This window comes from Arachis hypogaea, chromosome 7 (assembly GCF_003086295.3).
Source record: "Arachis hypogaea cultivar Tifrunner chromosome 7, arahy.Tifrunner.gnm2.J5K5, whole genome shotgun sequence".
Lineage (NCBI taxonomy): Eukaryota > Viridiplantae > Streptophyta > Magnoliopsida > Fabales > Fabaceae > Arachis > Arachis hypogaea.
In genome coordinates, this window is record NC_092042.1 from 16,627,985 (window position 1) to 16,772,163 (window position 144,179).

Here is a 144,179-nt window from a genome sequence, read left to right on the forward strand (position 1 = left end):
CAACAAGGACATAGGGAAGGATACAGAGGCTGATGGCTGTGATGCTGCCAGTGTGGCGGGTTCTGAATCCTCGGAAAGTAAATGGGCGAATAAAATGCAAGAAAATAAGGAAGCTTGGGAGCTTGCCGTGGAGTCTGGGGCAGTGCAGTATAATGAGGAGGATGACAACATGGCAATCCTTCAAGTGCAGAATGAGGCGATAACTCAGAAGAAAAAATTGGCTAAACAGAAGGAGAAGGCAAGAAGGAGTCGTCCGAAAAACCGGAAAAAGGTGTGTATTAATGCGTTAAAATGATTTTTAGCTCTTGGAATGTTAGGGGGTTGGCAGGAGTTGGTAAGGTGAGTATGGTGAAGAACTTTAGGAGAAAATTTAATCTGAATATGCTAGGCTTTATAGAGACTAAGAAAACAGCTCTGACTAAATTTGATGTAGTACAACTATGGGGACATGATGCAGTTAAATGGGAGGTTGTTGGTGCAGTAGGTGTGTCAGGAGGTCTACTATTGATGTGGGATGATTTGGTGTTTATGATGAACAACTGTTATAAAGGAGATATGTGCCTGTGTGTGGAGGGTGTACTGGTGAAAAATGGTTTTTGTTGTGCTTTATGTTTAGTGTATGGTGCACACACAAGGGAAGACAAGCTTGCTATGTGGGAAGAGTTAAGATTCTTATCTGGGTTATACCAAGTACCTTTTTGTTATATGGGGGACTTCAACGAGATAACTCAAGTGGAAGAACGAAGAGGAGCTTCTACCTTACCAATGTCTGCAGTAGAATTTAAAACATGGATGTAGGAGATGGAGCTAGTAGACCTTGCACTATCTGATCGTATGTTCACATGGTTCAGAGGTCAGTCGTGCAGTTGCATTGACAGGGTGCTGGTTAACCTGGAGTGGATAGAAGAGTTTCCTGATATAAGGCTTAAAGGAGGACCTAGAGGTTTGTCAGACCACTGCCCACTGATTGTGGATGTCACGTGGGTGAGGGTGGGACCGAAACCTTTTCGGAGCCTGGACTCCTGGTTTACTCATGAGGGGTTCCTACGGACGGTCAGGGAGGGATGGAGGGGAATCGGTGATGTACAGTTCATAGACAAGCTGAAGGCATTAACGGTTCCGCTTGGCAGATGGCATAGAGATAATTTTGGAAACATGGAAGGAAGGATTACACGGTTTGAGGAGGAGATTAAGAAGGTGGACGACTTGGTGAGCAATGGAGTGTATGACGGGACCATGGAAGCAAGGAGGAAGGCGCTTGTAAGCTCTTGTAAAATATGGTATATGCAGAAGGAATTACATTGGAAGCAGTTGTCACGGTCCAGGCATGCAAAGGAGATGGACAGGAACACTAGGTACTTCCACAATCTAGCTTCAGCACGGAGGTGGAACAATTCGATTGATGCCTTAATGATTAATGGAAGGTTAGTAAGGAATCAAGCCAGGATCAAAGTTGCTATTCATGGTTTCTACAAGAGCTTGTACCATCAGGAGACATCGCCTATTATAGGATTTCGTGATGGGCTGGTAAAACAGTTAAGTGACGCAGAGGCAACAGAGCTAGAGTCGTTGCCCTCGGTTGAAGAAATAAAGGATGCAGTCTGGGATTGTGGGTCAACAAAGGCACCGGGCAGTGATGGGTACAATATGAATTTCATCAAGAAGTGTTGGGGAGAAGTAAGAAGGGAGTTCACTGAAGCTGTGATGGGATTTTTTCAGTCAGCTACTCTACCTAGGGATTCAAATGTTACCTGGGTTGCGTTGGTGCCGAAGTTTGTTGGCGCGATGGTCGGTTGTGTGTACAAGATCATCTCTAAGGTGCAGGTTCGAAGGATGCGGAAGGTGATTGACGAACGGATTTTTGACGGTTTAGAATTTCTCAAATAAAATCTCGTCGAAGTATAGTTTCTAAACCAAGCAATAATCCTTTCATACAAAAAGTTGTTTGTCACTAGTACAAACCCCTAAAATTTATAAACCGAAGTATTCAAACCTCGGGTCGTTCTCCCTAGGAATTACAATAAAGTGTCTTGTTATTGGTTATGAGTTATTTTGGGGTTTTGATAAGAGGCATGAAAGATAAATGGCAAGAAAGTAACCTAACAACTATAAAAGGCTCTTGGCAAGGTATGAAAATTAGAAGTTCTATCCTAGTTATCCTTCTCAATTGTGATGAGAATTGTTCATTGCTACCACTTAGTTAACCTCTAACCATGGAGGAAAGTCAAGTGGATGAATCAATTTGATTCCTCAAGTCCTAATCAACTCCTAAAGGAAAGACTAGCTTTAGGGGTATTCAAATCAATTAGCAACTTCTAATTATCAATCAACAAAAGGATTAGATAACTCAAGAGTCACTAATTACTCAACCAAAGCCAAGAGGAACAAAAGATACACTAAAACCCAACCAAGCATTTCATCAAACACTTGGAAGGCATAAAAGAAAAGCATAGTAGATTGATAACAAGAAGAGAATCTAACAACAATTATTGCAAAGAATTAACAACAACAATCAAGGAAATCACAATTATCATGAATTACCTCAAATTGCATTATTGAAATGAAACTAAAGAACAACAATCTATCCAAAACAAAATGAAGAATTACAATTATAAAAGCACATAACTAGAAAGAGAGAGATGAGAAGATTGAGAATTGATAAAGGTAGATTGAATCAAAGTATGAATTAACCCTAGATCTAAAAAGAGAGGTTAACCTAAACCTAATCCTAATTCTAATTCTAATTCTAGAGAGAAGTGATAATTTCTCTCTCTAAAAACTAAAACTAAAAACTAAAACTAGTGAGTGTGTGTCAATGTGTGAATGAATGTCCATCCCCCTTCAATCCTTGACTCTTATATGCATTTTGGCGCCAAAGTTGGTTGCTGAAACCTTCCAAAATCGCCAGGCACGTGTTGCTTTAGTGAGGTCATGTGCCATCATCGACGCGTGCGCGCATGGTACGCGTGCGCGTCCTTGGCCTGTTCCGCAATGTGCGCGCGAGCGCCTTGTGCGCGTGCGCGTGCTTGGCCGAGATCAACTCTTTGGCTTTTTGTGCTTCTCTCCACTTGCATGCTTCCTTCCTTGCTTCCTTTGATCCATGCCTAGCCTATTTCAATCCTGTAATTACTAGCAAACACATCAAGGCATCTTATGGAATCAAAGAGAAATCAAAATAAGGATTGAAAAGCATGTTTTTACACTTAAGCACAAATATGGGAGAGATACAAAACCATGCTAATTCATAGGCTAAATGTGACAAAAGGTTATCAAAAATACTCTAAATTCAATACAAAACAAACCGTCAAATTGGGGTTTGTCAACCTCCCCACACTTAAACCTTAGCATGTCCTCATGCTAAATTAAGAAGGAACTAAGGGTTATGACATTTATTAAATGCAACTAAACTATATGAGTCCTATCTAAATGCAACTACCTAAAGTAAATGCAAATGCTTAATTCAAACATATCAAATTGCCAAGAGAGCATGTGTAAGCACAAGGGCTAGGTAATAGGAATTAATTCCAAACCACAATTGTATTGAATTATCAAAAAGAGTTTAAACTTGCAAGAATATAGATAATATGGGTGAACACATGTAGTTGAACTTTTGAACCCTCACCGGATATGTGTATCCGCTCTATTCACTCAGGGGTTTAAGGGTCAATTCACTCAATTCTCTTCTAATCAAGCTTTCCAAAATTTGATTTTCTTCTAACAATCAACATTTATTCAATGCATGCATACATTCATCATGAGGTCTTTCATTTAGGTTGTAATGGGGTTAGGGTCAAGGTAGGATCATTTATGGTTAAGTGGACTAGGATTTGAATCTTTGATTAGCATAGACTTCCCCACCTAACTATATAATGACCTATACAAGTTCAAACTACTCTAACTACCCATTCTTCACTTTTTCTTACATATTCATGCATCCTTATTTGATTCATAACACTTATGCATTGATTCTCTTTTATTGAACTCACTTTAGGGCATTTTGTCCCCTCTTTATTATTTATTTATTTTTTCTTCTTTTTCCATATACAATTGTTTTCTTTTCTTTTCTTTTCTTTTTCTCATTTTCACTTTTATTTCTCTTTTTTTTTTCTTTTTATTTCTTTTTCTTTTGTCAAACTATATACAAGAACATCAATGCATAAGGTCTATTCATTTAATCAATGTATGAGTATGTACCCAATTCCTAAACATGAAAGTGTACTACCCCTTTTATCCCATCCAATGTTCCCAAGCCTCACCAACTTTGAATGATAAACACTCTCACTAGCCTAGGCTAATCAAAGATCCAAACAAGGACTTTTGTTGGTTTTCCGCCTTGGGCTTGTAATGTGCTAAAATGAGAATAAGTTGGTTAAGCATAGGCTCAAAATTGGCTAACAATGGAGAGTAAAAGGTTGGCTATTTGGGTAAGTGAGTTAATGAAGTAATGGCCTCAATCATACAAATGCATAAATACAAGAAATAAATGGACATATAAAATCAAGCAAATCAAGGATTACAATCATAGAAAGAGAACAATTTCACACAAGAATGGAAAATAAGTGGTTATAAAATGTAACCACATCAATAGGCTCAAGTCTCACAAGCTTGTGTTCTTAATTCAATACATGCTTCACAAAGTATGTAATTCAAGCAAGTTTCACCAACAATTTTCTTTCAATCAATTGGGTCAATGCCCTATATTTAAACTCCTTGGAAAATTTCAATGTTTGACTAAGCATTGTTGTGATTGAAAAATTCAAAAATTTTCTTAGTTCACCCCTTTCTTTTACTTAAAATCAATTTCTTATGCAAAAGAAAAGGGTAACTAAATATTTACAATTCAAGTATGATTTCTAATCACAACCACAACTAAAAGTAAAGATAAGCAAAAATGTATAAAGAAAAATCCAACTAAAAGTAACTAAAAGTACGAAATCTATCATCCAAAACATCTAGAAAATATCCAAGAGCATCAAAATATCTAAAATCCAAAATAAACAATAAAAGTGTCTAAAGCAAACTAGAAATGCATCAAAATATATACAAAAATGTGCAAAATAAGATAACTAGGCCGAAAAGTTCACCGGTTCCCAAATAATGCTACCGGTGCCCTCCCCACACTTAAAACCAAGCATCGTCCTCGATGCTAAACCGGAGGATCAGTGGGAGGTACAACGATAGGCTCTGGCTCGGGCTGTGGGACCGGCTCCTCCTGAGTCTGCAGTGGCTCTGTAATGTCAGGGGCATCCTGCTGAATCGGTACCTCCGCCTCCTTCTCCTGATGATCCTGCTCATCGGACGCTGGAGAATCGGGAAGCGGAGGTAGCTCAAGGCCCTGGGCCACAAACATCTGGTTAATCCGATCCAAACGGCGTCTGACATGGCGTTTCTCACGCTCTAAGAACCGGAAAAGACGCTGGACTAGGAGATAAGTAGGCTCAGGTGCTGCTGGTGGATCAGTGGATGATGAAGGAGCTGCGGCTGTAGAGGATGATGGGGCAGCTGGAGGTGCTGATGGTGAAGGTGTCCCGATGACAGCTCTGGCCCGAGAGCGGCGTCTAGCAGGTGGTCTCTCATGTACCCAACCACCCCAGGGAATAGTAACCTCCCTGTCATCTGCATCAGGGGGTGGTGGTCGCACATCATCATCCAGCCATGGAACCTCAGCTAGGGCCGCCATACTCGTGACCAATGTAGGAAATGGGAGTAGGCCACGAATATGCGCCCGCCACATGCACTGTCTGATAAGCCTAAGGAAGGAGACCTCCTTCCCCTCCATAACACACCCAATAAGTAGAAGCATCTCCATAGGAATCTCAGAGAAGTGGGTGGTGGGAAGGACATAGCAAGCAAATATCATCTGCCAAGTCTTGGCCTCCCTAGTCAGATGAGTAAAGAGCATCCTTTCGGCTTGGTATTGGTCGCATCCATAACCCATGTGGCATCTGGTAACCCAATGACAGTCCTGAGTGCCTCATAATCGAAGGTCATGCTGTGTATGGCTAACTCAGCCTGCTGGTGGGCACACAACTCATCAGGGACATGCCGGCACTGTAGTGCCTCCTCAATCGCAGTCTCAGTGATCATAATCTCCCTACCCCGCACCTGAACCGAATCCAGTGTCGGACGGAAGAAGTTGCAGTAAAATTCCTTCACCCAAGATACATTGATATCCCCCAAATCCCGGTCAACAAAGTGAATACCCAACTCAAGGATCTGACCGGTAATAGACCGTCTCACATCAGTCGGGAGGAGCAACTTTTTCTCAATGTTCAGCTTTGTAGTTCGATATTTAGAAAACCGGAGCTCACAGTAGAGATTAGGGAATTTGTCAGGGTTGGTAGAAGGTAACTGCTGATTTTCCTTGTCCACATCATTCAATGGGTTCTTGGCATAGTTCTTGTAGATGGAAGGAATGGAGGGGGTAGAGTGTTTTCTCTTCTTGGAGGTAGTGGCTATGGCTTTGCCTTTGTCCGACATCCTGAAAAATATGATAGGATATATAAGACATTTAGCATGTAGCAAAGGAGGTATGTTCAGGAAACAATTAACAAAAACAATCATGATGTTGCAAAGAATATGCAAAAGTGAACTAATAAACCAAGAAAGCAAGTTTCGGTAAAATCAACAACTCATATTCAAAATGCTATAATATCATCATATTTTTGAAAGAATTGTTAAGAGGAGTTAAAGGTAAGCGGAAGTTAGATGGTTAAAGAAATTAGTGCGTTAAAAAAATGGATTAGTGACATGATGATATTTATGCGCAATGAAAAGAAAAGTTGTGGCTCATGTTCACAATGATTGTGCAAATCCGGGAAGTCAAAAGGAAAACGGAAAGTTGCCCAAAGTTAAAATGAAGACCAAAAGAAACTAATTTCCTTGAAAATCGGGCAACATTCCGGCTTAAAATTGGACGTTCCCGGATAGCAAATTATCACAATTAGCATAGAAAACAACATCAAGTAAGTACAGCAACAATGGTATAGTATTCAGGCACATGAAATGCACAAAATCATTCCAAAAATCAGCATACAACATCCAACTAACAGACAGCAAATTAAGCACAAACGGAGCACTTATCAGGCCTAGAATCCTCTATCCAGCCCTAGCTACCTAACCGCAAATATCGCTATCTAACCTAGCATACAAAATCTGAATTCAACTAACTAACAAGCAATTACAGTAATTAATCGAAACGAACAGTAAAAAGGAAAAATGGAAAATAACAGAAATGGAACAGGAACCTGGGAGCAGAGAGGAACTAAGAAAGGAAGGGAAACAGGGGGGGTAAGTAGTGCCAGGAACTGCGCCGCCGTGGACGGTGGCGGGGAGTGGCAGAAAAGAGGGGCGGTGGGGGCTGTTGCAGTGGTTGCGCCAGACGGCTGTCAGGGTCGAGAGACAGAGAAAGGGAATGGCTGAAGGAGTAAGAGTGGTGAGTGGGTGGGAGAAGAGAGTCGCCAGTGGTGATGATGGAACGGCGACGGTAATGGCTGTCGGCGGCAGAAGGAAGAGGAGGGGAGTTAGAGGCGGAGTGAGAGAAGGGTGAGAGTGAGCGGTGATGAAAGAGAGAAAGAGAAGAAGAAAGGAGGGTGGCCGGCGGTGGTGGCTGTTGGCGCTGCCGCGGCGGTCACAGGGGTTGAGAGGAGGAAGAAGATGAGGGTTGGGGGTAGTGTGCGCGACTGCGCAGTGTGCGTCGCGCATTAGGGTTATCCCTATTTTTAAATCGACGCGAGCGCGCCACTTGCGCGTTCGCGTCCCTTGATGAAACTTGGGACCTACGCGTGCGCGTACAGTGCGCTTAAGCATGGATGAGCGAAATAGGAGGGGACACGTGCGCGTACAATGCGCGCACGCGTACATGGAGTTGGGCTAGGGGCTTAGAGTTGGCCCAACTCAGGCCTAACTCTCTGGAGAATGGCCTGGAAATCGCGCAATCAGATCAGCGCGCACGCGGCATGCACGCGTCCGCGCGCAGTGAGAAAAATTGGAGGTCCACGCGTGAGCGTGCAGTGCGCTATAGCGTGGATTGGCAGATTAGGCATGGGCGCGTGCGCGTACGGTGCGCGCACGCGTTCATTAAATTGGGCCTGAGGCTTAGAGTGGGCTTGAGGCACGCCTAACTCTCGGGTTAGAGGCCTAGGTTGGTGGCAGCACGTAAGGACGCGCGCGCGGCAAGTGCGCGTCCGCGTACATTGTCAAGTTCTGAAATGGCGCGTTGGCGCAATGCGTGCGCTCGCGCAGATCGAGTTGGGCCTGGGGCCTAAAGCTAGCCTCGAATCGGCTCAACTCTCTGGGGTTTGGCTCAATCAATTGCAGCAGCAATTCGGCGCGGATGCGGCATGTGCGTGTCCGCGTGAATGTCCATGTTCTTAAAAACGGCGCGCACGCACGTTGTGCGCGTCCGCGTGGGTCGTGTTGGGCTCAAGGCATAATGTTTGCCCAGGGGGGCCCAACTCTCGGGAGTGTGGCTCGTGGTGCATCCACACAGGGACGCGTGCGCGTACATGGTGCGCTCGCATCCACCCCCTTCTTTTTTTTTCAGAAAACAAATTGCTGGGTGCTCCCCTTTAGTGTTCACAGCTCTTATTCACTCAACTATCATACAATTCACAAAGATGCAATTTTTTTTTTGATATTATTCATCTACTACTAAATACAACATGCATGTGACTAAGCTAACAATTAAGTTGTACAAACAAATTGTATGAAACATCTACCTACAATGGTAACTCAAATCACTTATTAAGTAAATGTAAAAGATTGGAAAGAGTTTACCATGGTGGGGTGTCTCCCACCTAGCACTTTTAGTTTGAGTCCTTAAGTTGGACATTTTGAGATACTTGTCGTTATGGCGGCTTATGTTTGTATTCATCCTTGAATCTCCAAGGATCCATGCTCCTCAATTGGTTGACAGAATTTCCAACCATTTTTATTAAGCTTGGGCAGAGGTCTCCCCAAAATACGAGTTCCCATAATTGGTCTTCACATAGCGAACCGGGATCCCATATCTTATTTTTGCATCCATCCGTTATTTGAGTTCCATGATTTTGTCGGATGGTTGGTTGACATAAATGTGGTGGACACACAGAATTCTCTTTACTCCACCAATGCTTCCTTCTAGATCCATACAAGGTGATCTTTGTCCCAACATCATCCCTATACCTTGAGGCCTTGACCTCAATGAGCTTAACACCTACTTTCCAACCACTACACAACTCATTCTTACTTTTAATTCCACAAAGAGTTCTAAGTTGACCATCATTTTCAATCAAACCATATTTAAGTGAGAAATTAAAGCTTAGAGATAGAGATTTTACCCACTTAATTGTTGTATTAGATGGTAACTTGGGAAGGGAGGCTTCCCCACACTTAGACAATGCAAGGTCCACTTCCTTGTGCTCTTCGTTGATTGTTTCCACCTCTTCACAAGCTTCTTCAATTTCAACCTTTTCTCTTTTGTTACATGGCTTGGTGTTGACATATTGTGTAATGGGAGGTGATTCAACTTTAGATAGGAATTCATTGATGAATGAATTCATCTCTTGATCAACCTCTTCGTATTCTTCAATCTCAATATACACCGCGCCATTTTCGTTATCCTTGGGAGGTTGTGCATGCTCTTTTATAGTTTCAACTTCGTGTCCAATGGGGGAGGATTCCATTGTAGAGAGGAATTCATCCATGATTAAATCAATTTCTTGATAAGCTTTTTCCAAGTCTTCAACTATGACATGCCTTGGAGGTTGCGCACCCTCCTCAACATCAATATCAAGCTTTTTGGGAAAGTGCTCCATGATGCTACATTCCCATGGACTTTCAACGTCTCCTAAATCTTCAACCACTTCTTCCCGTTCTTCAATGATCATAGGCTCCTCCAATTGTTTCAACACAAAATTCGCCTCCTCCGTTTCTACCGAACTTACCAATTTCTCCTTCATGCTTTGTTCTTCTTTTGACTTTTCACATGGAATCATGGAGGTACCTTGAGTGTTCAAACATCGGTAGGCTAAGGTGGACACTACCTTGGTCAAATTGGTCACAAACTCAAGTGTATCCCGCTTCATGGCTTCTTGTCCTTGAAGTAACAAAGTGAGAGAATCGTCTATTGGGGCTTGTGGTGGGTAGGAAGGTTCATCATTTTGGAGAGAGGGTTTATAATAGGAAGGTGATTCTTCTTGGTAAGGGTATGGAGATGGTGAGTATTGAGGTGGTTCATGGTAGTAATCATGATAGGGTTGTGGTGGTTCTATAGGTTCTTGCTCATAAAGGTCATAAGAATATGGTATGGGTGATTGGTCAAATGATGGATATGGATTATGGGAAGGTGCTTGGTATGGAGGGGCTTGTGAGTATGGTTGAGGTTCATGTTGAGGATAAGATTCATAGGCATATGGTGGTGGTTCTTGAAAGTCACAAGGTGATTCACCATAGCCATTGGGTTGATATGCATTATAGGATGGCTCTTCTTCATAGTGCATTGGTGGGGGTTGTTGCCATGAAGATTGATCATATGCACATGGCTCCTCCCACCTTTGGTTGTTCCATCCTTGATACCCATCCTCATTGAAGCTCTCATTACCTACAACATAATTAGAACCAAACTCATAGCCAAAGCGAGAATTCATGGTGAAAAAAGAAAATAAAATTCTACACTAGCAAATGAAGCAAAAAGCAGGATATTTACACTATTCACATATGTACAACAACCAATAACATAACACTATTGCAACTCCCCGGCAACGGCGCCATTTTGACGAACGGATTTTTGACGGTTTAGAATTTCTCAAATAAAATCTCGTCGAAGTATAGTTTCTAAACCAAGCAATAATCCTTTCATACAAAAAGTTGTTTGTCACTAGTACAAACCCCTAAAATTTATAAACCGAAGTATTCAAACCTCGGGTCGTTCTCCCTAGGAATTACAATAAAGTGTCTTGTTATTGGTTATGAGTTATTTTGGGGTTTTGATAAGAGGCATGAAAGATAAATGGCAAGAAAGTAACCTAACAACTATAAAAGGCTCTTGGCAAGGTATGAAAATTAGAAGTTCTATCCTAGTTATCCTTCTCAATTGTGATGAGAATTGTTCATTGCTACCACTTAGTTAACCTCTAACCATGGAGGAAAGTCAAGTGGATGAATCAATTTGATTCCTCAAGTCCTAATCAACTCCTAAAGGAAAGACTAGCTTTAGGGGTATTCAAATCAATTAGCAACTTCTAATTATCAATCAACAAAAGGATTAGATAACTCAAGAGTCACTAATTACTCAACCAAAGCCAAGAGGAACAAAAGCTACACTAAAACCCAACCAAGCATTTCATCAAACACTTGGAAGGCATAAAAGAAAAGCATAGTAGATTGATAACAAGAAGAGAATCTAACAACAATTATTGCAAAGAATTAACAACAACAATCAAGGAAATCACAATTATCATGAATTACCTCAAATTGCATTATTGAAATGAAACTAAAGAACAACAATCTATCCAAAACAAAATGAAGAATTACAATTATAAAAGCACATAACTAGAAAGAGAGAGATGAGAAGATTGAGAATTGATAAAGGTAGATTGAATCAAAGTATGAATTAACCCTAGATCTAAGAAGAGAGGTTAACCTAAACCTAATCCTAATTCTAATTCTAATTTAGAGAGAAGTGATAATTTCTCTCTCTAAAAACTAAAACTAAAAACTAAAACTAGTGAGTGTGTGTCAATGTGTGAATGAATGTCCATCCCCCTTCAATCCTTGGCTCTTATATGCATTTTGGCGCCAAAGTTGGTTGCTGAAACCTTCCAAAATCGCCAGGCACGTGTTGCTTTAGTGAGGTCATGTGCCATCATCGGCGCGTGCGCGCATGGTACGCGTGCGCGTCCTTGGCCTGTTCCGCAATGTGCGCGCGAGCGCCTTGTGCGCGTGCGCGTGCTTGGTCGAGATCAACTCTTTGGCTTTTTGTGCTTCTCTCCACTTGCATGCTTCCTTCCTTGCTTCCTTTGATCCATGCCTAGCCTATTTCAATCCTGTAATTACTAGCAAACACATCAAGGCATCTTATGGAATCAAAGAGAAATCAAAATAAGGATTGAAAAACATGTTTTTACACTTAAGCACAAATATGGGAGAGATACAAAACCATGCTAATTCATAGGCTAAATGTGACAAAAGGTTATCAAAAATACTCTAAATTCAATACAAAACAAACCGTCAAATTGGGGTTTGTCAGTGATGCCTGGTTTAGTAGGGGAGACTCAAAGTGCCTTTGTGAATGGCAGAAAAATTCATGATGGGGCCCTGATTGCTTGCGAAACTGTACATTAGCTGAAGTCAAGAAAAAAGAGCTCAGCAATTATTAAACTGGATTTTCAGAAGGCTTATGATAGAGTGAAGTGGAGTTTTGTGGATATTGTGTTGCATAAGATGGGGTTTGGACTCAGGTGGAAAGAATGGATTAAGGAATGTGTATGCGCTGCATCAATGTCGGTTCTTATAAACGGGTCCCCCTCTAAACCATTCAAAATGGAAAGGGGTCTTCGACAAGGTGACCCTCTGTCTCCCTTTCTATTTGTACTAGTTGTTGACGTCCTTCATAGAATGATTGGTGAGGCGGTGAGGAATGGCCGTATAGCGCCTCTTTTGGTTGGTCGGGATGACATTGAGCTGTCCCACTTGCAATTTGCGAATGATACTATCCTGTTCTGTCCTCCTGAGGAAGCCACTATCAGAAACTACAAACGGTTATTGCATTGCTTCGAGGTGATGTCTGGGTTGAGTATTAACTTTGAAAAATCGAGCTTTATTCCAGTCAACTGTGAGCAACGATGGACAAGGAAGATGTGTAGTTTGCTGGACTGTAAGGAGGCGTCACTACCAGTCAGGTACCTGGGCATCTCTCTGGGAGCGAACCTGAGGCTTGTGAAGACATGGAAACCAATTATTGATAAGGTGGAAGAAAAGCTGAGTTTGTGGAAAGCAAAGACACTCAATAATGCGATTAAGCTGGTTCTCATTAAGTCTATTCTCAATAGTCTACCTATCTACTATCTCAAGTTATACAAGATGCCTAAGGCAGTGGCGGAGAAGCTGATTTCACTATACAGACAATTCTTGTGGAGTAAAGAGGATGGGAGGCATGGGATGCCGCTCGTGAAATAGGATCTAGTGATGACTCCAAAAAAGGAAGGTGGGCTAGGGGTTGGGAATGTGGTGGCTCGCAATGCAGCTTTCTTGTTCAAGTGGTGGTGGAGATTTTCAAAGGAAGACTATCCCTTATGGAAGAAAGTAGTTTGCTCGTGTAATCACATGAATCTGTCTGAGATGCTTAGTGTCCAGCGTGTGCCTACGAGAGGGGGTCCATGGAAGCAGAAACTCTTCCGGAGGAAATCCAGAGCTATAACTTCACTAGCACTATTTGGAGAGGGTTCGTCCCACCAAGGATTGAGTTTTATGCTTGGTTTGTGTTGGTTGGCAGGGCGACGACTAAGGACCACCTGTGTAGATTAGAGGTCCTTGACAGGAATAATGATATGTGTATTTTATGTTACAAGTCTGTAGAATCTGCATTTCATTTATTTCTTGGTTGTGAGTTCACTTGGCAGGTGTGGTGTGCTTGGCTATTTGCTCTTGGGAGGGTTTGGACTTTGCCAGATTCTCTAAAGCAACACTTTAAAAGCTGACAAACGCCTAAGGGAGAAAGATGGAGCGAAAGCGGTGGTTTATTGGGTTCTTTGCAGTTATTTGGGTAATTTGGCAAGAAAGGAATGCCAGAATCTTCAAAGATCAGGCATCAGATGTGATGGACATTATAAGCAAGTCTTTTAGCTTTTCTGATGAATGGATTGAGTTGCACCTTGTAGTTGTTGATGGCAATGCCGAAGATGACTCGGGGTCACTAGGTTCTTTGAGGTCTTTGAAGTGTTGTGTATCTGGTTTATTTATTTTTCAATGCTCCACCTGGCGGTGTTGAGCTCTATGCACTTCAAAAAAAATTAAAACATATATATATTTTGTAATTTACTTAGAGTGCATCTGAGTCGGGTGAAATCGGGTTCGCCTTGACCTAGATCCAACTCTAAATAATGATCAAATTTATTTTTGAGATTTGTATCCAGTCTTATACCTAATAAAATCATACTAAATTAGTCTCTAAAATATTCTGAGTCCTAACCAAATCTTCAAACCAAACCATATAAACCCATAATGAAAGATACCAATTACAATCTTCTTACCACTATAATAATATTCATCATAATTACCACCAACACCAATATATGAATAAGAAAAAATATAATTAACTACTACAATATAACTTACCTTTTATCTTAAAAAAAGTTAAATAGAATTTACCTATAAAATTAGATATCGTCAGATCTGATCCGGTTATACTCAATTATTTATTGGTTCTATAACAATTTAATCAATTCGGTTAAATTGTAAGGCGTGGTGCAACTCCCTTCAAAGCTCCATGGAATTAAAATATAAAGTAAAATATTAAATTAGTTCTTTACGTTTAAATGTAATTTTATTTTGGTTCTTAAGATTTAAAATATTCTATTTAAATTTAAAAAAAATTATTTAACTTTAATATAGTCTCACCGTAAAGTCAAAATTAAATAATTAACAAAATATAACAGTTGTACAAGAACAAGATCAATAATTTAGAGAACAAATACAAACTCTAAAGGCATAAAATCAACCGTAGATGCATCAATATATTTATTTATTATTTTTATTACAATTTAAATGAAATATTTTTATAAAATTAAAGAAAATGATAAATAAATATATTGATACATTTACTGTTGATTTTGTGTCTTTAGAGATTGTATTTATTCTCCAAATTATTGACTTTGTTCTTATACTGTTGTTATGTAGGACATTCCGTTAATTATTTAACTTTGAGTACGGTGGGATTAAATTGAAGCTAAATAAAATATTTTTAGATTCAAATAAAACACTTTAAATCTTAAAGACCAAGACAGAATTATGTTCAAAATAGAGACCAATTTAATACTTTAACCTAAAATATAATACATTAATCAAACTCAAAAGATAATTTTGTTTTAAAAGAAAAAGTTAATAAATAAACATTGTGGGATGACTATGATAATTGTGACCTGTATATCTTGTGGCTTATTTGCTCCACACAGCCACAAAGACAGAGGCAGAGACAGAAGTCCATGTCCCTGGCCCAACATGCACATTCCCAGTTAATTTATTTTCTTCAATTAAAACACCTCATTGTTCTAGGAATCCTATGCTTCACTTCTAAATTATTACTCCAACTGCGTTCTATAATAATTTGTTGATATTTGGTATAAACATTATCATTACGTTTATATCTTGTACATGCATGCTGCATACATTGTTAAAACTTTGATAATGGCCAATTCAATTAAAATATCATAAAGGAGAAAAGATATTTTTTCTGTCTTCTCTTTGCTGACACGAAATTTTAATATTAATTTATTCATACATATATGACAAGTAGTATATATCGGAATAAAGCCAAAGCAAGGAATCTAAAAGGAGTGTTCATAGTTTCACATAGACAAGTCTTTTATATATACTGATGATATTATCATTGTTAATGCCTTAATGGATATTTGAATTATGCATATTCATATAAGTTTAATTTTCAAGGTTGGGAATCAATGAATCTCCAACTATGCTCTAGTGCCACCACTAGGTGGAGAAGAAAATGTTAAGATCTTAAGGGTTTAAGAAATATATCTACTTTGTAGATGTCAAAATTAAACTAAAAATTAAAAATAAAAACATTTTGATATGCCATGGATTTAAGAAATACATATCTTTGTCATGTTATTATTATATACAAAAAAAAAAGACCATTAAAAATCTCTAGGAAAGAAAAATAAATCTTTGGCTGATTTGCTAAGGTGCCTAAATTTAATATAAAGGAGTGGGTCTCACATCAATATATCTTTTTAACACTAAAAATTGTTTATGTTTCCACAAGTATTTGTAAGGCACCACAGAATTTTCCATTGTTATTAATGTGGTAAGTAATTATCATATATATAAAATTACTTTTTTTCACAAATTTAAATTAATAAAAAAATATATAAATAATTATATCTCTTTAGTGTATTTTTTTATGCAATAAATTTTTTTTAGGTTTGGAACAAATCGATTGAAAAAGAATAATATACCATTCATACGTATAATTTATGTATTTTTCATTTTTTTTTAACAGCAATAAATTCCAACCCTTTTTCTTATGAGATAATTGTTTTAGAATATAAAACACAAACATAAAAGATAAAAATAAAATATAAAAAAATGTATTTATCTTTTTTTGTTATTTATAATTTTTAAGTGAACATAAAATAAAATAAAATTTATTGATAAAAATGTTTTATCTTTTTTATTTTTGTCTTTCTTTTAAACAGGTCTATATTATTACTTTTTTTTTTCATTTGACACATTTAAACAGATCGATAAAACATTAGCATCCCACGATGCAGGAGTTAAACAACAAAGTAAAACTAAAACATTGTTAAGGGAATGAAAGAGCAGTAGGTAGATTTGATTATAAGTATATCATATGGTAATTTCATAGCATGTTACATATGTGATTGTTATATTCAATCAACGAGCTTAATATTAGGATGTACATAGTTCGATTCGATTTCGGTTTGAAATATTTTGAAAGTTAATTCTAATTTAAAGTGGTTTGGAATTGATCCGATAAAAAAGAACAAAGTTTGGGAGAATAACTAAACTAGGACCGGATCATAGTTCGAATTACCTGACTCCAGCTTAACGAGGTTTATATTTCTCCAATTTTTTCCTGTTTTTCAAATTCTAGGACACACATGCATAACGCACAAGACAGTAAAGGTACACAGCCTTCTTCTCTCAGCACGCACTCGACGCAGCCACGCACCCTCAGAACTCAGTCCCTTCATGGCTCACGAACGGCGCCGCTACCCTTTCCCTCGGCCCTCTCTTTATCTCTCACCAACTGTCGTCATTCTTTCTCTTTTAGTCTTCTCTCTATCTCTCAGTCCTCTTTCTGTTTCTCATTAGCCACCGTCATGGCTCCCGTCACGGCGTCACCACTCACCAGCCTCGTAGTCACGATGGTGCTGCACTGCTTCTCTCTCTCGGTCACGACAGTGTTATCCCCGATCGTCCTTTTCTTCTCTGTCGCTGGTCTTTTTCTTCTTCTCTTCTCTGACCTCTACTCAAACTCAAGTAAATAATTAATGTTCTGATTAGGAGTTTTGATTATTGGAACTTCTGAGTAGAAGGTTTTGATTATTGTTCTGATTAGGTGTTTATTGTTCTTCTTGTTTCAGTATTTGATTATTGTTCTGACTCTTGATTATTGAAAATTCTGATTAGGTGTTTATTATTCTTCCTGTTTCAGTATTTGATTATTGTTCTGACTAGGTGTTTATTGTTCTAATTAGAATTTTGATTATTGTTCTCACTCTATTGATTATTGAAAATTCTAATTAGATGTGTATTGTTCTTCCTGTTTCAGTGTTTTGTTATGATTTTGTTTTGATTATTGCTGAATTTTTGATGTGTTGTTGATTATTGTTGAATTTATTTTTGATTTTATTTGTTTAGACAACGAACAATGGAAAGAGGAGATAATTATATTCTTCTACAAATTATTGAGGAGAATAAGACTAAATTTTCACTCGATATAATTATGACATGAGAATATTTAAAATTTATCAAGTTTAGGGTCGAATTAGGATTTAAACAATAGGTTCAGTATATATTTAGAGTCGAATTTAAGTTAGGACAAATCCAATTTTCCCTATTTATATACATTCTTAGAGCTTATAATCAGATGGCAATTCAATAATAATAATAATAATAATAATTTTTTCTCTAACTAATTGGAGCAAATGCATATCCAAACACACGCTATTATTGGAGGGTGCATGATTGATTTAGGTTTAGTATCATAATTACCATGCATGCTTTAGTTGACATGTCTCTAACTACATAAAGGAGGCGAGGCCTTTTTTGCTTCCTTTCTTTCTTGAGTTGAAATGAAAATTTTGAACACCTCTCTCTTTGACTACCATAATATATATGTACACCATCAATTGATGGGGGTTAATTATATTCTGTATGTAATAGTTTGTTGGTTACCATAAATTTTTAAATAAATTTTTAATATATAATAAATTAGTCATTAATTTATTAAATTAAAAAATATCATAAAAAATCATTAAAAAATGTAACTACTTATGTTAAATGCGATTGAAAAGTCACAAAAAAATGCGATTGAAAAGAATTCTAACATAATGAAATTGCGTCTTACTAATATATACGTTTTGGTCCAATAATAAAAGGTTTGATATGACAAAAACTGGATAATTCTTTTTCGAAAAAAAATTTTAAATGGTCTTTGATAATTATTTTAAAAGATAACGAAATTCTTAATAAAAAAAATTCAATTTAATCTCTGAACTTTATTTTTATAGGATTAATTAATTTTTGTATTAAAATAAATTAATATTATTTTTTTTAGCACAAAAACTAATTAATCCCTAAAAAAATTAAGGACCAAATTAGATGTTTTTTTTAATCTTATAATTCTTTCAAGATAATTATTAGAACCGGTGGGATATTCACTTTTTTTTAATTAAATGTGATTCACCAAAATATACATGAATTAATACATAAAGAAGTGTATAATGGTCATAAGAAAAATACGTATAAGTTAATTTAATCTCTTAAAAATTTAATGTTTTAATTAGTCTTTTTAAAAAGAACATGTTGTGTTAATGTGTTATAGATAACGGTTGACATGTGAGACAAAATCTATTACAGGTCCCGTTCTTAACAAAAAATTTTAATAAGACAGTAATATACTAATATTATATGACTAATAAAATTTATTTATTATTTTTAATTAATATTTATTTTATATTTTAAATATTAAATTTTAAATTTAATAGTATAAAAATAAAATATTAAATGGCTAATATCAATAAAAAGTTACCCTTTAATATCTTATTAATAAAAGAGTAAAGTATCGTTTTTGTTATCAACGTTTGGGGTAAGTTCCAAAGTTATCCTTAACGTTTCAATCGTCCTATTTAAGTCCCTAACGTTTTAAAACTGACTCAATGTTGTCCTGCCGTTAGGGATCCGTTAACAGAATTGACGGCGGGACAAAATTGAGACGATTTTGAAACGTTAGAGACTTAAATTAGACGAAAACGTTGGGGACAAAAATGATACATAAAAATAAATTTTAATTTTATCCTTCAATAATATCAATTTTTTACTATACATAGTATTCAATTATTTTTTAATTATATCGAAGTAAATTACACTTAATCATATTACTTTTATTTTAAATAAATTAATTTTTTTTAATTTTACTCTTAAAAATTTTTAGTTATCATAAAATGTTTATATAATGATTAGTATATAAACTTAGCTTGTAGAAAAGAAAAAAATAATATATATACAATAAAATATAAATTATACCTTTTGTCTCTATCTAATGTATCAAAATGTTTTAAAATTATAAAAAAATAAATTTATTTAAAATGAAAGTAATGTGATTAAGTGTAATTTATTTAGATGTAATTAAAAAATAATTGAATAACATGTACAGTAAAAAATTAATATTATTAAAAGATAAAATTAAATTAAAATTTATTTTTATGTATCATTTTTGTCCCTAACGTTTTTGTCCTATTTAAGTGCTTAACGTTTTAAAATCGTCTCAATTTTATCCCGCCGTCATATCTGTTAACGGATCCCTAACGGCAAGACAACATTGAGTCAATTTTGAAATGTTAGGGATTTAAATAGGACGATTGAAACGTTAGGGACAATTTTGGGACTCACCCCAAATGTTAGGGACAAAAATGATACTTTACTCTTAATAAAATGATTAACTTAACTCACATTAGTATATTTTTAAAATTAAATTAAAATATTAAATTTTTTATGAATCAAATTAATGTGAATATATACTTAAATTAATCACTAAAAAATTTAAATTAAATATTTTAGTCACTAATAAATTTTAGTTTTTTAAAAATCCTCAAAATTTATTCTTATTGAATAAATTAATTTTTGCCCCTTTCAATCCAATTTTTATGGTAAAAAAATTAAATTTCTAAAAGATATTACTTTAAAATAAATTAATTTTTTTTAAAACGATAAAAAGACTAATTTACTCAATAGGAATGATTTTTGAAAATTTTTAAAGAATAAAATTTTATTAAAGATCAAAATATTTATTTTTTAAAAACTAATTTAGATATTTATTCATTAATTGATCTATGATCTTTTACTAACTAATTTGAAATTACCCCATAAATATATTGAATATAACAAATTGAAAATTTTTTAAGTGTATTGGTAAAAAAAATATATATAATATATATAATTAAGATCAACTATTAAAATTTACTAAACACCACTGTACGGATATACTTAACAAATTTTCTAACAAATTACAGACAAAAAAAAAGAAGTTAATAAGTATGGAATTGGTGAAGTTATGAGAGAAGGTTAACCGCCTTAGCCAAGATGTATGGATAGGACTTAGGAGTTAGGAGTATTTGATTTGATAACATACACACACAAACAATGATTACAACCTTGCATATGCAAACATAAAGTCAACAAAACAAGAATTAAAAGGCTGAGATTGAGAGAGAGACCCTTTTAAGGCTTTTATATATGCATTTACTACTTAGCTATTTGAAAGGTGGCCCTCCGTTTTATATATATATTTCTAGATTTGTACATTTCCTTCTTCCACTTAATTACCATTATTTATTTATTTCTCTTTTTTCTTTCATTAAATATAAAAATCTGAGGTGATGAATGATTACATGATGATTTTTTAGACCAGACGCATCAGTCTCAAGCACCCCTTTTCTTCTATCTTCTTTCTTCTTTGAATTTTATCAGAAGCAATCATATTAGAACTGATGTCTGGTTTGTATAATAATCAGATTTCATCTCCTTCATCAATAAGAGCCAATTCAAATATAAACATGAGGAACAATTTTGATCTTGATAGCAGGTACTTACATACATCTATGATCATTCTATTCTTCTTCTGATATTTATAATCAAATTAAAGCTTTTATTTATTTATTAATTGTTTGTTATAGTCAATACTTAGCTGAGTTGCTAGCAGAACACCAGAAGCTTGGACCCTTTGTGCAAGTCCTTCCCTTCTGTAGCAGACTCTTAAATCAAGGTCGGTTATTATTATTATTATTATTATTATTATTATTATTATTATTATTATTATTATTATTGTTAAAATTTAATTTTATAATTTTACATATACATCTAATCACAAATATTTCAGTAAAAATAACTATTTTTCAAGTTGACTGCATTCTCTAAAAGAATGAATATAATTGAGTAACTATGTAAAATACTTTACATGATGCACGTATCAAAATTAAACTCTTATTATTACGAAGGTTGTTGATTAATGAGAAAAATTTTATATATTAAAGGTCTCTCTTATTATTGTTCTATGATTCATTTCAACTTATTGTGTGTGCTAATTCGAATATTATGTTATTAATTAGCAGAGATTCTAAGGGTTTCTGGAAAGAATAATGGATTATTGATGCAGAACCAAGGAATTAGTAGTGAATATGAAAACAGAATAATGCAGTTTGGAAGCCACAAACCAACAACTCTTGTGGCTTCTTCAGACATGTCACCAAACTTCACTGGCTGGAACAGCCTGTCACATGAAGTAATAACCACTTTTATTTTTGTTCTATTATTATTATTATTATTCATTGTTGGACCATTCTCTAGAATTTATTTTTCTTTTGAAAATGTTAAATCAGATGTTAGGTGGAGGACAAGGACTAAATAATAATGTTGATTGGCAAACAGCACCACTTGTCTCAAGTCCTCACATTGTGAAGAAGATTTTACGCTTGGATATTCCTAGTGATAGCTATCCAAATGTAAGATTTTTTGTTTATGATTTTACAAAGGAAGGTATAACTTGTTTTGTTGATGTATCATTATCAATGTGTTTCAGTTCAATTTTGTTGGGAGACTGCTTGGTCCTAGGGGCAATTCACTCAAGAGAGTGGAAGCTACCACAGGTTGCCGTGTATATATCAGAGGGAAAGGTTCAATCAAAGATCTAGACAAGGTATTAATCTCGTTATGATGATCTCGTATTCTGTTGATACTGTTAGAGATATAATCAGTTATAAGTTTTTTCTTATTAGTTTAAAATTTTTGGAATAAATGTATCTTGACATAGTACTAGAACTTCTATGATAAAAAAAAATCTAGAATTCGATCATGGTCGCAAATCTGAAAAAGACTCTTAGGGTAGTAACTATTCATGTTAGGAGAAATGATATGTTAAGAGATAAATTTGTTTTTGTTTCTTGAAGAAAATATGTTTTGATATTTATTAGTACTATTTTGTAAGTGTTAATTTGAACTGAATTTGAAGGAAGAGTTGTTAAGGGGTAGGCCAGGGTATGAGCACCTGAATGAACCTCTACACGTTTTGATTGAAGCAGAACTACCTCCCAACATTGTTGATCTAAGGCTCAGGCAAGCACAAGAAATCTTACAAGAGCTACTTAAACCTGTTGTATGTCATCTCTCTCTCTCTCTTTCTTTTTTTTTTTTTTTTTTTTGTTGTTTATTTATTTACCTTCATATATTCTCTACATTTACATGCCCTTTTCTGCTAAGGGTTTTCATTTTTATGTTTTTTCTTTGGGCAGATTGTTCTAACGTTATTACAATTGATTAGCCAAAAAATTAACATTTTAAGAAAATCTAACTGTATAACAAATAAGAGTTTAGGTATTAGCATGCAAATCATATTAGAAAAAAAAATTAAATGTCCGTTATTTTAATATATATTGGTCAATATTTTTAGCCAACAGTCTAATATCTTTAATTTAGTAGTTCAGTATTATACTTTTAGTCAATATTTTTAAATATTTTTGACTAACTACGAGTTAAATCTCAATTTGGTTTCTGAAATTTGGTCCCATACCTATAATGATCCCCATAATTTCATTGGCCCTAATTAGAAGTCTCAAATTTGTAATCGTGGCTCTGGTTTGTCCTTGCGATCGTCTCCGTCATCGGAATGCTGATCTGACACAATTGCATGATTGGTGGACACTACTTAAACGATGACGCATTGGTTTTGCGTCCAAACCCTTTGGAAACCACGTAGTGTAAGAGTTTTCTTGATGTTTTGCAACTTATGATCGTCGTAGTGAAAAGAAAGACGGGCCATTTTTCGAAGGGTTTGGGCGTGCTGTCGTTTAAGTAGTATCGTCCACCGTGTCATGCAATTGCGTCAGATCAGCATTTCGGTGACGGAGAGCCGGAGCCACGATTATAAATTTGGGAGGTTCTAATTGGACCAACGAAATTATGGGAGTCATTCTGAGTATGGAAATAAATTTCAGGGGCCAAATTGAGATTTAACTCGGCTAACTACTGACTAAAAACAATAAATTGTGTTGCCTTTATAGCATTGTTGCATAAAGTCTAAAAGTAAATGAGTATGTGTAAACACATAATAGCATGATAATTTAGATGTTAAATTCTTTAAAAAATTATTAGTTTTGTATTTAATTTATTAAATATGATATTTTGACACTTAAAAATAAGATGTCTATAAATACCAAACTGAATCCAATAGTAAGAAAGTTGGAAAGTTAAAAATCTTTTAACTTTTTTACTTTGCACTCTTCTGTCATGTCTTTATTATTCTTTTCTGCATGTAACTAGAAAGTGAGTTTTGTTTTGAGTAAAATATTCTATGTAGTAGTACTATTGCACATTCAGTTGAGGTGAATTCTTGTGATGTTTGGAATTATTGCTTATTCTCTTTTATTTTCACATGCAGGATGAGTCACAAGACTTGTACAAGAGGCAACAACTAAGAGAACTTGCTATGCTCAATTCCAATTTTAGAGAAGATAGCCCTCAACTGAGTGGTAGTGTTTCTCCATTCACTTCTAATGAAATTAAAAGGGCCAAACTTGACCAATAATGGTTTCTGGTTATATCTAAAAAAAATTATTGCTGCATTTTGAGTAAGAAAAATTGTGTAAAAGGGTATGTAAAATATGTGTAGAAGGCCTTGCTTAAGCCATTTGGTGGATCAAAATTAAAAAGAAAAAAGAAAAAAGAAAAGAAAAAAAGGAAAAAGTCTAGAGATGGAACCAGAAGTTACCCTATGAACGCAATTATATTACCTCATAGTTACTTATATATTAAAAGAAAATGGGTCTCGTCATTTTATGAATCTGCAATTTATATTTTGTGTATGTAGAATATGGGTAATTAAATTGTGTCTATTTATTCATTGTCATAGTTAATTGCATCATTAGCCTTGCAACTCTAGCATAGTTTTTAATTAAGTATATTATCTATTTTGAACAATTCAAATATGTAGTATGTATAATAAATATGAAATTTGGAATCATGTAAAATGTTGTATTGGATGATAGCATGGGAAAGAAGAGGTTCATGTGTACTTTATTGGGCAAAACTTCATTATCATTGCAATATTTTTAGTAGTATATTTTTTTGGTTGCACACAGTATTTTCCAATCGACAGGTTAAGAATTAATTCGTCACGGATTTGAACTCCATTTAAGGGTTTGTCGTCAATCAATAGGTTGTTGTGTCTGCATGCACAATGCGAGATTTAAATATCCAACATTTACTTAAGCGAATGAGTGAGTTGACCACTCGACAATCTTAAATTGATTATGTTTTTAGTAGTATATAACATATTAATATCTAATGGGTAGAGTCATGGAGGTTAATATAGATGTTGAATACTTTGTCCACAACTTTACTTAGCCAAGATAATCATCTTTTGGGGCTTGACTTTTTAATGATTGTGTGTGTAAAGTGTGACTATTCTAGATCCCTTTTGTCCACAATGGGGCCAGTATTGTATGTCACCAATTGCAAACCAAGATCCCTATCCTAATTGCCAAACCCCATTTTCACCATAATCATGATGAGCTTAACATCTGCTTTATAACTAGATTCATTCACAATAATTGAGATGTGCTCATGTTTATATTATATATACTGTTCTTTTAGTTGTTCTTGACAATGACATCATATTACGACATGAAACATATCCAATCGAGAAACATTGTAATTGGCATATGAGTTTTTGTGATTAATGAGTTATCGGGACGCACTCTATTTTTGAAGTGAAATTTTGGCAATTTTCAAGAATTTCAGATGTAATTAGGTTTTATAATTTTTCTTATATATAAATTTTAGGATTTTTATTTAAATAAATTAAATAAATATTTTATTTATTGAAATAAATAATTTTAAAAATTATTATAAAAATATGTAAAATTATTTATCTCGAAATAAGTTTATACGTATCTCGTTTACACTCTAAATGAGATAAGACATTATGCGAGATACGTGTTAAATTATAATGTTTATAGTGTAAAAAAGATGCAGTAAGACATATTTTTTACAGCTATAAAAAAATGTCAATTTTTGGCATTCTCTAAATACATTTCATATCTTCTTCTCCTTCGTTTTTCTTCCAAAAAATATGCAAAAATATCCAGTAGTAAATATGTAGTTGTCTATGTGTATCTCAATTGTCGTATGAAAAACCATGACAATGGGGTGATATTTGAGTGTGAGAATTCATTACTGTTGCGCACTCAACGTGAAAGTTCGTTGTCCGAGTTGAAGAATCTAATATTGAGCAACCTTGGTGGTTTAGGGAGAAAAGAGTTTGGAAGGATGGGGTATAGGTTGCTAGCATCGTTGGGTAACGGAGTGTTTCGATTTCGCCTGTTTCGCCTCCAAGGTGACGAGCATGTTCGACTCATGTTGGACACTCATGGGAGAATCATGGCGGAACAAGTGATAAAGCTTTCCGCCGAGGTTGGTGATGTTGGTGGCGGTGGTTCTGTCCACTCGACATTTATGCAGGATGACCCACTTCTCGCACTACCACCAATTCATGTTGCCAGTCCAATGGGAAACATAGACGTGGGTGATAAAGACTCCGACGAGGAGTACATTGCGGACAGCAATGATAGTGATTCCTCTTATTATGACGATGATGAGGAGTTTGTACCGGAGACGCCGGCCGAGACAACGACGCATTATGTTTTGCCTCCCCCCCCCCACCCGATTACTGCGCTATCAGATGTACTAAGTCACTATCATACATTAGATCTGGACGCCATGTATGAAAAATCTCTGTTTTTTAACACCAGGGAAGAGGATTACAACCTAGACGGTGGGGTGGAGTTTTGGATCGGCCACATATTCAAATGCAGTAATGCACGGTGTGAAGAACTACAGCATTCGCAGAAGTGCTGAGTACCAAATGGTTAGATCAGACCGATTAAAGTACCATGTGCAATGCCGCCAAGCTACAACTGGATGTCCTTGGAGTTTCCGTGTAGTCCTCCAACAAAACCTCGGATACTTGTGAGCTCAAGTTTAATTGTAGACTTTACTCATTTATGATTGCTATATCTAGTGTAGTTTTCAACCATGAATGTTTTATTAATTTCGTTAGGGAGGTCTGGAAGGTTGGTGGAGCGCATATGTGTCTAGCACCCACCATGTCTCAAGACCAATGACAATTGGATAGCAGCCTCATCTGCAAGGTCATCTTGCCGTTGATATAGTCCAACCCATCCATCAGCATCCCTATCATGCAAGGTGCAGTTCGACAAAATTATCCCTTCAAACCTTCCTACAGAGTCCCAAGCAAGCACCGCCAACACCGGAGACAACCCACAACACCTCTCAAAGTCCTAAAGTAGTGGCAGCCACCGGAGATGGACCAGGTTATTCGACTTGTCCGCCATCAAGTACCCTCCCAATCAGTAACAAGATGTAGCATCTCGCATACTGTCGGGATCATCCGTTTGTTGCATATGGCGGACATGGTCCCGCAATCATATAAGTTTCAGCGAGAACAACTCCTTCGTCTGCGCTCCCTGCTGCGCAACCACCAGAGGCCTAGCACCGAGCAGTCGCTCCACCAACTCCCAAGTCTCCGTATCGTACCACCTGTAGAAATAACGGAAGCCCACTGGCTCTTTGTACGCTCGTAACCCATGGTGGTACGCCATATCCTGTAGGGTGATAGTGGCCTCACCCCATGGTAGGTGAAATGTGTGGTCTCCGGACGCCATCGCTCCACAAATGTTGTGATCAGGGAGTTGTCGAAGACGAAGTTCCTGAGAGGCACCGTGTCACCGAACCCAGCCTCTCTTAGATACGGAATGATGGCGTCGGGTGGTGGAAGCGTGTGACTTACTAACCGGGACAGAAGTAAGCGAAACCTTTGACAATTTTTTTTTACAATTATTAAAAATTTGTATAGGTTCATTGACATGTCAAATTGACTTTACTATTGTATATATTTGCTTAACAAAAATTTACACGTATATACTAACTAAATTTATGTCGATACAACTTTTTACGTTAATATGTACTTAATTAATAGACATTTCTCAAATTTATCAAATTTTAACTTAATAAACTAATTATCAAACTCGGATAGTTAATAACTAAATTAATAAATTAAGAAACATGTAACAAAAAAACTAACTTCAACCGATGAAAAACATCTACCCTAGTATTTAATATCTAAATTAATAATTATGTAGTTAACAACTTAATTACAAAAAAATGATAACCATATTTTTAGAATTATACCCTATCTGTTGTTAACGATACAAATTGTATTCTAGTTATTGGCAAGTATCATAACCATGGCTATACATATATATGTGATAGCATAAATGTCAAGATAATAAAACTAACCGCAAAGTCGGCTATCCTAGCATAGTGTCATATCGCGTTCAGTCTATTGGTGTCTGGATCACATGCATCTGCGTGTGCTATCTTCATTTTAATAATATGGTCAGAAAGGAATAGAAAAAAAGGAGAAAGTGGAGAAAAATCTCAAAAGTGGCCCCAGATTAAGACTGTAAATGACATCTATATATAGGCGTAATCAAGTCTTATCTCATTTACAGTGTAAACGAAATATACACGTGTCAAGCGTACTGTCTTATTTCATTTACAGTATAAATGAGATAAGTAATCTTACGTATTTCTGTAATAATTTTTAAAATTATTTATTTCAATAAATAAAATATTTATTTAATTTATTTAAATAAAAATTCATAAATTTTATGTATTGTTCAATTGGAAATAATCTTATTTGAGTGGAGTATGATAATATTTACAACAAAAAATTAAATCAGTAATTATAGAAATTTATTTAGTGCCAACACTATATATACTCATCAAGGTAACTTAAATCCAAAACCTTAAAAACATTAAAAAAATTTAATATTGGTAAACCGTTATTTTACGGTTTATTTTGTATTGAATTGAGCGGATTTTATCAATTATTCTCACACTTATGTATATAATTCGCATGTTTTACGTTTTTCTTTTTAATTTTGTGCTATGATTGAAAACATGTTTCTTTGGCCTTAAATTTATTAATTTTAATTCTCTCTTATTACCGTTCGATACGTGATATGTGTGTTAAGTGATTTCAAATTTTTTAGGGCAGAAATGACTTAGAGGATGGAAAAGAAGTATGCAAAAGTGGAAGGAACACAAGAGAATGTAGATTTGAGAAGCTGATGCCAACGCGCACGCATGGACGACACGTGCGCGTGATCGCGCCATACTTCAAGCGACGCGTACGCGTGACATGACGCGTACGCGTGACAAAGCGTCACGTGCTGCAGATATTAGAATACGCTGGGGTGATTTCTGGGCTGTTTTTGGCCCAGTTTCAAGCCCGAAAATGAAAATTAGAGGCTGCAGAGTGGGAAGAATGAAGAATCAATCATTCACTTCATTACACACATCCTCTAGGTTTTAGGGTTTTTAGTCTTGTTCCTTCTTAATTTCAGAATTCTACCTTGCTTTAATTTAGTTTTCTTCTACTCTTATTTGTTCTAGCACTTTAGTTATCTACTTCTTTCATTGATTCCTTTATTTTGCTAATTTAGTTTATGAATTAATGTGTTACTCTCAATTTTTATTAATGCAGTTTATATTTCATGTCTCTTATTATTCAATTGCTTTGCTATTGTTATTTCTTTGTTTTGGTTAGTTTTAGATTTTGTTATGTCTTGTTAGTTTTCTATGTTTTTATGTTATGCCTTCCAAGTGTTTGATAAAATATTTGGTTGGATTTTAAATTAGATTTTTATATTCTTAACTTGGATTGATCAATTAGAGACTCTTGAATTATCAAAATTCTTTGTTGATTGGTGATTGAAAATTGCTAATTGGCTTAGGTTTCGCTAAATCTAGTCTTTGATTAGGACTTATGAACTTAAGTTGATTTTGCTCACTTGACTTTTCTTTATTGTTAGAGGTTAACTAAGTGAAAGTAAAAGGCAATTACCATCACAAGTGATGATGATAACGAGGATAGGAATTCCAATTCTCAATCCTTGTTAGAACTTTTCTTAGTTGTTATTTTATTTCTTTATTATTTACATTACTTGTCTCTTATCACAAAACCCAAAAATATACTTTATTATAACCAATAATAAACACTTCCATGCAATTCCTTGAGAGACGACCCGATGTTTAATACTTCGGCTAATTTTATTGGGTTTGCTTAAGTGAAAAACAATTTAAATATTGATTGAGGTTTAATTGTCGGTTTAGAACTGTACTTATAACGCATTATTTTTGTGAAAATTTTTACCGACATTTTTTCTCCGTCAAATATCAAACAATAGGTACCTGCAAAATTCTTCCTAACATAGATGTATAATAATTCCTTTTTGATAAATAATTGTATTAATTTCTTTTTCATATTGACTTTCCATTTTATTGCACTGCACCAAAAATATCAAGTGCTTGCAATATGAATTATCTTTTTGCATAATTTATCAAATGGTAAATATCTTTTTCGACTCTTAACTTTTTTTTCCTGAGACATAATGTACTCTAATCATTCTTAAATTTGATCCAGGCCTCCATTCACTAAAAAATAGACAAAACAATCCTTGTAACTAAATGGAAAACGGTTGTTAGTCTCACGTGTCAGATTGAGACTGAAGTGTCAAAATGTCAGTGTTAAGCGTCAGGTTCTTTGGTTGGAGGGACTAAAAACCCCTCTTAAGATTTTTATCTTCATCTTATTCCTCTTCTCCTCCATTTTCTTTCTGTTCTTCAAAGCCATCATCAATGGCTACCCACAAACCAAAAAAGAATTCCCTAAAAACCCACACAAAATTCACACCATTGTTTGGTGTCACTTTTTTTCTAATTGTACCACTCCTCTATAGCGGCCACCACCAGTGTTAAAAGAAGAGTCTGTGATAGAAAAGAAGAAGTAACCAGCAAAAGAAGTATCAGAAAGGGAACAAAAATAATGATAAAGAATTATAAGTAGAATGTGCCCACCCACTTTAAGGCACATCGCGTCTTCAAGGAGTCCGAACAAGAGGCACTATCTCCTCTGCATCAAGCTCGTCTTCTCCTTTCCCTCCTATCTCTGCTCTGCCGCCATCGCCTCCTTCTATCACCCCTTCCTCTCCTTCATCGTCATCTACGCTCTCCTCTTCCTGTTTTCCACTTCCTTTATGTTCTCACCACCCTTGCCACCCCTCCCTTGCCCTAGCGTTCCTTGTTCCGGCCATGGCCTTATTCCTGAAAAATTACCTGATAGCGGTGCTGAGCTTGGGGCTGGTGGTGTCCGTGGCGAAGGAGAGATTTGGATGGGAAACGATTTGGATTGAGTACAGCATCATGGCAGGGAGGAGGGTGTGCACGTAGTTTTCTATCGGGGATGTTCATGGCAGTTTCGGGGCTAATTTGGTGAAATGTGGTTTAGAGTGGTGGTGGTGGTGGTTTAGGGCGAGAAGGAGAAGATGAGGAGGAAGAGGAAACCACGGTGGTAATGGTGAAGGTGAAGCTCGATGATGATGGTGATGGAGATAGAGATGGAGATGCAAAGAAAAAGAAGAAGAAGAGGAAAGAAAATGAAGGAGAAGGGGAGGAGGATGAAGAAGAAGAGAAAGATGTTAGGAGGGGTTTTTAGTCCCTCCAACCAAAGGACCTGATATCTAGCAATGGCAACTGTTTGTCATCCGGTTACATGAGTCGTTTTATCCATTTTTCTTAGTGAATGGGAGTCTGGATGAGATTTAAGGATGATTAGGGTACACTATGTCTTACGAAAAAAAGGTCAAGGGACTAGAAAGGATATTTACCCTTTACCCAACCATGTTCAAAATAGAATGAACACCCATATGAGCCCTTGTCTATATGAAGGATATTATAAAATAATTTTTTGTCATAAAAAATTAAATTGATTTCTATCTTTAAACATTGTGTGATAATAAAGTCTTTTCATCTTATTTTCATTAACCCTAATGCAATCTGTCTACATAAAACGTTAAATTGGTGCACTGACTATTAAGTATCTTTTTGTCATTTCTGAATCAGTTAGGACTAACACAAGGCACTTTTGTTTTGGGTAGAGATCGATTAGTCCTAAACTATAAAAGAAAAAAGGAAAAGAAAAAGATGATGTTGCATTTTTTTATATCTTCTTTTTCTTCTTGGACTATCCTTATTCAAGTGAGAGACCAAACTATAATTTTGAATTAAGGCTTGAATTTTTTTTAATTTTGTTGATTTGTTTTTCATTTTTTTAATTTATTTTAAGCCAAATCTAATAACTCGATCTAATATGAAAATTGTTGGATCACTACAAGAAAAACACCCATTCAGGTACACTTGTAAAGTGTAGTCAAAAGTGAAAAAAATGATGCCTTAGGCTACGGCTACGCTTTTTGGGCTACGGCTAGCTTTTTGTGGTGATTCCTATTCGGCCGTTGCCTATTCTCAAAGGCTACGCTTTTGGCGTTTGGGAATAGGCTACGCTTTTCAAGTGATGCTGTCCAGGACCAAAGGCTACGCTTTTCAGCTTCCATTTTTACCAGAATAGGCTACGCTTTTCAATGTTACTGCATCACTTGTAAAACGTAGCCACATTGTATATTATAGCTACTCTATATATATAAGTGTAGCCCTAGGTCCTTTTTTTAATTTTCTGTATAACCATAGCTACTCTATATAAGTGTAGCCTTAGGTCCTTCATTGTTTTTTTATTTTCTATATGTATATAATATTTTAATAATTTTTTATACAACATAATATTTAATAATATTATTACATATATAATTTTACATTTTTAATTAAATGAGTTAAATATTATAAAATAAAATTAAACACATAATTATACTAAATAATTTTTTTAAATAATAAAAATCATCTTTACACAATTCAAAGACATAATCTTAAGAAGAGATAATTTAAGTCACATGAAACTTGTATCACATATCAATTAAAATGTAAAGTTTGCCCTCTATATCCGAAAAGAACTTAACAAACAAAAAATCATTAATCTTCTAATCTCGACATAATGACTAAAAGATATTCTGAAGCACCTTCAAATTCTTCTCAAACACATCCTTTTCATGCTGATCTTCATCACCATCAAGAAAATTCTTGACCTTAACAATTGTATCAGCGTTCATTCCCTTGTTCATTCCCAGCAAGAACTAATTTCCAAGCAGTTACTGCCCTGCTTACAGCTGTAGATTATCATAATTCAAAAAGAGAACCATGTTAGAATTTTGCATACTGATTCACCACCATACGCAATCAATACAAGATTATGTTGAAGAAAATGACCGGGCTACTTACAAATATTCTTTTTACCATTCTCGCGACACATGAAGAAAACAAAATCATAGAACCGAATGAATTCTGGCAAGAGCAACAAATGAAGCACATGTTCCAATTGCAAGTATCAGATTAAAGATTAAAAATACAAGAAAACAAACTTGTTGCTTTTCTATTATTCTCATTAAAGCTGAATGCTAAATTCACAAAATCATGCCAATCAGCTTAATTTCAAGTGCAAAAGGGAAAAACGGCGTTGTCTCAAAGAGTAAAGTGAGAATCATCAACCTAAATTGTAAAATTAAAAATGAATTGAGATGGATATATCAATTTTGCACCAATATCCCAAATGCAAAAGGAAAAACCATAAAGTAAATAAAACTGTTCTCTTTCCACTGTTATTTAATCATGTCACTCAATCAAACACAACACAACAAAATAAAACAAAAAATTTTTTTGGGGGTACCAATAATGGTAGAAAAAACCATGGAAGCTGGAAAATAACATAACTAAGGGTAAATTAAATAAACAAAGAAAGAAAAGAAAAGAACATTGCTCACAAAAGCTAAACAGAATTGAAGGTGTATTATTGAAAAGATATATGTATAGTTAACTAGTCTAGCCATTTAAAAAATAAATAAAAAAACAATCTTTTTTAAATGAAAGTTAAGAATCCCAATTCTAGAGTCCTAGATTGCATTGAAGCCATGTGAAAAATTGGTCAATTACCTTGATAAAGGACATCATCATCAACATCATCATCTGCTTGAAAAATATCAGTTTTGTACTTGATATTCAACCACTTATTGACCAATGTCTTAGGCCATGAAAGCTTCACTAAATAAAGGAGAGTAAGCAATTTATTAACCAAAGATGGAAGTTTAGAAGAAACAGAATAAAAGGGCTATAAAAAGCTCACCTTATCCAAATTATCAATGTGAACAGAACCAGGAGAACTTATTTGATTACTTACTTTAACTGAGATAAAAGCTGAATCTGAATTATATATCAGCAGAAAAACCACAAGAGAAGGACAGGTCAAAAAAGTCTATACTTGTTAACAAGAATTTAGAAACAAGTTAATCAGATTTATATTTTGTAACTCATAAACATAGATATATCTAACTGATTTGGATATATATATGTGCATTGTGTATTGTGTATTGTGTCTCTGCCAGTGCAAATATTCCCTTTACTTAGTAGCAAAATACTAGTTAGTTTTGAACTGACATACTACAAAAACATCAGCTATTGCATAAACTAGTGCCCCAATGAATGAGGCTGCTACCATGACCTATAGATCACAGGATAAGTTAGTTGCTTTTGATCTCTATTAATCTTACCGAATCCTTGATAATACTGTTTAGAATTTGATGCTTAATCTCTTTCTTTTACAAAAGAAGAACATGCAGAGACATCCTTAGATTTCGGCCCAGCATTCTGAAGTAGTAGGACACAGAGAACCTGAAACAATTCTAAATGTAAACTAATCTGATATATTTAGCAAATCAGTAGTAATACATCTAGATACCTGCACACCCAATGAATACACAAAGCTACCTCCAAAATGGGAGCTGAAGTAGGATACTCGAGCAAATGAAGCAAGATGCAAAATCAAAAAGCAAATTCAAACGAAGCAAGCAACATAAACGCAAAAAATTAACTTTAATTCCTATCATGTACTATTCATACAGTAAAATAAAAATGTTCACTCAAACAGAATTCAGAGTAGATTCATAAGATAATAAGCCTGCTCATTAAATTAAATAAATAAGATACAATACCACAGTATCTATTTGATTGATCACTTACTTTTTCTCTTCTCAACTTGTTGGTTTTTTATTATTCTCATTAAAGTTGAATGTAAAATTCACAAAATCATGCCAATCAGCTTAATTTCAAGTGCAAAAGGGGAAAATGGCATTGCTTCAAACAGAAAAATGAGAATTATCAACCTAAATTGTAAATTAAAAATGAATTGAGACAGATATATCAATTTTGTACCAATATCACCAATGCAATTGATGGACCAAACATGAATCCCCTGGCTTAATCTATTTTTGGCGAATCAGTACCCAAAAAAGAACCTATAACCCTAAAACCCCCAAATTAAATTTCTTTTCAAATAAATTTCTAGTCATTTCTAGAGTTAGCTATTTATGATTTTGGTCTATGTCAAATTTTTCTTATGGATTTTATCTAATTTCCTAAATACAAGTGAAATCAGTCCCTCTCATCATCTTAAATATAAATCAACTTCATACTTATGAGTTATGATTTGAAATATAAGTACTTATCTGTATGTGAAACTATAATAGTGACTAATTTTACTTAATTTTGATAACACTGAACTATCCTCCACACTCATCAAGCTGACCGATATTCTTAAACAAAGTTCAAAATCGAAAGAAATCTTAATTTCACAATCTCAATAATTAGATCAATCATAGCACACAAACTTCAAATCAACTAGCACTAAATTTACCAGCTTCAAACAACTAGATCAACCATAAAATTTTAGCAACAACTCACAGTAAACCCTGGGGTGCAGCACTAACAGAATGAAACCCCCAAATTCACTAGTTCTACTGCACCGCAACATTAGCATGCATGTTCATCAATTCACGAGTTCACAAGATTTTGTACCAAACCCCCAAATTGCAACCCTAAAATCGGAAATGAAGGTGAATACATACCTTCTTGACGATGGTGAGCGACTGATGAGGGGCTTTCAGTTGAGGCAGAGTCTTCCTGATGTGACCGCGCAGCGAAGAGAAGCAACAATGAAGATGAGTGACGGCGTGGTGAGTGATGAGTGATGAAGATGAGTGAGTGGTGGCGATGGTGAGGGTTGTGCGCGACAGGGTTGGCAAAGGTGAGATGCGCAGAGATGACGATGGTGAGGGCGAACAGGAGTACGGGTTTCTTCGCGATGGTGCAGTGAGAGGGTTTCTTCGCGATGGTGCAGTAAGAGGGTTTCTGCGCGATGGTGGGTGGTCAGTGTCGATGGTGAGTGTGGTGAGAGGGTTTCTTCACGGGTCAGTGCAAGGATGAAGGGGCTTTGGAAGGGAGTGATGACCTAGGAGGAGGGAATTGACAAAATTTTCGCTAAGTGTAGGTTTCCTTTCTCGTAAAAGAGGGAAAAAAAGTTACCAAGTGATAAGTATTTTGCTCTGGATACATTAGGCATCACTTTTTAAGTGCACCCAAAACTTAAAAAATAGGCTACCCTTTAAAAGCATCTCCTTTGATACGAAAAGTGAACCTATAGATATCAACCTACGGCTACGCTTTATAAGTGATTTCTATAATACCTAAGGCTACGCTTTTTAAATGATGCAGCATTTGTGTATCCTTTTCTCTTACAAAAAGGCAACATGGAGAAAAGCGTAGCCTATTCTATGAATAAGCTACACTTTTCAAATGTAGCTTAAAAAAAGTATGGCTGAATGGGTATTTTTCTTGTAGTGGATAAGGTTGGATTGGATTCTACAATAAAAATCTCAATATATGATTTAATCGAATTCGCAGATTTATGTGTGGATTGGATAAAAAATTTGTTCTAATCATATTCATTTCGATTTAATCTGTAAATACTCCTATTTTTGTATGTGATAAAACTAACGTAAATTTAACAATTTTTTAAACAAAATCAACATAGATTTAATATTTGAATACTTTTGTCAATCATAATTTATTTTTTTATAAATGTAGAATGATTTCAATTCTTTTGTAGATAAACTTGATAAAAATAGTGACTCAAAAATTTGAATGTGAATTTAAAATTAGTAATCCATCAAAATGGGTCTAAAAAATATATTACACAAATATGGGTTACACCATTTCGTAGGTTGCGAAAATCCTTTGTTGGCACGAGGCATTTTGCCAACCAATTACACATGTTGTGCTTGAGCTTTTCGTATATTGATAAAAATAATCTTTTTTGTTTGGGCTAATTACCCTTTTCGATCCCTGACTTTTTTTTTCCGTGAGATATAGTGCACCTTAATCATCCTTAAATCTCATCCACTAAAAAAATAGATAAAACAACCCCTGCAACCGGATAGCAAACAGTTACTAGTGTCAAGTGTCAATTCCTTTTGTTAGAGAGACTAGAAACCATCTCTTAAGATCTTCCTCTTCTTCTTCATCCTCCTCCTCTTCTCTTCCATTTCCTTCTTCTTCTTCTTCTCCTTTCTCTTCGCATCTCCATCTCCATCACCATCATCATTGAGCTTCACCTTCACCCCTACTACCATGGTTTCCTCTTCCTCCTCCTCTTCTCCTTCTTGCCCTAAACCACCTTCCATTGGATCAGCCCTGAAATTGCCACGACCATACCCGATAGCAACAACGCACACACCCTTGACCATGCCAATCCCTTTTCCCAACCCATCCTTGACCATGCCACCCTCCCCCATTTCACAAAATCCCTTCTTTCACAAGCTCCAAGTCCTCCAAACCAACCTCAGAATCCTTTTGACTGTGAAACCACTCTTCAATCACAAATGCCATTGCTTCACTAATGTGCCTCACTCAGTGGCATGTTTCGGTCCTCTTTCCCATTACTTAGAAAAAGTGAGCCACCGGTTCAGGTACAAGAAACTATCATTACCGCCTGGACAATTAGACATCCAACCCGTAATCGCAACGACCCAATCGCAAGAGTGGAGCTCTACCAACTGAGCTATATCCCCCCGAGCCAAGTGGAGCATGCATGAAGGAGTCAGTCTTCTAGGGTCTTGAAGCATAAGGAGATTTTATCCGTTGGTGTCAATTAGGTGGTCTGTGGACTTTTGTTGCTCTCCACGGCGCTTTCACATTAATAGGTTTCATGTTACGTCAATTTGAACTTGCTCGATCTGTTCAATTGCGGCCTTATAATGCAATCGCATTCTCTGGTCCAATTGCTGTTTTTGTTTCCGTATTCCTGATTTATCAACCGACCCTTAGTACCGAAATGGGTTCTTTACAAGAAAGAATTACTTCTACCAAAGAAGGGTCTATAACTTCTATTCAAGCAGTTTATGTACCCGCAGACGATTTGACCGACCCTGCCCCTGCTACGACATTTGCACATTTGGATGCTACGACCGTACTATCAAGAGGATTGGCTGCCAAAGGTATCTATCCAGTTGTAGATCCTTTAGATTCAACGTCAACTATGCTCCAACCTCGGATTGTTGGTGAAGAACATTATGAAACTGTGCAAAGAGTTAAACAAACTTTGTGCAAATACTCATACACCTTATCTGTATTTCCGTTCTTCACACTCACCTTCAGTAGCACTGTGAGTTGTGGTTCCTCGAGCGTCACACCCGAACCATTCACATGCTCCTCCACTTTACAAGCCTTATCGAGCGTCACACTAGAACCATTCACATGCAGCATGGTGTCTTTGTGCGAGGCATCGTTGACAGAATTAGAACAGAGGTAGAGTAAGGCATTGAAGTGGTCCTTATTGATGCGAGTGTTGGTTAAAATGACATCGTTGTATACAAAGATGACAATGCTTAGGTCTTTGGATTTGGAGCATGAGTTGAGCTCGAATTGGAACTTGGCCTCTAGAGTTTGTGCCTTCTTCTTCTTCTTTTTCTAGTTGTCCATTGATGCAGTTTGGTTGAGAATTTGGTATTTGAATTTTGCACTATTTGAAATCCTATAAACGGTAACTTTTTTCTGTGAATCTATATAGCAGTTACCTATATACTGGTAGAATATGGAGAACTAAAAGAGGATTGTTCAACACACACAAGAATAGAAAGAAAATAGAGGAGAAGAGGAGAAAAGGAAGAAAATGGAAGAGAAGAGGATGAGGATGAAGGAGAAGAGGAAGATGTTAAGAGGGAGTTTTTAGTCCTTCCAACCTAAGGAACTGACACCTAGCACTGGTAACTGTTTGCTATCCGATTACAGGGATCGTTTTGTCTATTTTTTTAGTGGATGGGGCCTGGATGAGGTTTAAGAATGATTAGAGTGTACCATTTTTCACAAAAAATAGTTAGAAGTTGGAAATGATATTTATCCTTTTTGTCCTTTGATGCAATTTGGAAGTTGTGAAAACATACTAATTCATGTCCTTGTAAAACACTTTAGTCACATATTTTAATGACCTTCTTTTTGGTTTACTTACTCTGTTGGTTTTTATAGTTTTACCAAATTTGTAATTATCTTTTTATACTTTTCTTTTTACAATTAGGTCTCTATACTTTTTTTGTCTTTATAATTAATTTATTTTTACTAAAGATAGAGAGACTCGAACCCGCAACTTCTTAGGTGAGTATGGGAAGACTATGCCATTTGAGTTATAACTCATTGGCAGTCAAAGATTTAAGTAAATTCTTAATTGTAAATACTTTTAATTTGGAAAGAAATATTTCACTAAATATAATATTTTTTACATTGATAAAAACATAATTATAAAATTAAAAATAGTGCAAGTATCTAACTATAAAAAATATAAAAATCTAATTACAAATTTTGTAAAATTATGAAGATCAACAAAGTAATTAATTTTTTGTGTGTCTATATTAAAGACATATATGATGGGACTATTACAACTAGTGTGAATACTCAAGGTGGTGTGAAAGAAAAATTTTTTATTGGTATATGATTACACCAGGATCATTCTTAAGTCCTTACATTTTCACATTAGTCTTGGAAGTACTCACAGAGCATATCTAAGAGCCTGTGCCATGGTGCATGTTTTTTGCCGATAATGTCGTCCTTATGGGAGAGTCAAAGAAAGACCTAAATAAGAAGTTGAATTTATGGAGAGAGTCTCTAAAAGTGTATAGTTTGAGCATAAGCCGTAGTAAAATGGAGTATATGAAATGTAAGTTCGGCCACCGAAAGAAAAATTCTAATATAGAGGTGAAGATTGGAGAAAACATCCTACAAAAAGTTAAAAGTTTTAAGTATCTTGAGTGTATCATATAGGATAATGGAGATATTGAACAAAATGTAAATCACAGGATCCAAGTAGGTTGGTCAAAATGGTGGAGTGCGTTTAATTTTATATGTGACAAAAAAGTGTCTTTAAAACTTAAAGGTAAATTCTATTGCACTGCTATCAGATCGGCTCTACTTTATGGTACATAGTGTTAAGCAGCCAAAAGGGAACACAAACATAAATTAAGTGTGATAGAGATGAAGATGTTGAAATGGAATGAATGGTCATACGCAATTGGATAGAATAAAGAACGAATATATGATATATATATATATATATATATATATATATATATATAGAGAGAGAGAGAGAGAGAGAGAGAGAGAGAGAGAGAGAGAGATAGAGAGAGAGAGAGAGAGAGAGAGAGAGAGAGAGAGAGAGAGAGAGAGAGAGAGAGAGTAGTTTGGACATGTGAGAAGAAAAATCAATAGAGCATCCAATCAGGAGGGTGGATGAGATGGAATATGGATAAGGGGTGAAAGGTAGAGAAAGATCTAGAAAGAGACCATCCATGAGGTGGTCAAATGAGATCTACATATATCTCTGTAGATATGATACATGATAGAGTTCAATGGCGTCGTCTAATCCATGTAGCCGATCCCACTTAGTAAGATAAAACTTTGTTGTTGTTGTTGTATATTTTTGTGAATTACATTAACTAAAAAATTATTTAAAAATGGATTTATGAAAACTAGTAATCTATTCACAAAAAAAAGTGGTTGATTTTTTAATTTAAATTAAATAATTATATAATTTACCGATATAAATAAACTGCAGAATAATTATTTAAATAAACAACGTATCACATCTCGGGTATTGTGAGCCCAACATAAATATGGGTGTATCCTGAATACTGAAACTGTAAAATATGATGCGTGGAGAATCTAACATATCCATGGTACATTTGAGATACGTTATAGGCCGAAAAACGAGTACTGAGCACTCGAGATGCATTTAAAAATTTGTTTGGATTACAACACCGTTATAGGCCGAAAAACGGGTACTGAACACTCGAGATGCATTCAAAAATTTATTTGGATCACAACACCCAAAATACGATAAAAAAAAGGAATTAAAGTCATAGCACCCGAAATAAGTGTAGATACAATTTTATTTAAATTTTAAATTAAACTAAATTTAAAAATAATTTTAAATTGACATTTTGAATAAAAATTAATTAAATTAATAAATAAAAATTAAATAAGTACTATTTAAATCGGAATAAATTACACTAATTTAAAAATATTAAAATTAATAGACAATTAAAATTTGAATCGATTTAATATTAATCCAATTCTATTCCAAACATTGACACTTAAAATTAAAGTAAAATTAATAACCACTTTTAATAACCATTTCTCTTTCAAATTTATTCATCAATTTTGGTATACAATTAAAAAAAAATTGTTTATTCATGAATCATATATATACGATGTACTTTGTATAAAAATATCTAAAATTATCTTTGCGTAAAAATAAAAATTCAAATATTGTCAATATCATGTAATCAGTTTGACTTGAATTTTTTTTTTTTGTGCGTGCTTCATTTCACAATAAATAAACGTTACTTAATTATTTTTCTCTTGTTCGTCAACTTTGATTTAATTAATCACATGAGATAATTAAATAATCTAATTAAATAACACAGTAACCAATAATTTTTGTAATTAATATATTTACAAAAAAATAAAATAAAAATTATTGTTTACTAGGAGCGTTTGTGGGATTTTTTATTTTTATAAATTAAATAAATATAATAATATTAAAATAAATAATTTAAAAAATATTTACCAAAATAAATATATTTCTCTTATTTCGTTTATATTGTAAATGAGATAATTTTACATGTATCTCATTTACACTATATATAGTGTAAACGAGATATATGTATTTAAAAAAAATTAAAAATAATAAAAAATATTAATAATACTAATAATCTAAATTTTTAGCATGGAATTAGTACATAAAAATGTTAGTAGAAGAGATTAAAATGAATATATTTGATCAATTTTAGTCTATTTTAAATGATAGAGATTGTTGACACGTCTACTTGAAAACCATTAAACTGCCCACTATTAATATGGTTACCTCTTTTCTAACTACTCACTGTTTAAAAATTTAAAATATAATTTAAATACACATAATTTATTTAATGACCTAATTAATACATGTCACTATTCTATTGGTATATAATATGAAATCTTTTTTATTTAAATTATATTTTAAATTTTGATGTACTCTCATATAACAAATAAAATTTATATGCACTCTCGTATAACAAACGAAAAAAATAGGTGAATATAAAAGAAATAAATATATTAATAATGTATAGTTAAAAATATATTTAGAATTGAATAATGGTGTGCGAATAGCGAGCTAAAGAGTGAGTTAGGTCTACTTTAAATAGGGACTAAGTCTTACCTAAACTCTCCTATTAGTACAACGGCCGCTTTCTCTTGGCTCTTCAATCTAAATCATTAGGGGTCTATAAGATTGATGAAACTCTCTGAAGAGAAAGAATAGGAATGTACTAAATCAACAAACAGGCAGACAAGACTTTAGCGGACGAGCAATCAAATATTCCCACTAATCACTTGTACTCCTCTTAGTCCATGATTCGGTCTGTGATCACAGAGCCTGTACTAAATTATCTGATTTTGAAAATATACTTGTAACTACTCATTATCAATAGTGGACAACACATTTATTTTCTTTTATATTCACTCACTCTTTTTATTTTTTGTATGGGAGTACATATAAATTTTATTTATTATATGAGAGTACATGAAAATTTAATATATAATTTAAGTAAAAAAAATTTTATATTATATACCAATAAAATAGTGACATGCAATAAAGATTTTATATTTATTTAATTTGAAAAAAAAAATTCCGTCATCCAATCTAAAATGGGAATTTTGCATATAATAGGAAATGATAAAATTTTTCAAAAAATAATTCATTCGGTCTCATCTTTTCATCTATCATCAAACAAAATTCATTTTGTTTCCTTTTAAAAAAAAGAAAAAAGAAACACTGGATAGAATCCTCTCCAGTTTTTTTAACAATTGATAGAATCCAGTGTGATCTATCATCTTTGATTTTATGAGTGGGACTAGAAATAAATAAGAGAAAGAGCGCAATGAATGGTTAGATTGAACACTGGATACCATCCAGTTTTTTTGTCACTGGAGAAGATCCACTCCCGATGATTAGATCCATGGCAGAAGCGGCAGAGTTCATTAATGATGAGATACAGACACAAGAATATTGTCGTCTTTCGCATTAGCACCAAAATCATGATCGTTAAGAAATCCCTTTTAACCGGAAGCTGTCAACGTTACCAATGCCACCGACGCAGATCTGAACACCATCACCTTTTCGATTCCCTCTTTTCTCTCTTCATAACTCCAACCGTCCTTCCATCTTTTGTCGTTGTTGTGAGGTAAAAGACACTAGCACAGAGCCATCCTTCCTGATGTTGTTTTAATCCTTGGAGGGCAGTATTGAAATTATAGATTTTGATGAGGACGAAATTGGAATTTCGATGTTGTTTTTTATGTCCGGACATGAACATGCGAAGTTCTAGTCCCTAAAATGGGGTGATTTCTTTGCCTTTATTTCTAAACTTTTGTCCGTTGCTTGCTATTTCCAGGAACATATTTTTAACTAACATAAATGTAAATTAAATTGGTATTAATTTAAAATAGGAATATAATAATAATAAAAAAGTAAATACTAAATTATACTGTATTAATATAGAGGTGCCTTTTTTTTTATTTTGAATCTAAAAAGTTCCCACCTTTCACTGGAGGGTGGCAGAATTGCTTCATTCAGACAGCCCTACACCTTTTCTTGGATTTGAAAAGTCGACGACTCAGACGCAGCTCTTTACTCTTCATTGCAAGCAAAAGCAAACGCCTCTTCCTTCTCCTCCTTGTCACCGGTGAAATTCTTAATTCTTTATTCTTATTTTATTCTCTTTTGTAATTAGTGTTAGAGCCTCCTTTGTTTTGTTCCAACATCATAGTCAGCAATGACCTGTTCATTCAGGGAAAAAAGATTTAAACTTTTTGTGTTTGAGAAATAACTAGTGATTTATATTTTTGTTGAATACATTAGTATCACCAGCAAATGGCAAAGGGTTGCACAAACAACGATTATGAGGAGGCTAGGAAACAAAGGCTAGAAGAAAACAAGAAGCGGTTTGAGGTAATCAGCATCTACTATCACATGGTTTTTAGATTTCTGCATGTTTGGTTTCACTGTTAGGAGAGTTGGTTTCAAAATAAATTTTCCTTTTATCTGAGAGGTAGGTTTCTGTAGTTAGGATTTAGGGTTTAGGGTTTCTGGTTTATTTTTAGATTCTATATGTTTGGTTTCACAGTTAGAAGTGTTGGTTTCGAAAAGAATTTGTTGCTGTATCTGAGAGGTAGGTTTTCAGTATTTAGGGTTTAGGGTTTTGGATTTCTAGTTTGTTTTCAATGTTTCGGTTAGTTTGTCCTCAACCGGTGTTAGTTCAAGCTGGATTTAAAATAAATGGACCTCCATAGGGGTAGATTTTTGAAGGGCAAAGTTGTGAGATTGTGTGAGGATCATGGGGTTGGGGTATGTCTGACGGGGTTGTGAAGTGGTGGTGGATTCCGGGGCTCTGGAGCTCGGATTGGATGCAGGTGCTTGAATCCAATCCAAGTAGGTTGAGGTAAAGAGGTTGAGGTAAATATAAGTTTTCAATTTATTTCTCTAGCCACTCAAAAGTAAATCTAGCTATCAAAACTGCAAACCAAATGGGCTAGATTGTATTTTTTTGTGCAACCGTACTATATGTACATAAAAAATCAGCCACCAATTGAAATACAAAATATATATTACAAATGGGTTAAACTACTAATGTATTTATACACAAATATATAGTGGCTGATTTTTTGAGTGTACATAGCATTTTTGTTTTTCCTATACATGTAGATAAACATGAATCATAACCAAACATAATAATTGCATCATCTAATCCTAGTTGATCCCATTTAGTGGAACAAAACTTGGTTGCTGTTCCTGCATGTCTATCTAGTATGTATTCAAGTATAAAGACTTTGTTGTTCTACGAAATCATTTAGGTTTTTGTCTTATGAAAATGTTGGTTTGTTATGATGTTCTATTTTTGTTTTTTTACTTTTTTTTTTAAATTTTGTTGTTGCTTCAGTTCATGGATTTATGTGATTTATCTTTGTGTTTGCAAGGATTTGGGAATTTCAACAATTTCAAAGAATTTGTCTGAAATTGCGAGTTCTGTTAAGAAGTCTCCGGTATGCTTATATTTTGATGGTTGTTTATGAAAAGGATTAGCAAATTTTTATCCCTCAACCTCTTCCTTGTCCTTTGCAGTATCGTTCTCCTAAACCGAAATCAAAGAGGGATGTTGTAGTGGAACCAAGGCGATCTTCTCGTGTACGGAACCCAGTTCGTACATACCGTGAAGATGTAAGTAATATAATCTTTCAAATTAGCATAATGTGAATGTGATGCAAAAAAAAAGTAGTTATCAACGATTTAGCTAGGGAATGAACTTTTCTTCAACCAACAATCAGCCAAGAAAATATTAGATGAGTGAAGGAAGATTATGCTTCAAACCATCAACGAAAAATACATTATTAATAAACGTAGAAATTTTTTTTTATCAATTTTTCCAATAGCAATGATTTTGCCCTTTTCATCATTGTCGAATGTCACAAATCCTCCATCATACTTGTTGAATTTGATGAAGAAAGTTGATTTTTCGGTCATATGCCTTGAGCATCCACTATCTAAGTACCACATGCCTTTCTTGTTCTTGGATGTAAGGCAAATCTGCACAAAGCTTTAAGTAATCTTAGGTATCAAAGTTAATTTGGATCCTCTGTTAATCCATTTTCGTTGTCCAAGAGTATTGAAATCATTAACAACTTTGTACACTTTGTTACTAATTTTTCTTTCAGCAACAAAATATTGAGGAGAAGTGTTACCATTTCTTTTACAATTTTGGCAATGATTCCCCTTTGTTGATTTTTGAGAGTGATATGAGGCTTGGCGGTTTTTGGTTTTTAAAGTTGAAAATTCGGTTTTAACAAATTGTTTTTCAAAAACAGCTTCACTTTTATCGACATAACCTAAATCAGATTTTTCAAACAAGGATTTTTGACAAGTTAACAATTTGTCTAAGTTGCTAGAATTTTGAGCGAATTCTGCTAAATCTTGATTCAAATCTCTAATCACTTTATACAACCTCTTATTTTCATCAATGAGATCCAATGAGACATTAATCGTGTGCTTTCTTTTAAATTTCTCAATTTCAAATTTTAAAAATTTATTTTCTTCAATTAAATCCACAACACTTTCGGTTTCTATCAATTTTTCTTTGAGAAAAACATTTTCAGTTTACATTTATCATACTTAACGAAGTTTATTAGCATGAGCAGTTAAATCATCTATGATAATATGTAAATTCTTTTTAGATAAGTCAAAGTAATCTACCTCATCTAGTTGGTCATGTACAATCATAAAACACACTTGAGCTTCTTGTTCAGATTCCTCCTCTTCATCGAAATCATTCTCAAGGTCCTCCTATGAGGCCATCAATACTTTCTTCTTTTCCCTCTTTACCTTGTCCTTCTTTTTGAGTTTAGGACAATCATATTTGTAGTGGCTAACTTTCTTGCAATGATGACAAACGACTTTGCTAAGATCCTTCTTGTAGTCTTTCAAGCTTGAACTTCTATTTTTGCCTTTGCTCAATTTCCTAGCAAAAAATACATATTCGTCATCTGCAAAACTGTTATTGGAATCATCTTCCAATGATTCTATTTTTTATTTTAAAGCCACTCCTTTCTTTTTTGAAGCACGAGTGAAGTGTGTGGTTTCATAGGCTAGTAACTTTCCTTTTAACTCATCATATGTCATCTTATCCAAGTTGTTACTTTTGGCTATGATAGTGCTTTTGGTTTTCCACTCTTTTGTTAAACTCCTAAGTATTTTCCTCACAAGAATTGATTTGGTATGAGTGATTCCCATAGCATTCAAGCTGTTGATAATGATTGGGAATCTCTCAAACATTTCATCAATGATTTCTCCTTCCTTCATGGAGAATATTTCATACTCCTTTCGAAACATATCTATCCTTGTCTCTTTCATTTGTTGTGTTCTTTCATGTGTGACTTGGAGTTTATCCCAAATCTCTTTTGTTGTTTTGTATCTTCGCACTTTTCGAAATTCCTCAAAGCTAATGGCACAATATATCATGTTGATAGCCTTGGCATTGAGCTCCACTTTCTTGTCGTCATCATTCCATTCAACTTCTTCTTTTGGAACAACTTCACCTTCAGTATTAGTCTTTGTTGGAACATGCGGTCCATTCATGATTATCTTTCATATGCTGTAGTCCATGGATTGTACAAAGATCCTCATCCTTTTCCTCCATTAGGTGTAGTTTTTGTCATTGAAGAATGATGGTCTGTTATTGGATTGTCCTTTGATAAGAGTGTAACTACCACATTTGCTCCCATGTTGGCCATTTAGATTTTTCCTCCAAGTTATTAGACTAGATGTTTGAGACATTGGCTCTTGATACCAATTATATGTTTTTAATGGTCTAGAGAAGGGTGAGGGTTAAATCTATGATCCATTTTTTTTTTCTTTTGAACTTTAACTCCAAAACAATTTCTGCAACTTTGTTTCTGCTAAATCTGTGATATCGATTATGCAGGAGATAGTTTATTTTTGTCTTATAATGAATAAAATAAAAGCAGAGCAGAGAAGAGAATAGAACATAGACATGTATCCTGGTTCAACCATCTTGTGCAATGTGGCCTACATCAAGTCTCTACTACAATTATGGTAGAATTTTCACTATCTTTATTGAAGATAACAAACACCAATTCCCTAGGATTCTTCCTAATCGTATTTGGGATGACCCAAGCTTCTAACCAAGTTTGTTTTGGCTAGGTTCACTCCTTAGACTCTCAGCACTAAGTGCTCACCCAGCTTAGCAAGAAAAAACTTTTCAGGCTCATGACACAAAACAGAAATACATCAAAAGAGTTTGACATAATAATGGTTTTTCTCTCCAAGTTAACTCTCTTTGTCTTTTCTCTCAAATGAATTTTCATATTTCTCTCAAATTGTCTTTTTGTGATGAGAAATCAAAGAAAGATAAACTGAGAAAGTAAGATATTCAATATAACCTCATGAAGGAGAAGAATATGATAGCTTGAAAGCTATGAAAAAACCAGATTTAAGCCTTTCTCTATTTGTCTTCCATCTTGGTGGAATGCTCCTTTTGGTGTAGTTGTATTGCTTCCAAAACTTCAAGCTTTGAATGAAAGAGATGCTATGAAAACTACTTTGGTTCACTCTCCTTATTTCAATTTCTGGTTAATTACTCCATTTGTATAAGGATAATGCCTCCAAAACTTGAGCTTGTGTAGAGTCAACCTTTGAACATTGGTACAACTGAGCTTTTCTTCTTCTCCTAAGAAATCAGAGCAGAAAATCAGAGTAGAGTATGCGCCGAGGTGCAGAGGAGATGGACAGCAGTAACAGGGTCAATGTCATGATGCTTTCAAAGTGCTTGCAAGATCAACACCCTTAATTTTAAGCTTTGACCTCTAGTTTAATCCTTTACCCTTTATTTTGATCAGAGGAAACTGAACCCTTTCTCTTTCTTCTTTCCCGAATTTGTGCATCATCTTCAAAGTAGCTATTTTGTATGCACAAGAATGGTAACACAACTGCTACACTTTATTTCTGAATAAATTCAGATTTTGATTTAACTTTGCCTTCGTTTTTGACTTTTACCTCCTTTCCTCTTTGATGCTAAATAATAGTGAACCACTTTTTCTTTGATTTTGGTTTTACCTGAATTGATGAAGCTCCAGCTGCAACAGCAAGCTTGTCTCTTCATTAAACCAATGGGCTGGGCTTGGTTGGTGATATATGATGGCATTATTGATCCATATACCCGCCTCATTTGTTCTTGTCTAAGTAACAACAGCATAGGCAAATTATTTTTCTTATTGGGCTGCTCACGCCAACATGGGCCTGCACTATGAACACACGCATCAAGCAATTCTTTTGGACTCTCTCAACCCAGCCACATATATGTTTGTTATTACCAAAATAAAGTTTATTGTTTCCTAAACTCAACAGTATTGAATGGAAATTCTTTCTTGTTTTGCTTGACTTGATATCATAGAATCTTTGCTTCTTGATACCATTCTGTTTTGGTAGGATAGGCCACAATGAATGCTGATATATTCTTCAAATATGTGGTGTGTTTGCTGCTGAATTGTAGGTCTTGTATATGCTTTCCAATTTGGATATCATTATGACCTCCAACACTTAGAATAGAAAGTAAGAGCACAAGCATATTGACTAATTTCATAGGCTCGTCAAATGTTTGTCATCATCAAAGTTAGTTATTCCATGAATTTAACACTTCCAATCTTATTTTTTTAGACCTTATCTTCTAAATGAATTTTGAATCACCACAAAGTTTAATAAAAGTCCTTTATCTTCAATCTTCATGAGATAATTGATCTAAATCTTCCACCATTCAAAATAAATTGAATTACATATGAAATTATCCAAAGTAAATGAGAATAGATATCGATTCAAAATTTAACTTGAAAAAAAAAATATTTTAACTAATTTTTTATGATTTTCCTATACTTTAGACTAAATCATTATATTATTAGGCAACATTATACATTAATTGGGGTATATTTTATGATGAGTAATGCAAGCATCACAAACTACCCAGTTTACATGAGTTAATAAAAAGGAGAGTTGAAATTCTCATTTTAGTTCAATGAGATGTAGAACATCTATATCTTTATGAGTCAAAGAAGGTTGAGTGTTGCTTATCACTTCTTACATAATGAAATTGAATAGAGGTAGAATGAGTCCTCTGTTTCAGTTTCAATCTTATCCCTTTATTGTTTATTTGCACCTTTTTTTTCACATAATTGAATATTGAATTAACACCCTTGTCGCATTAGAAAGATTCGAACATGTGGTGTGGGTAACGTAAGATCCAAACCTAGAAGGATTTAGCATAATAGAAAAAATTGTTAAAATAAGTGTTTATTTTATTTGGTCCATATTGAGGCGCACATTCAAAAATTTAAATATACATTAATAGGTTGCCTGATGTAATTATGTAATATTGATGAAGTCTCACATATAATAAAACATTGTTTGTACACAAAAAGTAACATGAAGCAAACTACTCTAATTTGCTCCTGTTAACGGCTGTAATTAAACTTAAGTTAATGTAACTACTTAACTAATTACTCTGATTAATGTTAAAAAATTTAGTTTTGATGATTTATACTGCAAAGAGAAATTATATCAACATGTAATTATGTATTGTTACATCAATTGAAATGTATAACTAACAAACTTAATAACAAGATATGACAGTGAAGAATTCAAGTTTGGCTCGTTTGATTTATTTCTAGTTAGCATCTTATTACATTCAGATTCAGTATCATTGACTTGATTTCCATTGTTTTAGTCTAGAAGAAATTTGTTGACTACATACGTTTCTTTCACTTGCAGGTTGACATAGAACTTCCAACTTTTCGGAAGAGGTCAAGGTCAAGTTCATCATGGGGAAGGTGGTTAATTTCCTACGTTACAACTTTTCCGTATTACTACCGAAATCTTTATAACAAGGTTATGGTACTCGCAGTTATATTGCAAGGCCACTAGATGAAATCAAGGAAGCTACAGATGAACAAAGAGCTCGAGCTTTGGAGGCTGCGGAGAAACTCCAAAGCAATTTGCAGTCTGAGAATCCATCATTTATTAAGTCGATGGTCCGGTCTCATGTTTATAGCTGCTTTTGGTTGGTAGGTTGCAGTTAAGATGATTTATTTATGGCTTGCACATGCTTAAACTATGCTTGTCATTTGTGATTTGTTCAAGTGGTGTTTTTTCTCTGTTCTATTTTCAGTTTCTATGTTTTCATTATTAAACATTAATTGGGGAACTAGATATACAAATGCTGTTTTTCTTTATATTCACTTTGAACACTCACTTTGATAACGATTTGGATGAGGATCATACACAACAAAGGAGAAGATTCATTTAGTTTAAGGAAATAATAGTCGAAACTATTAAAACATCTTAGTTAATTAATAAACGTAACATCTCTGGCAGGGTCTTCCTTTGAGATTTTGTGCAAAACATCTCCCCAAAACTGTATGTAACATGATTTTAGAGGATGAAACTGGTAAAGAATTTGAGGCTGTTTTCATTGGCAATAGAAGTGGACTTAGTGGTGGCTGGAGAGGATTTGCATTGGAGCATAAGTTGGATGATGGTGATGCACTTGTTTTTGAATTGACTGAAAAAACAAGGTTTAAGGTAATTTGTGTTTACTAATTCTCTTGTAACACTTCATGACTATTATGATTGTTAGATTTTCCCTGTCATCATTGAAGGATAAAAATGATCTGGCAAGTTTACTCAAATATGCTCAATTGTTTTTTATGGATAACTGTGGATTGGTTACGGGGTAAAACTGGGGAATATCTTCCCATGGGTAAAAGATTCTCTAAAGCGAGGAGATCTGTAACGTAATAAAGTAATGAGTTAATCACTATTAAATTTGTAACTTTTGACATGTATGAGCCCCACAACCTTGATTTAAGAGTGATTAGACTTATTTTCTTGTTTAACAACTTTTTCACTTTAGAGGAGTTTGATTCCTTTCCATGTATGGGCTTTATGTGTAGTTCATCCATGGAAAAATTATCCCGATTTTCACTGCAACCAAACATGCCTAGCTTTGTCTTTTGTGCTAGTTTTCAGTCCTTTGTTTATTTTGTAGTTGAAAGGACTAATTAATTTGTTGGCATAAAAAAATATTAATCAAATGAATTTTACTCCAGGATATGATAAGAGCTGATATTTGATTTTTTTTTTTAATAATATACTACCCTAACACAGTGTTGCTGCAGATTTATAGAATTAAAGCATTTCCAGATTCAGCTGAAGAATATGAAAAACAGATTTTGAAGGAAGAAGGAAACAAACGTGCAAAGAAAGCACCGAAAGCTAATAGCAACTCCGAATCAGAATTCAACAAGACAAAAAACCCAAAAAAGGCCATTGCAGATAAAACTAATGAAGTAGAGAGTTCTAAGGATAACCTGCCAGAAAGTAACATTGATACTGAAGTTAAACCACAGGAGGTGAAGCTAAGTTATAGAACTAGGTTTACTCGGAAGAAAGTGCAAGATAAATCTAAAGGGGGAACACAAGTTGAAAATGGAGAATCAAAGGAGGCCATGAAGCCTAAATCTCAAGGAAACAAGACAAAAAAGTCAAAAGAAAGTGTTGATCATAAAATCGATAACTCGGACAATACTCAACAGGTTCTTTCCAAAAATAACCCTGTCGGACCAAAAGGTGCGAGCCTAAGCAATGAAGATGGGATTGTTCAGGATGGTGGACCAGTTGAAGAAAAAAGCAAAAGTGTTTCAAAACCTAGAAAAATGCGAGCTCCAAAGCTTTTCAGAAAGAGAGTATAGTCCTTGAGCCAGTGAGTAGTTAGCTAAATTGTGTTTGTGATGTATTATAATATATTTAAGACATGTTTGAATTAGATTAGGAGTATGGAATTGAACTATATATTATGTTGGCAAGTATCACTTTCATATGTAGTAGTGAATTGGTGGATTTGTCTAATTATGATATATAAATTGTTATATCTAAGCACATCATTTTCCCTTGCATGGTTTTTAGGTTGAGTTTGTTTATATGTACAGAATATTAAAATAGAGACAGAGATAAAAAATCATGTTTGATATAGACACAAACATTGTGTTTTGAGACATTAAATTAGTATAGTGTCTTTTTTGACAGAAATGATATAGACAGTAATACATATAATATTTGTACAAACTACAAAATTGATAGATTAATAGCCACTCCTCTGTTAATTTATCTTACAAAAAAAGAATGAACAAAAACAATGTATTAAAAGTATTATATATGCATGAGTTCAATTTACACGGTAACTTTTTATCTTGGCTTGATGGTTGGAATATCTCCACTAATAAGATCACTGCCAGAAATTTCTACGGATGCAAAAGGGATGGATGATGAAGGTTGTGAACTGAATAATGTTCCTGAATCACTGCTAACATATTCAGCTACTTTGCCATTAGACTCAGGAATCATGGACCAAATGTTTTCAAGCTCTCTAACCACTTCTGCCATCTTAGGCCTATCGTCTGGCACGTCTTCGCAACACTTTAGAGCCAATGTCAAAAATGGTTGCACACATTCTGAAGGACAAGGCCCCAAGCGTTCATCCATAACTGCAACTAGACCGCCGGATTGGTAATCCGAAGTAACCTGAAAATAAATTCAAAAATAAAAAGAAAATCAAATTCCAAAGTGACTGAATAGTATACATTATACAAGTAATAATCAAGCCACATATATATATATATATATATATATATATATATATATATATATATATATATATATATATACCTGTCTTATAATGTTTTTGCCATGGGAGATTGGTGCCCTTCCGGTTGCAATTTCCAGAAACACGACACCAAGACTATAAACATCACTCTTGTCTGTTAACTTGCGAGTTAAGAAATACTCCGGATCAAGGTAACCCTGCATGATTAAACCAGTGAACAAACCAATAGAAAGAAAGATAATAAGTCATTGATATTAAGAACATAGTTTGATTTAAGCACACCTCAAAAGCAAATTTTTTCTAGTTTCCATTGCTTTGATTATTGATCAATAAAAATGTGTGTTACCCCTTTACTCATTAGTCAATTTTCTTGGGGGGGGGGGGGGGGGAGAACCTTAATCAAGTTGCTTTGTCCATTTCATTTCTTAATGCACACAATGTACAAAAGCCTTACCGGGGTCCCTTTTACCACTGTAGATACATGACCAGGCACAACTCCTTCGACATCTGGCACCGGGGCGAGTCGCGAAAGTCCAAAATCAGCAACCTTTGCATTGAACTTAGAGTCCAATAGTATATTACTGGCCTTGACATCTCTGTGGAATATTGGAGGATCAGCTTCTGTGTGTAGATACAAAAGACCTTTAGCTGATCCTAGAGCAATCTTCATTCTCATTGTAAAATTCAGAGGTGTTCTTGAATAAGCTGTCATGAATAATTAATTAGGTGAGGCTACATACAAAGATATCAAAATCACAACACACGAAATTTAGTTGATAAGAGGATTAGGCGTACGCGAGAGGTGATCCCTTAGCGTTCCGTTCGGCATATATTCGTAAACCAGCATCTGCAATAACAAGTCACAAGAACAGAAACTCACTAGGCTGTGTGTTTTTTTTCAACTAAACATGAATCTTTTCTTTCTATATGAAGATATTCATATAAAGATAACTTAAGAAGTTGGTAAAACAGATTATAATGTGTTACCTGTTCACCCTCTTCATCACAATATCCAATTAGAGACACAAGGTTTCGGTGATGCAGGCGCGACAGCAACTGTATTTCTGTAAGAAACTCCCTCTCACCTTGCAGTGATCCTTCCTGTGCACGTTTTATGGCGACAGCAGTGCCGTCAGCAAGAATACCTTTATAAACCTTCCCATACCCGCCGCGTCCAACTTGAGAAGACTCACTGAAATTATTAGTTGCTGCTGCCAACTCTTCAAAAACAAATACCCTCACACCTTCAATTTTTATTGAGATCCTTGTTCCTGTTGTTTAGATACATTTTCATGAATGTGATTAAGTCAATCTAGACTTCTCATTACAGATAAACGAAAGGACTAATAGAGATATTTAATGATTTCTCATCTTATAAAATCCTCACTCTTCTTTGCTTTCTTTAATGTGAAACTAATTTCATACATTACTTCTTACACTTGCAACATTAACAGTACTTACCACCATGTTGCCGTTTGGAAAGTATACGGTAATCTCTCAATCTGATTCTCAATATAAGAAGGGAAACAATTGCAGATAATGTAACTGCTACCGCAATTGAACCTAAGATTATTCCAGCCAGTGCACCTTTGCTTAGCCCTGAACCTGAAGACACCACAATCACTGTGGCAACAAAAACCAGTACCTTAGTATCCATAAGACAATTTTATCATGAGAGTTCTCTAGACACAAATTACAACAAGAAAGTATTATCCCACTAGGCACCATTGAAGTATATAATGTATCATTTATAGAGGAAAACTCTTTACACGTAGATCTTCTTTAACCACCTCATGTATAGTCTTTTTGGATATTCCTCTACCATTCGCCCACTGTCCACTTTTCATCTCATCCACCCTCCTAAACGAATACTCTGCCGATCTTCTTCTCACATGTCCATACCACTGTCATTCTTTCTATAATATGTGCTACTCAAACTTGCTCTCTTATATATTCGTTTCTTATTTTGTCTACACATATATGACCGTCTCATCCATCTCAGCACTTCATTTCTGCTACACTTAACTTATGATCACTCTAAATACAGATTAACTTCTAGAAACATGCAATCTTGTTAAAGTTTTTTTGTTTTGGTCGTGCATGTTAAAGTATTTGATTGACTTTTAAATGAAGGAAAGTAGTATTATTCAAACCACTATTCCATTAGCTTACCCTGACTATAAGCAGGAAGATCCATAAGTTCATAAGGCCCAAACAAGTCACTGTCACTAATATTCCACCCTGTCAACGTGCTTCTAATCCGCGAATACTCGCTATCATTGAACTTCTGATTAGTTGTGGTGTTGTTAACAGTTGCAGGAAAAACCTTCAAGTTCATTCGCAACCGAGGCCCTTCTTCCCATTCATAATCAGTAATGTGCAGCTGATTAGTCTCAACTTTCAATCCATCAGTGAGGTATGTTTGAAAGTTACTCATGAATGCAGGGAAATCTGATCCAAATCCTGGACTTTTCAATCTGTAATCAACATACAATGGAGCTGAACAGACACAGTCCACAGAGTACTCATAAGGAGAGGAGCATGGTTCACCGGGACAGTTAATGCCGGAGCTACCATTCCCCCCGGTTACACCTTGAGATCCACAGAACTTAGCAAAGCTGTTATTTTTGCATAGAGGATTTCCCCCAAGCCTGAAAAGCAGTAATGTGACAAGTAAAAATCACTAATGATGTTTATGCTCCCTCGGATCCAATATAACTGTCAAGTTATAATTATACACAGATATTTTGGATCCGAGGGAGTATTGTTTTTAGGATAAATTACTGTTGTATCTCTAGAAATTTGGTAAAATTCAACCAAAACCTTTAAACATTCATCGACTTCGCCTAAGATTTATTTAAATACTTTCCATTTTTCCTAAAGTATAATACTAAACACATGTAAACATAACATGAACCTCCCTTAAACAAGAATTAGATGAAATCTCAGGGAGTTCAGTATAATTTTCCTTATTTTTACTATGCAATAAGATGAAACACTCTAGTCTTCACTACCCTCATATATATAGTTTAAATTGCAACAGTGAGTTTAGGAACATACTGGAGTGTGACATTTGAAGGAAGAGTAGTACTTCCTGATATGGTGTTGAGCTCATTGTTTTGCAAGTCCCTACAAAGATTTCAAAAACCAAGTAAAAAAATACACCTAAGGTTTGAGCAAAATAAAATAGAGTATGTCACATAAACATACATATATACAATAAGGACTAAATATCAGTTGAGGTCTTACACAATAAGGCTTTCATTTGCACTTGAAGTCTTGTTCTGCCAAATGGAGGAGGGAACGTTGCCACTCAATTTATTGTTTGCAATTGATCTGTCCCATTATTCATAAAACAAAAGAATATTATGGATGTTGCTCTTAAGGTTGATGGAGAAGAAGAAAAGGTTGATACAAAAACATAAGAGTCAACTTACAATTTCTTAAGACGTGGAAGATTTGAAAAATTTAATGGAATAGTTCCACTGAGATTGTTGTTTGATAACACACTGCATAGTGGTCAACAAAATAATTATATCAAATATGTGATACCACCTTCGTTCTCAATATTAGATTTATATATTTCTTGGGCACATCTAATACGTATTCTAAGAACATGTATAACCACTTATTTTCATTTATAAAATTTTAAAATGATGTAAAAAAAAAAAATCAAAATTAGTTCCAATTAAATGTGATCTAACACTATAAAAGTAATTCGTGAAAAAAAAAAATACTATGTGCATACAAAAAATTAGCTACTATATATTTTTCTATAAATACATATGTTGTTTAACTCGTTTTTAATGTGTATATTGTATTTCAACGCATATTTTATACAAATAACCGATTTAGGGACTAAGTTTTTGTGTACATGTAACATGGTTGATCTGAAAATTATCCACATACATAAATCCAAATACTGGAATGCAAATATCCAAAAGAGGAAAAATTATTTGAACAATACAGATTCTTACATGGTTGTGATATTCCCAGAAAGCTGATTTGTAGGAATTGTTTCATTCAGCTGATTGTGACTGAGATCACTGGAATTTACAAAAATAATAGTAACCAGAAAACTGTTAGAAGACATATAATATTATAAATCAATACATAAACTGAAAATGAGATACTTACATATAATAAAGGTTTGGTATCCTACTCAAATCAGGAATTGGTCCTTTCAAGTTGCAGTTCCTAAGGCTCCTGAAAATAATGTGACAAGGACAATGCATCATTTTAAATAATTCTTGTGTATTTAGTGTCATAACATATTAATTGGAAGAAATCAAGATGATAAGAGCATATTATACTTATTGAGTCAAACAATTTTCCTATTTATAATTGTATTTGTTTAGCAACTCAGTTCCATTCCTTTTTTTTTTTTTTTACCAAAGATAGGAGACTCGAACCCGCAACCTCTTAATTGAGTATGGAGAGTATATACCATTTGAGCTATCACTCATTGGCCTCAGTTCCATTCCTTGTATTTGTAACTTGTTTACTATGTATCAGAAATTGCACTTACAGTTTGAACAAACGTGACATATCTCCATAAGACTCGGGAATAGTACTTCCACTAAAGTTATTGTTATCAAGCTGCCTGCAAAAAAACATAAAATAATAAAAAGACAAAATTTTAGTCACATACATGATAAAAGAATATCAAAAAATTAGGGAAAAGAAAGTGAAAAGAAAATCTTACAGAATCTTTAAGCGTGGCATCTTAGAGAGATCAGGGGGAAGTGTTCCTGTTAAGTTGTTTGTGTCAAGAAGCCTGCATGTCCACAAATACACATAAACATCTATTAATTACTATAATAGAATTATTAAATCCAAAAACTTTATACAATGTGATTTTCAATGTGATTTTTTTTTTATTGTGACAGTTATTATTGGACGAAAGGAGTGTGTTACTGATATCGAACAGCCAACTTACAGGTGAAAAAGGTTTGGTAGTTGGGAAAGCTCCGGCGGGATAGGGCCGCTAAGTGAATTATTGTTCATGTGACTGCAAAAGGCAAAGGATTATTTCTTTCATTTTTGAAATGAATCTTGATCATGAAGAAGAATGAATCAATCTTACAAGTGCTTGCAGGCATTGAGGTTTGCAAATGATGAAGGTATAGATCCATTGATATTGTTCTGATCAATTTGCATTCGGATCAAGTTTGGTAAATAGCCAAGCTCTTCTGGCAGTGGACCAATTAATTTATTTCCATTCAGGAGCCTGCAAAAGAATACATATAATTAATGTTTCATAAGGTCATAAGATGTTCAAAAAATAATAATCATGCACCAAATTATTTGTCCATATGATATGTATAAGTAAAAACTAAGGTGCAGTTAACTTCATATAAAATTAATAGCTGATAATAGTTAAATAATTTAATAAATTTGACTAAATTATTCGATTATTAACTTCATATAAATTTAACCGCATATGATTCTATAGTACTTTGCCAAAAAGAATGCCTCAACTTACAAGAGTTTCAGGGTAATGATGTTGCCAATTTCTTTTGGTATGGTCCCACTTATCTTGTTCCACATAAAATCCCTTTCAACAACACAGATAAAACAAAGCATATATCATAATACAAAAAATATTATATCTATACTAAAATTGATTATTAAAATTAATTATTATGTATTTATATTTATATTTATATATAAATATATATTTTATTTAATTTATTTTTATTTTTCAATATATATTTTATATTTTAATAAATATTTTATATTAATGATCGATTTTGATAGATAATTTTAGTATATACTTAACATAGTTAATAATATTTTATTAAAAAAATGTAAACAAGATTATACTCCAAACATTAAAAACAGCTACATTCTTACAATATTTCCAGATAAGTGAAGTTGCCAATCTCCGGTGCCAATTTTCCAGACAAGTTCATTCTCAATAGTTGCCTAAAATTATTAAAAAAAAAAAAACAAACATAAAAGGGTGTTACATATATACATAATATTACATAATACCATGACATAAAATAGTGACAAACTAAGAAAGATATTAAATCTTACAGTTCCCGAACATGAAAATATCCATCGTTAAATCTTCTGTCGTGACACAAAACCCCTGTCCATCTATTAATACACGGATCTCCTTGATTCCAATTACTCAAATTTCTATTGACATCAATCAAATTGTTCTTTATGGCTCTCAACGCCTTAACTGTATCCATAATCAAGTTATCAATAGAACCAATCAACAATATATACAAATGACAGCTCGATGCACAAACATCTCGCGTTAACACAAGTTAAGAAAAAAGAGTCGCATCCAAAAAGTGATTTGGCAATATCTAAATAAACTAAAAATATGATCTTTTAGCATAAATCACTTCTCTTTTCTAACAAACCTTCATTGGGGTGAGTGACTCCATTCTGAGCAGTAGCCAATAGCAAATAGCAGCAAAACCACAAGAACAGAACAACTTCACACTTTGAAAGATTCATCCCAAGTATACACTCTAAAACAAAATCACGACTTAAATATTCTTCCTGATGAACTCAAACCTCCACCCTGCTTGCTTTCCTTGCGCGCGCGCACACATATATAGATCAATACCTGTTTATATTCCCAAATTTTTATGCACTGGTGATTTAAAATAGTTTTACACGAGCAACTGAGCTAAAAGTCAAAGACTATTTCGACGATAAACATCTTTGAAAAACGAAAAATTATTTTTTGGATACAAATTTGATACACATGAAGAAGAAGAAAAAGAAACATACCTATATATGAAAAGATTTGTAATGAAAAGAAGCAACACGGTGGAAGTTGGAAGCAATAAGAAAAATAGAAGGCAATAAGGAGGCAGCAAAAATGAAAAGAAAGTCTAAGTTGCAATAAAACATAATGAGTGAGTGAAAGACACGTGGATAAAAAAATATGAAGAAAGTTGGTATCTCAAAGGTTAAGGCTCTTACCAAGTCTACATAGAAATCAAATTTAATGAAGAGATGAGAATGAGTAATTGGCAGTGTAGCTGATGACGAAAGCCACCGCGCTTTTGCATGCTATATATATTGCTCAATCAATATAACAGTGCAAAATAGATTACAAAATATAAATAAATAATGAGCACCTTTACTTTAATGGGGTTGACTTTTAAATGGAATATCTAGATAGAAGGAATTAGAGATTACTTTTAGTCATTTAAGTTTATGAATTTCACTAAAAACTTATGTGTCAAATATTTTACAAAATAAAAAATTTAATTTAATTTTAATATACTAATAATATAAAATATTTTATACAATTATCTGATCACATTTATTTTTCAGATGATTATTCATATGATTAATATAAAAATTAATTTTTTTATTAATATAATATTATATAATTAAATAAATATATAAAATCCAAATGATCGTATATTAAAATTAAATTATACTCTTAAAAAAATTTATTGGAGAACATTCTGGATTTTACTCAAATATGTTACGTAATAATAATCTTAATATTAGATTTATCAACTATCGCAACATAAAATAATACAATGTTTTTCTTTGACCATTAAATCATATAAAAAAATTCCCCTTTTTTTTTCTGGTTAGTAGAGGACATGTTAAGAATTCAACGATTATATATATTAGACGTCTTAGAATAAAATAAGTTATAGTATTATATCAATATTTAACACAATTTTGTATGGAAGAACCATTAACTAGAAATTGAAAGAAATGTTTAATAGGATATCTGCTACAATAACATCGTAAATATTTTAATTAATCAACGATTAACATCTCCGTAAGTGGAAGGGATGGAAGAACTTTATAATAATTACTATATATATTTGTCATTATCACTAGTTTTCCTAGTAGTTTACTTTAGTTGTTGGTTTAACTTTTCATCTAATCAAATTTAAAGTTAGATGCTACGTCATTAAACGACAACAACAGCACTAACACGTTTCTTTCTGGTGATTATTAGGATTATTACTTTTTGTTATATACTTCTATTTTTTCCACCATATATACAGAAATATTCAAAAGACGGTGATTTCTTATTGGTCATTGTGCGTTTATTGTATTATTAGGACCAGTTCTTGGTAAATTGCTTAATAGTTTGTAAATTGTTTGAAGAACAGGTTTAATTTGATAAACCTAACACCATGAAAATGTATAAGTAGGTCTTCGGAAAATTTTGTAATGAATCTGTAAGTTTTATATATGGAAAAGGATATCAAATAATTATTTAAGAATTTTTGTAATAGAGTTATAGAAATAAAATAACAATATTAAGTCCCTAAATAATTGCAACATTAAATTTGTAAGTTTTTGGCAAAATGGAATGAGAAACTAATATAAGGATAAATTTATGAATAATGTTAGGTAACTAATTTTTTTCAGTTAATACAGTTAATTTCTTTTAATTATTTTGTTTATCTAAAATTTTAGACTCTAAATCATAAACTTTTAACCTTAAATCTTAAATTATGAACTCAAACATTAAAGTTTAAATCTTAAATTATGAACTCAAACATTAAAGTTAGTTAATATTAACTAACTAAAAATTAATTTTTTATATTTTCTCTAAATTTATTATCCATATATAGCATTGTAATTTTTCATAGATTAAAATATATCTTAAAATAACCACTATAAAAAAATTGGATTAAAATGGCATTAATTTTTTGGTGGTTTTACATAATTACCATTATTTTTGATAATTTTTGTAGTTTTAGTATTTGCCACAATGCTAATGATTTTTGTGGTGGTTTTAGTTGATAGTAGCAATTTTGAATCGTTATTATAATTCTTTTTTTTGTCTTTTAAATTGGAGTGTCATCACATATATATGAAAAACTAAGAGTGATTAGTATTGTTATATATGAAAAGGTGTAAATGATGTGAATGATGAACTCTAATCTCTTGTTGTCGTTTATTTCTTGCTGTTGTCATTCATTTTCTCACTGTCATTTATCTCCTTGTTATAGTTCATCTCTTTGTCACTGCAAGGAAATATCATTGTTGTTGTCTTCATCGAGCTTCTACGATCTAGTTTTCGATTTGACTTCGATTTGAAGGTTTGTCGCTGGTACTTATTTCAACGTTATTATTCATCTCCTCGTCGTCTTTCATCCCTTCACAACTGCAAGCAATACCATGTCACTGTCTTTAACAAGCTTATACAATCTGGATCTAGTTTTGATCTGAAAGTTAGTCACGACTGCACCGCTCATCTCCTCTTTTTCTTTGTTTATCACCTCGCTACCGTAAATAATACCGTTATTATTATCATCATCGATTTTTTTTCTTTCGCTTTCTTTGTCACTTCTAATAGATAATGTATTTTATTTTATTCTTTTGATTTTTCTTTTTCGTCATATTTTTAAATCTAGTTCATACTCTAATAGAGAAAAACAGAAAATATTTGTTCTTTTTTCATATTGTATATTTTGACTTCTATTGACTTTTTACATTGTTCTTGTTGTTGCTATAACTGCAATTGTTATTATTTCTTTCCTTTTCTATTTCTAATTATTGATCGACAAATATAATCTCAACAAAGGCCTAGTAATGGTACAGATGAGAGTTGTGAAACTGAAAGTGAATCCAAAATTTTGACAACATCCACTAAAAATTTTATTTCTAGAGAAAATAAGTTGCTGGTTGATATTTATTCCTACAATTTAGTTAATAAAGACTATATTTTAAGACATGCATAATTAAAAAATCACATATAATGTACTACATTATTTTTGGATTATAACTTTTAATTTTCATCAACTATGTATGAATTTAAAATTATGCTATATTTAATGTTTTATTTATGATTTATAATTTTTAGTTATTGAGAAATTAAAAAATGTTGGATTAATGCAATCAAAATGGTACTTTCAATCATCATTATAAATTATCTAAAATAAACATTTTAATTAGATAAAAATATTGGTAGAAAGGTGGTTTTCAATCTTCTTTTTAAATAAAAATATTGTTTTAACCAAATAAAAATGATGATTTTCAACTATCCTTTTAAAAGAAAAAAATGATGTTATAACCCGTTAAAAACAACAGTTTTTAACTACTATTTTAAATTACAAAAAATGTCATTATAACTGGATAAAAATGGTAATTTTTAATTGTTGTTTGGTAAAAATAACAGTTTTTAACTGTCATTTTAAACAACAAAAAACTGTCATTTTATATAGTAATTGTGATGTTTTTAAAAAGAGCCGTAATTTTCATAATGACGTTTAAGATTATGGTATTTTTGAAATCGTCGTTCTTAGTAATAATGACGATTAAAATTACTGTAAATACAAAAATAAAATGTCATAATTACCTTAATTTTTTTAGTGAACTAAGTTGGGTTGGTTTAGTAGTTAGTTCACTAATCTACTTAAATAAGTGTCGAGGTCTTGAATTTCATTTGAGCATACAGTAATGCATTAGTTAACGACAAATTTTAGATGAAAATTTAAATCCACGACGGATTAATCTTTAGACTGTCAAAATAGAGAATACCTGAAAAAACAAAATCTTAAAATTCAATAGGCGCTTATAAATACGTTCTAAGTTTTAACCACATATCACCACCATGTCTCAGACGGTTGGATATCTTTTGCGCATTCCATAATAATCCACAATGTGTATGAATAATTGTAAAGAAATTTCTTACGTAAAAGAGTATACTACGTATATAGTTTAATTTATGTGAAATTTTCTAAAAGTAATAGGCAAGAAATAACTCAAAATAAAATAAAAAGCAAGGGGAAAATTAAACCATCTCCTGTATATACTAAAGACATCAATTTTGTTATGCATGCCTATATTAAAATGAGCCATTAAATTAATTATTAATATAATATATATTAAAATATAAAATATATATTAAAAATAATTAAATAATATATATATTTATTCATATATATAATGATTATTTTGATAAATAATTTTAGTATATAAATAATATTTTTGTAACGATATATAATTTTTAATAGTTTTTTTTCTTCTTATTTTGTTTAGTGTTAATTGGCATTTTGTTAGAATTGTCTATCTTAACAGTGTTTACAAGTATAGATAGCTCGATTACTTAGCTAGCATTTACTTTATTTAACATTTATTAATCGATGTAATAATTAATAAATATTAAATAAAATAAATTTTAACTATTTTTTTATCTTTCTAATATTATTAAATTTGAATATTGGTTCTAATATCATAAAATTCGAACCAATCCAATTACCTGATTAGGTTAATTTAATTTAAAAAGGAAATAAAATATAATATATATTAGAGTATGATAAATTATGATATTTATTTAAATATAAATTTACTGTGTATTGCTCTTTATTTTTTTTACTATTAAATGTTATTTAAAAAAAGAAACCTTTTCTTTACTTTTTAACTTTTTAAATTTTATTTTGAATCAAATACTCGATTATCTAAATCAATCCAAATTAGTTTAATTGGTTCGGACACACTCATAAAAAACTTTAAATTTGAACCAATTAAAATTTCATCAGTTAAGTTCTCTTTTTTTTTATTCAAATTCAATCCAATCTAATCTATAAACATCCTTGTCTATTTGTTATATATATATATATATATATATATATATATATATATATATATATATATATATATATATATATATATTTTGGTACCTATTTATCATTTTCTTATTATATATGTATTACTCTAGAGATTTTGAATATGAGATAATCTATAATATTTTATATATATATATATATATATATATATATATGAACCAGTGAAAATAAATAAATGATATGCGTTTTGTGTTGCAATGTAACAATGGTTACAGTATGAAAATTGCTTTTCACACTTAAATTATTTGAACAAGTACTCATACGTAGCTCACATCGAATATATCTATAAAAAAAAAATACCCTGTCAAACTTTTCAACATTTTAATCATAATTAATTAATGTTTGTGTTTGAACATGACTAATAATTAACCAATAATCTAATAAACTCTGGTCAAACTTGGCTAAATCCTAATAGAACTTGATTTCAATCCTAAGTTTAAAAAGAAATTTGAGAAAAGGAAAACGGTAAAACAGATCATAGATACTGGTTTGGAGATTCCAGATTCCATCATATTCAAAGAATTAGTCAGTTGCCAAATTTGAATAACCGGAATGCATTTATATTGATGACAACATAAATCTTCCTTTAATTTGTGATAGGTGGGTTTAGAGCCTTATTAATAATTAATTTTTATGTTGTACCATACTGTATGTGTACGGAAATTCTTAGTTATCACATCAAGAAACTTTAGGAATAAGGTTGAGCTTTATCTATTATATATTCTACTATTATATATTATTAATTTTATAATTAAAATATATTAAATATTATTTTTTATTATAATTAAAATTAATTTTTTTAAATTAAAAAATTTTCTTTTTTTATTTATTTTATCTTTTTTATATGTTATTTTAATCACTAATTATAAATTTGACAATTAAAATATATAACATATATGACCTTTTTTAGTTATAATTATAATTAAGTTAAAATTAAAATTAAAATATAATTATATTATATATTATTAATTTAATAACCAAAATATATTATATCACATCCTCTCATAAAAATTAAGATAAAATATTTTTTATCAAAACTAATAAACTCTCTTTTTTATCTTTTTATTTATCTCTCTTCCATAATTCTCTATTTTTCTTTACTCTTTTCACTCTATATATAACTTATAATTTATATTTTATATTTTATATTACTAATTTGACAAACCAAAATATATAATGAAATATTCTTTCATTGTAATTAAAATAAATTTTTTTCTCCAAAATTTACAAACTCTTCCTTTCCTTCTTCTTTATCTTTCTCTCTCATTCTCTATCTCTCTCTATATATATTTCTATTCTACAAAAAATAAAATTAATAAAATGATATAATTTAAATAAAATTCATAAAATTATAAAAAATATATTAAATTTATAATTAATCCATAATACTATTTACATAAATATATATTAATATTATTATATGCATATTTTTTTAATTTTTTATTTAGTTTCAAATTTTTACCGCTTATCTTTTTAATTTATATTTTTACTTCTCTTTTTTCAAATATTTAATATATATAATTTAGAGATAATATAATGTTGTGGTTAATAATTAGAATCAAGATTCAATTGTTTCAAAAAAATTAATTTTAAGTTAATTTTATAACTATCAATATAAATTTTATTATACTAATATCTAATTATATTTTTATATATAGAAAAAATGTTATTTTTAAATAACTAACATAAAAGTTAATTATTTTTATTTGTGCAACAGAGTTAACACCTAATAAATATTAAAATTAATTATTAATAAAAAATTAAACTCTTTTACATAAAAATAATAACTAAAAAAATTTATTATTTAATTTTATTTATCTACTGAAATTTTAGTTTTTTAGCTAACAGAAATTTTTATCCCTTATAATTTTTTTAAAAGTAGTTTAATTTTATAAATTTTTTTTATTATAATTTATAATATCAGGACAAAAATCAACATAATTTTAAAAAATTTATATTTTTATAATATTATTACGGATAATAGTTTAAGACTAAAAAAATAAAATATAAAAGTCATGCGGTGAATATGTCATGAAATGGTTTTAATAGCATGGTTTGTGCGTATATGAAAACATATAATTTAGTGATAGTAAAAAGTATTTTTAAAAAGAACAAAAAACTCTTTTTGTTGGAACAAAAATCCTTTTTAGTAAGATAAAAAAAACTTTGCAAATTGCAAGAAAATTTTAATAAATTTAAACATTTTAATAGGAAGGGTAATCTTTTTGTGAGAAAGAGTTTTTAAAATTATGCTTTTTTTATCGAAATATTTTTTTTCTCCACTAAAATATTTTGGTCCATTTTAGAGTATTTATATATTATAACTTATGATTTAAATAAAAAAGTTATATTAATTTTTTTAAGTTATATTATATTAAAATCAGTACAACTGAATTACATGTCATTGTAAATCAGAAATTTAAAACAACTATAATGCGGAGAATATTATAATTTTTTATGGACATTCATTGAAGAGTCACAGAGTTCTTTAATCTAATGAATTCTAATTGTAAGGTCATCACCGGTAAAAATTAGCTTTAAATCTTCTGAATTTCAAAAAAGAATTCAAGGAGATATATGTGGACCAATTCATCCACCATGTAGATCCTTTAGATATTTTATGGTCTTAATAGATGCATCATTGAGATGGTCACATATGTGTTTATTATCCTCTCGCAACCTCGCGTTTGCGAGATTACTTACTCAAATTATTCAATTAAAAGTACATTTGCCAAAAAATTCAACCAAAGCAATACATCTTGATAATGCTTTTGAATTCACTTATCATCTTTTGATGTTTATTGTATGGCTAAGAAAATAAATATTGAATATCCAGTGACTTATGTGTTCTCTCTATAATGAAGTATTTTGAGATACCAACAAGAGGTGTGTTTAAAGCTTAATTTGCAGATTGTCATTTTGATGAATCAATGTTTTCAACGTCAAGAGAAGAGAATAAATTACTTGAGAAAGAATTTAATTAAAATGCATCATGCATCTAGACCCAAGATCAGGACAATGTGAACTAGAAGTTCAAAAGATTATACATTTGTAAAAAATAACAAATAAATTGTCTGATGTATTTTTTGATACAAATAAGATAACCAAATCCTATACATACCAGCTGAAAATACCTCAATTCGAATTAATGTTCCAGTTGGACAAATGGTTAATGAAACAAGTACACGTCAGAAGCGTGGTAGACCAATTGATTTAAAAAAGAAAAATCTTTGAAAAAGAAGAGAGGTATTTGATATTACCAAGACAAATGATACTCCTGTTGAAAAAGATAAAGACATAGAAAGGACACTAGCAAGTATCCGAAATTCTGATATAGTTTTGATGCCAAAAGACGTTAGGTGTCTGAAAATGATGAGATCTCGATAAATTATGTCTTTATAAGAGAAAAATAAAACCGAAATAAAATAACTGTCAATGAAATATTCGTATATAATGTAACATTATACATCATGCATGAAAGTGGAGATCAATTTCGTCCTAACGAAGAAAATAAAGATACTATTGGTCCTGAAATACCATGTCTCAGTGCTATTGGAGCACTAATGTATCTTGCTAATAAGACACAACCTCACATATCATTTGCTATGAATTTACTAGTAAGGTATAGTTCCTCTCCAACCACAAGACATTGGAATAGAATCAAACAAATTTTTCGATATCTTCATGAAACAGTTGATATAGGACTGTTTTATTCATATGAATCAAAATCACAATTAGTTGGCTATGCAGATGTAGGATATTTATCTGATCCACATAAAGAAAAATCTCAAATAAGATACCTATTCACATATGGTAATACAGCTATATCATGGAGATTCATAAAACAGACAATAACAGCAACATCCTCTCGTCATGCTGAAATACTAGCAATACATAAAGTAACTCGCGGGTGTTTTTGACTTAAGAAATTTAATCCAATATAAAATAATACAACATAAAATAATAACACCAATTATTCTGTTTGAAAATAATATAACATACATTACTCAATTTAAAGGTGGATACATCAAAGGTGATAGAACACAATATATTTCTCTTAAATTCTTATTCACTCATGACTTTCAAAATCAAAGGACAATTGATGTCCAACAGATTAGCTCAACCAATAATTTGGTAAATTTATTTACAAAGTTGCTTCCAAAATCCTCCTTTAAAAAATTAGTACATCAGATTGGAAAGCATCAATTTCGAGATATTAAATAATATCGATAAGAGAGGGAGGTTGCACTCTTTTTTTTTGTCAGATTTTTTGTCTCTATTAAATTTTTCTTGACAAATTTTTTAATCAGACAGTTCTCATTACAAAAGATATTATACTATTTTTTTTTACTAAAATTTTTTTTATTAAATTTTTTTAGTAAGATTTTAATGAAACATATTTCTAATGAACATTTAAGGAAAAGTATTGCAATGTGGATGTCCATCAATTAAAAATCCATGACTTATTCATTAAATCAATACCATTTGATAGGTTCAAACTTTTAACGGTGAACGGTGCAAAATTTTTAAAATTGGACTGAACATTAATGCAGCTAGAAAAAAGAGGAGGTTTTTACATGTATAAATTGAGCAACATAACATGAAACACAGAAAAAAAAAAATACAATAAAAGTCACATACACTTTTACTTACATAAATAATATATGTCCATAGAAGAATGAATATAATATTAAAAGATTTGTGTATTATCTTAGTTATCTAAAAATAATTATATTAGAGGATATTAATACTAAAATTTTTTATTTATACTTCTCTATTTTATATTTATTTTTTTTCTTTAATTATTTATTTTATAATAGAATCAATCTATTAGGTCTTATTTTTCTTCTTAAAATTTTACCTAAAAGTAATTTCAAATAGCAAAAATATATAATAAAGATTTCTATACCAATTTTTACAAATTTATAAAAGATCTTTAATATCAAGTATGGTTTTGAAAACTGAATTAAACCGGTCAATTCGATTGGATTAATTGAAAATTGGTCATCTGTCCGGTTCAATTGATGTAAAGAATCGTCCAGCAAAAAACTCGCTTAAGAACTAGTCGAAACGACGGTTAACCGGTAAACTATTAGAATAAGTGAATTTTTTTCGATTCAGTGGTACATATATGTTAAAAAAAAATCAAAACCCCTCAGCCCTCTCTCTCTCTCACTCACTCACTGCGACATCTTTTTCTGCTCGGCTGTGGAGTATTCGGCGCGTCATCACCTTCCTTTCGCCCTTGCTGTTGTTGGTTATTTTGTTAATTTTATTTATTCTGATTTCTGAGTTGATGTTCATTGATTTTTCTAATTATGAGTTATTGATAGTGTTATGGTGCAGTATTTCACTACATTATTAATGCTGTAATTTTTTTTGAATTATTTATGTTAATTCTGAGTTGTTTATGCTAGTTTTTCTAATTTTGAGTTATTAATTTTAGTTGCTGATTTTTTCTTATTTTAAATTGTTGATAATGCTATTGTAAAATTATTTTTCATCATATCTCATCGTTCAGTAGTACAAATTATATTTTTTTGTATATTTTTTATTTAAATTTATACACTTCTTTAAATTTTAAAGTATGCTAAAAAGAATATTTCTATTTTTTTGCATTAAAATTTCAAGCAAGTTTCTTTGTACTAATTTGTCAAAGTTTTTTATTTCAATAACTCTTGATTTATATAATTTATGATTATAAATATTTAGTTTATTTGTTGTTATTCTTTGTTTTTGTACTAATTTTTTCAATTGATATGATTTAAAAATTTGTAAGAGAATGAAAAGGAGAACATCACCAGCAATGATATTCAATAATATGATATTGCTACTTTAGAACATTAATTCTTATTGCTAATTTTTTTTGATTTTATTGTTATTTTTTTATTTTTATATTTTTTATGAAATTAGAATTACTGCTGATGATTGAACATTATTTTTTTGTCATTTAAGTGCATTTTAATTTTTATTAGTTATAAAGATTGATGTTTAAAATTATTTGTAAATTTTTTTATCATAAATTATGAATAATTTATTATGTAAAATTATAAAATTTTAAATTTTATCAGTTTAAAAATTATTAAATTTTTAATAATTTTATTTTATATGTAATTACAAAAATTAATCATTTTACTAATTTAGTAATCGATTTGGTTTTGACAATTTTATTACTCACAACTTTGTTACTAAGAACTTTAGAAAAAAATCTTCTAACCTAAAAATGTTAATAAAATAATAAAATAATATTTTAATTATTTTTAAATTTATAATATTTATTATTTGTAAATTTTATTATCTTAATTTTAAAAATAATTAATAATATTTTCTTAAAATGACAATATAATTTTAAAGGGGCGGATCCAAAAGACTTTAAAGTACTTCAACATGAACTTTCTCCATTACATTAATTACCAATAAGACTAACTCAAACTCAACGGACACGTGGTTAAGTTCCAAAAAGACAAAAGGGACACATGGATCAAGAGTCAAACCACCTAAACATTTCGACCAAATCTACGATAGTTAAATATCTCCTAATAAACGTCACCAAAAAAATAAGAAAATAAAAAATATCTTAAGAATTATTTTTAATTCATTGCCAACAACATTGATCTAAGAATGATATATTCTCTATACTCTACAGAAATGTTCTCCGTTCATAAGAATGAGTGATTGTCTTAGTACTAAATAAGGCAATCAGTTCCTAAAACAAAAACAGTAATTCACTTACTTTATTTTATATACAACTTTTTTGGTCATGCGCAAGTAGTAAAAGTTTATATCCTAATTCACTTTGTCTTGGTATGTTTTTATAACCTCACATATTTAACTTTTTCATTAATTTACATATGTGGGTACATTTAATTTCGATCCCAACTTATTCTGACCCAAATTCTCAATAGAAATTCATGCATTTCGATCATATTGATCAAATTTCAATTTGTACCAACGGTTCATTAAAATCGTCATAAAATTAAATCTCCACTCCTAACTTGTAATGTTTGTAAAATTGTTGGTATACTATTTTGCAATAGTTAAAAATCGCCGCAAATTTCTATAAAAACCGTCGCTATTCGACGTGTCTCTTGTAGTGCGATCAAAATCTATCTCACTAGATTGAATAATTATTAACTCAATTATCATATGGGCTCTATGTTTTTAATGCCTTTTTTTCAGATATAACTCATATTCTCTTTAGATGCTTTTGGCTTTCTTAGATTGAGAGAATATAACTAATTAATTTTACTTTGTTTTATTTATTTTGTCTTTTTGTTAGGGTCTTTGACCCCCTAACTCTACAAAAAAAAAAATGATGACAATTTTTTAAACCATTTAAATATCATTTTTAGAGGACATTTAACGGCTGTATACAAATATCTATTTAAGAATAGAATATTTATAGCAAATTCATCATGAATGAATTAAAGTGAATATTTATGGCGGTTTATAAATGTAACTAAATCACAACAAAAAAATTTTATCATTTTATAATTAATAATTCAAAAATATTAAAATATCAAACTTCCATTACTCAAAATCAACAAATTACACAAATATGGGTTGGAAATGTGTCATTATAAGATAACTTTCTAAGACTATTTGCAGGTTTAAATCAGAAGAATAGTACTATATATAATTGTGGGGGTGTGGATCGATTCATTAAGAATGTGGAGTCTCCAATAACAATTATTTTTTTTTTGAGAAAAAGAGAACACAAATAGAAGAGTTAAATAATATTTTAGATAGTGTATTCTTATGTGAATGTCACATGGAGATTTAGCTCGGATGGAAGATACCATATAAAATCATTCACCAATGTAGTCGAAGAAAAGTTATATGGAGAGCCAACTGTAAAGCATATTTTTTATGATCTATGAAGAGGGCTGATCCCACCTAGATTTTAAATGCTCGTGTGGTTTGTAATAACAGATAAGTCGAATATAAATGACAAATCAATAAAGAAGGAATCATAAGCCAAGGTGAAGGGACATGTTTTTCATGTGAGAAGATGTAGGAGTCAGTCAACCACCTTTTTCTTCACTGCTCTTTCTGCTCCAATATGGCCTTGAATGCGAGTTGGTGCGCGAAATTGTGAACAATACTTTTCACAACTCTCATAATCCCCGGTCATGAACCCCAAAAATTTGGTGTTCAATACCATGGCATTAACACAACTTCGCACAACTAACCAGCAAGTGCACTGGGTCGTCCAAGTAATAAACCTTACGCGAGTAAGGATCGATCCCACGGAGATTGTTAGTATGAAGCAAGCTATGGTCATCTTGTAAATCTTAGTCAGGCAAACTCAAATGGATATGGTGATGAACGCATAAAAACATAAAGATAAAGATAGAGATACTTATGTAATTCATTGGTAGGAACTTCAGATAAGCGCATGAAGATGCCTTCCCTTCCGTCTCTCTGCTTTCCTACTGTCTTCATCCAATCCTTCTTACTCCTTTCCATGGCAAGCTTAAGCAAGGGTTTCACCGTTGTCAGTGGCTACCTCCCATCCTCTCAGTGAAAATGTTCCTATGCTCTGTCACAGCACGGCTAATCATCTGTCAGTTCTCGATCCGGATTCTCTTGAATGCCGCCATCAGTTCTTGCCTATACCACGAAGACTCTGATCTCACGGAATGGCTGGCTCGGTTGTCAGGCGAGCACTCGGTTGTCAGGCGATCAACCATGCATCGTGCAATCAGGAATCCAAGAGATATTCACCCAATCGAAGGTAGAACGGAGGTGGTTGTCAGTCACACGTTCATAGGTGAGAATGATGATGAGTGTCACGGATCATCACATTCATCAAGTTGAAGAACAAGTGATATCTTAGAACAAGAACAAGCGGAATTGAATAGAAGAACAATAGTAATTGCATTAATACTCGAGGTACAGCAGAGCTCCACACCTTAATCTATGGTGTGTAGAAACTCCACCGTTGAAAATACATAAGAACAAGAGTGATCATTGGCTTCGGTCCCAGAGAGGGAACCAGAAGAACCAAGATCTGATCTAAGATCTAAAGTGATCAAAAGATGAAAATACAATAGTAAAAGGTCCTACTTATAGAGAACTAGTAGCTTAGGGTTTACAGAGATGAGTAAATGACATAAAAATCCACTTCCGGGCCCACTTGGTGTGTGCTTGGGTTGAGCAATGAAGCATTTTCGTGTAGAGACTTCTCTTGGTGTTAAACGCCAGCTTTTGTGCCAGTTTGGGCGTTTAACTCCCACTTTGGTGCCAGTTCCGGCGTTTAACGCTGGGAATTCTGAGGGTAACTTTGAACGCCGGTTTGGGCCATCAAATCTTGGGCAAAGTATAGACTATCATATATTGCTGGAAAGCCCAGGATGTCTACTTTCCAACGCCGTTGAGAGCGCGCCAATTGGGCTTCTGTAGCTCCAGAAAATCCACTTTGAGTGCAGGGAGGTCAGAATCCAACAGCATCTGCAGTCCTTTTCGGTCTCTGAATTAGATTTTTGCTCAGGTCCCTCAATTTCAGCCAGAAAATACCTGAAATCACAGAAAAACACACAAACTCATAGTAAAGTCCAGAAAATTGAATTTTAACTAAAAACTAATAAAAATATACTAAAAACTAACTAGATCATACCAAAAACATACTAAAAACAATGCCAAAAAGCGTACAAATTATCCGCTCATCACAACACCAAACTTAAATTGTTGCTTGTCCTCAAGCAACTGAAAATCAAATAAGATAAAAAGAAGAGAATATGCAATGAATTCCAAAAACATCTATGGAGATCAGTATTAATTAGATGAGCGGGGCTTTTAGCTTTTTGCCTCTGAACAGTTTTGGCATCTCACTCTATCCTTTGAAATTCAGAATGGTTGGCTTCCTTAGGAACTCAAAATCCAGATAGTGTCATTGATTCTCCTAGTTAAGTATGATGATTCTTGAACATAGCTACTTATTGAGTCTTGGCTGTGGCCCAAAGCACTCTGTCTTCCAGTATTACCACCGGATACATACATGACACAGACACATAATTGGGTGAACCTTTTCAGATTGTGACTCAGCTTTGCTAGAGTCCCCAATTAGAGGTGTCCAGGGTTCTTAAGCACACTCTTTTTGCCTTGGATCACAACTTTATTATTTTTTTTCGTTTCTCTTTTTCTCTTTTTTTTTTGATTTTTTTTGAATAGAAATACTTTTTCTTGCTTCAAGAATCATTTTAATGATTTTTCAGATCCTCAGTAACATGTCTCCTTTTTCATCATTCTTTCAAGAGCCAACATTCATGAACCTCAAATTCAAGATACATATGCACTGTTTAAGCATACATTCAGAAAACAAAAATATTGCCACCACATCAAAATAATTAAACTGTTATAAAATTCAAAATTCATGCAATTCTTCCTTTTTCAATTAAGCACATTTTTATTCAAGAAAGGTGATGGATTCATAGGACATTCATAACTTTAAGGCATAGACACTAAGACACTAATGATCACAAGACACAAACATAGATAAATATAAGCACTAAAATTCGAAAAACAGAAGAATAAAGAACAAGGAAATCAAAGAACGGGTCCACCTTAGTGATGGCGGCTCTTTCTTCCTCTTGAAGATCCTATGGAGTGCTTGAGCTCCTCAATGTCTCTTCCTTGTCTTTGTTGCTCCTCCCTCATGATTCTTTGATCTTCTCTAATTTCATGGAGGATGATGGAGTGTTCTTGATGCTCCATCCTTAGTTGTCCCATGTTGGAACTCAATTCCCCTAGGGAGGTGTTTAGTTGCTCCCAATAATTTTGTGGAGGAAAGTGCATCCCTTGAGGAATCTCAGGGATCTCATGATGAGTGGGGTCTCTTGTGTGCTCCATCCTCTTCTTAGTGATGGGCTTGTCCTCATCAATGGGGATGTCTCCCTCTATGTCAACTCCAACTGAATAACAGAGGTGACAAATGAGATGAGGAAAGGCAAACCTTGCCAAGGTAGAGGACTTGTCCGCCACCTTATAGAGTTCTTGGGCTATAACCTCATGAACTTCTATTTCTTCTCCAATCATGATGCTATGGATCATGATAGCCCGGTCTATGGTAACTTCGGACCGGTTGCTAGTGGGGATGATTGAGCGTTGTATAAACTCTAACCATCCTCTAGCCACGGGCTTGAGGTCATGCCTTCTCAATTGAACCGGCTTTCCTCTTGAATCTCTCTTCTATTGGGCGCCCTCTTCACATATGATTGTGAGGACTTGGTCCAACCTTTGATCAAAGTTGACCCTTCTAGTGTAAGGATGTTCATCTCCTTGCATCATAGGCAAGTTGAATGCCAACCTTACACTTTTCGGACTAAAATCCAAGTATTTCCCCCGAACCATAGTAAGATAATTCTTTGGATTCGGGTTCACACTTTGGTCATGGTTCTTGGTGATCCATGCATTGGCATAGAACTCTTGAACCATCAAGATTATGACTTGTTGAATGGGGTTGGTAAGAACTTCCCAACCTCTTCTTCGGATCTCATGTCGGATCTCCGGATATTCACTCTTTTTGAGTGAAAAAGGGACCTCGGGGATCACCTTCTTCAAGGCCACAACTTCATAGAAGTGGTCTTGATGCACCCTTGAGATGAATCTTTCCATCTCCCATGACTCGGAGGTGGAAGCTTTTGCCTTCCCTTTCCTCTTTCTAGAGGTTTCTCCGGCCTTGGATGCCATAAATGGTTATGGAAAAACAAAAAGCAATGCTTTTACCACACCAAACTTAAAATGTTTGCTCGTCCTCGAGCAAAAGAAGAAAGAAGAGAGTAGAAGAAAAAGAAATGGCTTTGTGTTTGGCCAAAGGGGAGAGAAATGGTGGTTAGGTTGTGTGAAAATGAAGGAGTGAAGGAGGGTTTATATAGGAGAGGGGGAAGGGTAGGGTTCGGTCATTTGAGGGTGGGTTTGGGTGGGAAAGTGGTTTGAATTTGAATGGTGAGGTAGGTGGGGTTTTATGAAAGATGGATGTGAGTGGTGAAGAAAAAGAAGGGATTTGATAGGTGAGGGGTTTTTGGGAAAGAGGTGTTGAGGTGATTGGTGAATGGGTGAAGAAGAGAGAGAGTGGTAGGGTAGGTGGGGATCCTGTGGGGTCCACAGATCCTGAGGTGTCAAGAAAAAGTCATCCCTGCACCAAATGGCAAGAAAAAACGCGTTTTTAGCCATTTCTGGCGTTAAACGCCGGGCTGGTGCCCATTTCTGGCGTTTAACGCCAGCTTCTTGCCCTTTTCTGGCGTTTAACGCCAGTCTGGTGCCCCTTTCTGGCGTTAAACGCCCAGAATTGTGCCAGACTGGGCGTTAAACGCCCAACAGCTAGCCTCACTGGCGTTTAAACGCCAGTAGGTGCGTCCTCCAGGGTGTGCTGTTTTTCTTCCTGTTTTTCATTCTGTTTTTGCTTTTTTCATTGATTTTGTGACTTCTCATGATCATCAACCTACAAAAAAGATAAAATAGCAAAAGAAAATAGATAAAATATAACATTGGGTTGCCTCCCAACAAGCGCTTCTTTAATGTCAGTAGCTTGACAAAGGACTCTCATGGAGCCTCACAGATACTCAGAGCCATGTTGGAACCTCCCAACACCAAACTTAGAGTTTGAATGTGGGGGTTCAACACCAAACTTAGAGTTTGGTTGTGGCCTCCCAACACCAAACTTAGAGTTTGACTGTGGGGGCTCTGTTTGGCTCTGCTTTGAGAGAAGCTCTTCATGCTTCCTCTCCATGATGACAGAGGGATATCCTTGGGCCTTAAACACCAAGGATTCTTCATTCACTTGAATGATCAACTCTCCTCTATCAACATCAATCACAGCCTTTGCTGTGGCTAGGAAGGGTCTGCCAAGGATGATGGATTCATCCATGCACTTCCCAGTCTCTAGGACTATGAAATCAGTAGGGATGTAATGGTCCTCAACTTTTACCAGAACATCCTCTACAAGTCCATAAGCTTGTTTTCTTGAATTGTCTGCCATCTCTAGTGAGATTTTTGCAGCTTGCACCTCAAAGATCCCTAGCTTCTCCATTACAGAGAGAGGCATGAGGTTCACACTTGACCCTAGGTCACACAAGGCCTTCTTGAAGGTCATGGTGCCTATGGTACAAGGTATTGAAAACTTCCCAGGATCTTGTCTCTTTTGAGGTAATTTCTGCCTAGACAAGTCATCTAGTTCTTTGGTGAGCAAAGGGGGTTCATCCTCCCAAGTCTCATTTCCAAATAACTTGTCATTTAGCTTCATGATTGCTCCAAGGTATTTAGCAACTTTCTCTTCAGTGACATACTCATCCTCTTCAGAGGAGGAATACTCATCAGAGCTCATGAATGGCAGAAGTAAGTCCAGTGGAATCTCTATGGTCTCATTTTGAGTCTCAGATTCCCATGGTTCCTCATTGGGGAACTCATTGGAGGCCAGTGGATGTCCAGTGAGGCCTTCCTCAGTGGCGTTCACTGCCTCTTCTCCCTCCCAAAATTCGGCCATGTTGATGGCCTTGCACTCTCCTTTTGGATTTTCTTCTGTATTGCTTGGAAGAGTACTAGGAGGGAGTTCAGTAATTTTCTTGCTCAGCTGACCCACTTGTCCTTCCAAATTTCTGATGGAGGACCTTGTTTCAGTCATGAAACTTTGAGTGGTTTTGATTAGATCAGAGACCATGGTTGCTAAGTCAGAGGTATTCTGCTTAGAATTCTCTGTCTGTGGCTGAGAAGATGATGGAAAAGGCTTGCTATTGCTAAACCTGTTTCTTCCACCATTATTGTTATTGAAACCTTGTTGAGGTCTCTGTTGATCTTTCCATGAAAGATTTGGATGATTCCTCCATGAAGGATTATAGGTGTTTCCATAGGGTTCTCCCATGTAATTTACCTCTTCCATTGAAGGGTTCTCAGGATCATAAGCTTCTTCCTCAGATGAAGCTTCCTTAGTACTGCTTGGTGCATTTTGCATTCCAGAAAGACTTTGAGAAATCATATTGACTTGTTGGGTCAATATTTTATTCTGAGCCAAAATGGCATTCAAAGTGTCAATCTCAAGAACTCCTTTCTTCTGACCAGTCCCATTGTTCACAGGATTCCTTTCAGAAGTATACATGAATTGGTTATTTGCAACCATTTCAATCAGTTCTTGAGCTTCAGTAGGCGTCTTCTTCAGATGAAGAGATCCTCCAGCAGAGCTATCCAAAGACATCTTGGACAGTTTAGAGAGACCATCATAGAAAATACCTATGATGCTCCATTCAGAAAGCATATCAGAAGGACACTTTCTGATTAATTATTTGTATCTTTCCCAAGCTTCGTAGAGGGATTCTCCTTCCTTCTGTCTGAAGGTTTGGACTTCCACTCTAAGCTTACTCAATTTTTGAGGTGGAAAGAACTTTACCAAGAAGGCATTGACTAGCTTTTCCCAAGAGTCCAGGCTTTCTTTAGGTTGAGAGTCCAACCATGTTCTAGCTCTGTCTCTTACAGCAAAAGGGAATAGCATAAGTCTGTAGACCTCAGGGTCAACCCCATTAGTCTTGACAGTGTCACAGATTTGCAAGAATTCAGCTAAAAACTGATGAGGATCTTCCAATGGAAGTCCATGGAACTTGCAATTCTGTTGCATTAGAGAAACTAATTGAGGCTTAAGCTCAAAGTTGTTTGCTCCAATGGCAGGGATAGAGATGCTTCTCCCATAGAAGTCGGGAGTAGGTGCAGTAAAGTCACCCAGCACCTTCTTTGCATTGTTGGCATTGTTGTTTTCGGCTGCCATGTGTTCTTCTTCTTTGAAGAATTCGGTCAGGTCCTCTAAAGAGAGTTGTGCTTTGGCTTCTCTTAGCTTTCTCTTCAAGGTCCTTTCAGGTTTAGGGTCAGCCTCAACAAGAATGCTTTTGTCTTTGCTCCTGCTCATAAGAAAGAGAAGAGAACAAGAAAATGTGGAATCCTCTATGTTACAGTATAGAGATTCCTTGAAGTGTCAGAGGAAAAGAAGAGTAGAAGACAGAAGTAGAAAATTCGAACTTATCAAAGAAGATGGAGTTCGAATTTTTCATTAAGGGATAGTGTTAGTCCATAAATAGAAGGATGTGAGAAGGAGGGAAGTAATTTTCGAAAATTAAGTAAAAGATTTTGAAAACATTTTTGAAAACACTACTTGATTTTCAAAAATGAAAGTGGAAAAGAAATCAAGTGATTTTTGAAAAAGATTTTGAAATTAGAAATCAAGAGAGATTTGATTGAAAACTATTTTGAAAAAGATGTGGTTAAGAAAATATGATTGGTTTTAAAAAAAAAGTGATTGAGAAGATATGATTTGAAAAACATTTAAAAAAAAAGATTTGATTTTGAAAATTAAAAACTTGACTAACAAGAGAAGATATGATTCAAACATTAAACCTTTCTCAACAGAAAAGGCAACATACTTGAAATGTTGAATCAAATCATTAATTGGTGGCAAGTATCTTTGAAAATGGAAAGAAATTGATTTTGAAAAAGATTTGATTGAAAAATTGATTTGAAAAAGATTTGATTTTGAAAAGATTTTGAAAACTTTAAAAAAAAAATTGATTTGAAAACAAAATCTTCCCCCTTTAGCCATCCTGGCGTTAAACGCCCAGAATGGTGCACATTCTGGTGTTTAACGCCCAAAATGCTACCCTTTTGGGCGTTAAACGCCCAACCAGGTACCCTAGCTGGCGTTTAAACGCCAGTCTGTCCTTCTTCACTGGGCGTTTTGAACGCCCAACTTTTTATGTGCAATTCCTCTGCTGAATGTTCTGAATCTTCAATTCTCTGTATTATTGACTTGAGAAGACACAAATTAGAAACATTTTTGGATTTTTAATAATAAGGATAAATCAAAATGCAACAAGAATCAAATAACAATGCATGCAAGACACCAAACTTAGCAGTTTGTATACTGCTGACACTAACAAAATGAGAATGCATATGAGACACTCAAAACACTCAAGTCAATAGAATTCAAAGATCAGAGCACGAAAATCATCAAGACTTACTTGAAGATCCTTTAGGACACATGAATGAATGCATGCAATTGACACCAAACTTAAGATGAGACAATAGACTTAAACAAGAAATTTTTGGATTTTATGATTTTTTTGATTTTTTTTTGTGTTTTTCGAAAATTAAGTGGAAAAAGATATCAAAATTCTTAATGAGAATTCCAGGAATCAGTGCAATGCTAGTCTAAGACTCCGGTCCAGGAATTAGACATGGCTTCACAGCCAGCCAAGCTTTCAAAGAAAGCTTCGGTCCAAAACACTAGACATGGCTAATGGCCAGCCAAGCCTTAGCAGATCACTGCTCCAAAAGCAAGATTGATAAAAATCAACAAGCTCTTGTGATGATAAGTTGAAACCTCGGTCCAATGAGATTAGACATGGCTTCACAGCCAGCCAGACTTCAACAAATCATCATGAAACTCTAGACTTCATCTTCAAGAATTTCGAAAAAAATAAATACCTAATCTAAGCAACAAGATGAACCGTCAGTTGTCCAAACTCAAACAATCCCCGGCAACGGCGCCAAAAACTTGGTGCTGTTGCCGGATCTTGGCACTGATGTTACCGGACCAAAAGCTTGCTCAAAACTTGAACAATCCCCGGCAACGGCGCCAAAAACTTGGTGCGCGAAATTGTGAACAATACTTTTCACAACTCTCATAATCCCCGGTCATGAACCCCAAAAACTTGGTGTTCAATACCATGGCATTAACACAACTTCGCACAACTAACCAGCAAGTGCACTGGGTCGTCCAAGTAATAAACCTTACGCGAGTAAGGGTCGATCCCACGGAGATTGTTAGTATGAAGCAAGCTATGGTCATCTTGTAAATCTTAGTCAGGCAAACTCAAATGGATATGGTGATGAACGCATAAAAACATAAAGATAAAGATAGAGATACTTATGTAATTCATTGGTAGGAACTTCAGATAAGCGCATGAAGATGCCTTCCCTTCCGTCTCTTTGCTTTCCTACTGTCTTCATCCAATCCTTCTTACTCCTTTCCATGGCAAGCTTAAGCAAGGGTTTCACCGTTGTCAGTGGCTACCTCCCATCCTCTCAGTGAAAATGTTCCTATGCTCTGTCACAGCACGGCTAATCATCTGTCGGTTCTCGATCAGGCCGGAATAGAATCCAGTGATTCTTTTGCGTCTGTCACTAACGCCCCGCCCTCAGGAGTTTGAAGCACGTCACAGTCATTCAATCATTGAATCCTACTCAGAATACCACAGACAAGGTTAGACCTTCCAGATTCTCTTGAATGCCGCCATCAGTTCTTGCCTATACCACGAAGACTCTGATCTCACGGAATGGCTGGCTCGATTGTCAGGCGAGCACTCGGTTGTCAGGCGATCAACCATGCATCGTGCAATCAGGAATCCAAGAGATATTCACCCAATCGAAGGTAGAACGGAGGTGGTTGTCAGTCACACGTTCATAGGTGAGAATGATGATGAGTGTCACGGATCATCACATTCATCAAGTTGAAGAACAAGTGATATCTTAGAACAAGAACAAGCGGAATTGAATAGAAGAACAATAGTAATTGCATTAATACTCGAGGTACAGCAGAGCTCCACACCTTAATCTATGGTGTGTAGAAACTCCACCGTTGAAAATACATAAGAACAAGAGTGATCATTGGCTTCGGTCCCAGAGAGGGAACCAGAAGAACCAAGATCTGATCTAAGATCTAAAGTGATCAAAAGATGAAAATACAATAGTAAAAGGTCCTACTTATAGAGAACTAGTAGCCTAGGGTTTACAGAGATGAGTAAATGACATAAAAATCCACTTCCAGGCCCACTTGGTGTGTGCTTGGGCTGAGCAATGAAGCATTTTCGTGTAGAGACTTCTCTTGGAGTTAAACGCCAGCTTTTGTGCCAGTTTGGGCGTTTAACTCCCACTTTGGTGCCAGTTCCGGCGTTTAACGCTGGGAATTCTGAGGGTGACTTTGAACGCCGGTTTGGGCCATCAAATCTTGGGCAAAGTATAGACTATCATATATTGCTGGAAAGCCCAGGATGTCTACTTTCCAACGCCGTTGAGAGCGCGCCAATTGGGCTTCTGTAGCTCCATAAAATCCACTTTGAGTACAGGGAGGTCAGAATCCAACAGCATCTGCAGTCCTTTTCGGTCTCTGAATCAGATTTTTGCTCAGGTCCCTCAATTTCAGCCAGAAAATACCTGAAATCACAGAAAAACACACAAACTCATAGTAAAGTCCAGAAAAGTGAATTTTAACTAAAAACTAATAAAAATATACTAAAAACTAACTAGATCATACCAAAAACATACTAAAAACAATGCCAAAAAGCGTACAAATTATCCGCTCATCACGAGTCGTGTGTGTTGGGTAGAAGTAAATAATGTTAAAACTTGGTTTGAGGGTTAGATTAATTGTGATGCGTGCAATATGCCCAAAAAAATGCATTATATTATTTTTTGCTACTTTGTGGACTGTTTGGAATTATAGGAATCAAGGTTGCGAGAACTGAACTGGTCAATAAACCGGTGAGTTCACTGGTTCAATGGTTCACTAGTTCGACCGGAGTTCAACCAGGATTCAATCGGGGTTCAACCGGTTTAATAAAATATTAAATAAAATTATTAAAAAACCTAAAAATAATTTTAAATATATAAATTCAATAATTTCTAACTTAATAAAATTTAAAATTTCACATAATAAATTATCCATAACTTAATATTAGAGGTTCACAAACAACTTCAAACATCAAAGTTTATAACTAAACAAAAAAAAATGCACATAATGACAAACCCATAATGTTCTACATTCAAAAGAAACAATTACTAGCAAGTTAGTTTTCAACTAATCAAAGGTGCAACTCATCAAAAATCATAATTATCATTAAGTGTTCCAATACCTCCATCATAAACAGGTAATCCAAAGCCACCATCATCAGAAGTACCACCAAAAGAAGCTGTATTTGAAGAATCAGTAACATTAGGCAAATTCACATCAACTTCCACATCTCCTCCATCTAATAAAATAAAATAGAAAACCAAGAAAAAATTAAAGTTATAACTTTACAACAGATATCTTTAGTAAATGAAACAAGTTTTGCTATTTCAATCACCTTTAGGATATGAAGGCATAGCATTATCCGTGTAAATTAAAATTCCAATGCCTTCGATGTCTCCATTAGTAAATTCATGATCATCTTCATCCGGCATTACCCAAAAATCTACTGTGTTAATGCTTTGAACGTCAATTGGATAATAATTCTTCTTCTTGTGATGCATTCTAGATTGAAGGCGTAGATTATAAGTCACATAAACAATGTCACTTAGCCTTTGATATTCTAATCGGTTCCTCCTCTTTGAATGGATTTGTTCAAAGAGGCTCCAGTTCCTCTCACATCCGGATGATGAAGATGTTTGATGAAGAAGACGAATTGCCATTTTTTGCAAGTTAGGAGCACTCCCACCATGTAGCCTCCCCCATTCACCTACCAGGATATGAAAGTCAAACATCAATTCTCATTCAATATTTAAAAAAACCTTCAAAGTAAATTGAACATAGAAATATAATAACTTACCAGGTTCAAGTCTCTTAATTGCTTTCAAAGCACTTTCCCTTCCAAAACTTCCTTTTCGATCTTGATACAACTGTATCTCTTGCATTGCAGCAACTTAGTCATCGCAAAGAGTTTCAATATCAAATAAATCAAGCAAAGACCTCAAGATATTTGCCTTCGCAACAAACTCCTCACTATAGAAGAAATATGGATTCAAAAAGTATGCTGCTACATGGAGGTCACGCTTCAAATGCTTATCCCACCACATTTTCAAGATACTTGTATAAGGTGTGTATGCAGATTTTCTATTTCTAAATATTGTCTTGATAGCAATTTTGGCTCTTTGCATGCCCTCATACACGATACCCAGAGAAGGGTTCTCATCAGCATCAACAAGTCTCAATAACTTAATAAGAGGACCAACAAGCATAACAGTAGTAATACAATCGTCCCAAAACTTACTATCCAAGATAATTGAGCTAACCATCTTCCCATTGAAACTCTTGGATAATTTATGAGAAGTGAAATATTTGTCCACCACCAATGTTTGCAAGTGTTCCTTATGATCGTATATACTTTTCAAAGTAATGAAAACAGTAGCAAAATGTGTAACTCCTAGTCGAACAATTTCTTTCCAATCTTTTCTTTTTCTAAGCCATGACAAGAAATCATATGATTGTAAACAAACACAGTCACTTTTGAAGCACGAGAGGCAAGGTCAGCTATGTGAGGAATACTTGCTATGTCTTTGAAAATAAGATTGATGCAGTGAGCAGCACAAGGAGACCAAAAAATATTTGGATACTTTTCATGAATCAATTTTCCAGAAGATACATAATTTGCAGCATTATCAGTAACCATATGCACAATGTTACTAGACCCAACCCACTCAATAACCTCAGCAAACAATTTAAACAAGGTATCGGCAGTTTTTATCATATCAGAAGCATCAACAGACTTACAAATGACATACCAGCAGGATAATAAACTAGAAAATTAATTAACGTACGCTACCTTTGATCAGTCAGCCATCTGCCATCAGTGTACAACCAGTGCTTTTTCATGAGCTCCTATAGCCTTCAACAAGCAACTGACATTCCTTCTTAAGATCAGCCAGCAAATGAACTCTCATTTCATCATATGACGGTCCCTTGAAACCAGGTCCAATTGCAACAACGCCGTCCAAGACAGGTTGAAAGTAAGGCGATTGAATTGCATTGAATGGAATCCGTGCATCAATGATCCATCTTGCAAGCCCCAACTTAACCCTGTGCACAACTTGTTTATTGGCCAAGACACTTTTCAAAGTTGGTTGAGAGCCTGGCGTAGTCCTTCCCTTAAAATAACTTCCAATTGGAGTAGCAACAATCGCTCTTCTCTTTCCTTTGTCTCCCATTGTTGTAGGAGCCGGAGGTTGTACAGGATTAGGCGCTTCACACTCTTTTTCCGCTTGTGTTTCACTTTCCACATCATAACAATCACCTGTAAATTTTCTTTTTTTGCCTTATTTTTTTTGTTTTCCTCCATAAGCCTTTTGAATTGAAGTTCAACATCTTTAGTTACTTTGTTACAAACTTTAATTTGTCCAGGAATTTTTGCAAGATGATATTTCATTCTATATATCCCCCCTCCATTGTAAGTATTCAAGCAGAAAATACATGTATATTGAGCCTTGTTATTTTTGTCATACTTCACTGTAAAATATTGCCAAGCTGGATCAGATTTACCTCTAGATGAACCAGTTTGAGAATCTTGAACAGCATTATCTTGTGGCTGTGGGTTACTTTGTGATTGTTCCATCTGTAACAATCAGAAAATCAAAGACCAGAAAATAACTTCAGAAAACCATGAACAAATAAATAATTCAGCAACCAAAATCATGAAGTAGCAAACAGATTCATCATGAACAAATAACCTCAGAAAATCAAATAACCTCAGCAAATAAAAAAACAAAATCAAGCACAAAAAACTAAAATCAGAAGGCAGCAAATAAATCATAAAATCAAGCACAGAAAATCAGAAGGAGGCGAGCTCATAAACCAAAATCAGAAGGCAGCAAATAAATCAAGAACAGAGTATTACCAGCGGCGAGTAACGCCGACGAAAGGGGACACGGTGTCGGCGACGACCAACAAGGAGGCGAGCTCGGCGACGACGAAAGAGGAGGCGAGCTCGGCGACGAAGCAGGACTCGGTGGTGGTTGCGGTTGTCAACGTCGTCGCTGCTGTGGCTGCGGGATGCAGTGGCGATGGCGGTGGGCTGCTCGATCGGTGGTGGTGGGCTGGTGGCTATGCGACTGCGAAGAGGGCTGATGGCTGTGGGTGCTGAACTGCTTTGGGGGTTTTCTGGAGCTTGGGTGATTTCTGGAAAGTGAAAACTGATTAGGAGAATTAGGGCTTCGTTTAGGCGTTTTCTTTTTCTTTTTTTTTTTAAAAAAAAGCCAAAATGACGCCGTTTAATATTTCAACTTTCAAATAAAAAATCGCTAAAAAACTAGATGGTTCTCCCGATTTACAGGTTAATCGTCGGTTCGACCGATTTTTTTACCGATTTTTTATCAGGCGGTTTCTGATCTTTACTCGGACCGGCTAGGTGACCGGTTCGGTTTTCAAAACCATGATAGGAATAGTAAATTTTTTTAAAATAAAGATGTTGTACGGAGAAATGAGTGGAAAAAATTAAAAATAATAGTAAACCAATGGTATAAGACAAAACAAGTGAGAAATTGTGTATACAAGAGAAAGGTACAATTCGAAGAAGACAGAAAATGAATGTGGTGGAATTGAAGTTTGTATAAACTGGATAGAAATATATTTTGTGTTGGAGGATATTTACAAGAACCAAATAGAGAAGTACACTATTATATGGGTAATTAGTGAATGGTGAGTCAATGAGAGCTGCATTATTAGTTGGGTCACAAATGTCCTTACAATTTATTCTGGAAGAGGTAGGAGTAAAAAAAGAAGATATAAAAATGATGGTTGATAATAAATATATTGTAGTGGCTACATGCCTACATGAACATATGAACACAAATTGGGAGCTGAGATTTTTAAAAAATAAGACATGCAGCATAAAACATGTATTTCAAAATACAAAAGTGGAGTTTAAAAGAAAAAGTGAATACAAGTAAAAAAAAGAAGTGGAAATCAAAGACAATAGTTGAAGACTATAGATGGATAAAATGAGTATATTGGCTTTTTATGGAATACAGGTGATGGAAGAACACAACAGAAAAGATTCAATTCAATGTATTATATTTGAGGAATGATTTGGTCCTATGTGTATTGTATACTTTTTTATTAGTTTTGTTTATGATTTAATCTGTATTTTGTGGTTGATTTTAGTCTTTGATCGCAATATCAAAAGATATTAAATTTAATCGCTTACATTAGAACTCTGTACTCTTTAAAAAGATTGAATTTTTTACTATTGATCTAAAAAAATACTAACATTGTGTTTCAAAATATAATATTTAAAAATTTTATATAATCATAATCCAAAGTAATAAGTCTTGCTGTTTTTTATTAACATGTAAATTCAAATACTATAATGCTAAAATTGAACTAGAAAAGAGGTTTGGATCTAGGATTGAACTAAATTTAAATCCTAATATTAACAATAATTTTAACTGTAAAACTAACTGTTGTATGCTCTTTCAATGTCCTGAGATTCAACTATTCAAACTAATAAAAGATGTAGGTCATGCTTACATTTAGGGACGGATAGATGTGTTTGTTACATTGTAAAGGCAAATGCCTCTCTTAGAATTTGAAATTTATTAAGTAGTATATGATATGATATTTATTTTTTTTATTTGTGTTATTAAATTTGACTCTATTGTATTAAATTATTATAAATTTTATTTTATTGTTATATTATATATATTTTATCTTTGTTGTTAAAATTTTTTAGATTTATCATTACTTGCATTAGTAACTTCTATAATCTATTCTGTCATCAAAAATGGAACATGAATAAGATCTTTTCATGAGATTAGAAGAATAGAAAAATAATAATACTAGGGAATCAAGATGTTGCAGCAAAAAATTAATCAAATACTTTTGGATAAATCTAAAATTTTTATGTAAATGGGGTTTATACTAAGTATTAGGATGTTTCTTTTCTTTGTATATTGGATGATTCTAAATCTGTTTTTTGATTTATCATGTTTTAGGCATTTGGAGAGAGAAGGAAGGTGAAAAAATGAAAACTAATTGAATCAGTTTCTGTGATTTACGTTACAATGATATTGAACGTATCTTCTCCTAATTTGAATGTAGTGAAACATTTAATAACCAGTATTTTAAATCATAAATAAATAAAACTAATTATTATATTTATAATTAATTAAATTGTTTTATTTTTGGTTGATTTGAAGTTGGTTCATACACATTTTTATAAAAAAAATAGTATAAAATAAGAGAAAAGCTTGTGTTGAAAATAGTTAAGAGTTAGAACAAGAATACTTACACAAATATTTTTCCAATGAACTTTTCCTTATGATGCAGTTCATTTATCTGGCAACTGAAGCTGAACAATAGAAGCAACACGTTGCTCTATTAGTAAATCATTTGCAAAATCAATACTGTTACATATATAATTGTAAGGTATATAAGAGAAATAACATGTTTCTCTACTAGGAATAAGAGAAAAGTAAAAAAAAAAAGTAAAACTGCACATTATAATTTATTTAGACAATAATAAAAATAACATTAAAAAAAAATGATTACAAATTTATAACCATTCAAATACAAAAAAAAAAGAAAATTATTATAACACTCTTTTAATATACATACAAAATTACGATCACGAATACATGTGTTTAAAAGTTAAGACTCTCTTGTCATTGAGACCTCTTACATGTTAGGAAGAGTAGATATGCAGCTCTAGCATGCAAAACTTAATAATAAAACAATGAACAAAGTAATTTCAAAATCTTTAAGAAACAAAGCTTCTTCACATACATTATCCATTCTAACAATAAGTTTTTACATAAACTAACTTCAACAGAAAACATCAGGAGTTCAGCAGAAAAAGCTGAAGTCAAGAGCAATATAGCATCTAATAATAGAATAAAACCTACAAAAATATCAGCTTAATTTGATAAAATTTTTATTTTTTAAAATAATTTATAAAAATTAATTTTAAAAAATAATTTTTTTAAAGTTGTGCTATCTATATTTAGTGAATTAAATTAAAAGTATTTTTTAATAAACACAAATAACAACAAGTGTATTTAGTAAAATAACTTTTAAAATTTAAAAATATTATAATAAAATACTATAATAGATATTAATAAAAAATTAAATTTAAATATTAATTGATATATAATATTATATTAAAATTTTCAATTTTAATAAACACAACCCAACTTTATTTAAAAAATTATTTCTTACATATTTTCAAAAGTTAAAAAATACAATTACTTTTTCTAAAACATTTACCAAACTAAGTCATAGTATGCAATAAAAAACTAACAGAAAAATAGATAATACAATAGAAAATTAAACCATAAGATCAGCATTGCAGAAAAATAACAACATATATAAAACCTACCAAAGAAACAAAATATATAACACATCTTATCTCTTAATTAGTGCCTCATTTATTTTGCTTAATTCACTTATTGCATGTTGCTCTCTTCCTAAACCCCAATGGTAAAAAGAATGTGCATGTATTTTCTTAAACAAAACAGAAACATTCACACAATATACTAATTAAGGAACAATTGAATTAACAAGGAACAAGATGTTGGAGAAAATATAAGTAGAATGTGACAAGAACTTGAATGTCATTGTTTTAAGGTACGAATGAATCATTTTCTTTAAAGAGATATTCGCCCATTACCAATGAATTGATAACGATATTTTTTGAAAATGAAATGAAATTCTATGGATTTTCTTATTAGGCACGCATAACAAGAAATTTTAATTTTTACTCTAGTTTAAACTTACCAGAAAAATTGAGTGTTGCTTGTAATGTATGAAAACCCTTAAATATACTTAGAACACTATTATTTCAGTAATTTTAATCGTTAATTTTAATAATTAATATATATTATATATATATATATATATATTTTAATAAGTGAGATCAACAATTAAAACTACTAAAATATTATTATTCTATGTATACTTAAAATTCTTCTTATACTATATGCTAAGAAATTGTATCCTTGCACTGCGAATATATAATACTTATTTATATATATTGGAGTTTAATGTATATAAATAAAATAAAATTCAAGTAGATGATCAACTCTTACGTATGCACGAGTTAGACTTCCACTCTTGACGCATATATAAGCATACACACTTTAACAAGTTTTGCTTAGCAACAATTTTTTTTAATTAGAAAAAAAAATAAATTAAAATTGTGCTGCTCCAAGCATTCGAAGAATATTAAGGTAGATCATATTTTTGCTGAGCCATATCTAATTCTAAAAGAAATCTATTGAATCCATTCTACTTACATATAGTAGGGTAATAATTCTTCAAAGGTAGTTTATTACACGATTTATGATAAACTCGTTTTAATACTTTTCTAGTTATTTTGTCTACAAATTTTATTTGTATCTAAATTAAAGTAGCTAAAATTTTATTTTTAAAAACCTGATCTCCAATCATTTTAAGAATTTATTATTACTTTATTTTATTATTAATTATAATATTTTAGCTGCTACACACATTATTCTCGATGCTTCAAAAATTGACCGATTTGATGAAATTAATTTTAAATAGAGACAAAATAAGATTATAGAAATATATCCTTAAAGGAGATTAAGATGAGGGGATATATAAGTTATACAAGCCATGAGCTCATGAAGCAAAGGACATGTGATGGACCAAATTAATTTAGGTTTCAGCCACATATAGTAGAACAAGATCTTATCTAGGAGTTCGGAAAATGAGTGAGACTAGTAGTGTATATAATTAGAAGAGATTTTGCTACTGTATATTTTGAAAATATAGACGTTCGAGAATCAAACTAGTATTTTTCATCATTAAATAATTAAATATCAAATATCAAAGTTATTGGTCAATAGGGACATATATGTTATTACTTTAATCTATTTGGTTGAGGAAGTGTCACACATACACAACTCTTATAAAAAGCATATATAGGTTTAAACATTTCTTCTAAATGCATTTTGTGAAAGTAAAACATATAAAATGTTGATTAAACATATTACAAAAGAAAATATATTATAAATTACACATAAAAAACTTAAAACACATATCAATTTTGCTTTTGGTTAGAGACTTATAATTGTTAAAATCAGTTGTTGAAAAATGGTTTAGTTTCTTGTTACCTTATTAGGTCAAGCGTAGATAAGGTGGATATATGTTTAGGAAATTTGACCCGAATTTTTGGTATTTCTTTGGGTAATTGTAATTGTAATTGATATGAAATTTGGGCTAGGAAAACAAGAGGGCCCGTTAACAAATATGCATTCTGAATAAGTGAGGAGTGTATGAATGTCTGTTATACCTAAAATTTGGGGTCAATCCACCTAACTAAAAAAAAAAGGAAAATAATCTGGTTGCCAACAGACTTAAAAAGGAAACAAGGATAAAAAGAAAAAAGAAATTGAAATACCCACATGTAGCATGAAACCAGAATTATGTGGAGCTAGCCCAAGAAGTAGAAGGAGGAAACAGAGGAATCAAGCACCAATAAACACGTGGCATGGGAGAACGCTCTAATACACAAAACAAAGGATAGAAATGAAGTTAGACCATGCACAGGGAAATTAAATGAGAAGATAATTTGAATCACGGATGAAATTCAAGCCATGGAGAAAGATCAGGAAGGAGCACTCTTAAAGAAATATGCAGAAGCTAAAGAACACCAAGACTTGGCCGAGGAGGCGGGCTTTATCAAACTCCTAACTTCACCATGATTGTCGCGACAGTAGTAGAATTGAGGAACTTATGTAAAAAAATATCAGCATGCCATTATATTTCTTATTAAAACTAGAGCTAAAGTAGATAGGATTAGGAGATTAGCTAGTAAGTTGTGTTTTGAAGATTACTTTTGTGTTGAATCCTGAAACTTGAGAAAAGTCTAGAGTCATCAACTTTTTAAATTTTGGTCAACATGTAACCAATAAAAGAAAAGTGAGTAATCTCACACTATTGGATAAAATTTCACACTATTAAAATCATTATTAATAACTATTTGATAGTTACAAATCACAAAAGTTGTTACCCTGTTACTCTTCTTGTCCGGTGGTTTAAGTTTAATTTGGAAATACAATCTATATATATTGATATTTACTCTTGAACTCAAAATTTTATAATGACTCGTATATCTGAAAATAATAGTAACACGTGGAATTGAACATTCATATATGAAAATCCAACCTTTAAACAAAGGAGGCGCCTATAGAAGGAGCTTATGTCAAACACTTTAGACCTGGACATACCGGAATGTACTATTGGGGACTTTAATGAAATCCTTTACCATGAGAAAAAGATAGGAAAACAAAATAAATCGAATACTCAAATTTAGAAATTCAAGAAATTTGCAACCAGAAAGGCATTAATGGATCTAGAGCTGAAAGAAAATAAATTCACATGGTTCAGCAATTCAGAGAGGGCTTTGTTATAAGAGAAAAACTTGACAGAGATTTTTTGGGATAAAGATTTAGAATAACAATAAAAATCAACTAATAACCGACCAACATAGATTTTTAATGTATAAATTTTCATTTTTAAAATGTGTTAATGTATACAAGGACTAGCAACAAGGGTGACAAGCTAAATCAAAGAAGATGAAATTTATATTGTCATAGAATTCTCTTGGAGTCAAAATTATTGCAGAGGTCTAGAATCCATGAGCTAAGGCTTATATATCCTTAGCACTAGAAGCTACCTCATTCTAATTAGTCAAAATATGTCATCATCTTTTAAATTGTGTTTGATTTTAAAAATAGGATAAAATAATATACTAAAAATAAGATATAAAAATTAATATTTTTATATTTTATTTAATAATAAATTAAAATAAATTACGAAAGTTTAATTTATTCTATTTTTTATTTAAAAAATTTAAAAAAATATATTAATAAAAAATATAATTATTAAAAATTAATAAAAATAATAAAAAATAAAAAATAAATTATATTTCTTATTAATATTTTTATATCTTTTTTGTTTGAATAAATATAAAATATATTATAATTTAATATCTTTAGATATAATATTTTTATCTATTTTATCTATTAAATATAATTTTATATTTATATTTTTTTATCTTAATGTCTCATATTTAAAACATATATGGATAGTATTATACTATTGTGATAGAGTCATAACAACTAATTGCATTAGTTTTTTAGTAGGTTTTAATTCTTATTTTTGTTTTGGAGTCGTACGTATCAGTATCACTAATAATATGTAATTCTTAAATTTTTAGATATACATTTATTTTGTTGATTGATTTTTATTTCCATCATATAGTTATAGTCAACGACAATCTAAAAAAGTCATAAAGGAGTGCAGACATCGAAAGTATATGCATAAACATAATATATAAAAAATAAAGATTAACACTAATAAAGCTATATTATCCAATAAGCATAAAAATATGATATATTTTATTTAATTCTTTTTAAAATAAAAAAAATTATTTTTTATATATCTAATAATTATTTAACCTGCACCAAATTTACTACGAGAAGACACAACTGACTATTGTCGTCGTTAACTGCTTGTTCATCGACGCTAGTAACCAAATCTTCAACAATGCATCATACTTTTTCCACTTCGCATACGCTTTTAATTTACACATCGACAACTTCATCTCCATTGGAGAGATACTTCGCTAAAATTGATCGTCTTGTGATGTGGTCAAGCATCCCGTGTCCTTCGATCAAAGATTCTACTTGATCCTTCTATGGTAGATAGTTATCCTTATCCAATTTCATAGCTATTGAACTAGAGAAGGCTTGCGTTAAAGACATTGTTACGGAAGTTATGGGAGAGAGAAAGCTCTGATACCATATAGGTATCTGACCAGAGAGAAAGAGAGAGAATAAAAAAAGAGTAAAGTTCTGTGAGTGTGAGTGTGTAAAGAATGAATTGATAACAATTTGAACCAAGTAATTACATGTGTATCTAGGAGTGGCAGGCGGAGAAGCCCGCCCTACCTAGTGAGGCGGTCCCAAAATCCTACCCACCCCGTCTAATGGTGGGCTGGCGGCCGAGCTAAACCCGTCTAATCTCTTTTTTTTAATAATATTTATAAGGGCATAAAACAATCTCTTTTGTTTAAATCAATATAAAAGAAAATGTTAAATATAAATAGTCTCTAAAATAAATAAAAATAATTCAAAATACAAAAACATAATTATAAATAGTCTCAAAAGCAAAATAAATATAATCCAAAATCCAAAAACATAATTATAAATAGTCTCCAAAACAAAATAAACATAATTTGAAACACTTAGTTTTCATCTTCATCTTCATGTAAGTCAATAACATCATTAGAACTAACTCCTGAAGAATAACCTTCTCTTTTTACAATATCTTCCTCATCTAAATCTTCCTCTAGAAAAAAGTAAATAAATATATTAGAAAAATAATACATAATAATGAACAAAATCACTCAAGTATGTATATTATAAATATAATTATACCATAATCATCATATCTACATATCCAATTTCGAGTGCAAATCACAGCTTCAATATTATCTGACAATAAACAACTTCTATACTTATTCAAAACATGAGAACACATGCTAAATGCAGATTCTGAAGTCACACTGGTAATAGGAATGCTCAACAAATCTTGTGTCATTAGTGATAGTGTTAGAAAACAATGATGGTTGTCTTTCTACCATTGTAAAACATCTATGATTGCATCATTGCAAAATAATGTTGCCCCACTCAAATAAATATCAAGTTGGTTTTTTTCACTTTTTACTTTAGCTTCTTGATTACGGGACATCAAATCCTTTGCATTGCAAACAATATATGACTCAAAAAACATGAACAATAAAAAATACATATAACCAAGTAGAGTGAATATAAGATAAAAATACTTACACCAACAATTTTAATAAACTGAGTTCCAATTACAGAAGATGTCGCTTGAAAAATCATACTTGAAATTTGAAAAACACTATCTACAGTTGTAAAGGAATTGTGGTCATAAATCTCAAAGAGCTTGTATAACTTACTCTTCACATGCTCCACTTTGTCTTTAGCACTAATAGGATCAATCTCATTATAGCAATGAGCCAAAGTGTTGAGTTTAAATTTAGGATCAGGAACTGCCCCAAATACAAGAACAACACTGTATTTCTCTCAATATTTCTTGAACTTAATCATCATTTATTCTCCTATATTCCTTATAAACACTTTATCATTTTTCAAACTATTCATCAAAATAAGCTAAATTTGCCAAACTTGTAAAAAATACAAGTTGGAGGTTAGGTAAGAAGTTCCAGACATCAACTTGGTAGTTTCGTAAAATGGTAACAAGAAATTACATATTTTTTCAGTTCTTTTCCACTCATCTGATGAAGGACAATACTCCCTAAATCGAGCTTCTTTTAGTTTATACATTTCAAAAGCTTTCTTATATGGAATAGCACTTGCAAGTATTGCATAAAGTGAATTCCACCTAGTAGGAACATCTAAACATAATGCAGTTGTATACTTAAGTCCCTCTGATGTGTGGAAAACGATCCAACACAAAACTCACCGGCAAGTGTACCGGGTCGCATCAAGTAATAAAACTCACGGGAGTGAGGTCGATCCCACAGGGATTGAAGGATTGAGCAATTTTAGCTTAGTGGTTGATTTAGTCAAGCGAATCAAGTATTGGTTGAGTGATTTTGTATCCAACAGTAAGTAAATAGCAAGAAATGTAAAGGGAGAGGGATGATTGGCAGAAATTAAAGAGAACTGAAAGTAGAGGTGCTGAATCTTAAAGAATAAGAAATTAAATGACTAAAACTTAAAGTGCAAGAAATATAAATTGCGGTAACTTAAAGTGCAAGAAATATAAATTGCTTGAATGAAAAAGGGATTTAAGGACTGGGAATTCAGAATTTAAGCAAGGGAAACTAAATTGCAACAATTATCAAAGCAAGAGAAGAATCGAAATTGGCTAGATCTCAAACAAAAATGGAAATTTGAATGCAGCAGTGGTTCAGCAGAAGAACCATAAAGAAAATCAGATCTCAGGACTCCAGAGACTAGATAGCAGAGTCTAGATCTCAATTGCCTTCCTAGATCCAAGTTCACAAAGCAAGTAAAGAGAAATTGAAGATTGTAGCAGTGAAGGAAATGGAATTTAACTCAATTATGGAGTAAGAAAAATCAAAGAGATCTTGAATGGAGATTGAGACAGAAGTTCCTCAATTCTTCACACTCAAGACTCAAACAAAACCCAGTAAAGAAAACAAAAAAATCAGAAGAAGAAGAAGAAGTGAATTCTCTCCTCCAATTCTCAAGCTATTGCCGAAAACAGAAAAATGGAAAGTGAGCTCTCAAGTTGACTAAGGATGAAAATTAAAATGAAAGTAAGCTCTCCCCCCTCTAATCCTAACTAACACCTATTTATACACTTTCTATTTTGGATTTCAAAATTTTGAGTGGGCTTTTTGATTTGGTGAAGAAGTGAATTAAGTTGGATTTTTGAGTGATATTAAGCCCATGTTGCGCCCAGGAGGTTGCTCTGCTCTTGTGGAGGGCAGAGTAGGGAAGCCTTGCATGTGGATCCAACTAGCGTGCCAAATTTGGGAGGGGCATCAGGATGCTGCCCTGCCCTTGTGGAGAGCAAGGCAGTGTTGTCATGGTGCGTCCAAGCTGCGTGCTGGTCGTGCCAAATTATGCACCATGCACCAAGGATGTTGCTCTACTCTCCACAAGGGCAGGGCAGCGCAAGCTTTCCTTGTTTTTGGGTGAGGTCTTAAGTTCGAAACTTGTTGGATGGCTTTTGTTGCCCCTTTTTTCTTGGTTTTCTTGGCGCCAAAGTAGCGCCTAGTTTCTTGCTTCCTCAAGGTCTTGTGTTCGATCCTTGGAGGTTGAAAACAAGCTAATTTTGGCTTGTTTTCCTTCCATTTGAACGCTACTTCCTTCCCTCTTGAGCTTGGTTCGAAACCCATGGATGGCACTTGGAGAACAATTTCCTTGAATTTTTCCATGAGGAGCCCGAAATTGCTCTTGAGGAGGGCAGGGCAGAGTTTTTCCTTCCCTTATTTCTTGGCCTAGAATTGTGCTCCGCCCTCAAGGAGGGCAGGGCAGTGAAGCCTTGAATGCTTGGTTCATTGTTGTGCTCCCTTGGAGGACAGTGTGCTCTTGTGGAGAGTAGTGTGGCTTCCTTTCTTCATTGTTGTGCCACACTTCTTAAGCCACGCTTCCTTCTTTTCTTCTTTTCTTCACCTACAAATAATCAAAACAACCAATCAAAGTATCACTAAATTCACAAGGTTTATAAATCATTCAAAAATCAATTAAATTTAGCTTGAATCTCATGATTTAGCATCAATTAAAGGGTGGTTGATTGATTCAAATAAAACATGCAATTCCACTCTAAATTGCTTACTTATGGTGCAAGAAAGTGCATAAAAACTAGTGAAACAAGTGAAATTAGGTTGAAAAATGGGTATATGAGGACTTGTCATCACAACACCAAACTTAAATCTTGTTTGTCCCCAAGCAAGCGTCAAAATTAAGAGAAAATGAAATGAAATGAAAAAGAAAAGCATACATATCCTTATTAGGCAATTAGTAGAACTTGGTTCATGGAGTTTTTATGCAGACAATGATAACTCAGTTATTGTTTGCTGTTACATAATATACACTTTTCCTCAAAGGCTTACTAAGCTTGCTATTATAAGGTTTACTTTTTACTTGCTCCCTTGCTAACTTTTCTTTTCTTATTTTGCTTAACAAGCTTATTATTCTTTGAAGGCTTGGTGTCAAATGTTGCAGCAGCCTTTGGCTTTATTTTTACTCAACATTTCTTTACCACAGACACATGGCTCACTATTTTCTCCTAGGATCATTGATGCCCAGCACCTCTTTGGATAACTAAATGTTCTGTAGCTAGGTTGCTCTTTATTGTGGACTTTCAATTGGCCATCCCAAATCAGTTGATCTAAGTGGCCAGGTTTTGAAATACCCCTTAGAATTTACTTATCCAAGCATATCCTAGTACAAGAACACCACAGGCATGTGTCCTAGGGTGCTATTGGTGCCTAGCCTTATTCTTTGTTTTTCTTGCCACATTGGCTTTTTCTTCTTCTTTTTTTTCTGTTTTATTTTGTTCTCAGGGGATTTTTTTTCTTTACTGGTAAGAACCTTTATGACAGCAAGCTAGCTCACACTTCAATGAAAATGACATTATGCAGCAATTATTTCATGAGTTATACATTTAATCAAACACATATACCACCATTAACTTCCATTCTAACTTATGCAACATTGGATATTTACTTTCTAATTCAAACATTTCTCTTTTATTCAAGCATATGGGAAACAAAACAAAATTTAAAGCTAAGTGATGAATGACAAGCATTATGCAAATCAGCATACTTAATCAAACAACTTCACTTGTAACTAGATGAACACATTAGCAAGACATACAAGAATTTCTGAATTAAAACTTTTTACAACAACAAGGATCAAGTGTAAATACAACCTTGTAAGTTGTAGCTTTTCATTCTTCCTCCTGTTGCCTCCCTTTTGAGTCATAATGCAAATTGTCTTCAAATGTTGGCTAGTTTTCTGCATAATTCTCAAAAGTTGCTTGCATCTCAAGCCCTTAAATGAATGGTTAGTATGCATAAATTGAGTGTGTCTCTTGGATTTATTTTGGTGTGGGAACACCAAACTTAATTCCTTGCCATTACCTCTGATGCAACAAGTTAACCAATTATAGATTCTCTTAGCCTTGCCAAAGGTTATGTAACTATGAACTAGAAAACAGCTAAATGGTTAAATGATTTGTCTGATTGCTTGGAGCTAGCATTAGGCAGAAAGTGAGAACGTGTTTTTAGATCAAATTTTGGTGGAACACCAAACTTAGAATGCCTCATTCTCTCTTAATTTGTTTTGGTGTGGAACACCAAACTTAGCTCCTTACAATACATACCAATCATACAACCTTTTTATTGAAAAAGCTTATGAAAAAAAAACTACCTCCGGTTGGGTTGCCTCCCAACAAACGCTTCTTTATTGTCATTAGCTTGACATCCTCCATTCTTTGATCATGGAGGCTGAAAATCATAGTGCCTCAGCTTTTCACCTCTTACTGTGAACTTCCTTCCGGTCTCCTCTTTGATGATCTCTAGGTGTTCAAGTGAAAGGACCTGGTTCACAGTGTAGTATTTAGACACTTGTGGAGACACCTTCATTGGTTGGGTGTTTAACATCACTTTATCCCCTGGTGAGAAGCCTTCAGTGGGGATCTTCTTGTTTCTCCACCCTCTTGGCCTCTTTTTTTTTCTTTCTCAAAAGATATTCCCTGCCTTGGTAGTTCTTTATCTGGGATGTTAAATTTCTCATCTGGAGGCTTTGGATCTAGTTCCTCCTTGATTTCTTTGGTTTGTTGCACCATCTCTACTGCTTTTAAGCATGGATTTAGAAGTTTTGGAGTTAACTCATTGACTGCCTCCTTCAGGCTTTGATCTCTGGCCTTATCCTTCATACAATCTTCTTCTTGAGTAGGCTCATGCATGGTTTTAAAAACATGGAATGCTAGGTGCTCATCATGCACTCTTAGCAATAATTCCCCTTTTTCAATATCTATCAATGCTCTGTCCGTAGCTAGGAAAGGCCTTCCCAGGATGATGGGAGTGTTAGGGTCCTCTTCTATATCTGAGATAACAAAGTCAGCAGGGAGAAAGAATTTTCCCACTTTTACCAACACATTCTCCACAACTCCCAGTGCTTGCTTAATGGATTTGTCAGCCATTTGGAGAACTATTTGTGTGGATTTCAGCTCAGAAATTTGAAATTTTCTCATTAGAGATAAAGGCATCAAGTTTATGCTTGCACCAAGGTCACATAATGACTTCTCAATTGTTATGTTTCCTATGGTGCAAGGTATGTAAAAACTCCCAGGATCATCTTTATTCTCTGGCAACTCTCTTTGGAGGATAGCACTACATTCCTTTGTCATCTCAACAATCTGTCCTTCTTTCAAGAATTTTTTCTTTGTCAGCACTTCCTTCATGAATTTGGCATATAGTGGCATATGTTCAAGTACTTCCAAGAAAGGAATATTGATGCTGAGCATCTTGAATATGTCCAGGAATTTTGAGTATTGCTTATCCTCATTTTCTTTTTTAAACCTCTGAGGGTATGGAAGTTTGGGGACACAAGGATTCACTTCTTCCCTCTTCTCTTGTAGTTGTGATTCAAGGATGTTCTTGTCTCCCTTTGAGATTTGTGCCTTCTTAGTTGTCTGATCCTTTTCACTTTTCTCCTCTATTTCTTCTTGTGGAACTTCTCTGTTGTGTTCTTCTTGATTGATGGCTTCCTTCTCCCTAGTCTCTTCACTTTCGACTATAATTGCTTTGCACTCCTCCCATTTTGTGGCTTTTCCTTTGTTCCTTGGATAGTCTTTAGTGGTACTGGGGGATGCATTTTGTTGCTTCTCGCCTAACTCTGAAACTTGCATAGCCATTTGCCCCATGTGTCTCTCAAGGTTTCTGATTGAGGTCTCTTGGTTTCTGAATGCCAGGGCCTGATCTTTCCTTGCAGCTTCCTGATCTTGTCTAGCCATCTCTTGATTTTTCATGAGTTTCTCCATCATTTTCTCTAGACTTGAGATTCTTTGAGAGTCTGGATTTGGTTGTGGTTGTGTGAAATGAGATGGTTGTTGCTGGAAGTTGTTTAAATTAATTGTGGGGGTACTTTGTGGGTGGGATGTGGGTGTGGAAAAGTTGTTCTGGTGGTTTTGTGAGATGTTATGGGGTTGGTGATATGTGTTTTGTGAATTTTTGAATTGGTTAGTATTATTGGATGAATGGTTATGGTTGTTTGTGTTGCTGAGGCTGCCAGAGTTGAAGTCCTTTTGTCCTTGATTCTGATGCTCACCCCACCTTGAATTAGAATGAGTCTTCCAGGGTGTCTTGTGTGCATCACCATGAAAATTGTGTTGAGATGAACTTGAAGTGTTATTCATGCATTGCACCTGCTCAGGGCTTTGTTGCTCATAATTGAATGTCCCAAAACTTTCTTCAGATTGCTTCCACCCATGTGAGGTTTGAGATTGGCTTTGTGTATTTACTGCAGCGATTTGTAGTCCATCAATTTTTTTAGCCATCTGCTCAAATTGTTGGTGAATTTGTTAAGCCATCACTTTGAAGATGGTATCCACACCTTCCAGCTCCAGTACACCCATTCTCTGGGTTGGTTGGCGTTGTCTTTGATGAGCAAAGAAGTATTGATTGTTTGCCACCATCTCTATAAGGTTTTGGGCTTCCTCTGCTGTCTTCATTAGCTGCAATGAGCCTCCTGCTGAATGATCTAATGCTTCCTGAGCTTTCTGGGTCAACCCTTCATAGAAGTTTTGGAGTCTATCCCACTCACTAAACATTTCTAGGGGACACTTCCTGATTAAGGCCTTATATCTCTCCCAGGCATCAAACAACGACTCTCCATCCACTTGAATGAATGTTTGCACCTCTGTTTTTAGCTTGATGACCCTCTGAGGTGGGTAGAACTTGGCTAGGAATTTGCTCACCAATTCATCCCAATTGTTGATGCTCTCTTTGGGAAAGGTTTCCAGCCATTGAGTAGCATTGCCCCTCAAAGAAAATGGGAACAGAAGTAATTTGTAAATGTCAGGGTGAACCCCATTTGTCTTGACCGTTTCACAAATCCATAAGAAAACAGACAAATGTTGGTTGGGGTCTTCAAGAGGGCCACCTCCATAAGCACAATTGTTCTGCACCAAGGTGATTAGTTGAGGCTTCAACTCAAAGTCATTTGCCTGAACATTTGGGGTGAGGATGCTGCCCCCATAATGTTTGGGATTGGGGATAGTGTAAGAGGCCAACACCCTTCTTACAGGCTGGGTATTGTTGCTCACTCCCTCTTCACGCACCTCAGCCTCCATGACTTGCAAGAATCACAAACAAACCAAATGAAACATAGACATTCTAATGCTAGAATGTGGTTAGAGGGTTAGGTGACACAATGTGTCAAACAGTTAATGTGCTTAGTTAAAAAGAAAAAAATGCTTAATCTAGACCACCACCTCACTTAATCATTGTCAATCTAATTCAATCCCCGGCAATGGCGCCAAAAACTTAATGTGTGGAAAACGATCCAACACAAAACTCACCGGCAAGTGTACCGGGTCGCATCAAGTGATAAAACTCACAGGAGTGAGGTTGATCCCACAGGGATTGAAGGATTGAGCAATTTTAGCTTAGTGGTTGATTTAGTCAAGCGAATCAAGTATTGGTTGAGTGATTTTGTATCCAACAGTAAGTAAATAGCAGGAAATGTAAAGGGAGAGGGATGATTGGCAGAAATTAAAGAGAACTGAAAGTAGAGGTGCTGAATCTTAAAGAACAAGAAATTAAATGACTGAAACTTAAAGTGCAAAAAATGTAAATTGCGATAACTTAAAGTGCAAGAAATATAAATTTCTTGAATGAAAAAGGGATTTAAGGACTGGGAATTCAGAATTTAAGCAAGGGAAACTAAATTGCAACAATTATCAAAGCAAGAGAAGAATCGAAATTGGCTAGATCTCAAATAGAAATGAAAATTTGAATGCAGCAGTGGTTCAGCAGAAGAACCATAAAGAAAATCAGATCTCAGGACTCCAGAGACTAGATAGCAGAGTCTAGATCTCAATTACCTTCCTAGATCCAAGTTCACAAAGCAAGTAAAGAGAAATTGAAGATTGCAGCAGTGAAGGAAATGGAATTTAACTCAATTATGCAGTAAGAAAAATCAAAGAGATCTTGAATGGAGATTGAGACAGAAGTTCCTCAATTCTTCACACTCAAGACTCAAACAAAACCCAGTAAAAAAAACAAAAAAATCAGAGGAAGAAGAAGTAAATTCTCTCCTCCAATTCTCAAGCTATTGCCGAAAACAGAAAAATGGAAAGTGAGCTCTCAAGTTGACTAAGGATGAAAATTAAAATGAAAGTAAGCTCTCCCCCCTCTAATCCTAACTAACACCTATTTATACACTTTCTATTTTGGATTTTAAAATTTTGAGTGGGCTTTTTGATTTGGTGAAGAAGTGAATTAAGTTGGATTTTTGAGTGATATTCAGCCCATGTTGCTCCCAGGAGGTTGCTCTGCTCTTGTGGAGGGCAGAGCAGGGAAGCCTTGCATGTGGATCCAACTAGCGTGCCAAATTTGGGAGGGGCATCAGGATGCTGTCCTGCCGTTGTGGAGAGCAAGGCAGTGTTGTCATGGTGCGTCCAAGCTGCGTGCTGGCCGTGCCAAATTATGCACCATGCACCAAGGAATGTTGCTCTGCCCTCCACAAGGGCAGGGCAGCGCAAGCTTTCCTTGTTCTTGGGTGAGGTCTCAAGTTCGAAACTTGCTGAATGGCTTTTGTTGCCCCTTTTTTCTTGGTTTTCTTGGCGCCAAAGTAGCGCCTAGTTTCTTGCTTCCTCAAGGTCTTGTGTTCGATCCTTGGAGGTTGAAAACAAGCTAATTTGGCTTGTTTTCCTTCCATTTGAACGCTACTTCCTTCCCTCTTGAGCTTGGTTCGAAACCCATGGATGGCACTTGGAGAACAATTTCCTTGAATTTTTCCATGAGGAGCCCGAAATTGCTCTTGAGGAGGGCAGGGCAGAGTTTTTCCTTCCCTTATTTCTTGGCCTAGAATTATGCTCTGCCCTCAAGGAGGGCAGGGCAGTGAAGCCTTGAATGCTTGGTTCATTGTTGTGCTCCCTTGGAAGGTAGTGTGCTCTTGTGGAGAGTAGTGTGGCTTCCTTCCTTCATTGTTGCGCCACACTTCTTAAGCCACGTTTCCTTCTTTTCTTCTTTTCTTCACCTACAAATAATCAAAACAACCAATCAAAGTATCACTAAATTCACAAGGTTTATAAATCATTCAAAAATCAATTAAATTTAGCTTGAATCTCATGATTTAGCATCAATTAAAGGGTGGTTGATTGATTCAAATAAAACATGCAATTCCACTCTAAATTGCTTACTTATGGTGCAAGAAAGTGCATAAAAACTAGTGAAACAAGTGAAATTAGCTTGAAAAATGGGTATATGATGACTTGTCATCACCGTCAATATCTTGAAAATATTCTTTAAACTTAACCATTCGACTTTCAGATTTTCTCAAATACTTAATACAATCTCTAATCTTATGTACTACATCACCACATATTTTCATTCCATCTTGAACAATAAGATTTAAAATATGAGCAGAGCAACGAACATGAAAGAATTCACCATCACATAACAATGAACCATGCACATCTAAAGTACTTTTCAAATGATCAACACAAGTTTCATTAGAAGAAATATTATCCAAAGTAATGGAAAAAATCTTTTTATCATTTTTCACTCATTCAAAAGCCTAAAGATTTTAGAAGACAACTTAAATTCTGTGTGAGGAGGAGGCGTATGACAAAAATTGAGAATTTTATTCTGTAATTTTTAGTTCTCATCAACAAAATGTGCAGTCAAACATATATACCCTCATTGGTATTGGACGTCCAAAGATCAGATGTTAAGCAAATTCTATTTGGAATGGAAACAAAAAATTTTTTAAGTTTAGAAACTTCTCTCTGGTGAACTTTTACTATGTCAGACTTAACCGTATTGCTAGTAGAAAGTTTCAAAATTGGACTTATATATTTCACCCAATTTCTAAATCTCCTATCATCAACCATATTGAATGGCTTATCCCCAGCAATTACATAAAAAGCAAACATATCTCTAGCCACTTCTGAGTCAATCTTAAGTGAACCCATTTTAAGTTGCAATTCTGCTATAGTCTGACCAATATCTTCATGCTTAATTTGAGTACAACTATCAAGATATCGTTTCAAAGTAGAAGTGCCATATCGCTTACCTCCAGCTTTAAACACCTTCTTGCATCCTTTACACTCAGAATGTTCTACTCCATCCTTATCTGGATCGAGTCTTCTGAAAAAATTCCAAATATCAGATATTGCTGGTCTGGCCCTTTTTAAACTAGGTTCATTAACATCGATGGAGTAGCCTCAAAACCAGCTTCAGCAATAACAATGTTACTCATATTTTCAGAATTTATATTTTCTGAAATAAAAGCAAATATTAATTGTTAAACCAAGTATCAATCATTCTGATTTAGTCAACACTCAAAACTATTTAGTCAACACAGCAAATCTGCATCAGATTTAATCAACGCTCAAAATCATTTTAAAACAAGCATCAACAATTCTGATTTAATCAAAACTCAACCATTATCAAACAAAATGAAAAACAACAAATAATATATGAATCTGCATCAGATTTAATCAAAACCATTTTAAAACAAGTATCAACAATACTGATTTAATCAAAACTCAACCATTATCAAACAACACAAAACACAGCAAATAAACCTAAATCTCTGATCTAAAACCTAAGCCAGAAAACTAACATACCAGACAAGCAGTGACGAGCCAACGACTAGGACAAAGGAGGCGAAGAGCAGCGGCGATGAGGATAGACGAGCAAACCTAGAGAGCGAGAGGACAGACGAGCATACCCAAAGAGCGATAGGACAGGACCCAGAAGCCCAAGACCGAGACCAGTGGCGACAACGGCTAGACGGAGCAGCAGTGGTGGCTAGAACCCAGGAGTACCGAAGAGCGACAGTGACGAGGGGCGCCGCGACTGCTGGGTGCGACTTTGCTATCTGTGCGAGACTGCGAGCGTGAGGATGGAAGTGCGAGCGTGAGGAGTGAGGACGTACTGCGACGGCGCCAGACGCAGTACGATTGGGAGCGGTCAGCGGCGGAGACTGGAGAAGCTGAAGCTCTGTGTTGTTTGAGAGTGGGAGAGAGTGAGAGTGACAATAGCTGAGTGGTGAGGACTGAGCAGGAGGCTGCAATTAGGATTTAGGGCGGGTAAGGTTTCATTGGGCGCGGGTCGGGTTGTATGGAAGTTGGGTTCTGGGCTTTTGGCCAAAAATATGCTCAACCTTTTATCAAAAAAAAAAGTTGCTCATCCCACCGGAAAAGCCCGTCTCGCTCCGCCAAAGCCCACGGTTTAAGCGGTGCGGGTTAGACGAGCTTTTGTTATTCGCAATCCCAATTTTTCAGTCCGGCCCTCCTTTTTTGTGGGTTACGCGGGCCAGCCCAACAGATTTAGACCCGTTTACCACCACTATGTATATCTCATCATATATAGTTACAGTGAATGCTGATAGAACAATAACAAACTCACTAACAAACTATTAGTAATCCTAATAATAAACTAACAATAAGTTAACTTCCTTTATCTCTTTCATTTAATTAATTTCATCTAATAATTATTAAACATATAAAAAAAATTTATCTTTTACTATAAAAAAATGGAATAAAATTCACCTAAAAATATACCATTAATAAAATAGTGCACAACATTCTTTTAAATATTAAAATTCGTCATTAATAAAATATGCATGTGCCAAAGTTTAACAGAATTTTATTTTAGACTTTATTTGTGAAACCTTTAACTTGTGGGTCCTTTTTTTTGGTGGAGTGACTTGTGGGTTATTGATATTAAAAGTTTTAATATATTATCATATTAAAATGAATAAATTAAGATAATATATTAATATGTATTTGTGAATTTTCTTTATTTTGGCGTGTTTCAGTATTATAAAAGTACTAAAATTTACTATCAGAAATTATATAATAGACTACTAAACATTATATATATATATATATATATATATATATATATATATATATATATATATACACAAATTGAATATAGTTTATTATTCAATGTATTCGTTTGGTTATTTAGTTTTCTTTTTATTATTGAATGTATTATGTGTATCTTCAAAAAGAAAAAGGCTTAAATTAAAAAGCATTCAAATTGAACAGTAACCCATCTATGATATGAGCCATGTCATTCAGTCTAAAAGCTCAAAAGACTACGTAGCTTGTTCTCTGTCCTCATGAAAAACATTTTAAAGTATTAAACAGTATCCTCTAAGCTAGAACTGCGGGTTTTGCCTCTTCCCATATAAGCGTATATATAGCCATGATATTGTTTTAATGTTCACTAAACTTCAAAGCATTGGTCACTATCTGTACAAGTGGCATAGGAAGAATAATAATTAATATGATGTATTGAAGTATTGAATTATAGTAAAGCGATTATTATTGTCCACATAAAAATCCAGTTCAGATGTTGAGATCGATATGCTTAGAATTTGATTGGGAGAAGATCTCACAGCTAATAAGGACTAGAAAGGACCATTTCTTTCTTTTTATAGGCACCCCACACGTGAAATATAGGCCACATTTTACGCTTTCACATCCTTTTCATCATCTATCAACCCATTGAATGGATACACCAAAAACAAAAACAGATCAGAAAGTCATTGAATGGATTATGAAAATGGGGTGTTGAGATGATTACTATATTTTTTTTTAAGGGCAGGCAATCATTTAACAGTGTTCAAACAGTTTCTTTTACGTGTTTTTTTTATCTGTTTAAGAACTTGAATATATCTATATATATACACACAATAAATTTAGTCATTTACACTTTTTTTTTTTTACTTTTCAACTAAATTGTAATTCGTTTATTGAGAGTAATAGTATTTTTAAAGAGAATTGTTTGTTATTTAGAAAGAATATCTTTTAGTTTGGGACGTGGGTCAATAAGATATTATTTGTGAAACGGATTGTATAAAAACATTTAATCGTGTTTGAGGCCGATACTATGGCAAAGATGACAATAAAGTTATAACTTTTGTATATGAATTTTGTATATAGAGCTTCCTTCACCTTAGAAGGAATTTAAAAATAGTCTTAAATGGAACTATTTCTCTATTTAAACACTTCCTTTATTTTGTTTATTTTGTTTTTTTTTTGTTTAGTTTATTTCAGTCCTAAGCACTGTGGCTACTACTATTTTTTCAACGTTGTTATCACTATGTCACTCTTCTTTTTCTTTAATTTTTTTTCTCTTTATCCATTATTATTATTATTATTATTATTATTATTATTATTATTATTATTATTATTATTATTGTCTTTTTTTTTGCCATATATCAATAAAAATACTGAATACAAAAATTTTAGTATACAATACAAATAAATTAGTACATAGAATAAAAAATGTTTGTACTGTATTGAATTATTAATAAATTTTTGTATTATATACATAATTTTTTGTGCTATATTTATAAATTTATATGATATGTGCAAAATTTTTTATGGTTATATATAAAAATTATGTGCTTTGTAACAAAATTTATTTACACTTAATTATTAAAAATACTTGTACATATAATATGAACGAATATATATAGACAAACTGAATAATTTGCTAATAAACATGATCGAGCAAATAACATCAAATTATTTATATATATGCGGCCTATTCACACAAATACGAAGTTAATGTAGTAAACAAATAGTTAAGTCAGAGTTTGTAGTACAAAACTTTCACAAGTTAATTATTTAGATTATCTTAGTAATAAGTCTTATGGTGATTTTTTTTCATATAATAATTACGGTAATTATATAATTTTAGTACAATAAATTATGTTACGTGTAAATAGAAAATAGTTAATTAAATTAATTATTAATATAAAATACATATTAAAATATAAAATATATATTAAAATGAATTAAATATTATATATATTTATGCACAAATATATTATGACTAATTTAATAAATTTTTTATGTGTGTATAATATTTTTTAATAATAATTTTAAAATTAAAGTAATACTTTTTAAAGTTAAAAATATTTTTATTTAAAATAAAAATAAAACATATTATAAAAATATAAAAAATATCATTTTAATTTTAACAGTATCTTTTTTAAGTATTGTCAATTTTATATAGGTGAATTCTATCCAACTCTTTCTAAATTAGAGGATAAGTTACTTCTTGTAATACGTCTTCTTATTATTAAATGAAATGAAATGAATTGCCTTATCATGATTAATTTTAACTTTTAATCTAATCTAAATTTTATTAATTTAAGTAATTCATCATAATGTAACTTTTTTTGCAAATTATAAAAATTATTAAAAAAAGTTTTATTTTATAATTTTTATTTTTTTAAATTATACATATATTAATCAATTTCAATCACAAAATATAACAAATTTTGAAAGATAAAGAATAAATAAAAAAAATTCAAGAGACACACAAAATTTAAATTTTTCAAAATTTTTTCTCCTTTACTTTTTAAATTTTTTTAAAAGATAATAAAATATAAAATAAAATTAATAATTTTCTCTCTTTTATTTTCTTAAATTATTAAATTTTTTTAATAATTTTATAATTTACAAAAAAATTTACATCATGATTAATTAATTAAATTAATAAAGTTTAGGTTAGATTAAAGTTAAAATTAATCATAATAAGTCAATTAATTTTATTTCAATTAATAATAAAAAGATATATCACAAAAAATAACTTATCTTCTAATTTTTAAAAAAAAATAGATAATATTCATCTTTTATATAACTATCATAATCACCATAATAACCGTTATAGACTCTACCATAAGGAAAAATAGACGAAGATGATTCAGTTTATAAAAGAGGAAATAAACAATAAAAGTGAAAACAACTTTTTTTTTTCTTTTTGCATTCGTATTTGTCACTCAATTCCCTTCTGATCTGTTTCTTTCTGTCTCTTTTTTTCTAATATACGTGCATGCTAATATTCATTTGGGTTTACCCATCGTAGATCGTACTCTTTACTTTTTTGTTTCATACTGTGCTATTTTAATTACTTATAGATTTGGATTTGAATAAAATGGTTGCTGTGTGCGGCCAATTGATGATATGTCATGAAAATAAAACAATTCCCATGTAAAAAGGGTACAAAAAGTAGTTGCATGAAAACTACAATAGATATTTTTTGAGATTATTCTCTTCATGCTCGAAATATATCTTTACAAGATATTTTTTGCAGGTGTTATTTGAGATGACGTGATCCGTGGAATAATGGAAGATAATTTTTTGTGATAATTTATTTTATGCGAATCATTTCTCAAATTTTTGTCGTCAAATTATAATTTTTAGTTTAAATTACGCAATTAGTCTCTATATTTTTAATAAAATTATAAATTAGTCTCTACACTTTAAAATATTTATAATTAAGTCTTTAAAAAATTAAAATTTGTAATTGAATCCCCACTAACATTAACGTAAAAAAAACATTAAATCTTTTTATTTTACTAGAATGTCCTTAGGAATCAATATTTGAAGAAGTCAATTTGAATAAAAATGAAGATTAAGATCTCTCATAACGTATCTCCAATATCTTTGTTAGGATTCAAGGATTTTTTTTAAGCTGTAATGGATCCAAATCAGTTGTCTGAAAGAAAGTTCAATATTTAGGAGTGTAAATAAGAAAAGACATCGATATTTATGTGGAAAAGAGGTGGTGGCAGTGCTTTCCTCGTCGTCTATGAACAGCTTAAGTAGGAGATTTGTGACTTGTTGTAAATTACCAAAGTGTAATTTTTTTTAGTGGATTGACGAAGACAAAGAGGTGAAGGATAAGGGGAGAAAGACTCATTGCTTTTGTGGAGATCTGCTGACACTTTGAATCTTTAGTATTGTGATGAACCCAAATAAAAGATTTATATCCTGTCCTAGGAGAAGATGCAAGATTTTTGAATGGATTGATAAAGAAGATAAGGTTGGGTCTCGATCTGGATGTACCCAACAAAAAAATAAAATGCTGGGGAGCTCAAAACATGCTGGAGATTTTGTAAGGTTGGATAAAGCTATGAATTCTGCACTAATAAAGGCACAAGAAAAAAAATAGATAGATTAAATATCAAGATAGGACGCATGAAAATAAGTATTGAAAGAATGGAGAGTGACATGAAGAAGAAAAAAAATGCAAAAGATGATATTGACTTGTGTTGTGGTGCTAATATTTGTAGTGTATTGGTTTAATTGAGTTTCATGAATTAGGAGAAAAGTGTATCTGCAGTGTATTTGTGGAGTGTTTAGTGCTGAATGCAATCATCTTTTTTTTTTATCAATAACAAGTGATAATGAAAAGCAGTTAACATTCATATTATCCCTTTGTACAAAGATCTAGTAGACAAAATACAGAATAAAGTAGTTAACATTTATATTAAATATTTGTCAAAGTGGTTCCTCCAAGATAGCAAGCCACATGACAGACAGAACAAAAGCAATAAAACAAAATAAGCATCTCAAATAGTGTTCAACAAAAGTGGTCCAATCCTACTGAAAGCACATGGACATAGGATTTAATAAAGTTTACAACAAAAAACTGATACTACTAATCTCTAAATACCTAAGAAAACTAATTTGCTGTGAGGTCAATAGTTTCACTTGGTCTAACTTTTACCTCCCTCACACCTATCTTAAGTCTTCCACTGCGCTTTACACAAAATTTTTTTGTCTTAGGCAATGGTAGAGCTGTAGACCTTGTTCGAGCTGGTGTAAGTAGTGGTGGAGCTGCTTGTGGAGGTAGTGGTGGAGTTGTGAAACTTGTTGTAGCTGATACAGATAGTGGTGGAGCTACTTATAGTAATTGTTATTACCAATGATGGCTTCCTGATTTCTCTTTTTTATTCATTTATTTATTTTGTTAATTGTTATTGTCAATGCAGGAGAGTTACTAATTGCAAATATGCTTCTTAGGATTTGTCATTGGGATTGATTTATAGCTTAACTTGATGTAACATAGTTATAGTTAAGGTTTAGTTATAGGTTTGTAGCATTTTTTATTATTTAGATTTATAACATGTTTTATTACTTTTCAAGATAAATTTGTGTATCAATATTTTAAATTTAATAAAATATCTCATTTTGTAATAATTAATTTCAGTATATTTTAGTATATTTATATTATGCATGCAATTTGTATTAAAAAAATTGTAATTTGTATTAAAAAAATCGTTACAAAATAATTATTTTACTTTTGTAACTAAAAAAAAAGTTACAAAATCAAGTTACATTTTTTAACAAAATTTTATGGTAGGAAAAAATAGATTGCCACAAAAAACACCTTGAAAATCAAAATTTGTTACTACTTTTGTAACGACTTCTGGTTTTTTGTATCAGAAAAATTTGTTACAAAATATCACTTTAAATTGTAACAGTTTCATTTTGTTACAAATTTTTTTTGTAACGGGACATATTGCAATGGCCCATTTTTTGTTACAAAATTCTTTTGTTTCAAAATTTAATTTTTTGTAACAAATTTTTTTGTTACAAATATTGCTTTTTCTTGTAGTGGTGGAGCTGTGAAACTTATTGTAGCTGATGCAGGTAGTGGTGGAGCTGGTTGAGAAACAGCAGCATCAGGAGTAGCAGATCTAGTCTTTCCAGATGTTGATCCTCCTCTGCCATGTCCCCTTCCCTTTTTTTTTTTGGCTAACAGTAGCAGAAGAAGCAGTGAAAGTTTTAGCAAGAGCAGGAGCAAGGGCACTATCTTGAGGAGTAACACTTTCAGATTCAGGGTTGTTTCCTAAAAATAAGAGCCCACAGTCTAAACTAAGTGATAGAGTGTAAAACTACAAAGAACAAGTCAAGATTTAAAGGCAGATACCTGTTGTGTTTGGATTGGGACAATGTCTCCTATTATGTCCATATTGGCCACAGTTGCTGCAGGTAACTGTTGTCCCACTTCTTCTTCTTAGTTTTGTTTGTGATCTATCCTCATCATGTTCTCTAATCATGACTCTCCTAAGTATTCCAGGCTTGACCTTAAAAATTGGAGGTCTAATTGTGTCAAGGTCGATCTTTGACCACAGATTTTCACCATTAATTGGATTGTTTCATAGCATGTCAGATATGATGCTGGTGTGTAATAATTGCTGCAATAATCCTCAGAGTTGTCTCCCTTAATAAATATTGTAGAACAAGCATGCCAACAAGGCATGCTAGCCAGTCCCCAGAACCTACAACTATATGAACCAGCTAGTAAATCAACAACAAATCTCTCTTGAATCATCATATTTTTATGTAAAATCTCATATTTCAAATTTTCAATCTACCTAGTTTGCCATTCCATGAACCTTCTACATATGATATCTAACTTCTTTCTAGGCTTGGGTAGTATTTTTTCTATGAACTTAGCTACCTTTTTTTTCTTCTCCAAAAATTTCCCCATCCAGTAACATCTAATCCACTCAAACATGGTCAGAATTGGCTTGTCGTGAGCCTCCAAACTGCGTCTATTAAAAGCCTCAGATATGTCATTCATGAGCATATCACTCTTGGTATAATTAGTGAAGTAAGATTTTGCAAGATTTTTTCTTGATGAACATAACTATTTCGATCAACGAGTTGGAAGGAAGAAATCTGAATCCTTATTACTCTGTGATTCATTGATTTCAAAAAATAAACAGATCCTCGAGTGGTGGTTTTGACAACCAGAGCAATGCAATCTCCTACATCAACTCACGAATCTTCAATCTCAAATTTTGAAGTGCACCACAAATTTGATTTAATATCAATCAAACCCTTATTTTCTCCACCTTAGAGGAAATCTAGGTAGTAGAAGTCGTAGACCTACAATGACATACTCTCATTGTAACAAGTAAGGTTACACAGAAGATGTGTGCTATAAGAAGTATGGGTACTCCTCCCATTTCTATCAACGACAGCAACATAATACTACCATCAATTACGTAATCACTGAGGAGCATGATGATTTACTCAATGACAAATAATTCCAGCTCAATTATCTCCAAGAGAACACTAGAATATCAAGACCTGAGTTCACTTAAGAACAAATAATAACACTGTTTACAAAAAAATGAAAAGCAAGTTGAAAAGAGTCATGATAGTTGCTCAAAAGTTGAAAATAATAACACTGTTGCAAAGACTACTCACTTGAATGAAACTGCTACAAGTGATGCTGTTGCATACACTGATGTTACTCAGATGTACTATTGATGCTATTAGTGATATAGATACATGAACTAATGCTGCTATGAAAATAGGTGATAATTTAGCAAGTTCATGTAATGAATTTCAATGTAATAAGTACAAGTCTGATAAGAATGTTGTAATTACAAATTCAATGGTTAGATCTGCAATTGCAGATTCACAATCAAGCAATAAATTTGATACGCTTAAGCTAGTTTTGTGTGCACAAACAGTTCCTAGTACTAATGACAATTCTTTATTTTAGCTATGACACAATAAACTTGGCCATCACTTAACCAAAGTTTTACACCAAATACTCAGTAATTAAAAATCTCACACCACCAATCCACCTCTCTCTGCTATACTTGCAGCACAAGCAAAATCCATTAATTGTCTTTTTGTGATTCACTAACTATATACACAAAACTTCTGCAACTAGTCTACTTCTCTAACCTTCGGGGGCATGCATTAGTTTATAGTAAATTTGGCTATAGATACTACATAGCCTTTGTTGAAGCACACACCAAATACACCTCAACCTACCTCTTACACAATAAATCCCAAGCCTTTGAAGCCTTCTGCTACTACAGGTCTCTTATATGGAAACTAAAATAGAAAATAAACTCATAGTTGTCTAGTTAGACAATGGTGGAGAGTTCCTTTCGAAAACTTTTACCAAATTTCTTACAACCAATGGCATCCAACACAGATTAACCTGCCTATATACACACCAACAGAATGGGACTATAGAGAGAAAACACAGGCATTTGACAGAAACATGCCTAACTTTGCTAGCCCAAGCTTTCTTATCCCTCACCTACTGGGATGAAGCACTCCTCACTGCCACCTATCTAATCAATAGACTCCCAACATCCACTCTGAATCACAAAATACATTATGAGTGTCTCTACACCACCAAATTAGACTACAACCTTTTCAAAGCATTTGGCTGCACTTGTTGCCCCCTCCTAAAATTATACAACTCATACAAATTCGATCCCAAGTCACACAAGTGCATTTTTCGTGGCTATCCACCAGACCAAAAAGGCTACAAATGCTTCTCACTCTCAAGCAGAATCTATATGTCCTGAAATGTACTCTTTAATGAACATGAGTTTTCTTATAACACACTGCTCCCACAACTAACCTCTAATCCAAAACCCAAACTATTCCTAGAACACTCTCCCATCCACAAATTACACACCCCATCATTCTCCTTATTCTCCCCACCAGCTTCATCTTAGCCCTACACACTCAGACTCTTCCTCTAGTAGCCTTCCCTCCCCTCTTTCCCACCAACCCAACATAGATATGCATCATACATCTTTTACTAATGCCAATACCATCTCCGATTCATTACTTTTTATTCCTACTGCATTTGCTAATGAAGTTGTGAATGCAGATTCTTTTGAAACAATTTCTTTGTAGGTGGTCTTTACTCCAAACATTAGTAAGGATGTCACTTCAGTCAACTGGCCTGTCCCAACTCCAGTCAGACCGATCATCAATAGTCATCCAATGTAAACTAAGGGCAAAAATGACATCTCCAAGGCAAGAATACTCCATACTATACTATCTAACCTATCTCCAGATTTGATTCATAGTATTCCCTCCTTAGTCAATGAAGCCCTAACTGGAGAGTAGCCATGGATGAAGAATACATGGGCTTAATGAAGAATCAGACTTGGTCACTTGTAAGTCCACCAATAGACACCACTCTCATTGGCTGCAAATGATTTTTTTGCATAAAAAAGTACCCTGATGATACCATCCAAAAGTACAAGGCCTGGCTAGTTGCCAAAGACTTTCATCAATGGCAAGGGATCCACTATGATGAAGTCTTCAGTCCTGTAATGCGTCCAATGACTGTGAGAGTAATTCTCAATATAGCATTGTCCAAAGGTTAGAAGGTTCATCAATATGACTTTAATAACGCGTTTCTCAACGGATATTTGAGTGAAAAGGTTTATATGGCTTAACTAGAAGGCTTTGTTGCACTCAATCCTCACATGGTCTGCAAGATTCAAAGGTCCCTTTATGGCCTCAAACAAGCACTCTGCGCCTAGTTCACCAAACTTAAAGACACTCCCAACTTCTTTGGTTTCTTCAGCATCAAGTCAGACACCTCATTGTTTACAAAATTCACCACCAATACTACTACATATATACTTATCTACGTTGATAACATCTTATTCACTGGAGACTCAAAAGCTACAGTACAAGAGATCATGTCCCAACTACATAGTACTTTCTCACTAAAAGACCTTGGTGAAGTCAGCTACTTCCTTGGCATAGAAGTCAGAAAGGGACCACACAACACCATATCCCTACATCAAACCAAGTACATAAAAGACTTCCTCTGTAAGAACCGAAATAACCGCTTTAATAAAATAATAATTTAACTTCTTGGAATAGGTTTAAAAATTTAGGAATGATATTTTGAAACTAAAAAGGTAAAATTTGAATTCAATAAATTTTTCTGATTGGAAAAATGTATCTTTTGTGAAATTTTTTTGTAAAAAATGCGTACCGATGTTTAAGCTGGTAGTATCAGTTCTAGTCTGTTCGGTACCACGTATTGAGAAAAATAAGATTTTGAAAATTAAATTTGTTTTGAAAGAAAAAAATAATTTAGAATTAAAAATCGGGTCATAATCTTAAAGGTTTTGTCCCAAAGTGCGTCAAACGGATCTAAAATGCTAACGGGTTAGACAGGGCATAAGTTGGGCCAAGCCCAACATATATAAACACACTTTAATGAGCATTCAGTTCATATGCACCCTAATTTGAAGAAAGGGGCGCTGAAGTGAAGAGAGGAAGAGAGTTTGAATTTCACTATTCATCTCCTCCTTCATTTGGCCATAACTTGAGCTATGGAGCTCCGATTGACGAGCCATTTGCGACCACGCGAAGCTCTCGCTGAACCCGTCATTTCTAACTAAGCTTTTTTGGTAAGAACTCGCGTTTCATACTCCAGTTTCTCGCCCTAGGTAATTTCACATTTTTAGGTTTGGTTTTGATTAGATTTTTGTGGTTTTATTTGTTTATGGGTGATCTAGTATTAGATTATTATTGAATTTTGTCTCTAATATCATTGGGTAAGGTAAGTCTCTTCAAACTCTTGTGGTTTGATGTTTTGGGTGAGACCTAGTGATTTTTTGTATATTATATGATGTTAGATTAAGGTTTGGTATTTGTTGGAGTGAACTTGATGGTTTTGGAGCTTTGAGATTGAGCTTGGTTTTTTGAGTTAGGTGGGAATCGGCCAAGGTGTAATTTCGGTTTCTTTTATGTAATATGTAATGTTTCTAGACACTTAGGCTAGTGGACTCTAAGATAGAAATGAATGATGTTGGTGCATGATTAATTATGTATAAATTATGTTTGATGATAAAAAAGATGATATGAAGTGTTGGAATATATGATATATCAATTATGATGATAATATGATGAGTATTGGTGTTGTTTATGATTATGATAATTGATGAAGGATATTGATGAGTTATGATGTTATTGTTGGTGAATGACGTTTATTATTGAGATTGAGATTGAATAATGATAATTATGAGAATTTATGGTGAGACATGACGAATGATATTTATGATGAGTAAAATTTGCAAATTATTGATGATTGAGATCTTGAGTTGGGAGTTGTTGTTTTTGTTGAATTATGGTGGAAATATTGAGTGAAATAGAGGTAGAGTTGATTGAAGTGCAATGGAACGGTAAAATATAGTGTGTGGTAGTGGTTTGTGCTGAATTGAGTAGGTTTTGTTTTGGTTTGATTTTGAAAGTTTTGGAAAACTAGAGAATTGTCACTTTTGGTAAAAACCTATTTTTGGTAAATTTTGGCGGATCATAACTTGAGCCTCTATTTTTGAAATTGGATGAAAATTACTTTAAATTAAAGATGATTCAAAGAGCTTTAAAACAATATAAAGTTTGAGAAAAATGAAATTTTGTAGAGAAAGTTATGAACGTCGAAAGTTTAGTATAAAAATCTGATTTCTGCAACTTCACAAAATTTTACAAGTCTGAAAGTGCATGCGTACGCAAACACCTTCGTACGCGGACATGCGTCTCTACCAAGTCTTCTTGGGTACGCGGCACATGTATGCGGACGCGGAATGAGAAAAAAACTCAAGAACGCGTACGCGGCCCCATGACATGATACGTGGGCAATCGTTTTTTACTTGCCTCCTCACGTACGCGGAACATGCGTGCGTACGTGATATGGGAAATTTTAACACCCGCGCGTATGCAGCATCATGCATGCAGATGCAGATGCCCTGTTTTGCTAAAAATGTGTTTTTCTTCACTTTTAAAGGTTCTCTAGTTTTTCAAACTTTCTTAACTTCTCATTAAGGCTTGTAGCTAGTAATTAGGCCCTAAAACTAGTATAGAGGGGGTTTTATTTGAGATTAGTGGATTTATATACGGGTTATAGAAGACGGTGACATAAACTTGGTATGTCAGTTGGGTGGAATTGTATTGTGAACTAATGGGGAGCCGGGTTGATGACGAACTTGAGATATTGATGATGGATGATGACATTGGAACTTGAAATAAATGATTATGGTTAATGAAATGAGTATGAACGGAAGTGTGCTATGAGCAATGGCTTTTGAGATAGATTATGTGATTGTGGCATGCATTGTTCTCCATCGTAGGGACTGTGACATTCTCCCGCCTACGTTCGGATGTGAGGGCTATGGCAGTCTTCCGCTCATGTGACATGCATTATTTTGGTAACTCGCTGTGCGCCTTGAACAAGGGTTGTGGTAGTCTCCCGCTTGTCGAGGTAGCGGTGCCGGCGTAGGGGCTGAGGAAGTCTCCCGCCTACGTTGAGATGTGAGGATTGAGGCAGTCTCCCGCTCACATAACCTTTCTGCCGCAAGAGTGAACTTGGACACTATAACCTGAAAGAGTGTGCCGGGCACTATATCCACGGGTCAATAGTGTGCAGGGCACTATATCCCTGGCGTGGCAGAAAGGCGACATCCCCGATGATGTGTCGGGTTGGCATTTTGAACCGACAAGTGATATCACGAGCCAAATAGGATAGGCATTCATCATATGCATCTTCTATCTGCTTGTTTGCTTTGATTACTTAAGTTATGCCTATTTGAATAATATGTCTACATGCTAGTTGATTTACCTATTATACATGAATACTATTTGTGCTTTACTTGTTTGCATTAAATGTGTTTTACTACCGTTGAGGAGGATCGGAAGGCGGTGGCGATGGGATCGCACGGAGGTTAGGTTGGCGAAGGTTGTGGGATACAGCGGTGTGATTGGTACTAGTTAGAAATTCCCTAAGTTTAGATATCCCTATTTATGGTTTATGATTTAATTTATTTATTTTGTTAAGCTTGAATACCTGTATTCGATGTGAAGTTCTAGGATTGTCTTTGGTGTCCTAGAACCTTATATCTTACTATTGGACACTGTTACCATACTGAGAACATCCAGTTCTCATACCATATGTCGTTATTATTTTTCAGATGTGGGTTGTAACCCACCTCCAGTTCTTTGCCTTTGGTGATGGAGCCTTCCATGATCCCAGTCTCTACAAGTCAATTAACGGGAGTTTACAATATGTCACCATCTCAAGACCAGAAATCACGTTCACAGTAAACAAGATTGCTCAGTTCCTCCAAAATTCTCTCAACTACCATTGAAAAGCAGTCAAAAGAATCTTAGGTTACTTAGCAGGAACCATGCACCATGGTCTGCAATTCAAAAAATTCAGTGACTTCAAAATTCATGGCTTCTGTGATTCTAACTGGGGGAGTAACATTGATAATAGAAAGTCTACCAACGGCTATTGTATTTACTTGGGACTAAACCTAGTTGCCTGGGCCAATAAGAAACAAATAGCAATCTCTAAAAGTAGCACCGAAGCTGAATTCATATGCATTGCTGATGCCTTAACTGAAATTATTTGGTTACAAACCTTACTTAATGAAATCAAAAAGCCTAACTGAGTCAAACTTGTGATATTCTGTGATAATTAAAGTGCAATTCTCTTAACAGCAAATCCAATCCTCCACAATAAATCAAAATATTTTGTACTTGACCAATCCTTTGTCAGAAACTATGTAGTCTGAAAAGAAGTCATTATGCAACATATACCAGCCTATGATCAACTTGCAAATACATTAACAAAATCACTTTCTTCTTCAGCCTTCTTAAGGTTGAGTAACAAACTTATATTAGAATTGTCAAAACCAATCCACTTTAGGTTTGAGGAGACATGTTAGACATTTAGTATAAATAGTTAGTCAGAATAACAAATATTTTGATAGGCAATTAAAAAATAATAAAGAGTAAGTTTATAGATTTTTTTATATAATAAAAAAAATTAAAAATATTGAGACCCATATTTTAAATATTAATAAAATAATAAAAAATAACTATAAAAAAATTAATTCTCTCTGTACAACCTCAGTTCGTATAGTAGAGTAATATTAATCGAATGAACATAAATAACAACTGATGTAACTAATTTCAATCATACAAGCAATTTATTCTCTCTCTCTCCTCCCGATACCTTTGACTAATTTACTTGTCATAATTTGTTTGCCGTCGACGAATTGTACTTTTATGAGTTTATTCTTTTTTTGGTGTTTTAGTTTTTCCTTTATAATTTCTATAATTAATTATTTTTTAATAATTTATTGATTTAGTTTTTTTATATGTTTTTAATATTTTAAGATGTCTTCGTTACAAACACCATCTCAAGTAGAAGCGTCCATTTCTAATTTAGTTGTACTGTTAATTAATTTAATATATATATAATTTTTCTGTATTAGTTATTTCAAAACATTTAAATTTGATTGTTCTTAAAAAATTAATAAATACATATGCGTTTTAATTACCTTGATTGATAAAGAAGTTCAAATTTTGAGTATCTGGCATATAATATTTAGATAGTATTGCTAGGAAGATAATAATACAAAGTTATTTTTTATGAAATATAGTTATTTTTTTAATTTGTTGTGTTCGTATCAGACACATTTTAGTTATAATATTTATTGATATTCGTTTGAAATATATTTTTTTTATTATTAATAAAAAATAAATTTTTTTTTTGTAGACACACTTAAATATCATCACATGTCATCGTATCGAGCCTTATTTTTAATATGTATTTTTGAAATGAATTTAAAAGTATATATTATTAATTATTAAAATAAAAAATATTTTAAATATTTAATATAGTTAAAAAATACATTAAAAATAATTAAAAATTAATTTATATTTTAATATCAATAAAAAATCAAAATATCATTATAATTTATCTAAAATATATATATATATATATATATATATATATATATATATATATATATATATATATATCATGTCCAGGGACGGACATAAGGGGGGTGAGTGGGGGCTCGGCTCCCCCAACTTTTTTTAATAGTAATAAATTATTATGTATAATTTAATTTTTTTTAAAAATTATTTATTATTTTATCTAGTATAAATAAAAGTTCAGTCTAATTTAAATATTAATAATTTTTAATATCTACAAAGTAAGTAACAATATTAAAGAAATCTGAAAAAATATTATTACTAATATTTTTTAATTAAATAAAAATTTTCAAATCTCATAAAGTGAATTCTTTTTCTTCTTGTGGCCGTCTTTTTTTATTCATTTGGTATTAATTTTCTCTGTTTCAACTGCTACAATTAAGGGATCTTTTTCAACTATAAATATTGTGAAAAATAACTTAGAAACAAAATAAAAGATGAATTTCTTGCTAATTGTCTTTTAGTTATATTGAAAAGAAAATTACTGAAAAATTTGACACAAATTTTATTATTGGTGAATTTTATGATACGAAGATTCGACCACTTCGTTAATAAAAAGTATACACATATTTTTTTTACTTTAAAATATATTTTCTGTGGATATATTTTTGTAATACATCTTATATTATATAATTTTTTTTACATAATTTTTAATATTATATGTGTTTTTGGCCCCCATAATATCATTTCTGAATCCATCCCTAATCATGTCCCGTATTATATTGTGTTTCATATCCCTACCAATATCCATACATCATAGTTTATTTTATAATATCTATAGTTATATGTATGTAATATCCATAATTACTCACTTATTATATCAAATAGTATGAAGCCTGCGCTTAACTTATTTTATTGTATTTATCTATAGTTTATTTATAAAAAGATTAATATATATCATTGATTGTAAAAGTAATAAATTTATAATTTTTAAATAATTAATTTGATTGATAAAATCTTTTAAAATTAAATTTAAGAAACAATCCATTTTTTAAGGATCAATTTGATTATTAATCCGATAATTTATAAAAACGTAATGTATACTTTATCAGCAAAAAAATGGCACAGGCAACTTTTTTATTGTTGAATTGTTCTTTATAATATTTTAAATTTGTAACTGTTAACATCATCACTGCAAAATGAATAAATATGATCATATATCAATGTATCTTAACAAGTGTGTTATTTATATTTAAAAATTATAGTTATATGTACATACAAAATAAGCATATAAAAATTAAAAAAAAATATTGTAGGATAAACAAATTTAGAGTTATATATCTTTCATATTGAATTAGTAGATTTTAATAATAATAAGTTAAGAATAATATATTAATATAAAGACGACCTAGCTTAGATATTACAAAGATGAAATTAGATATTTTTAAATATTTTTTGATAAATTATGTTATTTGTTTTAGTAAAATTGTTTAAATTGTCATGAAAAATGATAATTTTAAGTTCATGTTTATTAATGATTCGTGAGACTGTCACATCAAGTTGGCCATAAATAAAAATCGTTTACTTAAAAAGTAAGTTTACATGATTTAAAAATTGTTTTTTTTTTATATTTTTATTAATTGTCATATCATAAGAGAACATCAAATTCAGATAAATAAGATAAATTGAGATATTATAAATTTTTTTATTTAATATCCTACACCTCATCATTTGACATGTCTCTCTTACTCACCAAATTCATGATTTTCACATATTATTTACCTTGCAATGATTTAACAAATTTGTATGAAAGAACACAAATGTTATATTATAATATTTAAAGTAGATTTCTTTTATTTTATTTTTTTAGTAACTTCTAATTTAAAGTAAATTATTTATGAACTACTATTTAGAAAGAAAAAATAAAGTGTAAATTGACCTTTTCATCACTGACCTTGAACTCTCTCACCCTCGAAAACTTGAGAAAAATTACATCCCTGCCTTCATCTCTTTTGCTGTGCTTAGCAGAAATAGTATTCCATAAAAGACACATCTTTTTCCACTCTTTTTCTTCTCTATTTCAGTTGTTTTTTTTTTCTCTTGTTCCTTCACTGATTTCACACCCTCCTTATCAACACCTTACTTTTTAACTTCTTCATTATTATTCCCTTCGGTTGCTTCATTGATCGTCTTTGACTTTTCTATCTTTTCATCAAACATATTGGATAGCTTTTTCAAACTTAGCCTTCAAATAGATAGCATGTGGAGATTCCAAAAATTCTAATCACCTTACTCATAGTTCTTCTTAAAAGCATGCATGTATAATATAATTAAAGAGATGAAAACAATAAAAATGAAAAAATAAGCACCAATTTCTCTGAAAAACAATAAAATAATGACAGGGATATCAAAGATTGCTTATCCCAGATTAAAAAAATGAAAACTTTTTAAAATTTTTTACAATGTTAAAGCTAAGTAATAATTTTTAAAATAACCTAAAAGATAAAAAAGATGAATGTGGTTGAGGAAGCTTACCCATTCTGCACGACGTAGGAGGATCTTTCTGCAAATCTTTGAGCTCCTTCAAGATGCGCTCAGATGCCATATCTAAACATTACATATATACATTAAAGTATCTGATTAAGAATCATTCAAGTTCTAAAATTGAATCTGAAATCCATTCTGAGTTCATTAACTGTGCTAAAAAAATACTGTCTCAATTTCATTGATTTTGCATAAACATAACGATTTGTATAACTATTCTAACTCTTAAAAAATAAATTACTTCTGCAACACCGCTAGCAACAACCATCCATTCTGAGTAACTGCGAACAGATCGAGCTTCGATTTTTGCAAACAGATGAAAAGTTTCCACCCACGATTCTTCTGTTTACATTGTGAGCAAAGTTTCTGTCTTTGTTTCGGTAATAGTACAGAGCTTCGATATCATCCGACGGAGAGACAGACGGAGAGAGATCCGATGAGGGAGGAGAATGGGTTTTTAAATTTTGAAATACAATGGCCGCTTACAAATGTGGAGATTAGAATTTTGTCATTCAATTTATATGTACACAAACATAGTTTAAATTTAACATCTAAACAACTTTTATTTACCTTATGCCCTTATTCTTTTACTGTGTCACATGTTAGATTATAGAGACTGGACACTTGTCGAACAATGAACCATGTACTGCTCTCCTATTATATATAGAGAAATATGCATTTGTAATTTATTCTAATAGTAATTAATAAATATAAACTAAAGCAAAATAAAAATTATGAATACTTATGAGTTATGACTCTTTGGCTTTGACTCCAAAGACTTTTCTATTTATAATTTTTATCAATTCCGCTACGGATCTAACAAAGATTTTACCAATTCTTTTCAACTCTTGTTTATAGTTATGTTTAATGAAAGTATATATCTTTGTGGATGTGTCTAATGAAAATATATTTTTTATGATCGTGTCTAATCAAAATGTTTTTATGGATATGTCTCTTAAAATATCTCTTTATACGTATATCTTTTAGTAAAAGTATCTTTAATATTAATTATTATTGACAATAAATTGACAAATAATATATTAATATTATGTATAATTTTTTCAACTTTTATTATGGACAAATTTATGTGTAAGGTAATAAAGATTTTTCAATTATAATACGTATTTTAGTGATTTGTTAGATATAAATAGAAATGAGAAAGCAATAATCGTGTAAAAAATGGAATGAAATATCGTACCTGAAAAATAGGCAATGAGAGCTTGTTCAATTATTGATAATTCTGTGCTGTGAAGCCGCTAAAGTCCAAAACACTTTAATTTGTATCCGGGGATAGGATATCTGTTACTTCAACAGGAGTGGACAACAAAACACTAGTGCGATACGTATCTATCATTGGCTAGCCAAGTATAATGCTTGATTTCTCTATGTGGTTAACCAACGGATCGGAGAGCTAGAAATTCTCAAATTCTGCTCTACCCACCATCATGCTCTGTATAGTCGTATTATAATATAAAACTTAAAATAGCTTTTGCAGGAAATTCCTTATCCTGGATCTCCCCAGGCTCCAGCAAGCAACAGTTGCTTTCTTCTTTTTATTGTATTAAGTGCAATGATCGAAACATATGGTTATAACTTATAACATACTACGTAGATGATGATGACATGTTTTACGGAGAAAATATTTTTATACGGTGGAAATTCAAATACAGTCGACTTCGTGTGAAGTTGATATCTGATAGTCATTATATGATTTGATTGATTTTACTAAATTTTTATTTAACGACCCTCAGATATCAACTTCATGTAAAGTGGATTTCACCTGAGTTTTCACCATCTTATACATGTTATAATACTTGTCGTTATGATAACTAATTATGATAGTTATATAATTTTGACTAAAATTAAAATAACATTTTTAAATTTAAAAATAAAATTATCATTTAATTTAGAAATTAAAAATAAAAATATGACCAAATTATATAATTACAATAATCAGAACCACCATAAACTACACCTCGTTGTAAAAGAAAATGGGAAATAATTGAATATAAAGCAAAGATTGAGACTTTAAAAAATAATTACTTTTTTCAGATGAAATGTCTCTACATTGTTCCTGTTGGCGGGGTAGATAAAGAATTCATGTGAGTAATCCGTGATTCACGTAAGAAATTCTCCCCAAGTGACAGACAATGGGCCCCACGTCACTCCGTGTTGGCAAGCATGATGACGTGTCTGCTCTGTGTCCTAGTATGAGCATTGGACGAGTCACAGCCACTCGGTTTTCGAGTGGCAGAGACATCACGAAAGGAGCGGAGCCCTACCACTAATACAATGAGAAATGACCCATTCCTAATGAGCAATGAGTAATGAGTAATTAGTAATGATCCATGCATCTTCCCTTCTTTTTCCATTCCAATCCTTGTTCCCATGCATTCCACGTCCCATCCCTATCTCCTACCCCCCAACCTAAATACCTAATAATGCATGCTTCTACGCTTTCTCAATGACCACCACCCTTATTTATTTCCTCTTTGACTTCAACTATATAACTTTTTCATAATCACATTTATTATTATTATGTTATACTATTATAGAAAATTAATCAACAATTCAGAAATGCAAAGTAAACATAAAAAATACTAATGAATTAATATTTCTCATATTATTATGCCTTAAAACAACAAAAATTAATCAATAACTCATAAAAAAATTATATATCCAAAAATTTCAATATATAGTATTATAAGCAAAGATGCAAAACCTACATGTCTAAAATCTATTTGATTATTGGTTATATTCTTATTTTTTCAAATTATATCCATTATTATTATTATTATTATTATTATTATTATTATTATTATTATTATTATTATTATTATTATTATTATTATTATTATTATTATCTAAATAAGACCGTTTTCACAGCTTAATAATTAATTTTCTTCTATTTAATTTGAATATAAACTGTATTTAACTTATTTTCCCCCTTCTGTATTTGATAAACAAATTAAGCCATTAGGTCAACAGTGCTAAGTTTATGTAATATACATTATTTGAATTCAATTATTTCTATCCCAACCAAAATAATAAATAGATAAATAAATAAATAAAATATGCTATTATTAATTAAAATATTATATACATCATTTTTATGTATACTTCTTTTATATATTTAATATTTTTCACTTTTAGTATTAACAAAATAAAAATTAAGTGAGAAAAAAATATTTTGTACCATAAAAAAATATCTTTTTACCAAAAATTGTGCAAATATAGTTTCTCTATTCCTAACAAAGGTGTTATGAATTTATAATGATTATTCACATGAATATATTTTTGTGTCAAAATAATAACTAAGATATTGACACAAATTATGTTGAGAAGAAATGACAAATATCTTTTTATATATTGAGTGTTGGTTCTTTTTTTTTTTTTGGTTCATTTTATATTTTATTTTTAAATAAAGGAAATTTACTACGTCTACACACATGTTTTTGCTTATTGTCGGAAAGATATATCAAACAAGGTTCTTAGAACTCATTTTTTACATCTAATTTCCCCATCATATCAAAGTTTCAAACATCAACATATATCATAAATGGATTAACAATTTGTTAGCCCAATTATCAAATTGTATTGAGGTGGATTTCTGTCATTCAAGGTACCTTCATCTTAAACGACCCACGAAAATGATGACACAGCCACACAGGGTTAAAGTAAACGCGTGCGTTGTTCTTATTTGTCTCCCTTTGAGAATGACTTTTTTTTCTAAAGGTAAATCATAAAAAATATATTTAAATAATTTTGTTATGGACAAAAATATACTCTAATTTTATTATCGATAAAAATATCTTTAAATAATTTTAAAATATGACAAAAATCTCAAGTAAATATACATTCTCAAAACATGTTATAAAAATTAAATTTTAATACAATTTTTTATAAATATGATTAGAAAAATAAGATATTTTATTCTTAAAATTTGATAATCTTTTACTAAGTATATAATTTTATAATTTTTTTGTTAACAACTAATATTACTTTGAAAAAAGTTATAGAAATAAAATTTTTATCCAATTTTTATGTATATTTTTTAAATAGTTATCTAAATATTTCTATAAAATTTTGGATCAAATGTATAAGACAAAAGTCGTTTGTCATTTACAAAAAAGTAATATTCTTTTTGAATATTTTTATCACACTTTTAAATTATTTGAGAGTATTTTTGTCAATAACAAAATTTAAATATATTTTTATCAGTGTTATTCAGATGCAATTTTGATAATTTATCCTTCTCTAAATAGTAATGGAGCATAGCATACCAGACACTAACAGAAAACAATGGCAAATTTATGGTAAAAACGAAAATGAATATTTTTTTTCATCAAGAGTGAGTTGAAAGTTGATGAATACCATGGGCTGATTTTTTTTTTTAATATGAAAAATATATTGGTGTTTTTGTTGAAAATGAGATTATTTAGTATAATTATAAGTAGATAATTTTTACAGGTAGAAAGTCAACACGTGAGGACATGCTGTAATACGTAGGGTATGTTGGATAGGTGGCAACATCTTGATCAACACGCATATTGAATAACTTTCACGTAATATACTTCAAATATCAATATTTAACTAAAACACCGTCTCTATTTCTATATTAAAAATAATTTCTGAATACCATGACTAGCTCCCTTTAATTTATCCATGCATGTCTCTTGAAATTGTTTTCTACGTTTTAGGCCTTTTTTCTTCCCAGGGTCTTTAGCCGTGGTATTGGTGTGACTGTGTGAGTGTTTGAGAGGTTTACTTGGTCGTAGTAGTGAGCATTCCTAAGGCTCAACTGGCCCTAGTTACCTATGCAGCGTTTCCCTAGTTACTCATTTGTCATTCCTAACACTCTTTTTTTATATTAAAAATAAAAAGCAGTATTCTCTTGCTTCTCTTCTTTAGAATTTAAGTAGTAGTGTTATTCAATAAAAAGTAAACTAACGAAACGAGTACACACTAATACAAAATACATTTATTTCTTATTAAATTTAGATATGAAATAGTTTTTCAATTTATAACTGTCATAATATATATCTATGAATAAAAAATTATTATATACTACAGTAAAGAATTCTCGTAGTTATTTCCTTCCTTTCCCTGTGTTATAATAAATTTTAACAAGAAATAAGTAGCTAAACTGCACTTAATAATATTTGGATAAAAGTTTTGGTTCTGCGTAGATAAACAAAATAATATTTTAAACGAGGTCAATTAGAGAGAAAATAATCTTTAGCCAAAATTTACTATTTTTTAAAATTATCTTTTTATTTTAACTTTTAAATGCTCAATTTCAAAAATTCTAAACTCAAATTCATAATGTTAAATTTTAAATTTTTAAAAAATAAGTTAAAAAATATTAATTAACTAAAAATTAATTTTTATACTTATTTTTTTAAAAAAATATTATTTATACATTAAAATTAGCTATTAAAATTAACTATCAATATATTTATATATAAATATATATATATTTTAATTTATTTTTAATATATATTTATATTCTAATATATATCTTATACTAATGTTTAATTTTAGTAATTAATTTTAAGGGCAAAACACTAAAATAAGCCAAGGGAAAGAAATTTTTACGCAAATCCGCCAAACCAAAATTTATTTCATGAATCAACCAATGCATGTTTATATGTAGTTCGAATCAACTAGATTCGAACTCAATCTACACATAATTCGAATCATATTGCTTCGAATTATACACAAAACTCACACACACACTAATTCGAATCAACTTGATTCGAATTACACACATACAATAATTCGAATCAAGTTGATTCGAATTACACCCTGATTTATTAAAAAAATTAATAATTTATTAAAAAAATTATTAAAAAATAATAATTTAAAATTAAAAAAATATATATTTTATTTCATGCATTAAAAAAAATCTAATAAAATATTTAATTACGAGACTTTTTTAAATATTAATGAGCTATCAATTCAAATTCCATACAATACTCTTTTGTCCATTTTTAATAGCTCATGAATATTTTTTAATAAATTTTTTTAAATTATATGGTGAGATATTACATGATTCGAATTACGCATGGAAAGTTCAATCACTCTGATTCGAATTATATGGTGAGCAATTCGAATTCTATACAATACTCTTCTGTCCATTCTTGATAGCTCATGAATACTTTTTAATAAATTTATTTTAATTATACCACAAAAAAATATTTTATTCTATGCAAATTAATTTAAAAATGGCTTAAAAGATGTTAGGAGTACTATAAAAATTTGTAATGACTTAGGACATTAATAATTTAGAAATTAAAGAAAATATATTTTTATCATGTATTTACCTAAATCACTAGAATATTACAAACTTTTATAGTACTCGTAACATTTTTAAGCCATTTTTTTAAATTATTTTGTATAAAATAAAATATATTTTTTAATTATTTTGGATGGAATAAAATATTTTCTTTAATTTTTAAATTATTATTGACTATCTAGAGTATTTTATTTAAAATTTGTGTACATGCATGTATTTACCTAAATCATTAGAACATTACAAATTTTTATAGTATTCCTATTATTTTTTAAGTCATTTTTTAAATTATTTTGCATTATTTTTTTGTGGTTTATATAATTAAAATAAATTTATTAAAAAACATTCATGAGCTATCAAGAATGGGCAGAAGAGTATTGTATAGAATTCGAATTGCTCACCGTATAATTCGAATAAGAGTGATTGAACTTCCCATGCGTAATTAGAATCATATAATATCTCACCATATAATTTAAAAAAATTTATTAAAAAATATTCATGAGCTATTAAAAATGGACAAAAGAGTATTTAATGAAATTTGAATTGATAGCTCGTTAATATTTAAAAAAAGTCTCGTAATTAAATATTTTGTTAGATTTTTTTTAATGCATGGAATAAAATATATATTTTTTTAATTTTAAATTATTATTTTTTAATAAATTATTAATTTTTTAATAAATCAGGGTGTAATTCGAATCAACTTGATTCGAATTATTTTATGTGTGTAATTCGAATCAAGTTGATTCGAATTAGTGTGTGTGTGAGTTTTGTGTATAATTCGAAGCAATATGATTCGAATTATGTGTAGATTGAGTTCGAATCTAATTGATTCGAACTACATATAAACATGCATTGGTTGATTCATGAACTAAATTTTGGTTTGACGGATTTACGTAAAAACTTCTTCCCCTTGGCTTATTTTAGTGTTTTGCCCTAATTTTAATATACACATCACATAATCAAATGAAACATGATATAGTGTATAGACAAAAAGGTTTGGTTGTCATCTAAACAAAAGCTACCTTTTAACTAGCTAGTCGGTTATTTTAGTAAAAAAAGGTGTGTGGAAAATACATATTTAAAAAAGATAAAAAAATATTATTTATAAATTAAAATAAATTATTATGTATTTATATATCATAATTTAATTTATTTTTAATATATATTTTAATGTATATTTTATTTTAATAATAGTTAATTTTGGTGTAGACATGATATAGTGGCTTTGTTTTTCATTAGGCAAATCATGAGAACTTAGATTTTTCGAACCCACAAAGCTTTTAAACAGTTCAGTAAACAGTAAATTATTTAAGAGCAAAAGTTTAAAAGAAAAAGGGAACAAAATTAAGGGATTACCCGTGTGGCAAATGCAGTCAATGGGAAAAATGTCAAAATTGAACTTGAACAAGTTCATTCCCACTTGTCCGCAAGCTGCTAAAGCAATATGTAGGGCAGGAAAAAGAACTGGCATAGAACACATTAAGGAAATAAGGAATAATCACTTAACAGAAAAAGTTAAAACAAGTTAGATAACACAACTCCTCTTTTATGAGAAGAAAACATCATAGACAATGACCATAGTGACAAGCTCATGGCATGAGGATAAAATCATAATAATGAAGTAAAGCTACAGGATCATCCACAATCTCCTTTATATTAATAGCCAGACCCCCACCCTCTAACCCACTACTGTTTCTCTCTCTCTCTCGCTCTCTCTCTCGCTCTCTCTCTCTCTCTAACCAGAAGACCAGGCTATATATACACCATCTTCATGGCGGCCTCAAACCCCAATAGAAGACAATCCCTTGCCATGGAGAGAACTGGGCAATGGTATAACGCACTCCTCTACATCTCCATTTTCAAATTGTTCCACAATTAATTAATAATATCATAATCTAATGTTACCACAAATTCATTTTAATTATTGCAGGATATTTTCTCAAGAAATCCCCAGTGATGTTATAGTTGAAGTTGGAGAAGCCAGTTATTCTCTTCATAAGGTACCAAAATTTGGATTCAAATGAAGAACCAGAGTTTGAGTTGCTAACAACCATGGTTTTGGAGTTTTCTAAGCACAAGGCCATGCATGACATACAAATATTGTTGTTATAATAATTGTGTGTTATATGATGATGTTGTTCATGTGAAAATGAATTGAATTATGGTTTTGATTAATTGAAATTGTAATAACGTATTACAGTTCATGCTGGTGGCGAAGAGCAACTACCTCAGAAAGCTGATAATTGAAGCACAGGAAAGTGACCTTACCAAAATTGATCTCTCAGATATTCCCGGAGGTTCCGAGATTTTCGAGAAGGCGGCGAAGTTCTGCTACGGCGTCAACTTTGAGATAACCGTTTATAACGTCGCCGCCCTCCGCTGCGCCGCCGAGTTTCTTCAGATGACTGATGACTACTGCGATGGCAACCTCGCCGGCAGGACAGAGGACTTCCTTACTCAGGTTGGACTATCTAATCTCTCCGCCGCCGTTGCCGTACTCAAATCCTGCCGGCAGCTCCTCCCCTTTGCTGACGAAATCAAACTCCGGAGCCGCTGCATCGACGCTGTAAGCTCCAAGGCCTGCAGCGAGGCAAGTTTTCCATGCCGGTCGCCACCAAACTGGTGGACGGAGGAGCTTGCGGGACTCGACGTGGATTCATTTGGAGAAGTCATCGCCGCCATGAAGCAGCGTGGCGCCAAGACCCTCACCCTCGCCGGTGCGTTGATAACCTACACAGAACGCGCCCTCCGGGAGCTAGTCCGCGACCAGACCGGCGGACGAAGTGGCGGGGCAGGAGTCCAGTTGTCTGATCCTGGCGATTCTTCAGATTCCGATTCTAGTTCCAATTCGAGGACCGAGCAGCGCGAGATTCTCCAATCCATTGTCTCTCTCTTCCCTTCCGAGAAAGCAGCTTTTCCAATCAACTTCCTCTGCTGCCTCCTCCGTTGCGCAATCTACCTCTGCGCCTCAAGCTCCTGCAAGCGCGAGCTCGAGAAGCGGATCTCGGAGATCCTAGAGCACGTGACCGTCGACGACCTCCTCGTGCTCTCGTTCACCTATGACGGCGAGAGGCTTCTCGATCTGGACAGCGTTCGAAGGATAATATCTGGATTCGTGGAGAAGGAGAAGAGCGAGTCGGTGTTCAGTGCCGGTACATTCCGAGAAGACTTCTCTGCCGCGATGCACCGCGTAGCCAAAACCATCGACGTCTACCTCGCCGAAATCGCCGCGTACGCCGATCTCACCATCTCCAAGTTCAACGGCATCGCGGTTCTCATCCCCAAAAACGCGCGAAAAGTCGATGATGACATTTACCGCGCCGTGGATATCTACCTCAAGGTACATAATAAGCTTCAGATCCTAAACAGCACCGTTAGAACTTAATTAACTACTCTAAATAACAGTGTAATTAAATAACAAACTATAGTATCAGTTTAACTAACTGAATAACCGTTTAACTCCACGCGCGTTGTTGGTGTTACAGGTGCATCCGAACCTGGATGAGATTGAAAGGGAGAAAGTGTGTAGCGTGATGGATCCACTGAAGCTGTCATACGAAGCACGCGTGCACGCGTCGCAGAACAAGCGTTTGCCGGTACAGATTGTTCTCCACGCGCTCTACTACGACCAATTGAAGATAAGAAGTGGCGCAGAGGAGGATCGGAAATCATCCCCGAAAACTGCTTCAGTAACGGCAGCGACGACGAGGAACCAGCAGCTGCATACTGACGTGTCACTTGTGAGGGAGAACGAGGAGTTGCGATCGGAGCTGATGAAGATGAAGATGTACATTTCAGATATGCAGAAGAATGGGCCGGGAACGACATCTTCTGGGCCTGGGCCCACCAAGAAGCCCACGTTCTTCTCAGCTGTGTCGAAGAAACTGGGCAAGTTGAATCCGTTTAAGCAGGGCTCTAAGGACACCTCACACATTGAAGATATGTCTGTTGACTTATCCAAGCCCAGAAGACGAAGGTTCTCTGTTTCGTAAACTTTTTTTTCTTGTAATTTTGTGCGATATGTGTATTTTAGGTTAATTTGATTGTAATATCTGTTTGTAAAATAATTTACATATAGAATTTGATTTGTTTTTGTGGATGGAAATTTTCTTTGATCTGTGCTTAGTAGTACTATGTGATTGTACTCTGTACTTAATGCCCTCTTTATTATTAAGGTATACTAAGCAAATCCCCTGTAATTGAAAAAATCTTCCATGAAAGTCAACAACTTTTCTGGTCCGATAAGAAAAATGCCAGTGGCTTCATGTGTTTTATGTTAGGCAACTAAGTATTCAACCTACAAATTACTTCACATTAGCAAAATCTGACAAAATGGTCAAAGTATTTGGATTATGTAATAATCCTAAACTTGTTCCAAAATATGTACCAGTTTCAAGTTTCAATATCAGAAAATATTAGCAAAGCACATTTGAAAATAAAAGGATGGTCAAATAAATAATTAAAGCAAGCATGTGCATAGCCCAGAAAATAGCAAGCATACGGTGGTCACACATCTATATCATGCGCAAGAAGGTCGAGCTCAATTTATTGGTAGCCACCAATAATATTTTGTCCTCTACTGTATGAGATTATGAAGACTGTTGTTGCCTTATTTTATTATTTTATATTGATGAATCATGCCTATAAAAGGCCAGTGTTCGTGAGATAACCGGTGAAGCAAGTAAAGTAGCATGTGTTAGTTTGAATATTGGTGAGTTAGTCCATTCTCATAAGATTCAATAAGTTTGTAGCTGTAAAATAAATAGATTGAGAGGAGAAGTAGATATAGAAATGAAATAGAGAGAATAAAAAAAATTAATACTTTCTATATATATATATATATATATATATATATATATATATATATATATATATATATATATATATATATATATATCATTATAATTGAGATTTTATAATACATTTTTAATAATAATATACTCATTAAATTTTGCTAAGAAAACACAATTATATGCATTTTATTTAGCCAATAAATTATAACTCAAATGACATAATTTTTTTATATTCATTTAAAAGAAAGTTGCAGTTTTAAATTTTTCTATCTTTACTAAAAAAAAGAAAAAACGCGCTTCATTTGATTATATGTAATATGTATGTCTATGAAAGGTTGTATTACAGTCTATTTATAGACAACCGTGAGTGGTCAATATTGACTAAAGTGAGTTTGGTGAGCACATGCATATATTAACTACCTAAGGCATTTATATATTCCACAACCGTCTCTTTTGGATCTCTTATCTATTATGGATAGGCCTAGTTAAAATTTATCAAAGAAAAATAAAAAAAATTAATAAAATAAATAGAATATAATATCTTTTTATGATGAGAACTATTTTGCATTTTTTAAGTCAGATTCGATTCGATATAATCTATAATTCTATTCGATTTTTATTGCACTCATCTGATCGGATCAAATAAGATATTCGCATATTTTCAGGTCGAATTCGATCCACTTGCGGATCGAATCAGATCAAATATCGGGTATATCCGTATAATTAAACAAAAAAATTGTTTTAAGGCTTTGTTTGGTTATTTTTACAAAAAATATCCAAACAATTCATTTTTTTACTTATTTAAGTCTATTTATTCCTAAAATATTATTAATAAAAGTTCTCTTAAATAACAAAAAAAACACAAAATCTAAGTTTAATTATTCTAAGTTAAAATACAACATAAAAAATTAAAAATAATATATCATGAAAATTTACAAAACAACACACTAAAATTCATATCACATCAATGTTTACTTTCTTAAACTATACTATTTATATGAGATATACGGATCTGTGGATCGGATCTGTGGATATCACTGTCAAATCTGCAATCCAATCCTACCATAATGCGGATCGGATAATATCCGCAAAATTTAGATCGGATGCGGATAATTTATCCGCGGATATTATCCGATTCACGTGCAGCCCTACTGTTTTGTTAAAAATCTTGTAAAAAAATTCAATAGGAACAAAAACCTGATCAATAAAAAAGAGTACAGTCTCTCCCTCTCTTGGTAACATCACTTAAGATATCAAAATTGACGCATTCCAATTTGGTGTATCAATTTTTCAAAGAAAGATGTTAGAAGTGACTTTGTGAATAACTCCGCCAAATTATCACTTGAACAAAATAGTTAAGAGCTATGCATGTTGCATTATTTTCATACAAAATAGTTAGAGCTATTTTCTGATTAGATAGTCTACATACACCATGATTCATATGTATTCAGTCAAACCTCTAAGCTATAAGCATGCACGACTTGCTTCATGTATCGTAAGTATTTCAGTATGATTAGAGGATATTGCTGCTACAGTTTGTTTTGTAGACTTTCATAATATAGCTGTATCACCATATATATGTGAATAGATATCTGGTTTGAGATCTGTCTTTGTAAGGATTAGATAAATATTCTGCATGTGCATAGCCAACTAAGTGTGACTTAGATCTATATGGATAAAATAGTCCCATATCAATTGTTCTATGAGGATATTGAAAATTTTGTTTAATTTCATTCCAATATCTTTTGGTTGGAGAGGAACTATACTTTACTAATAAATTTATAGCAAATGATATATCAAGTCGTGTATTATTAGTTAGATGCATTAGTGTTCCAATAGTATTGGGATATGGTACTTCAGGACCAAGAACTTTTTTGTTTTCTTCTTTAGGACGGAAATAATCATTTTTCACATCCAAAGATCTTACAATCATTGGAGTACTAATGGATGTGACTTATCCATATAGAATATCTTCAAGATCTTTTCTGTGCAAGTTGTTTGATGGGTAAAAATCCCTTTATTTGTATATTTGATCTGCAGGTCGAGACAAAATTTAGCCTTTATGAAATCTTTAACCTCAAACTCTTTTTCTAGAGTTTTTATAATTGTTGAAATCTATTTAAGAATTCTAATTATATTTAAATTATCAACATACACACTAATTATAATGAATCTATATATAAATTTCTTTATGAAAACACATGAACATATATCATTATTCTTGAATTCTTTTTTCGTCAAATATTTAGTAAAATAATTATATTATATTTGTCCAAATTATTTTAGACCATATAAAAATATTTTAATTTGACTAAATATAAATCCAGAGAACATTCATTATGCAAGTTTTTTATATAAAATTATAAAAAGAAAGTTGATAAATTACAATATTTTGTACTTTTTTTTTTACTATAAACCATTTTCTTTATATCATGATTGATTAAATTTTAGATACTTAAAAAAATACTTAATGGACAATACTAAACTCGTAGATAATTCTAAAATATTAACCATTATCATACTCAAATTCTTTAAAAAAAAACAACTGTTTTATTTTAGAAAAATCTAATACTTTTTTTGGTTGTTCATAATATCTCTCAATTTGATAGACAAAAAACGAGTTCATTATTAGGAGATTTTATCACCATTATTTTTGCCAATTTGGATGAATTTTTGGTGGGATTGGATAGGATTCTAAATGCAAGCTGCAGGAGTCCATTTAGCTGGGCCTTGATGAAATTTTGGATCTAAAGGAACACTGAACAAACAAGACATCATTAATGTCTTCTGTTCAGAAAAAAAAAAACGGCACTAATCTTCTTTGTTCTCCCATAAGAACATTTTTTATTAATTTTAATGCACTAATTATTATAAATAATTTATATAATTATCTAATCACATTTATTTTTTAAGATGACCATTTACATGGTAAGTGTGAAACTTTTACTAACCTAACAATAGGTAAATAAATACAAATGTAAAACTTGTTTACATGAAGGAAATTTTTTTTTTCTAAACCTAACAAGGCCTGTTAATATAAAAAGAGAAAAGAAGAAATAGAGATCAAATAAGGAGTTGATGAAGAATGGAAAAACCATTTTACATATTCACCATAGAGAGAAAAAGAGGTTTTATTATTAATATAATACTACTCAAAAACTGGGACTCCGGCATGATTCTTTCAAAACTACTTAAAGACTCAAACTTTATATATATCATAATTAAGAAAAGTAAAAAAATAATATATTTGACACCATATTTAGCCATGATGACAAAAAGAGAAAGAAATAAAAATATCACTAATTAAGCGGAAGAATAATTAATAGAAGGGGACCATGGTTGCATGAAGCATTTGAATGTGAAATGAAACTGTGAAGTGGGTTTCTTTGAAATGTCTTACTCCATTGTTTGCTACTTAGCTTCCGTCTCCATTTGTCTCTGTAAGCACAAATACCATACCATGTCATTGAAATGGACACCTTGCATTCATACCAATCATACTTTTGCTTATAATCTATTATATATATTATAAAAGTATACAATTTAGGGTTCCATGCGGGTAGATTGACTCAAGTATGCTCTGCGGATTCAATTCGGAAATAATTGGTCATTCTACACTGCAATCTGTGGCCTCTGCTACTACATTACTAGAAGGACCTACTCTTTAGATGTCAATCAATTAATGATAATTCTAAAGAGGGAGGGAGAGAAGAGAGAAGGGGGGGGGGGGGGGGAGGAGGATTGTACATCTAAATTGATATTTTTGTTTTTTCTTAATACTAACTTAAATTCAAATAGATAAAGAAAAGGAGATGAAATAAATAAAAAAATATGTTGAAACTAATAAATTTAATTAAAATAGGTGTGTGAAAACAAAATAACAATTTATATATATATATATATATATATATATATATATATTATTTTTAATTTTAGGTTTAGTTATTATATTAATTTCTATAGTTTCACTTAATTAATTTAATAATTAGGTCTCTATTATTTTTTTTAGATTAGATTTTTATATTGCTTTTAATTTTTTAATTAGGTTATTTTTATGTTAAAAATATTAAAATTAACAGAATATTTTTTTAAAAAAATATGTGATCAAAGATCTAATTAGGTTCTCAATTATAAATATACCTTTAATTTGTGAAAAAATATTCAATTAATTCTAACATTTTTTTATATTAAAAAAAATTTAACTATAAAATTAAAAATAGTGTAAAGATTTAATTAAAAAATATAAAAACTTAATTAAAAATTTAATAAAATTATAGAAAATAATAAAATAATTAAACTTTAATTTTACAAATAATGACAAATAGTACTTTTTCAAATGGCGACAGATCAGCAGAAACACTCAAACTGGAACTTAATACCGAATCAATGCTCAGTGATGAAATTATCTTTTTTTATGATCAAAAGGTGATGTTAATTACTTTACGAGTAAGTTTAAATTAAGGGATTTAATGGACTTGTGAAATCTTTCTCTTTGTTATGAACTAATACATACTAATTTATAGATATTTTAATAGACGGAATAACTCCTCGGAAATTTCAAAGTTTTTCTTTGTCTAAAATAACGTTTGAATCTTTGATACTTGATTAAAATGAGATGAGTCATTTTACTTAACTACATCTCTAAATTACTTAAAGGAAGAATGTTAAATACTAATAAAATTTATTGTTTTTAGCAAGTAATAATTAATAATATTTAAAAATATAGGTTAAAAATATATGATTAAATTATTAGACAAAAAATATTAAATTAATGACTAAAAGTTTTGATAAAAATAATAAATTTTGTTGGTTATTGATTTTTTTTAAGTAATATTCTTTATATAAAGATATTGATCTTTTTATTTAGTAAATGATTTAATATTTGTTTTTAAGATTATTTTTAATTTTAATTAATAAGACACGTAATAATTGTTCAACCATATAAGAGTACTGATACTTTGTAATTTTACATAATACCAAATTAAAGTATCATAGGAATATTAAATTAAAGTATCATATAAATAAAGATGTGTTGGTCTCATAATTGCTCACAACTATCACATGTGTTGGAGTGTATATATGTAGCCGTTACTTTATATTAATTCTTATTAGTCAATTTGATTAAACTGTACGTAACTACACCATGCAAGGGAATCGGATTGGATAACATATATATTTTAAATTAGATTAATTAGTGTATTCATTACAACATAAATTGCAGATAGTGACAATTTTTATTGACCGTCGCTAAATAGTTCCGTGGTCTTTTGTTTAATGAGCTGCAATTATTCTGAAGCTGGAAATTTAGGTATAAATTAAAACTAGCTTCAATTGTCTTAAACAATCCTATTGTTCATTTACATCACATAGACTTGGAGGAAATCATGAAAGCAAAATTTAAACAGTTTTATAGGAACAAAAGCACTACAAAATTTCGGTATCACGTAGAAAAGATGAAATCAATCAAATGTATGCTCTAGCTATGCTGGTATAACACTACTAACAAATTAGAAGAACTGATGGTAGATAGCAGTGCATTAAGATAGCTGGGCAGTGAAAGAAAATGAGCTACCAGCTGTCATATAAATTAGTTACACATGCAGCTTGTTAGAAGTTAGTTAGGCAAGTTAGAATAGTTAAACTTATGGCAGTCAATATATATGGAGTGACATGTATATGTAGCGAGATAATTTTTATCATTTTAAAGTCAGAATTCATATTAGAAACTTCTCAAATTCTGCTCTTACAATCTCTCTTCTCTCACCTGTTTTTTCTGCCACCAAGAATAGAAATTCAATATGGTGCGGTGAGCGTGGATAGTTGCAGAGATTTGTGAGTACCTTCAATTTCAAAGTTTAATCAAGTTTCGTGCATTCTGATCTTGTGATTCAAGCTAATTTTCAGCGAGATCACAAGAAAGAACGATGGATCTGACAAGTCCAGAAACTCATGGACACTTGAATCCCGATAATCAAGATTTTTCCATGGTTGAATTCTAACGATTCACGAAAATGATGACACAGTTTTCGTCAATTCAAGCTCAAGCTCCGAAAGCAACATTGAATCTCAATCAAGATCCCTCAAGCCTCTACTTCCTACATCCGAGTGAGAATCCAAGTATCGCTCTCACCTCAACTCCACTGATGAATCAAAACTACTACTCTTGGGCGCGCTCTGCCTAGATAGCACTGAAATCAAAGAACAATATCAAGTTTGTAGATGGTTTGTTGCCAAAACCTGATGAGACAGATAGTAAGTTCGATGCGTGGGATAGATGCAATACACTCATGCTCTCCACGCTACACGCGTCACTGAGTCAAGATATTTTCTAAAGTGTCCTTTCATGCAACAATGCCTATGAGCTTTGGAATGAGCTAAAGCACAAATTCTATGAAGGGGTGCATTTAGAGTTGCAGAGTTGCAAGAAGAATTGTTCTCAGTGAAGCAAGGAGAGATGTCAGTAATGTCATATTTCACAAAACTTAAAAGAATCTGGGAAGAACTCGAAGAATTTGAACCAGTTCCTAATTGCAAATGCATGAAAGAATGTGAATGCGGGCTTGATGTAATGAGAGGATACAGGAAAAGAAAAAAAGCAATTCGATTTCTAAGAGGGCTCAAAAACTAATACTCCACCGTCAAATCTCAAATAATGCTGATGAAACGCCTCCTAGAGGTTGCTGCGATTTATTAACTCCTTCTACAACAAGAAAGGGAGCTAAATCAGCCAGAGATGCTGAATTCCAAGATTTTGATAAATAATGGAACCTCAAACATTTGAGGGAGAGGAATGCGACGTGGAGTTCATGGAAGAAGTAGAGGATGGGGTCCTTCCAAGCTGTGTGCTTACTGTGGCAAAACTGGCCAGCTGATTAATAGCTGTTATCACAAACATGGGTTCCCCCTCATTATCCGACAACGACGCCAAAAATTTGATGCAGATTTTTTAAACCACAATTACTGGCAAGTGCACCGAATCGTTCCAAGTAATAAACTCACGGTAAGTGAGATCCCACGAAGATTATTGGACTAAACAAGTAATAATTGATTAATTATTTTAGTTAGACAAGTTGAAATGAGGGTTTTGAATATAAAGTAGTGTAAAAGACAGTGAATTAAGAAAAGTAAGCAGTAAATGGTTGAGAAAATAGTATGAGAAAAGAGTGAAGGCTTCAGAAATATTTAGATTTTTGGATTAACATTCAATGTCAACTACCCTGATCATGCAAAGATTGAGTTTATGACAAACCCTAGGTGATTCAATTCCTATTCCTAGACAATTGAATCTCCTCTAAGCCAACCAACCGTCAATTTCTTGATCAATCAATTGTGTTAAAAGGTTAAGTTTAAAATCTGATTTATAAGCCACACAATCTCTAAGAACCCAAAAATAATCCGATTATATGTCACGTATCACATTAAATCTAAACAATTAAGGAGTTGTGAGAAAAGGATTTCAAACTTTAATTCTAGTGATGTATCTTTTCCAAGATTCAAAAGAATTCAAATTAGATTAGAGTTATTTCTCAATACACACTAATCCGTAGGATGAAGAACGAAATCAATTCTTAAACATGAATCAATGCGTTAATCAAGAGTAGAAGAATAAATCTTTATTAATCCATCAAAGTAAATAGAGCTCATAATCTTAACAATGGAGGTTTAGTGGCTCATGGTACAGAAAAAATCCTAAGAGAGTAAAAGTGTAAAAATTGAAAGTGCGGAAGTAGAAGAGAGAAGAAGAGATCCCCGCGAGGGTGAATCTCTATCTTATTTATAGTCCTAATCCTAATTGATTTAAAACTTGAACTCAAAACCTAACAAATCTTTTTTTATTTTTTTAATTGATTTGAAATAAAATCAAAGCCTCCTTTGTGTGATTTGTTGCAGGCGTGGTCCCCATTCCATTCAGCATTATCGACGCTAAATGCCGGATTGGTGGAATTTAGCGTTGCCGTTCCAGTGATCTCTCACGCATTACAAAGTCCTCGACGCTAAACGCTGGGTTATAGCATTTAGCGCCACCCTTCCAGAATGAAATAATGAGAATTAAGGTGCTGGCGCTAAATACCGTTAATGTGGCATTTAGCGCCACCTATCCCGAGAAGAATTGGTTTGTTGAGTTCGTCCAGTTGTGTGTACGCATGAGGTCCCTTATTGCGCCAGTAATGTATACGCATGCATGATTCATACGCGTGAGTCATTCTTTGCTTCTTCATGAATTTTTCACCAAATCTTCATCTGAATGCTACCTGAAATCACAAAAGGCCACAAAAATTCAAAGTAGCATCCACTAGAGTATAATTCACTAAAATTATCTAACAAATCAACAAAATACTATATAAATTATATAAATACACTAATGATACTCACGCATCACCTCCCCCCCAATTTGCAGCGAACTCAACGAAGAGCCACCATGAATAGCTTAATGGTTGCTGAGAACAATGACGAAGACAGCAACAAACTCTCAACCCATGGGGGGAATTGCCACAAAAGAGGCTTTGTTCCAACAACAAACACAGTTATCTACTCATGGCAATGATTCAGAAACAACAGTTCTTGCTCTCTCCTCAGGTGTATTTGAAATTCTCTCATCATATACACAATCTATTTTTTCTCAAAAAAGGATATTAGTTATAGGAACAACTGCTCATGTATCATTTTCACTGAAATTCTTTCAATCTTACATAGTCATTAATCCAATAATTGTCAAAATTCCAGATGGTTCACAAATTTATCTCCACCATATGTGGCACAGTTTCCTTTATTAAAGAATTCTACTTAACTGATGTTTTACATATTTTTAGTTTCTCTTTTAATCTGATTTCAATTTCTAAAGCCACTCACTCTCTGTCATGCCAATTTTTGTTCAATCACATTAATTGTGAAGTACAGGATCAGTTTTTCTTGAGGACGTTTGGAGCAACTGAGCTTGAAAAA

General features: G+C 32.6%; 5 protein-coding genes, 1 long non-coding RNA gene and 1 other non-coding gene across 8 annotated transcripts; 4 read left to right on the forward strand and 3 right to left on the reverse strand.

Annotated features, from left to right (window-relative positions):
• Positions 1–20,524: 20,524 nt before the first annotated feature.
• LOC112702662 (KH domain-containing protein At3g08620) lies at positions 20,525–24,544 on the forward strand. Of its 2 annotated transcripts, XM_025753790.3 has the most exons (8): positions 20,525–20,728; positions 20,979–21,049; positions 21,141–21,229; positions 21,576–21,745; positions 21,843–21,965; positions 22,043–22,159; positions 22,472–22,615; positions 23,897–24,544. In XM_025753790.3, the coding sequence occupies exons 2-8, from the start codon at positions 21,021–21,023 to the stop codon at positions 24,041–24,043; spliced, it is 819 nt and encodes a 272-aa protein (XP_025609575.1). In that variant the 5' UTR covers positions 20,525–20,728; positions 20,979–21,020; the 3' UTR covers positions 24,044–24,544. The 2 variants fall into 2 exon arrangements, with proteins under 2 accessions (XP_025609575.1, XP_025609572.1); XM_025753787.3 differs by having other exon boundaries at positions 20,728–21,049.
• Positions 24,545–42,656: 18,112 nt separating this feature from the next.
• Positions 42,657–52,453, forward strand: LOC112702664 (B3 domain-containing protein Os05g0481400). The gene is made up of 9 exons (XM_029287921.2): positions 42,657–43,145; positions 43,523–43,646; positions 43,823–43,912; positions 44,938–45,003; positions 45,083–45,178; positions 50,291–50,349; positions 50,424–50,583; positions 50,894–51,100; positions 51,697–52,453. Exons 3-9 carry the CDS (start codon positions 43,835–43,837, stop codon positions 52,267–52,269), a joined length of 1,239 nt encoding a protein of 412 aa, XP_029143754.1. The 5' UTR covers positions 42,657–43,145; positions 43,523–43,646; positions 43,823–43,834; the 3' UTR covers positions 52,270–52,453.
• Positions 52,454–52,564: 111 nt separating this feature from the next.
• LOC112702663 (probable LRR receptor-like serine/threonine-protein kinase At1g06840) lies at positions 52,565–60,195 on the reverse strand. Its single transcript, XM_025753791.3, has 21 exons — positions 59,937–60,195; positions 59,561–59,769; positions 59,223–59,373; positions 59,037–59,108; positions 58,666–58,737; positions 58,267–58,410; positions 58,120–58,191; positions 57,886–57,957; positions 57,709–57,783; positions 57,318–57,386; positions 57,158–57,226; positions 56,618–56,689; positions 56,430–56,516; positions 56,241–56,309; positions 55,353–55,831; positions 54,642–54,803; positions 54,168–54,451; positions 53,976–54,027; positions 53,635–53,885; positions 53,243–53,377; positions 52,565–53,098 (listed from the first exon to the last, which is right to left on the reverse strand). The coding sequence occupies exons 2-21, from the start codon at positions 59,655–59,657 to the stop codon at positions 52,763–52,765; spliced, it is 2,820 nt and encodes a 939-aa protein (XP_025609576.1). The 5' UTR covers positions 59,658–59,769; positions 59,937–60,195; the 3' UTR covers positions 52,565–52,762.
• Positions 60,196–79,004: 18,809 nt separating this feature from the next.
• Positions 79,005–79,112, forward strand: LOC112704844 (small nucleolar RNA R71). Its single transcript, XR_003155445.1, has one exon. It is a non-coding gene; the product is annotated as a small nucleolar RNA R71 (small nucleolar RNA).
• A 5,306-nt stretch (positions 79,113–84,418) lies between these two features.
• On the reverse strand, positions 84,419–85,242 carry LOC140174300 (uncharacterized). The gene is made up of 2 exons (XM_072198726.1): positions 84,992–85,242; positions 84,419–84,878 (listed from the first exon to the last, which is right to left on the reverse strand). The coding sequence occupies exons 1-2, from the start codon at positions 85,240–85,242 to the stop codon at positions 84,419–84,421; spliced, it is 711 nt and encodes a 236-aa protein (XP_072054827.1).
• A 38,272-nt stretch (positions 85,243–123,514) lies between these two features.
• Positions 123,515–124,781, reverse strand: LOC140174205 (uncharacterized). Its single transcript, XR_011863438.1, has 2 exons — positions 124,390–124,781; positions 123,515–124,211 (listed from the first exon to the last, which is right to left on the reverse strand). It is a non-coding gene; the product is annotated as an uncharacterized lncRNA (long non-coding RNA).
• A 7,033-nt stretch (positions 124,782–131,814) lies between these two features.
• On the forward strand, positions 131,815–134,694 carry LOC112702665 (root phototropism protein 2). The gene is made up of 4 exons (XM_025753794.3): positions 131,815–132,273; positions 132,374–132,443; positions 132,644–133,783; positions 133,929–134,694. Exons 1-4 carry the CDS (start codon positions 132,215–132,217, stop codon positions 134,433–134,435), a joined length of 1,776 nt encoding a protein of 591 aa, XP_025609579.1. The 5' UTR covers positions 131,815–132,214; the 3' UTR covers positions 134,436–134,694.
• The last annotated feature ends 9,485 nt before the right edge of the window (positions 134,695–144,179 follow it).

Bases quoted from the DNA above. Each gene is read 5' to 3' on its own strand.
- LOC112702664 (XM_029287921.2), top strand. From the start codon at position 43,835: ATGGCAAAGGGTTGCACAAACAACGATTATGAGGAGGCTAGGAAACAA. The intron at 43,913-44,937 runs GTAATCAGCATC...TGTGTTTGCAAG, and splicing joins AAAACAAGAAGCGGTTTGAG to GATTTGGGAATTTCAACAAT. The intron at 45,004-45,082 runs GTATGCTTATAT...TGTCCTTTGCAG, and splicing joins GTTCTGTTAAGAAGTCTCCG to TATCGTTCTCCTAAACCGAA.
- LOC112702665 (XM_025753794.3), top strand. From the start codon at position 132,215: ATGGCGGCCTCAAACCCCAATAGAAGACAATCCCTTGCCATGGAGAGA. The intron at 132,274-132,373 runs GTATAACGCACT...TAATTATTGCAG, and splicing joins ATGGAGAGAACTGGGCAATG to GATATTTTCTCAAGAAATCC. The intron at 133,784-133,928 runs GTACATAATAAG...TTGGTGTTACAG, and splicing joins CCGTGGATATCTACCTCAAG to GTGCATCCGAACCTGGATGA.
- LOC140174300 (XM_072198726.1), bottom strand. From the start codon at position 85,242: ATGATAAAAACTGCCGATACCTTGTTTAAATTGTTTGCTGAGGTTATT. The intron at 84,879-84,991 runs GTTTGTTTACAA...TACTTTGAAAAG, and splicing joins CGTGCTTCAAAAGTGACTGT to TATATACGATCATAAGGAAC.
- LOC112702662 (XM_025753787.3), top strand. From the start codon at position 20,955: ATGTCTGGTTTGTATAATAATCAGATTTCATCTCCTTCATCAATAAGA. The intron at 21,966-22,042 runs GTAAGATTTTTT...AATGTGTTTCAG, and splicing joins CTAGTGATAGCTATCCAAAT to TTCAATTTTGTTGGGAGACT. The intron at 22,616-23,896 runs GTATGTCATCTC...TTTCACATGCAG, and splicing joins AAGAGCTACTTAAACCTGTT to GATGAGTCACAAGACTTGTA.
- LOC112702663 (XM_025753791.3), bottom strand. From the start codon at position 59,657: ATGAATCTTTCAAAGTGTGAAGTTGTTCTGTTCTTGTGGTTTTGCTGC. The intron at 57,958-58,119 runs GTAAGTTGGCTG...GTGGACATGCAG, and splicing joins CTACCAAACCTTTTTCACCT to GCTTCTTGACACAAACAACT. The intron at 57,387-57,708 runs GTAAGTGCAATT...CATTATTTTCAG, and splicing joins ATGTCACGTTTGTTCAAACT to GAGCCTTAGGAACTGCAACT.